The sequence below is a fragment of the Amblyomma maculatum genome, chromosome 1 (genome assembly GCF_055883805.1).
Source record: "Amblyomma maculatum isolate TAMU_Amacu chromosome 1, ASM5588380v1, whole genome shotgun sequence".
Taxonomy (NCBI): Eukaryota; Metazoa; Arthropoda; class Arachnida; order Ixodida; family Ixodidae; genus Amblyomma; species Amblyomma maculatum.
Window position 1 is genome coordinate 453,041,416 of NC_139344.1, and position 126,453 is coordinate 453,167,868.

Below are 126,453 nucleotides of genomic sequence, written 5' to 3' on the forward strand. Positions count from 1 at the left end.
CGGACGACCCTACGCGGCCGCCTCTCGTGACCACTCCGGTTCATCGTACCAGCCGACGGCTCCGAGGCTTGTCCCCCGAGGCCTTCCCTCTTGACGAAGAGACTCTGGCTGTGGCAACGACACCGCCCGCCCGTACCATGACTGTCCCTTCCACCCCTTCGTCCTGTCTCATCCTTCAGACCCCACGTACCCCTAAACCATTTCACGGTGAGCAGTTTGAAGACGCCGAGGACTGGCTAGCTCACTATGAAAGGGTCGCGACGTTTAACGGCTGGGACGACGCTGCGAAAATGCGGAACGTCTACTTCAGCCTTGAAGACGCTGCTCGGACATGGTTCGAGAACCGCGAGGCCGCATTCTCTACGTGGCCGGCCTTCCGAAGTCAGCTCCTCGGTACGTACGCCAACAGTGACCGCCGAGAGAATGCCGAGCGTGCCCTGACCTCTCGAGTTCAGCGTCAGAACGAGGGGGTTGCAATGTACGTTGAAGACGTCATGCGCCTTTGCCATCGCGCCGACCCGTCCATGAGTGAGGAGAAGAAGGTTCGGCCCCTGATGCACGGCGTCAAAGAACAGCTTTTTTCCGGCCTCGTGCGGAACCCGCCCACCACCGTCGCGGCGTTTCTGGCTGAAGCTGTGACCATGGAGAAACTGTTACAGCAGCGATGCAGCCAGTACGGTCGGCCGCTGAATTCCATATCCACACTACCGCCGTCTGACCGAACCGACTACAATCCCGGGGCAGATATGAGCTCCCTTCGCGACCTCATTCGCACCGTGGTTCGCGAGGAGCTCCAGAAAGTTCATGGAGCTCCTGGCGCAGCTTCCCTGGCCAGCATCATCCGTGAAGAGGTCCAGAATGCACTCACGCCACCAACAAGTACAGTCGTTCCACCACAACCCCCGGGCCCCACCGAGCGGATGACTTATGCTGATGTCACACGCCGCCCAGCCCTGCTACCTACCCCTTCGCCTTACACGCAACCTCAGGTCGCTGTGCACGCTGCGGCACCGCTGCCCCTTTGGGAAGATCGGCGCCAGGCGCCCCGGAAAACTGATCTCTGGCGCGCTCCAGATAACCGCCCTCTCTGCTACCACTGTGGCGAGGCAGGTCACCTGTACCGGCAGTGTCCTTATCGTCAGATGGGCCTTAGGGGATTTTCCCCCGACAGCCCTCGTCCACGGCCTGGTCAGCGGCCTCAGGACATCGCCGAGTACGTAACCCGCCAGCGTACGTCACCCGCCAGTCTGCCACATTCTCCTCGTCGCGAGTCGCGCTCGCCTTCGCCTCGTCGCTCTTCACCCTCTGGGTCACGGTATACCGCTGGACGCCATGGTTCCTCGAGTCCTCATCGGGAAAACTAGCTCCGGCGACCTTTGGGGGCGAGGCCGCCGCACACCGATTCGCCGTAAAGCTTCCACCGCCGCACCGCTCGATTCGCCTCGACGTTGAACGCCGAATTCCTGTCCAGTTTTCGCCGCACAGACCAGATCGCCCCGACGTCGTCCGCTTCGCCGACCAGTTATCACCGCCGTGTCGCTTAAATTGCCCCGACGCAGACCACACAACTGCCGCCCAGCTTCCGTCGCCGCACCGCTTGCTTCACTCCGACCTGCCGTCGACATTGAATTGTCCCGACGCCTACCACCCAAACGCCGTCCAGCTTCCGCCACCACATCGCTCACTTCACTCCGAACCGTCGTCAACAGGCCCTGGTCTTGGCCGGGTCTCCCTGGACATCCCTATTATCGTCGACACGAAGGAGGTCAGCGCTTTAGTTGATACGGGAGCCGATTATTCTATCCTTAGCGGGCGGCTTACAAGGACACTGAAAAAGGTGATGACGCCATGGAACGGACCAGACATACGTACGGCAGGCGGACATGTGGTTGCACCACTGGGTATGTGTACAGCCCGGGTTACGGTGCGAGGCTGCACATTTGTTGCGACTTTTCTCGTTCTACGCGAATGCTCTCGTGATGTTATTCTTGGCATCGACTTCCTTCGTGAGCACGGTGCCACTATAGATCTACCGAACCGCTTGGTGATGTTTTCCGCCAAACTGGCCACTGAAAAGCATGAGTACCGCGGGTCCCACTCCACGCTGCGAGTCGTCGATGATAGCCTCACAGTGCCACCACGCACCAGCATCCTCGCCAGAGTTACTTGTGACGAACCACATCACGGCCTCCGGGTTGTTGAGCCTAATGTCTCCCTCTCACTCGCCTTGGGAGTTTCTGTGGCAAGAGGTCTTTGTTTCCTTCGTGGAAGAGAGACGGAGGTACTTGTCACCAATTTCTCCAATGAACATCGACATCTGTTCCGTGGCACTGTCATTGCTTACGTCGACCATCTGCACGAAGTCGCCGAATGTTTTGCTTCAGAGGAAGCTACGCCTAGCACTGAACCGGATGATGCCGTATACGCTGTCGACATCAATTCTAGCCTTTCCTCCGTTGAAAAGAGGCAACTTCAAGATCTATTGCTGGAGTTTCGTGTGTGCTTCACGTCTTCATCTAAGGTGCAGCAAACGTCGGTCATTAAACACCGGATTATCACGAAGGCACTCGACCCATCCATCAGCAGCCCTATCGTGTGTCTCCTCGGGAGAGAGACGCTATCCAACAGCAAGTCAAGGAGATGCTCGCCGATGGCGTCATTCAACCTTCAAGCAGCCCATGGTCCTCGCCTGTAGTCCTCGTTAAAAAGAAAGACGGAACACTTCGTTTCTGCGTTGACTATCGGAAACTGAACAGTATGACAAAGAAGGACGTCTATCCGCTGCCACGGATTGATGACTCTCTCGACCGACTTCGCCGAGCCAAGTACTTCTCCTCCATTGACCTCAGGAGTGGTTATTGGCAAATTGAAGTTGATGAGAGGGACCGTGAAAAAACTGCCTTCGTAACACCAGATGGGCTCTATGAATTCCGCGTCCTCCCATTCGGGCTCTGCTGTGCTCCTGCCACCTTCCAGCGGATGATGGACACTGTGCTCGCAGGTCTTAAGTGGCAGACATGCCTTGTTTATCTCGACGACGTAATAATTTTTTCACCGACTTTCACAGAACACCTACGCCGCCTGAGAACTGTTCTCGAAGCTGTCCGGTCTGCCAACCTTTTTCTCAAGCCTCAAAAGTGCCACTTCGGGTTCACCGAATTGAAGTTTCTTGGGCACATCGTGAGTGCTGATGGCATCCGAGCTGACCCTGAGAAACTTGCTGCCGTTGCTGCCTTTCCCGTCCCCGCCCACAAAAAAGCAGTCCGACGGTTTTTGGGGCTGTGCTCCTATTATCGTCGCTTTATCAAAAACTTTGCACAGATGGCCAGCCCTCTGACTCTCCTGACTCGAGATGACGCATCATTTTCCTGGGGCGCCGAGCAGCAGATGGCTTTCGACGAGTTACGACGCCGGCTCCAGTCACCCCCGATCCTGGCACATTTCGACGATGATGCCGACACAGAATTACACACGGATGCGAGCAACGTCGGCCTTGGTGCCGTTCTAGTTCAGCACCAAGACGGGGTCGAGAAAGTAATTGCCTACGCCAGCCGTGCACTTTCCCGTGCTGAGTGTAACTATTCCACCACTGAAAAAGAATGTTTGGCGGTAGTATGGGCCGCTGCCAAGTTCCGCCCGTACCTTTATGGCCGACCGTTTCGCGTCATCACTGACCATCACTCGTTGTGTTGGCTGAAAAACTTAAAGGATCCTTGTGGCCGCTTAGCACGTTGGGCATTGAGCCTACAGGAGTTCGATTTCGATGTTATTTATAAGTCTGGCCGGAAGCACACCGATGCCGATAGCCTGTCCCGCGCGCCCGTCGGCCCTCCTTCGTCAGATGCCACCGACGACGATAGCTTCCTCGGAGCAGTCACTACGTCCGATCTCGCCTCCAAACAGCGTGCCGACGACGAGCTGCGACTGATTATTGACCATCTTGAAGGTGGGCATCCTACAATACCCCGGTACCTTGCTCGGGGGTTGTCGTCGTATTGCCTCCGCAATGGGGTGCTTTATAAGAAGAATTCTACGTCGAGTGCGAAAACATACCTGCTAGTTATACCGGCTGATCTAAGGCACGAAATCCTCCTGGCCTGCCACGACGAACCAACTTCAGGGCATCTTGGCTTTACACGCACCCTAAACCGAGTCCGGCAGAACTATTACTGGCCACATCTTTCTCCGAGCGTTAGACGTTACGTACAGACTTGTCGACAATGCCAGCGGCGAAAAAAACCCACGCTCAAGCCATCCGGTATGTTACAATCTATTGAACCACCCCTCACACCCTTCGAGCAAGTGGGCATGGACCTTTTAGGCCCATTTCCTTTATCCTCGAACGGACACAAGTGGATCGTAGTCGCCACAGACTACTTAACACGCTACGCTGAAACGAAGGCCCTTGCCCGAGGTACTGCAGGCGAAGTTGCTCGATTCTTTATGAACAACATTGTGCTCAGACACGGTGCACCGTCTACCATCATTACTGATCGAGGAAAGGCGTTTACAGCTCGGCTACTGCGGGACACCTTAATTCTCAGCCATACCGAACATCGCACAACAACAGCGTATCACCCTCAGACAAATGGATTAACGGAACGACTTAACAAAACTTTGGCCGACATGATCTCAATGTACATCGACGTTGAGCATAAAATGTGGGACGAGATCCTGCCGTATGTCACCTTCGCCTACAATACGGCGCCGCAGGAAACCACGAAGTTTACACCGTTCCGTCTCGTATATGGCAGAGAGGCCCGCACGATGTTGGATGCGATGCTCCCGTGCGGGGAAGAAGCGGTCGAACCCGACGCCGCCCATTTCGCAGAACAGGCCGAGCAAGCCCGTCAGCTGGCCCGCTTGCACATCAAGGAGCAGCATGCCACCGACGCTCGACACTATAACCTTCGGCACAGGGAGGCCCACTACGAACCAGGGGACCAAGTGTGGGTGTGGACCCCCGTGCGTCACAAAGGCTTGAGCGAGAAACTACTCCACCGCTATTTCGGACCCTATAAAGTCCTGCGCCGCTTAAGCAACGTTAATTACGAAGTCATCCCAGATGGAACTGTGACCGTCAGTGTTCGACGCCAGCGGCCCGAAATTGTGCATGTGGTGCGCTTAAAGCCGTACTTTTCGCGTGACTGAGCGTTCCCTGCAAGTGAAACCTTGCGTCATTGTACAGTTCACCTCACGCCTAATTTTTTTTCTTTTCTCCCCTCACCTTGTCATCGGGACGATGTTTTCTTTCACGGGGGGGGAATAATGCCACGTGCCTAGCGCCGCGCGACAGCCGTGTTTGGTGCTGACGACAACGAAGCGGTGGTTGGCACGAGCGGCGCGCTGGTGCTGGACGCTGTGACTCTGTGTTCAAAACGACAAGCCGACCTTATTCTCGGGTCCTTGGATACGTGTACTTTCACGGCTCCCTCTGCCTTCAGTCGTGACAATATTAAGCGTGGAGCTATTTTGACGAAGAGCGCAGCTTCACAGTGACAGCCAAAAAAAAGCATACAGGAAGTCATGCTACGCGAAGCGCCCTTCTTAAACACAGCGCTACCAACGCACCAAATCAGACGCCGCCCGCTTACTTATCCTAATAAGGAGAGCGAGAGAGCATGCTTTAGTCAGGTAGCGACCTTCACTACGGCTCCTCTTTCTCTCTTTCCACTTTGACTCCCAACTTTCTCTCTCCCCCTACGGCGCGGTTCAGGTGTCCCCAGAGCAGTGTGACAGATACTGCACCTTTTCCTTTCCTGTGAACCAATTATTATATGCAGCCAGCGACGGCAACGGTAGCGCCGCCGCTTTGCCCCGTGCCTGCTCCGCCGGCTGGCGATGCTGCTCGGTTACTTCTGGCAAAGAGGGCACACCATCTTTCCCCTGGATTGGTTTGTGGGATTCAACCACGCTGGAAGAAAAAAAAAATTTTTTCTTCCTCCATGGATTCAACGTCCCAAAAGCGACTCAGGCTATGAGAGACGCATCATCTTTCTCCTACCGCGAAGGAATGCAGTCTTCTAAGCTGCAGATGTTCTCCAGATTTATGGAATAGTACTAATGTTATAGGCGCTATATTGTACGCAGCTTTTTGCGTTTGCCGCGTCTGATATCTGCTAAAATATCCCGTGAGGCGCCCATTGCAAACATTCGCATTCGCCGCCATTGTTCCTGGTAACGAAGAAGAAGAATGATTGGCCCAATCTTACAAGCGGTCTTGCGCACTGTGAAGTGCGTCTTCGGCTGGGTTCCCGTCGTGTTTGCAGCGTGCCTTTTCGCCGAGGCGTACTACGGATACGTGCGCGTCTTTTGCGGCGCATTCGTCACCGAAGTCCCTCTGCGAGTCACTCTGGCCGCGGTTTTTCATTTGCTGCTGCTGTTCTGCCTGTGGTCATTCGCGAAGACCACGCTGACGCCTCCATCTCCAGTACCCCGTTACTTTGAGATCACCAGCGACGAACGCCGCCGATTGGCCCAGACCGCCAGGAACCCTGCCCTCAAGCACGCCCTGTTGGAAGCCATGGCGGCCAAGCGTGGCGTGCTCACCCGCTGCATCGACGGTACCGTCAATTACTGCGACCCCTGCCAGCGCATCAAGCCTGACCGATGCCACCACTGCTCGAGCTGCGAAAAGTAAGGGAAAATCGCATTTGTACAATAGACTAGCCGTCGACCAGTTTTACGGGGAAACGTGCAAATTCTGTTTTCTTTTGTTTTACGTAAGTTTAACATAAGACAACTACTTCTGCCCTAGACGGCGGATATATTCTAGTTTCAAATGGAATTCTAAGGCGGTTGTCAATTCCTGCATGTGTGATATACTGTCTACGGAATGTTTTTGATAATGTACCGTTTGGAATCGGCCAAAGCATTTGCGAAAAGGTCCTCGTTCTCTAATGTTCAGATTGCTGTCAATGTCGGCATCTGCGATGACGCCAAGTTCAGTGCTCGTGTAGTTGATCTCACAAATGACGTGCGTTTATCTTTTTAATACAAAATCAGGTCCAAGCAAGAGACTCAACAAGACTTTGCAGCACTTTGCCACTGCTTCTTTTTTTTCAAGCTGGTCAGTAGTAAATAAATGCAAATAAAATACCTTAGCCTATCAAGGCAAAAGCCTTTTTAGAGTCATGAGCGTGTACAAGATTTGTGCGTCCGAGGAGGAAGTCACACCGTCACTGTCGAGAAATTGATTAATGAGTAAAAGAATGGTTGTATGAGGTAGAGGGCCAAACATGTTCCTGTGTGCAAAATGTGAATTTACATGGAGTAATTAGTGAATCAATTAGACTCAAAAAGGCAATTAGACGTCAACATAGCCATGGACGTCGACATAGTAAATATGTTAAATAAAGGAAATATGTTAGAGGATGAAATATTTTTTAACGATATGAAAAAGGAAATATAAATTCTTTTGGCAAGACCCATGTATGATAAGTGGGAAAGCTTTAAGCATATAGTTAAGACTAAAGGTATAGAAAGAGAACTGAAACTTATTGAACGGAATGAGGAAATAAATGCAAGGCTGGAGTTAAACAGTTTGATAGAGCTAGAGACTAATATGTCTCGTTTGTTAAGGGCCGAAACTATTAAGACAAAACAAAAGCTCAAATATCGACGAAAATCGTTATAGAGGAGCAATAATTCGCGCCCGCTCAAAAAAAGCTACTGGTAGGAGAAGTACCGACAAAACGAGATTTATCTGATAGCGCATGCTAGCTCCAGAGAGATATTAGAGGTTGAGTATAATGACGCGATAGCACGGGATCGGGACAGTACCAAAACTGCATTTGAAAATTACTATACACAACTCTTCCTCCATAGAACATCGGATAAGCCAGGATTCCACGATGATGTCTTCTCTGTTATGCCAACTTCAAACAAAGATATCACATTCAAGATCGAAAGAGAGATTAGCGTTAGTGAAATGAAAGAGGCCATAGAAGATGTCATATCCAGGAAATCACCGTGTCGGGTAGGTGTGAGTGCGGCGTTTTATAAGGAGTTCAAGAATGACATGGCTATAGGGACCGGACAGCTGAACGGGTGGCGCCGCCTCTCGGCGCAGCGCTTATTGCTGGCATGCGCCGGCCCCAGCCGGCGCATTGGAGCGCGCTGTTTGTCGTTGGTTTGTGTGGAAATTGGAAATCCTAACATTTTGATGATGCTGTCCGTGAATATATCCTCAGGAGAGCAGAATGTTTGTCTAGTTGTCTGAAAATATCTGGTGAAACGAAGTATGGCCAAACAAGGCTGGCGAAACATGGTGAGTTGTTGGCTGCACTGGCAGCTACGCGAATTCGTCGGACGCTTTTAAGTCGATTCATTTCTACGGGTTTCCATACAAGCATGAGAGGCGGGTGACCTAAGCACGCTTCTTTGAAAGACAGAGGCACGCATCTACGTATTTGGTTACTGTGTGGTCGCGGAAAATGCCAGATTTTTTAAATCCTTCCCTAGGAGTGACGGCTAAAGACTGCCAGAGACAAAGTCGCGCTCCTTCATCTCTAGTCCCTTTATTGACAATTGGAAATCGAAGGAACCCGACCGCGTAGGTTGCAACGCTAGCATTTCGCCGCCTGTGTACAAGAAAACCCCAGCACGGAAAAGGAAAAAGCAGTCACCATCGTCTTTCGCGCCGCGTTACCATCTTCAGAGATGGGCAGATACAATGTTTGTGCAGCTGCTTTCGCTGACATAGTTATAGAGAATTATTTTTTCTGTTAAGAGAAAGAGCAATAGGAGACATAATTCCTATTACCATGATCTTGTCCTTTTGCCTCTCTCCGTTTGTCAACCAATGAAAATGCTTCGAGAGCTCTGCTTTGATACTCTTAAAATTTGTTTGTGGTATATCCGTCTCGCCTAATAAAATCACTTATTTCAGAGCTCATTCAATACCGCATGGTCACAAAATCTGCTATTGGCTTTTATAAAAGGCGAACGAGAAAACAACACATTTTGATTGTTGGAAATGTGCATGAACGTGGCTTTTTTTTTAACTTCTAAGGCACGCAGATTGCCGTTTAGAGTGTTAATAGGTTCCGCACATATTTCTTCTCAAGTAGCAAATATTTCTTTTTTTTTTAATTCGCTTTCACGTTGTACTTGGCACAGGTTTGTGCATTCTCTCAGATGCGCCTATTTCCTGGCCCGCCTAAATACAGTGTTTTTCATTAGCATTTTTGTGAATACGAGATTTCCTGATTATGGTGCAGTAAGACAAGACCGTTTTACCTCTGAGAAATTTCTTATATGGCCAATTCTGTAAAAAGGTTTAGCGGCAGTCCGGCAATCTGCACTGACAAGGTATGTAAAAGGAATGGCTTTCAGTTATCCGGAATCCATGACGTGCAAATAGAAAACTAACTATATGGTCGTATCCCCTAACGCTCATCAGGTATCGCGGTCAGGTATCGGCCCCGAAAGTTCGTGGTACGCTGAGAAAGTAGAACACCTTAGCGAACGAGCCATCATAAAGGTTCCTTCAACATTATAACGTCTTTGTAGTTGTCATTGGCTTATATCTTACAACATATCACACTGTCCTATTTTTTTAAGATTGTATTTAACAGATTGGCAGTATTGGACTAGTACCTTGAAATGCTCAAGGCAGCTGCGGTCACTCGCATTGAACTTCCTGCGCTGGAAGAACGCCTTAATAAGCAAAAGTCAAATACTCCCAAGACCCATCTTTCCTGGCAGGTGCGCGAAAAAATAGGGCCGCTCATAGCAGAGAATTTCCTTTTTCTTTTCGCGACCTCCGCAGCATGTCGATAGAAACATATTTATAGCATAACATTTTCTAAGTCAATTATCTGCAGGAGCTCCGACCTGTTCAATCAGAGCATTGTAGTATATGTAAAAATGATGCTTAAATGTTATTACTCATTTCGCTTATATTAGGATTACGTTTGATAGTATAAGGCCAGGTTCAGGGGTCTATTGTAGCGTAATTTTGCAGGAAGTCCTGGAAGTGTGTTTGTTTGCTTTTCCTAACATAAAGATAATCCTACTTTTGCCTTTCTTGTTTATGTTTCTCCCTTTCCAGCTCTCGTTGGAAGGTTGAAGGCGGAATGTCATCTGCTATAACACTATTCTGAATCGTTTGAGCCTATTACCAAAAAAGACAGGTGCAGCATTTTTTTCATTTTACATGAACGCTGAGCATTAGAACTACCAATACACTGCTCGGCGGTGTTTGATCTTCAGGCGGGTTTCAACAAGAACACAAATGAGATGAACGCGCAGTGCAGGCGCAGAACCCGTTTCCGAAGTCGTCTCCACAAACACCTAACGAAGGCGTTTCTAGCGCATGGTGAAATCGCTCGCGCGGAGTTTTCGAGTTATAACAGAAGTAACATGCACCGAGTGCTTTCACACACACACAAAAAAAAACACCCATGCACGCCCTGGTGAGAAAGGCCCTTTCCTTTTTCTAGATTTGCTGGTAGAAAAATAGTCCTTGCGATTACTCAAAGTAGCTCAAAGCCGCACTGCAAAACGACGGGTAGGGACATGCCCGAGTACGCCTCTCAGAACGGAAACGACTGCACCGCTCAGCTGCCTCGGCACTCCGCTGCTCCGGCACTCCGCCGCGGGCGGCGCTTTTCTGCCAAGGCGACGGTGGCGCCATACAACGGGCGCCCGGTCCCTATAGCCTTACAAAGGGTATTCGCAGAATCCTTTCCGAGCTAGTCTCTGTCGCCGTCGTTCACCCATGCCCACATGGTTTCAATCCTCAAAAACGAGGATGAAGTTAACTTGAGTACTGTTACAGGTTATAGGCCCATCACGTTTGCAAATGTCGCTATAAAGTTCTCGTGAAGGTGTTCTCGAGAAGTCTCCAATCAGTAATTAAGGATTTATTCGGGCCTCATCAGACACGCGGGATAACGGCCACAACATATGCACAAATATGTTGTCGCTAGAAGCGTATTAGAACTTTGCGAGTGGGATTTTTTCAGGGTTGCCATGCATCCCAGTGATTTGGCGAAGGCCTTTGATAACGTGCCGCACGAAACGCCATTCCTTTTGATGAAGCATGTCGGTTTGGGTTCTATATGCGAAGGCGTCAAATCAGCTTATATGAATTGCACCACAAACCTGATGATAAATTGTGAATTAACGAGAGGTATAAAAGTTCTCATTTCTGTTCGTCACGGTTGCCCCTTTGCACTGTTATTCTTTGCACGTTTTGTTTTTTAGACGCTGTGTCGAAAGGTTTGGCAGAGCGACGAGGTAAGGGGCTTTGGCCTACAAGCATGCGAGGTCCGATTACGGGCCTACGCGGATGACGTTTATTTTTCACGGGACAGGGAAAGCATCACGGCTATACTAAACATAGCGCAAGAATACTGTGAAAAAAGCGGCAGCATGCTGAATTTATCTAAGTGTGTGGGATTGTGGCAATGCGCGTGGGATAAAACACCAGCCGTGATGAGAAAGTTCAAAGGTATCCCACTCCGAGCACTTATCACGGATTGTCACTTGACGGCTATGGAGAACGCAGCATGAGATGGAGCAAAAAGGAAGTTGAGATGAAAGAGTTGACGACTCGGTGGGGTGGCCGTATGCGGGCTGTGGTGCTGAAAACGAGTTGGTGTTTAGGAAGCTAACACAAATTAAATGACTCCATTTTTCACGGCTGGAGAACGGCCTGGAGGACTTGTAAATATACCGGGTGTCCCAGCTAACTTGAACCAAGGGTTAAAAAATAATATATTTGAGGTAGGTCAGTGAAACCAGTTGCATACAACTACCAGCCTGCTTGCGCACTACAGGCAATTTTTTGTTTTGCAATTAGTTAATTGGCTAATGATGTTAATTTTTCTAATTTAATAAATATTCACCTTAGACCAAAAATGTGAATTGGAAAGTTGTAGAGCACCTTCAGAAACCCTCATTCCATTAATTGCGATAAAGAAAGTCTCACGTGCATCTTTTTTTCCGGGCTCAAAAGAAAGCCCGCGAAATACAAATAATACCACGTGACTAGCGCATTTGAGCGCAGCGATCGTGGTGCTCTCAGTCGTGGTTTGAGCGAACGAAATCAGCTGCGGCCGTGACCCGATGGTCCCGTTGCAGCGGCAGGCAGAAATGTTGGCGATGGTTGGAGCGAGCTCGAGCTCGCCCGTCGTCACCGCGATCTTGGCCAGGCCTGTGCACCGCAGCAGCCTACATCACGACAGGCGGATGACGATAAAGAACCAGCAAATGAAGGTGCAGCGCTAATTTTAGCCGCGTCACATGTCATCTCGCCTTTTTACCCAAGCCTGCATGCGTAGATTCAGTGGCTGATACCTTATCGCTCATCCGTTTGCCGTAAAGTTCGCAGATGGAAGAGAAGGAGGGTTTGTTAGAATCCCGGTGGTGTCGGCTCTCCGCTCTTGGTGCTACTTGCACCATCACGTGGGCCGGTTGTCGGACGCGGGCAAAGAAGCCATCGCAGGCATATCGGCCTGCCGCTTTAACGGGGCAAAGGAGACACGGCCACAGCTAATTTCGTTCGCTCAAACCACGACTGAGAGCACCACAATCGCGGCGCGCAAATGCACTAGTCACGTGGGATTATTTGTATTTCGCGGGCTTTCTTTAGAGCCCAGAAAAAAAGATACGCGTGAGGCTTTCTTTATCGCAATTAATGGAATGGGGGTTTCTGAAGGGGCTCTACAAGTTTCCAATTCGCATGTTTGGTCTAAAGTCGATATTTAATCAATTAGAAAAATTAACATAATTAGCTAATTAAGTAATTGCAAAACGAAAAATCGCCTGTAGTGCGCAAGGAGGCTGGCAGTTGAATGCAATTGGTTTCACTGAACTACCTCAAATGTATTATTTTATATCCGTTGGTTCAAGTTAGTTGGGACACCCGGTATATGTGCTGTATATTTTGTAATTATGTGCATTTAGCAATAAACAGAAAAAGGATATGCCATGGCCTTGCGCTGGCGCATCCACCACGCATTCGTGAGGTACCAGGTTCGATCCCTGGTGTCGCATGGTACAGACCGATTTTCAATGGGTTCAAGCTTTCTCCCGGGTCTGGTGCTTGGCTCTTTGGGGTCAATTAGTGCTTGGGAAAGGGGTCAGAGGTATTAAAGAGTTGTGTTGATAGGACAGTGATCCGTTCCACCATCAGACAACAATAAGTCCCAGTCGGAAAAAACTAGAGACTTTTCTGATGCTACGAAAGGATTTCTGTGCGGTTTTTGACGGGAAACCTGTTGTGGCAAAAGAACATTCTACAGTAACATCAGAAATTTTTGTAGTTACAACAAAAAAGTGCTACAGAACTACAGACAACAGAAATATACTACAGAAAAACAACAGAACTACAGAAAAATTTGATGGTTACGATAGACCTACAGGATATTTTGCCGTATTTTTGACACAGTTCTGTAGTTTTTTTTTCGACTGGGGCCCGCCTCTCGCAACGAAAGCCCAATGTGTGTCCCTATTTTTTTCTTGAACCAACATTTTTGGTTCTAGCCCCTTTTTCCAAGCATTTCACCCCAGAATAGCCGAGCAGCAGGCCAGAAAATCGTGTACCCATTGGAAACCGGTGGGTACCCGGAGGCACCGGGGATCGATCCCCGAATCGCCAGAATGCAAGGAGGATGCTCAACCCCAATGCCATCGCTTCGGTTTAAACTGCGCAAAATACATCAAAATTATGCAAAAAATGGGGAAAAAAAGAAAGAAGGAATCAAATGAGTGAACAGCGGCAGATGACTGCAAAGGTTAGCAGGAAAGGCTTCCCCCTTAGCGCACTTATAAGATATCTAAGCACCTAGGTTCTATTCATGCAGGTTAGGTGCATTTCAAGCAGAGCTATGTTGCCGACACTGAATTTGTATAATATTCTGGCTGAGTGTGCCGTTTATGCTCTGAGCGCGCGACAGTATGACAGTATTTGCTCGACTTTCTGTAGCGGAAATTAAGCAAATGAGAGGCTTCGCTTAACTGCTGAAACAGCGGCTGTGAAAGCTTCAATCAGCAGTTTGCCGTCTACCACCACTTGAAGTGTGCGTTTCACGGCCACGCGAGATTTATAATTGGGGCAATTAATAATGTGCCGTCTCTTCAAGATGTGCCCTGTGTCAATGACAGCTAACATTTAACGGATTTGATGAGGTGCAAGTCGCGTCGCGTGCAATAAGCATGTGGCGACTTTTACTGTCGAGCTGTTGCGGAGTGAATGCCTATTGCAACTCCGAGCAGGCGGTGTTATCTCACTGAGCAGAAAAGTGCAGCCACAGACTCCATGCGCAAAAAGGGCTCCGCAGAAAAAAGGTGGATGCGGATATATTTAAAACTTGATAAAACTATACGAATCATTTCCAATATATTGCCGCGAAACCTTCAAAAACTGTATCTGTTGTTTTTTAACAGCCGCCGGCATACAGGCTTATCACTCTGATTCTGGACCGCGTATCAGTTCCGTTTTCTTTGTTAATGCTCGATGTCGCGAGCCACACCTTTATCAGTTTCGTTGTAGCGCAAGATGCACCGAGATCTGTCTCGAAGGTTCCGGCCACTCGGGCATCTTTCTACAATGTTCCAGGCCGTGCTGGTAGCTGTTTGTGACGTTATCTAGATTGTTCTGTGCAGCCTTTAAATTGAGCGTTGACGAGTATGATGGGCATTCTTTGTTCAACGATCGACGGGCACGTTTGTTTCTATCGCCGCCGCCGAGTTGCTTAGTTCTTTTGCCGGCGCAAGTCAGCCCAAATAAAGATTTTCTTTAGTACAATCATCGACCCTTCATTTGTGTCGTTGACCTCGTCACCACTACGTGACATCTGCTGGAGGTGCTGCCTTTGATCCTTCAAGCGAAGACCCAAGCCGTGTTCCTGTCGCCCTGGAGGACCAGCCTACAGGTCACCGAGCCAGCCGCCGACTTCAAGGCCTACAACCCGAACACGGTCTGCTGCCTGACTCCATTCGATCTCGGAAGGCATCGCCGCTGACAATGGCCCAGCCTACAGCACCGGTTGTTTTCGTCCAACCCCGTGAGCCCCCCTGCTTCCATCGACTACCGGATGAAGATGCGGGAGATTGGATGGACCTTTTCGACCGTGTGGCAGATTTCAACGGCTGGAACGACTCCGCGAAACTTAGGCAAGTTTACTTTGTTCTTCAAGGACATGCCCGAGTTTGGTTCGAAAATCATGAGGCAACTATGAAGGATTGGGAGACTTTCAAGGAAGCGTTTCTTACTACCTTTTCAAGCGTCGCCCGAAAGGAAAGAGCCCAGGTCCTCCTGCAGTAGAGACTTCAACTTACTGACGAGCCTGTCCTGGCATACGTTGAGGAGATGAAGCGCCTCTTTCGCCGCGCCGACCCTAACATGACCGAAGGTGAGAGAGTCGAATTTTTAACGCAAGGCGTCAAAGAATCGCTTTTTGCAAGTCTTGTCCGAAATCCGCCAAAAACCGTGGCGGAATTTGAAACGGAGGCGTCTACTATCGAGAAGACGTTGGCCACCCGGATGCACCACTACGAGCAACCACTTCAGCCGGACTGCTCAACCCACTACCCCAACGCATCTGCAAGCGGAGAGAACCTTCGGGACCTCATTCGGGAGATCGTGCGAGAAGAGCTCCGCCGAATGCTACTATCATCGCGACGACCCCAGGTGGCGACGCTCGCGGACGTCGTCCGTAAAGAAGTTCAGCAGGCGCTCCTAAAGCGACGACTCCGACGGCTCCAGAGCATGAATCAGCAGCGATGGACTATGCAGCTGCATTATGTCGCCCTGCACCCCGACGCGACTTCCCAAGCTCTCGTCGCTACCATCCTGTTCCCGAAAGCCGCCCGCCAAGCCTACCACCGACCCCCAAGCCCCAGAAAGTGCGACGCCTGGAGAACAGCAAACAACCGACCGCTCTGCTTCCACTGTGGCGAGGCAGGAGGCATCCTCCGTCACTGCCCGTACAGGCGGATCGGGCTCCGTGGTTTCGCTGTCGGCGCCCCACGACCTCGTCCTGGCGAGCGGCCACAGGAAATCAACGACTTCCTGCGCAGCGGAGAGCACTCGTCGCTAAGGCGTCTGTCACGTTCCCCATCCCCGTACAATGCCCGATTTGCGTCGCCGGGCCGCGGTTACGTGCAAGGACGGTCCCCTAGCCCCCATAAGAGAAACTAAAGGCAGCAACATTTGGAGGTGAGGTTGCTCAACGGCGAAAAGACGAAGATCCTCTGCCGCCGACGACCACTAACGACGACGCAACCATTTAATCGCCGCTCCACACGACGACAAGACGACCAGAGTGCAAGCAGACACCGCCGCCCAGCGAAGTAACAACGGTATGCCCCGGCCATGACCTGAAGAAACGACGGAACCGAGATCGGACACTAAGGCCCACGTGCATGCGAGGACGCGAACAAGTGACCTTGAAGTTGATATCGACGGTCGCAGAGTCACTGCCCTAGTAGACACCGGAGCTGACTATTCAGTCATCAGTGGACCGTTAGCTTCTCAACTTAGGAAAGTTACAACCGCTTGGAATGGCCCGCTGATTCGCACCGCAGGTGGCAACCTGATTTCTCCATCGGGACGATGTACTGCAAGAATAACCGTAAATGGGCGCACTTACCCCACCAGCTTTGTGGTCTTGCAGCCGTGTTCCCGCGACGTGATTTTAGGCATGGACTTCCTAAATGAAAATAGGGCTATCATCGACCTCCGATCCAAGCTCATCAAGCTCTCTGCAGACAAAGCCATATCTGCTACGACGACTTCGACGCAACACGTCGCTCTAAACGTCCTCGACGGAGAATTGACCGTGCCGCCCCAATCAAGCCTCGCCGTCAGCGTAGGTAGCACAGACATCGAAACCGCTGAAGGCATCGTCGAAGGAAATATCCAATTGCTCTTGGAACGGGGTATCGGCATCGCAAGAGGCATCGCGAAATTCCGGAGAGGACAAGCTCAGGTGCTGGTAACAAACTTCACTGAAGAATACCGGCATCTCAACAAGGGCACGACCATTGCTTTTCTCGACGAATTAACGGACCTCAAAGACGTATTCGCCCTCCACGACCAACCACTGGAAGACGCACAGGACCAATTCCGTCAGCCCCCATTTGACATCAACCCAGTATTGACCCACAGCAGGAAAAACCAGATTCGCAGTCTTCTTCGAAACTACAGGGAGTGCTTCTCGTCATCATCGAAGGTACGACAAACACAACTGGCCAAGCACCGCATTATAACGGACGAACACGACCGACCTCTGCGCCAAAGCCCTTATCGTGTATCGCCGCGAGAACGGCAGGCCATTCGTGATCAAGTTGAGGAAATGCTGCGTGAGGACGTAATCCAGCCATCGAACAGCCCCTGGGCGGCACCAGTCGTTTTGGTCAAGAAGAAAGACAGCACACTTCGCTTCTGCGTTGATTACCGCCGCTTGAATAGCATAACGAAGAAGGATGTCTACCCGCTTCCCCGCATCGACGACACTCTCGACCGGCTCTGCAATGCAAGGTACTTCTCATCGATGGACCTGAAGAGCGGATATTGGCAAATTGAGGTCGACGAAAGAGATCGCGAGAAAACCGCATTCCCCACACCGGACGGCCTTTATGAGTTCAACGTGATGCCATTTGGCCTCTACTCCGCACCAGCCACGTTTCAACGAGTAATGGACACAGTCCTGGCAGGCTTGAAGTGGCAAATTTGTTTGGTATTTTTGGACGACGTTGTTGTCTTCTCGTCAAACTTTGAAGACCACCTAAAACGACTACGGACAGTGCTGGAAGCCATGAAGTCATCGGGACTAACGCTAAAAGCAGAGAAGTGTCACTTCGCCTACGAAGAACTCCAGTTTCTAGGTCACATCGTTAGTAAGGACGGTATTCGCCCAGACCCGGAGAAAACGGCTGCAATCGCACAATTCCCCCCGCCTGCCAACAAGAAAGCTGTGCGCCGATGCCTTGGGCTGTGCGCTTATTATCGACTATTTGTCAGAAACTTTTCGCGGATCGCCGATCCGTTGACGCCGCTTACAAAGGCTGACGTACCTTTTAAATGGGAAGCGCCGCAAGGAGAAGCTTTCAACGGACTTTAGCGCCGCCTGCAATGCCCTCCTGTACTTGGCCATTTTGATGAAAACGCCGAGACCGAAATTCACACCGACGCGAGCAGTGTGGGCCTAGGAGCCATTCTCGTCCAGAAGAGTGCCGGACAGGAGAAAGTAATCGCCTATGCTAGCAGGTCTCTCACAAAAGCCGAAGTCAATTACTCGACGACCGAGGAGTGCCTTCCAATCATCTGGGCCACTTCTAAGTTTCGTCCATACCTATACGGCCGACCATTCAAGGTGGTAAGCGACCACCACGCGCTTTGCTGGCTGGCTAATTTGAAAGATCCTTCCGGCCGCCTTGCCAGATGGAGCCTACGACTTCAAGAATTTGACATGACTGTAGTCTATAAGTCGGGCCGGAAGCATTCCGACGTAGACTGCTTATCCGTGCACCCGTCGATGCTCCCCCGAAGGACGATGACGACGACACCTTTTTGGGACCGGTAAGCGCCAGCAGTTTCGCAGAACAAACGCGATCAGACCCTGAGCTGAAAGCGCTAGCCGATTACTTGGAAGGAAAGACCGCTTCCCCTCCTAATTGTGTGTTCAGGCGACATTTATCATAGTTCTCGTTAAGCAATGGCCTTCTCGTGAAGAACTTCGCACCCAACAAGACCGCGCATCTTCTCGTAGTGCCTAAAACCCTCCAGCAAGAAATTCTGCAGGCGTTGCACGATGAGCCCACAGCAGGCCACCTCGGATTTGCGCGCACGTTGCGTCGAATCCAGGAGAAGTATTACTGGCCACGACTGCCTTCCGAAGTTGCCCACTACATGAAGACGTGTCGTGAGGGCCAAAGACGCAAGACGCCGCCGATCAGACCAGCAGGACTACTAAACCCGATTCCGCCCCCAATCCTGCTCTTTCAACAAATTGGGATGGATCTCCTCGGCCCCTTTCTATCTTCGTCTATGGGTAACAAGTGGATCATCGTGGCCACTGACTACCTTACCCGTTACGCCGAAGCAAGAGCACTACCAAATGGTACCGCGGCAGAAGTCGCCAAGTTTTTTCTCGAACAAATTCTCTTGCGACACGACGCCCCAGAAGTGCTCATCACGGACAGGGGAACGGCGTTTACGGCAGAGTTGACGCAAGCCATCCTGGAATAGTCACACAAGCCATCGACGAACAACTGCGTACCATCTCCAGACCAATGGCCTTAAGGAGCGCCTGAACAAAACGATCGCGGACATGATCGCTATGTACGTCGACACTGAACACAAGACCTGGGACGCCATCTTGCCGTACGTGATCTCCGCGTATAACACGGCAGTCCAGGAGACGACCAGAGCGACCGCGTTTCAGCTTGTGTACGGCAGGGAGCCCACGACGACGCTCGACGCAATGCTGCCGCACGTAACCAGCGAAGACAACCTTGACGTCGCCGCCTACCTGCAGCGTGCAGAAGAAGCCCGACGACTCGCACGGCTGCGTATTAAATGCCAACAGCGCACCGACAGCCGACGATACAATTTACGACGACGCCACGCAGAGTACAATCCAGGAGACCAAGTGTGGGTTTGGACACCAATTCGCCGTCGCGGATTAAGTGCAAAGTTGTTGCGTCGATACTTTGGGCCATACAAAATCCTTCGCCGCGTCGGACCACTCGACTATGAAGCCATTCCCGACGGAACGTCAGCATCACAACGGCGACGCGCAAGCCCAGAAATTGTACATGTTGTACGACTGAAGCCATATTACGCGCGTTAAAGAATCTGTTGTGTTTAAACTTTGCAGTGTTTATGTTTAAGTTTCTTTGTTTTGGAACATCGAGGCGATGGTTTTTTTAAGGGGGGAGTAATGCCGCGAAACCTTCAAAAACTGTATCTGTTGTTTTTTAACAGCCGCCGGCATTCCGGCTTATCACTCTGATTCTGGACCGCGTATCAGTTCCGTTTTCTTTGTTTGTTAATGCTCGATGTCGCGAGTCACACCTTTATCAGTTTCGTTGTAGCGCAAGATGCACCGAGATCTGTCTCGAAGGTTCCGGCCACTCGGGTGTCTTTCCACAAGGTTCCAGGCCGTGCTGGGAACTGTTTGTGACGTTATCTAGATTGTTCTGTGCAGCCTTTAAATTGAGCGTTGACGAGTGTGATGGGCATTCTTTGTTCGACGATCGACGACCACGTTTGTTTCTGTCGCCGCCGCCGAGTTGTTTAGTTCTTTTGCGGGCGCAAGTCAGCCCAAATAAAGAGTTTCTTTAGTGCAATCATCGACCCTTCATTTGTGTCGTCGACCTCGTCACCACTACGTGACAATATGGTGGGCGCCTGACAACGAACCTAATACTGCTCAAGACGAAGCGCGCCGATACCACCGATGACCATCGACATGGCGGACAAAGCGCACCGATGCTCGTGCTGCCTGGTTGTATAGCCTCAGTGAATACCTCCTATAGCTTCAGGTGGTGCAGCGGAACGGCAGTAGGACTAGACGAGAGTAAGCAAGAAACACAGCGCTGAACTGACCTCCTATAAGCATTAGCTACCTAACGGCCTCTGCGCTACTGCAACCATGGGAACCCACTTGTCGCGATGATCTGTAGAAACGACCAGTATAATTCCCTGTTTGTCTGCTTACTTAATGGTTAAAATGTCATGTGGGACCTGTCTTGGTTATAAATGCAATTGCTTGAACAGACTGGAAGCTTTGCTACGCGGCGCACAGATGCACGTGGCATCTGGCATGAAATTACTTCTATTTACACAGTCACCACAGAAGAGGCTTTAATTACAATTTTCAGTGGTATCCTCTGTATCTTTTATTCTATGATATCATTTCCACGTCCCTTTTTTTTTCTGCGCACAAATCTCGCCTTTTGTTGATAGCTTTATTGTTTCATTACTCATAAAACCTACGCCAAATGACATTGAAGTCTCCCATTTACTTTTGTGGAGAGATTCGCAACTTCTGCTCGATTTCCCCATTATTAGCTCAAAATCTACAAATTTATTGGAAAGATGCAGAACACAGCACTGAACTGCGTGCGATAAACTATTTAAGCAACAGGCATTGATGCAACCAGCCATGTCATGATAATGCACCGTCTTTTATTTTGAACAGCCGCCAGCATGTGGCCTTATCACTGTGACTGCAGCAAACAGAGCGTTCTGCACAATTTATTCATGCTCGGTATCCAGAAATGTGCCGTTATATAACTTCTTTTTGAGCGCGGGATGCGCCGAGATTAGTGTGGAATGTTCGCAGGCGAGCTCAACTATTTCTGTATTATTCCTTGTTTTTCCAGTATTCACTCGCTTGTTTATCTCAGCCGTTTCTGCGCCTACATCAAGCTGAGCTCTGTCGGATGCAACGTGGATTTAATGTTAGACGAGCGATAAGTACTATTCGCTTGTTGTTATCGCCAATTTCGAGTTGCTTAGGACTTTGCGGGTGCACGTCAGCCCAATAAACGGTTTATTTCTCTGCAACGCAAATCTATTCGTTTGTTCCTATGGTACTGTCACTACCACGTGACAATAAAAAACTAAACATCCTCAACGTAGAGTGATATAAATAAGAAGCTGAAAGCTTTGCGCGAATAGTAACAAGTTCAAACAACGAATAAAATGGAGAACGATCTGGACTGTCTAAGAGATGAAAAGTCTCAAGTTATCTAAAAACGGCAAAATTGGCATGATAATTCAGTCATTTCTCGTTGGTATGTGGTTCCTTTCGAAGCCACAAATGAAAAATGAGTAAAAAGACTACAAGCGCCATGCTGCCTCTGTGCTCTCTCATTAGAGGGATGCGTGCCTCGTAAAGGGTTCGTTATTCTCATTCCGACATTCTACCGACATTCTAGTGGAAATTAAGAAGAAATGGACATGGGCAGGCCATGTAGTGCGAAGAGAGGATAACCGATGGTCGCTGAGGGTAACAAACTGGATTCCAAGGGAAGGAAAGCGTAGCAGGGGGCGGCAGAAAGTTAGGTGGGCGAATGAGGCTAAGACGTTCGCAGGGGTCAAGTGGATGCAGCTAGCACAGAACCGGGTTAAGTGGCGAAATATGGGAGAGGCCTTTGCCCTGCAGTGGGTATAATCAGGCTGATGATGATGATGATGATCACGCCATTCAGGAGCACTACTTCGGCCTGCGAGACTAAGCTAAGAAAATGGCATGCATATAGAATCATTCACAATATAAACAAAATTTGGGTCGATCCGTTTATCTGCAGTCCTTGTGATGACATCTGAAAAGATAAGCTGTAACAGTGCACCCGTGTGGACCATCTGTGCTTATGGTCGTTCCTTTTTAACGTTTCATTTACACTGATCAAATATTTGAGGGGAATCCCCCAAGGTTAAGTAGATTTAATTAACGAGAGGAAGAAAGAAGCCTTGTTTCCCAATAAGTCATCCAAAGTACCACGCACAATGGAAATTCCTAGTCACTATTTACCAAGGACCTTTTTGCCTCTTGCAAGTTTTCTTCTTACGGCGCGAGCACACATGTTTGGCTTAGTCACTTTATCTGGGCTATATTTCAAGCCGACTACTCGTGGTGTCAGAGTCCACGGTGTGATTGTATTCTCCGCCCTGAAAAGAGCGACTTCGTGGCATCTGACACCTGCTTTCTCCTTGCTTGCTGCCTTTCCGACTAATGTGACCAATGCTTTAGTCGAAAATGCATTGGACGTAATTGTCACAAACTGACGTTTCACTATCGTGGTCGGTCGCAGGTGTATCCCAAAGATGGACCATCATTGCCCCTGGTTTAACAACTGCGTCGGCTTCAGCACATACAAGTTCTTCCTGCTCACGCTGTTCTATCTCGTGCTGCTGTGCGCCTACGTCGCTGCCAGCATGTCTCTGTACATGTTGTATAGGGCTCCCACGGAGCGCCATCTGGCATTGCAGATGCTCCACCCCGTGTTCCTGCTGGTTGTGGCGGCGACCATGTTCTGCTCCGTCGGCTGCTTTCTGTGCATGCACGCGTCTTTCGTGATGGAGAACTGCACCACGCTAGAATCCACGCGGCCTCCCACCTTTAAAGAGCGCGGCGATTCTTTCAACGTTGGTGCCTACGCAAATGTCGTCGAGGTGAGTGCCGTCGCTGCTAGAAGTACCAGCGTTTTCTGGCAATAGCCGTTCATTTGGATGGATAGGTCTTCGTATTCTGCCTTTGCGGCGTGCATACCAGTGACCAGACATCGGAGTACAATTGCAAAAGTGGAATGGTTGGCGATAGAAGGCGACGAAAGGGCGGGCTTTTAAACGATAATGCGGCAAAAGTAAGCGCTCAGCGTATAATCAGAATACAAAGCGTGAAGCGAATCGATGGCACCACTGAAAAGAAAAATATAAATTACCATCTCTGAAAAAATGCAACGTCTTTTTTTTTTCGCTAACACAATTTTTTCTTTCCCTTAACCTTTCCAGAAAAAAGGGCAACGTGTAAAACCATTGTCATATTGTCATTAAATAGAATGTTTAAACCCTCCGCAAATATTTTCAAGGCGAAACGTTCATATCTAACGATCCTTATGTGGTTCGGAGTTTCTTGTGTTGCGCAAAGTGGAGAAAAGTCTAGCGCTTAAGAGAAGTAAACAGATGCGAAGTGACCGACATGTGTACTTATCTTCATCTATCCGTATCTGTCAAGGGCTACAATTTCATCATGACGAATAAACTCGCCCGAACAGCCACAACGTTAGTGTCTTAATGGATAAATGGCAGTGCTTGGAAGCATCCTTGACCAAGACACACCACCCGACAGTTGCTTTCCCGCCGTGCAACCCTACCTATAAGGGCAGGGGGCTCTATACCCACCGATACCTCAACTTCCGAAGCCCGTTACTGCCAACCTATGTCGCCCACAAAATTCGGTCGCGTGTATGAAGAGTGAACTTAAGGTAAAAACATTCATTAAGGTGCGAGCACCGCAAAATAATGAAGGATAAATTTTGCAGCAATAGTTGCTTCATCGCTCCCGCTGTCATATTTGTGTATTTCGACTTTGCAATCTGCCTCCCCGGCCTGTCCGGCCATCTAAAATTCGAAGCCGGCAGAGCTAACAGTATCTGATATAGCGGTCATTCAGTAGGATACGATTGCGGGCCAGTTGGTATTCCACTATGTATTAGTACCACCGTATTACAGGAAACGACATAACTTAGAAATGAGGGCCCACAAGCGTAAAACTTTCAACTGATATTTATTGGTTAAAATGCTACTTATATAGTGTTTTCCAAAAACAATAAGAAAATATATCAGCTTATAACTTCGTTAAATAGAGTAGCTTAGCCTTTGTTAAAGCGATCGAAGGAGAATTACCACAATCTTCACGCCGACCGGCTATCCCGGCAACCTCCACAATCTCCCGGGCTATCTCATCTTGCATATAGTATAGAGCATTTCACCCAATAAATATCAGTTGTAATTTCATCGCTTGTGTGTCCTAGTCTCTTAATCGTGTCGTTTGCTGTGCTGCGCTGCGCTGTTATTATTACATAGTGGCCTTTCGTATATTATTGTGACGTCAAGCAAGTTGACGGTTACGCAGTGTACGACAGCGCCACCTACCAATTCCCACCTGCCAGAAGCACGCCCGTAATCTTTCGCTGACAGCGCCGGCGTTGAATTTAGTGGCAGATGGGGCTTTTAACGTTATTGCAACTAAATATACACACTGCTGTTCACTCTGAAATCACAGCAACACCACTTTTCATGTCTTCGTCGAGAGTGAAGTCACCATGTTTTGGTCCCTCTCATACACTATGCCAACTGATGGTGCACTGCACCACATTGCATGCGAAACTGTAGACCGCTGGATAACACTTGAAGCAGGCTGGGAGCACAGTGCCCTTCTGTAGGCATCTCGCTTTTTTTTTTTGCCGCGTTCTGAGTAGCTATGTGCTGCTTCGAAGCGCGGCTTTTGTGATGTTCGCGGCGGTTAAACAGGGTAGAAGAAAAAAGGCACATATATGAACAGCAAGGCTACCACTTTGAATCCTTGCCAAAGTAGATCACATGTAAGTATTGTGAGCCTTCCGTGGATGTTCTTTAATTTGTATTCCGGGAAAAAAATAAAACAGTGAAGCCCCGAATGTTTTTAAACGAGATAATTCCGCTGAATTGCCGCATCAGATTTCGGTCTTTCCATAACTTTTATTTGGGCACATTGAACCCAGGGCGAACTCTCATCCTCAAGTATTCCTTAAACGCAAAGGCCCCATCTCCGCTCCCTCCTGGAGTTCATCACATCGGATAACCTCTTTTCATTTATTTAATAATCCCATTTTTATGTCTTACTCCCTTTGTGCCTTGAGGAAATAAATAACATTATTTAAAATTGTGCTTCCATGGAAGTCAAGATAATTTGCGCATAGTGACACCTCAACCACTGTGATATGTGTATATGCATTTCTTTGAAAGTTGAAAGTTCTACCAGGACGCATTATTCCGAGTCACGTGGCGAAGTGTTTTCTGTAGCACGAACCACCAGTCCATTTGATGTTTAATTCTAAAGCTGCGGTTATCTTTATCAGCATTATATTGTGCCCTGTTATTGTATTGCATGTCTTCCGAGCAGTAGACAATCTATTTCTTCAGGGCTCTCTGATAAGCTCCCTTGCCTTTCTGTCTCTCTAAAATCCTTTGCATGCGTACTATTAACAACAAGTTGCTTGTTTTGGTTTGTGGCGTTTAACTCCCAAAAACGTCTCAGGTTATGAGAGACGCCGTAGTGGAGGACTCCGGAAATTTCGACCACCTGGAGATCTTTACCGTGTACTGACGTCGCGAGCACATGGGCGCCTTGCCTTTGGCCTACACCTAAATATGGCCGCCAAGGCCAGGATTTGATCCCGCATCCTTGGGAACAGTAGTCGAGCGCCCTAACCACTGCGCCGCCCCGGCGGAGCAAGGGGTTTTAGGGCTGAGCTTTCCTAACATACCGCCAACGCTCTGGTTGATGAACCTTTCTAGGCGCGAGATTTTATATACGAATCAGGTTGAAAACCTTGGGCCTTGTAACGCTCACTACAATTTGTTAGAGCATTTTTGTGGGCTATACTATTTGGAGGAACAGTTGGAACTCTGCAAATACAGCTTTCCATCAAAATAAAAGTTACGAAAGGAAACTACCACATTTAGCAGCTGTCTGCTTGCTGCAGACAGCTGCAGCACTGCTGCAGCTGTCTGCAGCTGTAACTGCAGCTGTCTGCTTGCTAGCTGGTGTCCATCGTAGCCGTCAATATATCCACAGGGCTAAATATATCCTAATCAAAATGCTGTTTTCAAGCAGGACTGCGTATCATGTCTGCTGTTTCGCTCACAAGAATGCTTAACGCCTTTGCTAACTCATTCCGTCTTCCCAGTACTGAAGCGATGGTGTTGGCTGTATCTCACCGTCTGCCCTTTTCCTCTACTGCCCTTTATTGTAAACTCTCTCAAAATGACAAAATAAACTAAACAAACATGAGAGAAAGCCCGCACCGAACCAGAAGTTATCGCAGGCAAAAATCAATTGAAAATAAAAGAAAATGTGAAACTCACAAGAGAAAATTTTAAAGAAAGTCAATCAGAACAGCAAGGAAACTTTAGCACAAATGTCGGGCGGCAGAAGTGGTTTTTAGGGCAGAGACAAAATGGCTCATTATAGAGACGAAAAAAAAACAAAAACCACAAGGGTGGATCCAGCGTGCCAAGATCCTTGCGATGTGCTCCCAAGTGACCACGGTAAAGGAAGGGGCGGGGAACTGTGAGAAGGAAGTCAAGAAAAGAAGACGAGGAGAAGAAGAAAAAATAAGGAAGAGAAGGGAGAGGGGGCAGTTCAGTTGAGGGGGGGGGAGGTAAAGAATGCAGGTCCCAAGAACAAAAAAAAAACGTTCGAGAGAGAGAAAAGAAAACAAGAAGAAAAAATTACCGACGTTTACGTTACTTCCTAATGCGAAATTTGAGCGCAGCAAATAAGCTGTTTCACCTTTTCGATAGATTGAGGCAAAGAAATCGAGCAACACATGTATGCGCTATCACAGAATTTTTTTTTCACACGTATTCCTTTAACAAAGACTCCACTAACAGTTCTTGACAGTCAAGAAGGAAGCTTTGTGGTCGGAGAAATAGACTGATATATGTTCGACTTAGTACACCAATGCTTGATTCTCAAAGACGAGATCTATACAAGTGCCTCGCGAGGTTGTCACAGCCGTGGGACGCGTTACGAGCGAGAGAAACGGGATACGAAGAGGCGTCCGTGTGCTGTGCGATGTCAGCGCACGTTAAAGATCCCCAGGTGGTCGAAGTTACTCCGTAGCCCTCCACTACGACTCCTCTTTCTCTCTTTCTACTTTCACTCTCGCCTTCCTCCCTTCCCTTACGGCTTGGTTGCGGTGTCCACAGAAAACAAGTGAGACAGTTACCGCGCCTTTCCCTTCCTATAAAACATAAATCAGTTTTTCTACGCGGTCATGCCCCGCCGGGGTGGTACAGTGGTAAGACGCCCGACTACTGTCCGGAATACCCGGGTTCGAACCCGACCTCGGCGGCTGCGTTTCGATGGAGGCGAAACGAAGAGGCGTCCGTGTGCTCTGCGATGTCAGCGCACGTTAAAGATCCCCAAGTGGTCGAAATTCTCCGTAGCCCTCCACTACGGCTCCCCTTTCTCTCTTTACACTTTAACTCCCACCTTCCTCCCTTCCCTTACGGCGCGGTTCAGGCGTCCACAAACTCGTGTGACAGATACTGCGCCTTTCCCTTCCTGTGAACCAATTATTATTATTATCTACGCGGTCACGTTGTCTTGACTCGCTAGCGGCGGCAGCGGCATCAGACAGTCGCTGCTAGCGCTTCCTCCGGCGACCCCTCCCCACCCCCCCCCCCCCCCAAACCCCCTTCCTTTCCTTGTGTTCTCCGGCTGCTCTGCGCTTCCTGCGAGGCTTCGGTTGCCAAGCGCCGGCTCGAACTGGGGGGATGAAAGTGGGGAGGCGCTGGTTACGAGGCCGACGCCGACGCCGACGCGAAACCCAGGAACGAGCGCCAAAGAGCTGCGCTCTAAAAGAAACAGATAGGAACAAGGAAACTGATGCGCAACTAGTGATAAAAAAACGAAAAGAGTTCAGCTAACAGTCATTACGGAATGTATTAATACAGATCAAAATAAACGAGGGCACTCAGGGAAATCAAACAGGAAAGCCACATGCCCACATGGCAGGGGCAGAGCCGCAGCCCACCAAAATCGGCCATATGGCGCCCCCGACTACACAAGACATGTTATAGACTTTGTATTGATCGGTAGGGCTACGAACCGTCCGGGCGGGAATGAACGCGGTTGACAGGTGGAAGCAAGGAAGAGACACGAACAGCAATGCGTATAAGCAGCGCGCGAGAACGAGCGGATAATGACAAAAAAAGGAAGTTTAGAGAGGAAACAGAGCTCGGATACCCAGGCAGCATCTTTGCCTAATCCGCAGTGAGTGGACAGGTGCGTAAGTAAGGAATCATTTCATCCTCAGCTTCACCGCATGGGCAGGAAGGTGAAAAGAGAAGTGCAAAGCGATGGAAGTACGAAGGAAAGCGGCCGTGGCCCGTTAGGAGAGGAACAAGAGAACGAGGCGGAGGGAAAGAGAGGGGTAGACGAAGAATGGAGGGGCCTGCGGTCCAGATGGATGCCCACAGCTTTAGAACAGTAGCGCGCATACGAGTGCGCACAGACAAAGGCGATGGCCACGATGGTCGTAAGAGGCCACGCGTCGACGCCACAGAGGTTGCCCTGTCTGCTAGCTCGTTGCCCCAGACACCACAGTGGGCTGGGACATGACATAAAAAGATTGGACGCTGAAGTGAAATGGTGGCAAGGGTGAATTTTATGTCGCGGTTGCGGAAATCTCAGAGGTTGAAAGAGAAAGGCAGTCAGAGTAAATGTGCAAGGGTAAAGAAGGGGCGTGCCGGGCATAACAACAAGCCTCGTGAAACGCAACAGCCTCTGCGCAGAAGTCACTGGAGGCTGTCTCAAGGCAAAACCGAGGTAGTTTACGTAACGCCCCACAAGATGAAAATGCAACAAAGGCAGCGCCCGCAGAGCGGGATGTATAGGAATCGTCCGTGAAAATATGAAAGCCGGGAAGAGAGGACTGAAAAGGAAAATTAGAAGGGAGAAGACGGGTGAACGAGAAAGAAAAGGCCAGAGAAGGATGGTCACACCAGGAATCAAAGCGTAGGAGAATATCTGATGGGACAAAAGTGTGACCTCCATAAGTGACGGGATCCACACCGTTTAAAAGGCTGTACTCTGAAAAGAGGCGGTCCAGGGCCAAGGGCAGAGGAGGTACCCGGAGAAACTTGGAGAGCAGCCGTGCTCGTTGTACGGAATGCTCCTGTAGAGCGAGAAGAGGGACACAGTAATTATCTTATCCCGAAGGCGGGAAAGAACGGGGCGAGGCCACCAAGCTACAGCAGCGAAGGTAATGGCGGGCTGTATCACCTGAAAGTAAAGCCTACGGAGAGAACAGGGGGGTATCGAACAATGAAATGAAAGAAATGTGACGAGGCGCGAAGTGCGTACCTCTGCCTTGTCCCGCAGGAGGTTATCGTGAGGTAAAAATGTGAGATGGCGTTGTAAAAACAACACCTAAAATTCTTAGTTCTAGTTTGAAGCTCAGCGGCCGGCCCGCAAAGTGCACGGCGGGGTTATGTTTTTTCATGCCGCCCACGCCATGAGAAAATAGCATACAGAAAGTTTTTGCCCACGAGATGGTGACACGGGAGTGGGAGGCCCAGCTGGCTATCCTATCGAGGACGTCTGCACACAACTGTTCGAGTTCATGGCGCATTCTGGCCGGTATTAATGATATGGTGTCTTCAGGATACGCCTTTAAGAAGACACCAGGAGGCATTGGATAGTCTAGAAGGTCTGCGATAATAATATTCCATAACAAGGGGGAAACAGGGGAACCCTGAGGTCAGCCAAGAGTAGGAATGGCAGACACTTCTTCGCCCGTGCGCGTGCGGTAGACCACCATGCGGTGGGAAAGGAAGGGACGTAAGAGGTGATAGAGGTTGGATGGAAGACCGCGGTCACGAAAGTAGCGAAGGATGAGGGGATGCCAAATGCTGTCGAATGCACCCTGAAAATCCAGTGATATGAGAACCACGAGCGTACGGGATGCGCGGAAAGTTTCCAAAGCCGTCCACAGCGAGGCGAGGGCTTGAACAGCAATGCGTTACTGTGTAAACCTAAATTGGTAGGGGTGGATATGGCCTCTGGTGTGCAAGAAATAATAGACGACCGTGTAGTTCTAATAATGTACCCAGTATTGAATTCATTACTATTGGCCGGTAGGAAGTAGGGAGAGAAGATGGACGGCTCAGCTTAGGAAGAAAGACAATCCGCCCCCTGCGCCACGCCGAGGGACAGTTGCCAATACGGAAGGCATTGCTGAATAGGAAGAGGAAGAAGGACAGATGGACACGCCAGAGGCCGGCAACCAATGGCGCCGTGAGCGCATCCAGGCCGGGAGCCGAGCACGTACCGAATGCGTTTACGCCCAATTGAAGCCCGTTATACGAGAACGGTACGTCAGGCGGCACGGAAGGGTTGTAAGGTAACTTAACAGAGGCACGGATGGACGTGTGCAGCTCTGTATCAAATTTAGCATCATCACAAGCTACCTGTGTCCGGAGCAAAAGTGCCGCGGACTCGAAGGCAGAGGTTGTCAGGACGCCTCCACCGAAGTACAAGGGCGGTAGAAAAACTGATGCGCGCAGTTCGGCGAATTCTTGCTTAAAAGGTACGCCGAAGAATTGTTTTCGGGTCGCATCGCAGCATGCCTGTTCTACAACCATGTCCTTCGCCTCCTTGAATTTTCGCCGGTAACATGCAAGTGCCGTTTGAAACGCGGTGCGGTATACAGTGTGCATCGACTGGTCTGAGCAACGCTGGAAGCGCCGGCGCAAAGGTCGAATGCGGCGCCGATCGTTGGCAAGCTCGGGCGACCACCATGGCTTCGGTGGCTTAGAGCTCTGAGAACCCGTAGGCGTACGTTTGCGGTGCTCAATCAGAGAGGCAAGCCGGTCATGGAACCGCGCTGTCTTGAGTGCGTCAGAGGAACGCAAGTCGGCTCCAGCGGCCCGAGGAAACCACGTGTCGCTTGCGAGAGAGTCGAGGATACGAGCTCTCGACGCAACCGTTAGACGGCGTCGCTGTGGAGGAGGAGGACCAATTGTCACTTCCCTATCTAGGTTCTTTCGAAACCTCAGGAGCATGTTTATTTCGTGCCACAATGTTTCTTTCTTTTTTTTAATTTCATCATCTTCGGCTTTTAAATTCCTGTGTGCCTTCTTCGAATTCATTTCAATTTGTTTCTTCTCTCTCATGCAGGAATGCTCTGCCGCTGTCCTTCAGTAACATTCTTAGATTCTCTCGTTTACATTTTCTGAAAAGCGCCAAATCACAATTACTAAGAATTCCGTTTCGTGTACCAAATGAGAATATATGTCCAGAATGAGCGCACAAAGGCTGGAACCGGAACACTACATCAACGCTGAAAAAAACACAATACAATACAAACAATGGCGAAGTTATGAACAGTCTTAAACACACTCACTTTTTTTATTATACGCACATAGATTCTTTACTACATTGCGTTGTGGATTTCGTAAATTATATGAATGTTGCCATATAGTTCTCCTATGTATGCGAATTGGAGGGCACCGCAAAAAGCTGACAGCAGAAAGATGCAATATTCATTCATATTCTTAATATGTTTTGCAACCTTCCAATCGTCAAGTTCGCATCTAAAGACATTAGCAGAAGAGCAAGCCAGCAGGTTTATAATTTATTCTTCATAATACCAGGCTGATTTCAAACATTATAAAACTTTTATGACATTCCCTGTAAAATTATTCCAATCTTTGCTCTGATAGCAATCGGGGAACATTACATCAGTTCTTGCTTTACAGTGTTTGCTACAGACGTCAAGAAAGACATAACACTGTTTCATCACCGGCTTCAGCTCTGATTCAGTCCAACCAGACAGAGCTTCCAGCACAATCCAGATTATGAGCTCTTGCTTGTTTGTACACAACTTTGATCAATGAATTGTCTTGCTAAGTGCCAAGTAGCATTGCATGCACCCGTCATATATGTAGTACTAAAAAAATGTTTTTCGTTGAATAAAATTGCGCCCAGACAGTCAACTGCGAGCAAACATTTCATGGCTGTGCCACAATTGTGAATGAAATCAACTGGGAGACAAGCAGATAACATTCATAGCATGCGCATGTGAAATATGCGTTCAGACGGGCACTTTGTCGAAAACGAGATGAAATCACTTTGCTAGTTAAGCTGCGCCTACCGGAACAAACACTGCTCAACATTTTATTCTCTTTAAGAGAGCTTTTCCCCTCGATGTTTCATGCTGCGAATTTCAATGCTTCCAAATCCCGAAGGCAGAAGTAGAACAGAACATCTCCACCATGCTTAGAGAACTAGTTTCGTGACGAGGACCGCTGTGCCTAATTTGAAACTGAGGTCAGCCGCAATGTCAGCTCGGCATCTCTGCTGACTGAGATACCGATCGACTTGCTGAAGGTGAGAAGCTCAGTGTGACACTCTTACAAGACTTACGGCGGCGGCTGGGGGTTATGTGCTGCTCTGAGTACCGTCAGCTGCCCGCATTCCGATGGAGAAGGAGGAGGAAATCACTATTGCGCTCAGATTTTGAGTCACAGTAAATGATGCCATGTAATAAATGTCAGTGCACTGTCTTTCCGGTGCTACATGGTCCACAGCCGATAGTAGCCTTACCGCCTAAAATGAATCAGTATGGTTCCTTCATGAGATCGAACCAAAACTCTAATTTTCGGTGTTTAATGAGCGCACATATTTTCTGTGATGTTCGCAAAAATCACGCTCGTAAGCCTGAGCACGAACTTATGTTCATCCCTTCCTCCTTCCACCAGGTGTTTGGCCCGAAGACAGGAAAATGGCTGATACCGGTATTCACTAGCGTGGGCGATGGATCGCGCTTTCCCACCAGGCTCCACCCGGACAGGAACAGTCTAGCCTCACCGCCCCGAGATTCACCCAGAGCATCATCACCAAGCATGAAGGCGGCTTCGTCTACGAAGGACACTGCCACGGAGGCGGACTCCGCTCTGTCCACGGCGCCCACTGCCGCGGGTGTGTCAAGCGGCGCCAGTAGCCAGCAACTGTGGAGAGAAGAGGTTCCAGCTCTTCGCGGTGCGATGCCTTACAGCAGAGCGGGATATCCTCTCTTGCGCGGACCGCGGGGGCCATGGCAGGCTTACAGGTCGGCACCTTGGTATCCACATGTTGCTTCAGCTCCGACCAGCCACCCTTTTTTCGCCCTTGCACCATTAGGAGCGATGCCATTTGTCGGGCTGCGAGGGGTTCCCTAAAGTCGCGTCTCTCGCCTCCTATTTAAGGCTCACCTATTGCAATAATTGTGTTATAAAAGAGGGCAACTCGCACGATTTCATCACTGTGTGTATTTTCATTCATGGGTTTTAACCACGAGGCATGCCTTTAGTCGTGCAGCGTGTGTTGGCCTGTGTTGGCGTGTAACGCCTAGATAATGACGACGCGCGGCTCGGTGGAGGAAAGGGGAAGTTAAGAAATAAAAACGTATATCTAGGAAGAATTTGCCAGATTACCTTGCGCTCTTGCTACATAAGTCCTTCAGCTCAAGAGGCGAACGGCAATTGTAGGGACTGCGAGGGCACGTTTTGAAGGCGGCACCAATTCGTATCAGGCAACATCTTTACAAATAATGCGGTTAATGCGGAGAACACCCAGTCGAAAAAAACAACAGAACTTTGTCAAAAATACGACAAAATATCCTGTAGTTCTGTCGTAATCATCAAATTTTTCTGTAGTTCTGTAGTTGTTCTGTCGTATACTTCTGTTGTCTGTAGTTGTGTAGCACTTTTTTCTTGTAACTACAGAAATGTTTGATGTTACGACAGAATGTTTTGTTGTCACAACAGGTTTCCCGTCAAAAACCGCACAGAAAGTCTGTCGTAACATCAGAAAATTTTCTGTAGTTTTTTTCCGACTGGGCACCATAATGAAAAACAGAATAGCGAACACTGGCTTCTTGAATTCGCGAGATATCAGTTTCCGATAAGCACAATTTGCACTTATCAAAACGTTTATTAATATGTAGAGCTTACAGGCGCTGAGCTTGATCATTCAACCTAGGTACCTCGCCAGCTCAGTGAAGCTCTAGCTGCCACATATTAACAGGTGAATGAAGGGTGCAGACACGCCTTGCACAACGCTGCCCAGCTGTTTCGGCCAGCATCATGCCCTCCCTGTACTGACGATAACAAACCATACCCTTTCATGTAACTCAGCCTTGCACTCCTCGGTTTCGTCGACTTATTACTGCTCTCAGCGCTACTCTCAAGTCTCAGTATATGCAGACATTTCTTTCCGGCCATCAGGATGTAAGCAGCACAAAGTCTACCTTGGATCCAGAATAAATATGTTGAAAAGTAAGAGTAAGCGCAGTTTCTCAAACATGTAAAATATCATTAGTTGCGGAAGATTTGAAGCAATAGTTTAAATTACTATTCATATGGCAGCACGTGCCACTTCACGATGAAATCTTAATACTAAAGGGCGCAAGATTTAAACAAAGAGCTTAAATTATTTCTGCTAGGTTTCGAAGCGCAGTGCGAGTGCAAATCAGGGAGGGCTGAGCGTATGTCAACAAGGATCTTCAAGAAGCCTTACTGTCCTGTCACGCCCTTAAAGATTGTCCTTAAATGTCATCTAAAACATGTGAATATATTGCGCTGATAGATAGAGCATTATATTCAAATAACACCAATCTATAGCATATCCTATGGATAAATCTGTTGTGATAAGTGGAAGAAAGGACGGGTTCCTCCCGACCAGATTCTATCGCGGCGCGCAGGCACAGGAGCTGGCAGCAAGGGAGGAAGATTTCTCCAAGTGGCAAACCGACAACAGTAAGAGCAAGAACTGGAACTTTCTGGAAGAAAACGCTTTATATGATTTTCTATAATATGGGCTTATGGCAAGTTTCCGAAATACAACAAAACTCCAGGCCGGCACCACCCCTTCTGTAGTGACGCTGTCCAATGCACCTTGTCAGGGATCTCCCGATTTGAAACTGCTCATTGCGGGTAACTAGCACAATACTTTCAAGAACTTCAATTTCTTCGTAACTCGTTATCAGCGTGGATTACAACAAAGCTTGTATCTAGGCCTGGAGCTGCGGCAGGAAGGTCATAGTACATTTTCAATGCGGACACATTTTTGTATTTTCCACGTGAATGTCACTATAAGATGGGCAAATCGTCAGCACATAGGGGGCATCTATCACCGGTGGCCAGGTGATACCGTTGCAAGGCTGTTTTTGATGCATTGAAGAGCTGTCCTGCGACTCTTTTCAGTTAGCACAGCTGTAGCCCGTCCAATGGGCCAACGAGAAAACATTCGCCAGGCTACTTGATGAGCATTTGCATTATCCTTCAGTCAGATGATTGTCACAATGTCTGATCAATTAATATTGTTTCTTTTCCTAGCCTTTCTTATGCCTACCTTGTATTTTTGGTCTTTCTTATGCCTACCTTGTATTTTTGGTTTGGTTTGTGGGGTACAACGTCCCGAATCGACTTAGGCTATGTGAGACACCGTAGTGAAGGCCTCCGGAACTTTCGACCACTTGGGGTTTTTTAACATGCACTAAAATCGCGCAGCACACGGGCGCCTTGCTTTTCGCCTCTATTGAAAAGCGGCCGCCGAAGCCGCGATTTGATCCCGCGTCCTTGGGAACAGTAGTCGAGCGCCGTAACCACTGCGCCACCCGGCCGGGGTTTCTTGTATCGTTTATCTACGTGCGATACATAAAGAGTGAAATTCGTGTGTATCGTATGTGCAGAATAGATTCTATTATTACGCGAACATAAAATATTGTTAATAATTCAAAAGTCAGTTGTCAAAAATTAAGGAAAGGTTAACATGACTAAATCTAAGCAGGCGAATCGATAGCGCACCACTCCATGGATACATGCGAACCTCAAGGACCTCAGAGCGGATTTCAGCAACACGAAGGTGCCTTTTTAGCTGCATGCTTAGCATTTCCTTCCTGCGAACCGATCGTTTGTGCATTTTAAGTGTTGTGATATACTCTGTATCGTCTCCTGCTATGTATAAAGCTTTTTTGTTTGTTACTTCTGACTCTGACCCTTACTCTGGCTTGAACCGGCGAAAGCTGCGCACCAAACGGCACCCCGTTCAGTCACTACAAAATAGTTGAAGTCAAGGGCATCATCTTTGAGACCGGAACAGCTACCCCCACTCACTCTAGGGGTGTCTGGGAGTGTGCACACCATTAGCTGCGCATCGTTAATAACTCATGTCTCTTAACGGGTGACAGGGGACTGTGCGTTATGGCCATTAAGCACATAGTCCTTGAACAACCTTCTCCCACCTCGAGAGGGGAGGACGCGTCACCGCTTAGCGCGCGCAACCTGTGCCTCCCGCCTTAAGCAACCTTGATAACCATGAAGGGAGGGAACAGTTGCCATGAAGACAGGCTAGAATTCGTCTAGTCCATTAGTTTCACATCCCACTTCCAGCCGACTTCTGCAGTCAAACTCACGAAGCATGCTTAATGCATGGTTAATATTTCATCTAAAATATCGCTCTTAAAGCACCTCTGACTAATTGCTGAAAGGCGCGCCGATTACCCAATATATTAACTATATAGGTTACTCAACCACAAATTCATCTTCGCGGTAATATGAAATGCTTCAGCAACCTACTTGGTGCACCGATTGCGATCACAAACTCTTTGTTAACGACCATATACGGAGTGCACTGAAGCGAGAACTAATGCCTAGCTAGGTGGCGACCTTCGTTTCCAAACGGAATGCGGCTGGGGAGAGCAAGGAAAAAGATGGCAGCGTTGCAAAACTTTTGACGACCCTTTACACTCGGCTAGTTGGTCTACATTCATTTTAACATAGGCATGCGCTAACAAAGCACTAAAAATGCATGAATAAATAAAAATGATGAGTCAATAACAACTCGCCAATGTAAACGTTTTCTGACGTTCATTTCTAGCAACGCTTGTGTTTTGTGCTGTCCTATTTTAGAAGTTTGTTGGCGCACCTATAACTCATAATATTTGACAGCACTTAAACACCTGCACTTGATAAATGCCAAAGTTAGACCGTTATTGCTGCTATTTAAACACTAGGCGCGTCAGCGTGCGCGGAGCTCGCTCGCACTCTCCCAAATGGCGTACGTGCATGGCGTACTTACCTAGGTTAAATGGGAAGCAGCACAGATTGTCATTCATTAGGACGGCAATGTCTACTGCACAGCATGAGTGTGTGTTGCAGTTGGAACTTAATAAGACGACTACATTTATAGCCCAGGCGAGAGTGTGTTGTAGTTTTAAAAGAGGCGTGATCTGTTGCAGTTTAACGGCATCAAACAATGTTATATAGCGGCCACTACTAGAATGACTGTCGACTGAAACCTTGCCAAACGTATTTCACTTGAATGATCTGTTTAACAAGGCTGCCCGGTATCTCCTTTGTTACTTGATTTGCATCTTGAAACCGTATGTAGGAGCTATCGCAATGTGGACTCAAGAATTTGGCTCATGATGATGACATTGTCCTTTTCTGTTTGGATAAAAACAGTGTGGTTGGTGTACTTCGTGTAAGTGAGCAGTTCTGTGCGAGTTCGCGTGCGTCTCTTAACGTTGATAGGGCTTCTGGCTAGGTTACTGGAGTACCGTTTCCCTTTCTTGTATTGTTAATGTGGCCGCTTAGCCAGCACTCATAGCTGCCATATTAAGGATCCTACAAGAAAGGTTAACTAGGAAGTGGTACAGAACTAACACATCAATTGTCATGAAACGCAGTTAATAGTACATATTCGAGTCTTCGAAACGCTACATGTAACCAAAGTGATGGTTAAAAGGAAATGCGACGTAAGAGGGGACGAACACTTGGTCAGTACAGAGAAAGAAGGCGTCACTAAGGGGTGACAAGAAATTGAAGTAATGAAATTTAAGTTATAAACCCCCCCAAATTTCACAATCCAGCTCCACTGTTGTCGTTTTATAAACTATGCATTGCTCAAATTCTGAAAACTGACTTATCTTATTCCACTGTACTTGTTACAGCAATCCTTACCAGTTCCTAAAGTCTCAGCCCTCCAAAAATTCCGATGTTGTCATGTTTTCAGTAATAAATACCCTTCGTCCCTAGTGCGATATTACTGCCTACCTTTAATACTAAATTCCAGGCAATTAGAGTAGTCAGAAACGTATGTTGTGTGATTAAGAAGATGTATTTCACAAATCTTTCACAAATGTTCAAAAAAAGATGTTTTCGAATCGCAAAATATAGCCACTTGTATATATGCACGCAAATGATCATTACAACGCTACCATTTGACAACCCTTTACAATTACATATATATATATATATATATATATATATATATATATATATATATATATATATATATATATATATATATATATATATATATATATATATATATATATATTGTGAAGAGGAAGAAGTGCACGAGGAACATGCCAGTCAGTGGCATCGTGATCGCTGCGCGTGCTTGACCTGACTGCGTTCGCTGCCGCCGCTGATCTGCCCAGTCCTGCTGATCAAGTCCTGTGGATCTGCTGAAAAAACCCCCCATTCTTACAATATATATATATATATATATATATATATATAGGGGGCGGCAGAAGTCTCGGTGGGCGGATGAGGTTAAGAAGCTCGCCGGGGCCAAGTGGATGCAGCCAGGACAGAACCGGGTTAGAGAAATACGGGAGAGGCCTTCGCCCTGCAGTGGGTATAGTCAGGCTGATGATGATGATATATATATTATATATATATATATATATATATATATATATATATATATATATATATATATATATATATATATAAAATTAAGATCTGTTAAGAGTAAACTGTGTTAATCTGCAGTATTTTTATTTCGCTAGATTTAATTAGTAAAATCTCATAAGCTTTTATTTATTGGCTCGCGAGAAACCGTGCCAATGCAAAAGTTTCTGATCTTCTCGAAAAACGACTGGCTACATTGTTTCCAACCAAGTAGCGTTTACTTAAACTTATTTCTTTTTACCAGCCTGGCGCAATAATAAAAAAAAATTCACGTTACTGTGTTGTCACTTTATAGAGTGGAGACGCGTCCGAGATAACAAAAACCGTTCTTCTTGACCGTGCTTACTTCGACGAAGCCAGTTGCACACACTTGTAGGCTGATCCTATTTACCATCTGGGCACATCACAGCATTTTTCGAGGACAATAAATAGGGCAGCGTAACTCATAGCGCGATAAAAACCCGCCGACTGTTGGCTTTTTTCATTCCTATATATACGCCACTACGTGGCTTTTTTGTATTTTCTTTGTCATCGTAGGTTAGTGCTCGCATTCGTACGGATTACGGATTATCATTAATTAGAGGAAATTTATTTTTCTGTAAATTTTCAGCCGATTTTTTCTAGATTTTACTCAGTGCATATTAGTTTAATATCAGTGATCTCTATGAACTCTATGCATCGCCGCTGCCATTTACCTTCTTATATGTGCTTAAAGTAGAGTAATAAAGCTTGTTACTACCTCAAATGTTTTCTGCTGATTACGTGTACAATAAATTCATGAAAATAAATTTCGAAGCGTTGACATACAAGAAAAAGTTTGTTTATTGATATTCCTCAAGCAATCAGCATACAGAATACAAAATGCAATAGGTGTGAGCGGAAGAGGAGACATAAAGGCGGGAGAAAAGATGAAAACAAAGGTGCATTAATAGAATACTTCGATTTTTGTTCAAGTGATTACCTCTTCAATCGGCCATAAAACTGAATGGGTAAAGCAACGCCTATTGGCATCAAACAGCAAAATGCAACACACTGTTTCACACCGGACCTGATTATGAAAACAACGCAATGGGGCTCGTACCTCAATCGAGCACTCAGGCGGTCGCCATTGAAGGATAGATTGTCAAAACATCACAAAAAAGCGCCACAGCGACAAAACAGCACACTGTAAAGACAACATAGCGACGAAATAGCACCGCGAGACAGCGGCTGCACTACAGACCAAGGCAAATCAGCACAGCGTAGCCAAGCACAACGCAGCGTTCCTTAAATATTAAATACGGCAGCACGACGGGATATAAAGTGGTCGCTCCATTGGCGTAACTTTTTTAAGCACCAGGAAAACATACTCCGGGCAGGTCAGAAATAGATTCGTCAGGACATTAAGCCAGGGTAATTGTTTTGCTCTTACTGGCATTTCGTAAGACATTTCGCTGTGTAAATATTGGGTAACTGATTTTTATTAAATCAACAGAGTGATTCATTGTTTATTTGTCGTCAAATACACGGGATCATTGAGCTGTCTTAAGCTGGAATATCGATGTCTAATTGTGCTTGCGCAGCCGTACTTTATACAGAAAAAAGGAACTAGTACATGTCCGACAGAATGTGAGATTTCTTCAGTACTCTGCCTTACAGCCTAACCTACCCTAACGTCAATGCTGTTTGATTATTCTTTACCATTTGCGTAGTTGTTACCATCTTTACCTTTTCCGCTGCTCTGCACCGAATTGCGCTGTGCAATTCTGTCGCCATGCTGTTTTTTTTTTTTTTTATTGGTGTGTGCTGTTTTATTCCCGTCACGCATTCGCGGCCGCTGAGAAAAATAGAAATTCTCTACTTGAATCAGCGCCTTCGTAAGAGGCACAAATTAGGAACCGCTCACTTCGACATCGAAATTCACACATTTAGCCGCAGCCACATCACTGGTGTTTATTTCCACGGATGAGCAATATTCGCAATCTATACCTTGAGAAGTCGCACTAAATATTTGAGCTCCGGGCAAAGCGCAAATCCCCACCGATTCCGTAGGAATCATTTCGTATTGCCATTTTCTTTATTGCACTAATATTTTACCTGTGCACACAAAATCACTCACGCGCATATTAGGCCGTGGCGACGCCAAATATGTGACGGTTATACATGAAAGGAATGTCTATGAGAACTTCCTGCAAGTCTATGCGGGCGAAACCGGCTGACTTGATGACTTCTGCGCTATCCCTGTTCATGTAGCAGCCGCAGGTGAAGTTCGTGGCGAACGGTGCGAAGATATCCTGCAGGAACCTGGCCAGGGTTCCCTTCTTGTGTCCCACGTGTTCGCAGGTCAACAGCACTCCGCCCTGCAGAGTAAGCAGCCCCGACAAGAAAGGCAAACACAATTCGTGACTACACACACAGACTTTTAGCGAACAGTCATTGGAACGATCCTCCTGTACTGCAAGATGCACTGTGCTTGCGCATGCGGAGATGACGAGGCGTTGATGAGCAGAACACGCATATTCAGCAGTAGTACAGTTGAACAATGCAGCGCAAGTAACAAGCGTTTGGTTTTTATAAGGGATATGTCTAGATTTAGAAAAACTTCTCGTCGCCTTCTCATGCTCCGAATGCATTCAGAATATCAGCCCCGTGTCTCGTACCTATCTTCTGGTGATCGCGGGTAATCTAATGTTGAGCGTGGACGGACAAGTACACAAAGAATATATTCCCTCGAGATAAAGGCAACGTCGCAACTAAATCAATTTTGTTGACCCAAAGAGTAATGTAGACGAACGTTACAACAGGCATGACGAGTATGAGGTAAAAACTTTTAAGAACAGCAGAAAAGATGTGCCGCCTTCTACAAGCGTAACTCAGATGTATAAACTCCTCTTCCTCAGATACGTCATCCGCATGCTGGGATTCTTAGTTGCGAGAAGACTCTTCATTTTTTTTTCTGTAGGCAGCGAAAAAATAAATTATCAAAATCTCCGCACAGTATACACACACACACACGTGAATAAAGACAACTGCATGAAGACTAAGCTCTTTTATTCATCTAATAGCTGAGGGCTTTCGGTTCTCGGCATCAGTTTTGTCCGAAGAAAAAGGAACCGGGTACGTGACAGCAAACTCGCAGAGAACGCAGCATATAGAACGAATGCTCGATTTCCCAATTCTTCATTCGACCTACATATTAAAAACAAACGCCAGAACCTTCTTGTACAACAATTAACACGCAACGGCAGAATGCCTGGCTACACTTATATGCAGTGCGATATACAGTGCGTGGACCTCTTTTTGATGTAAGCAACACGACCTCAGCAAAGTGTGCTGCGTTGAATTAAAGCATTATTTTTCTTCCATGGGCCATGTTTTCAGCCGTTCCGTTGCCCCGACGCCTTTTATCTCGAGGCGTAGCCGGCATGGTGCGTATTCTACCGCCTTTGCCAAAAGTAACCAGGCTGCATGGTTTGCTTCACACTTAAATTATGAAGTCATTAAGGATTCCAAGAACATGACGATTTCTTTAGATGTGGGTACAAAGGCTCGCTTTTATTGGCAGAGATTTACTGCTTCAGAAGAGGTATGAATTACCTACAACATGACTGAAAAGCAAACCCTGTAGCTTGATTAGTTTTGCCAAAGCCGGTACGATTGAAAAAATGCGCTCCGCTAAAAAGACGACTACACACGTAAAGAACAGGACAAGCGCACAGTCACAACTAAGCTCATTTTAACAAACAGACGAAATATATACAGAGAAGCAAACAGATGCACCTGCGCGAAACCGCCAGATAGTAAAAAAAAAAGAAAAAAGATTACATTTTAAGTTTAATCTAGACATAAAAATTCGCAGTCTGCAAGGGAGGCAGAAGGCCATCTGTTGCATCTATCCCCTTTTTTTTATGATACAGTAGGCCTCCTTAACTTCTCGCGTTAGTCTAGCTCGATGACTGAAAATAATGCTTGTTTGTGAGAACAGCGGGTACTAGTCTTGTCCATCATTGTTATTACCTTTCTTATTGTTTCTCTCGTTGCACTTCCTGCAATGTTCCACCACGTGCGAGTAAGTGGCCGATAATATGGCTCTCAAATGTTCCTTCAGACGTACAATTATACCTCGGCCCATCTGGTCAACATAAACCTTACCGCAAGATAAAGGAAACTCATTTACAACCGTCCACACGCAGAAGACATACCGTGATTAGTTTTTTTTTATTTATCTATATGGTGGCCTGCAAGGGAGACAGAAGGCTGGCTGATGCACCTATCACCTTTTTTTCATGACACAGTAGGCCTCCTTAACTTCTCAATGTTAGTCTATCTCGATGACGGAAAATAATGCTTGTTTGTGAGAACAGCAGGTAGTAGCCTTGTCCTTGTTTGTTATTACCTTAATGTTTCTCTCTTCCTGCATTGTACCACAACGTGCTAGTAACTAGCCGATGATATGGCCCTCAAATGTTCCTTCGGACGTACGTTTATGCATTTTTCCGCCTGGACAACGTAAACCTTACCGCAAGATAAAGGAAACTCATTTAGAATCGCCCACACGCAGAGGACATACCGTGATCTGGGTTTTTTACTATCTGGCGGTTCGTTCCGCGTAGGTACATCTGCTTGTTTCTCTGTATATTTAGTGTGTTTGTTAAAATGAACTTAGTTGTTAGTCTTTGCCTGTCCTGTTTTTTTTTTTTTTGTTTTTTTTTTTACATATGTAGTCCTAGTCTTTTTAGCGCAGTGCATTTTTTTTTCAATCATGTCTATTTACCATTTCGCCCAATTTTCTACCTTACCGAAAACGGTACCTGCCGTGCACCCCACGGTTGAAGCCGCGATGCTATAATTAGCTTCCAATGTTTTACAAGCATGTCATGAAAGCTCCCAGCAATAATGACGCAGGCCGAAGGTGTCTACAGTCGAGTCCACCTACCACTAGCATAGATACAACAGATGACCGCATATACGGTTGAAGCTGGCGCTGCTGGTAAAACCCGTATCAGTGTAACGACACTGCGTCTAGTGTATAAAGACCTCCGGTCAAATGAGTAGTCTATTATAACAAACGAGAAGGTGATAACTCCTGTCCGTCAGTTAGTCAGGCATAGAGACCAAAGCGCAGCTACCATCTTTCATTAAATCACCTTGCAATGAAGAAAATAGATAGGAGGAGGGCCTGAAAGTAGACAATGGGGTACAAACACGAACAGAAGGCTTGCATAGTCAATATGGGCACATTTTTGTGCCGGCTCCTGCCGTCACATCCGTACGGCTTGTTTAAACCTGGGCTTCATATATGGCCAGACCGGATGGTCGTTCGCGTCAATGGGTAGCTTACGATTGCATGTTAACGAGCATGTAGAGGCGATAGTGGTACAAATTAAGCAGATAGTGATGAGAGCAGCATGTACACGGAAACGAATACGCAAGGAGATCCACATGCCTTTAAATGTCTGGTTATAAGAGGCATATTGTGTAACTCTAGACTCGCGCCGCCTCCGGAGCCGAGAAAAGACAGTAGTGCGTGGTGGCTGCGTAACAATCTTTGTCGGGGTGTCTGATGCTATTTTCTTTGCCGAGACTCATTCGCGACCCATTACTAAATTTGGTTCAATCTGAACTTTGTTGTTTGCACGCACACGCACGCTGCATTTAACTTTCCCTTCTATCGACAATCGCTACGGCGAACTATAGATAATGATCTCACTCCTCATACTTGGTCTTGAGCTGGCGTGTGGGCACAGCGCAGTGAGATATTAGGGACGGGCATCTTTTTTTTTATAAATACTTTGTCTGGCCGACAATATGCCAAACTGAGAAAAGACCTGCAATTTTAACGCCCTGTTGATTTCGAAAAAGGGTCAAGATTCGCTGTCTGCTGTACTAGCTCTTAACCGAACACCACATAATTTAGGGGCTAATCATGCAAAAAGACGCAAGAAACAGATGCGCCTTTCTCTCCGGAGCGCAGGTGTGCACTTTTCAAACTTTCGACGTCATTGATGCAAAAGTGGTTCATAATTATTTTATAAGACTTTACGGCTAACACACTGCAGGGTATACAATACCCAATGAGGAACTGATTGCGCGCGGAAAATATTAGGGTATAATGACAAGAAGAACATGGCTACACAGTATAAAAGCGCACTGAGCAAGGGTTGAGAGGAAACCTCAGTTCACAAGCCGAGCCAACGTTTCGACAAGCGGACGTCTGGTCCCAAGCGGGGACAAGTCAACTTGTCGAAACGTTGGCTCGGCTTGCGAACTGAAGTTCCCCATCAACATTTGTTCAATACGTTTTCATACCTGTGATGTGTGTAAGTTCAACAAAATTATGTAAATGTTTTTCTGCACCGCCCGAAACAACCCACTCACACTCTACTCTGCTCGCATGAATCGCTTCCAGGTGTCCAAATTGTGTCCTATTGCCGGCGGCTGTGGCGCGCGTTACGTACGGCAACTCGCTCACACTGCGAAATGGGTATGAGCCGTTCCCTAAGCGGTAATAATTACAGTGACAGCAAAGTCAAGTACTCGGCCGATATAAAAAGATTATTTATACTATCATCATTATTAGGAAAGAGGGCTGAATCATCAGCCAGCTACAGAGATCTGGCCTTGGATGGACGGACTCCAAAATACAAAGTTCTGATCTCCGTATTTCTATTGTTCCGCTCATCCCTCGAACTCTACACCAGAACTAAGTACTGGCCTAAAATTAAGCACAAAGGCAGTGATGGTAAGGTAACCATATAGCGATGAAGGGAAGGTGGACGCGTTTCATGCGACGAACAAGAGGCGCCTGCATGCTGCATTTTGCGGTAAATGCTCCTTTATATTCAGCCGTATACGTGCAACGCCCACGCAAGAATCGGAACTCATGTTGATTGCACATTTACCATTCTCGACAGCCTATTAATTTGCCGTTCGGAGGGGAATTACTCACGCGCTCCCCTTGGCGTTAATGTCTATTTGTTACTGCTGCTCTAAAGTGGTTTGGTATTCTAATGTTTTTTCCTCAAGTGTGTCAACAGCCTTTTTAGGAACGATAAACTATTTTCGGGATGTCGCTTTTAAGGTATGATTAGTCACTTTTTCCTTTTTATTTCCTTTTTCTCAGCACAATTTTGCCAGATGCAGTTGTTTAAAGTCGGTTATAACAGTTGCTTCCTATTAACTCATTTGCGTCATATTTCAGACCATTTAAGTCATTGTTGTGCGTGCTCTACACTCCACTGAGTGTCAGAAAAACGCACTAGCTAGGGCTAGGCAAAATATGTGAACATTTCGAGTACATAGGGTGTTCAACGTAACTTGAGCCACGGATTTTAAAAAATCGACATACCGCAGCCGGGGAAACCCAAAGGTTCAATGTTTACCGTCACGTGGAACACCGCATACTACTTTTACTCGCCGCCTAATAAGACAACGAAGAATATTAACGAAATTATCATTAGTTACGATTAGGCCTAAGATCGTTTTTTTTTTTTTGTGCTTTAGGGAAGCATCAGGTATAACCCAGCCAACTTGTTTCTACCACAGCATCTCCTGCCTGTTCCTTTATTTTTAAAAAAAAGCTGGAAAAATGCAAACAATAACACGTGACTTCCACACCTCTGGTCCATATTGCAGCGTCTACAAACAGGTTTTGAAAAATGAAACGTACTCGCGGACCGTACCTAAGTGAGTGGCAGCCGCTCAATCCGACAGGCGGCAGAACGATGCAATCAATAAACTGGCGCAACCTTAAACTACCCAACTTCACTGCTTTCGTTTTCTTATTCGTTTTGTCTAAGTAGGAGCTTAAAAAAGCTAACTTCATACGAACTGGCTATCGGTGTTCTTCCTATTTTATCGTAGGTCATGGCAAGTGTTCTTCGTATAGCCTGACTGTTATAACGCATTTTTAAGGCTGGGCTCACTGCAGTGTCGGCGACTTACTGTGAGGAGACTAAAGCTATCGTTCGTTCATTCAAATCATGTTTAGCAGCTCTATAGTAGCACTGCAAGGACGCCGTCACGCTTTGTTTTCTTGTATCGTGGGCTTTCTGTACATACATAATAAGTCTCGGTTTTCCGGTGCGTGCGGCGAGTGGCGATGACTGTCGTAGAAAGCGAAACCCGATATCCTGGAATTTGTGTGACTGACCTCTAGCTGCATTCGACTGAAAAGACCGTCATGCTGACATCCGGCCAGATAAAATAGAAAATGAACAATTATTATTCGATTGTGACCTCATAGTGTAATGTCAGATAATGACCTCAGAGAAAGCAGATTTTATGAAGAATCTTTTTATAGCCCAATTGCTGTTGCAAAAGTTGGTTACCTTAAAAAATGGGTGCTGTTCTCAGGACCACGTTAACATTTATTGTCGGCAGAAAAATCTTGCGGAATGCGCTTTTTCAGAAAAAGAAAATATTGTAGCGCTCTTTCACTAAATAAGTTGACAGCCAGTTCACTAGCCATAATGGCAGCGTTTGGGCGAGTTGGTTAGACATGTTAAACCTGGAAAGCGCATAAAAACAACGGACAACAGAAAGAGACAGACACACGAGCGCTTACTTCCAAATGATTTTTATTTTCATGCAAGAAGCAGAATATATGTGCACTTCAGATCACATGCGCATGCGAAGAAAACTCAAACAAGAAAAAATATTATCTGGCTGCACATGCAAAAGATGAAAGATATGCAATCTCTTTCTGAGACAGCAAAATCGACGCACCACTTACACAATCATCGCCAGTTCGTGCTATCTCACTTGCCTCAACAATTTCACGCGTTGTTTTACACTTGCTTTTATACAGAACTTCACATTGATGAAAGAGAGGACGACAATTCTTGCTTTTGCACTTGAGGCAATGAGTGCTCAAATGCCCACCTTTTCTGTTTTCGACAGCGTCGTCCTGTCGTCCTCTCTTTCATCAATGTGAAGTTCTGTATAAAAGCAAGTGTAAAACAACGCGTGAAATTGTTGAGGCAAGTGAGATAGCACGAACTGGCGATGATTGTGTAAGTGGTGCGTCGATTTTGCTGTCTCAGAAAGAGATTGCATATCTTTCATCTTTTGCATGTGCAGCCAGATAATATTTTTTCTTGTTTGAGTTTTCTTCGCATGCGCATGTGATCTGAAGTGCACATATATTCTGCTTCTTGCATGAAAATAAAAATCATTTGGAAGTAAGCGCTCGTGTGTCTGTCTCTTTCTGTTGTCCGTTGTTTTTATGCGCTTTCCAGGTTTAACATCACTAGCCATCTTTTCCTCAAGCAGGATATGCAGGTTCCTTCATGCCTTCCTAAATTTAAAGTGACTGCGCCGAAATAGTTTTTCTTCGACACAAGGCTACTCGTACCTTTTTGCCGCAAATGATATCATCCGCTAGCTTGTTGACCAAAGGCAGTTTGTTGCATGAGCATTCAGTCTTTCCTGTATCTTCTCTGCCAACAAACCGTTCGAAACTCGCATGAAAGGCTGTCAAGGCGAAACACGTAGGCATGGTGCTTGAAACTCAGAGGCCGCTCGTATTCGTCCGATTAAAGCAGTTGCAAGTGGGGACAGCTTACGGCGACACGCACGCATACCACCGGTGTTAATCTTTTACCTTCTGTTATTCAACTTTATTTGGTTGTTATTCCTTGCTAATTCCGACAGTAAAGTAAAGAAAAAGATTTTGCTAGCGATGGCACTTCTTAGCACCTCAGCTGCGGCCGGCAGAAATGCGCAGGGAGGAGAGGAGATAGACAGGGGAAAGATAGGAAGAAGGGATCGAAAGCAAAAATGGATATGGTAAGATATTTAAAGACAGCATACAAAATTGAACACATCTGTAAAGATTGTGTACCGCCCGCCTGCTATTGTATCAGCTTAGCAGCTTACACGTTCTTCAGCTATTCAAAATGCTTCGTGTGCAAAAGACTGCGCAGTGCGTCCGCTTTCGGCGTGGTATGCCACGGCGCCCCCGCTGTTACCACGCACGCGTCTTCACTTACCAGAGAGGAGTGGCGCGGCGCGCACCGCGTTCGAGGGTATTTTCTTCCTCTCCGCGAAAACGGTCTATAGCTCCTTCACCGTGATAAAAAGACGGTTTTTGGAGAAGCCATTGCGAAAGCTTGATCTTGATTTTAGACCTGAGATTTTGTTGTCGTTTGGCCCAGCATACTTGGGTATACATCCTCAGGCGCATGTGTTTTCATTACCTTTAGAAATGTATCACTTGAATTTCAACGTTTGCTTCAAACATGTTTAATCATTTGGCTGTAACTTCTACGGCGTCAATCTCCTGTGTCCGTTATGATTTCTTTTTTTTTTAATTCGTCATGTAAATTTACATCTCTAAAACTCTCTCTGCACCCCAATTCTTGGCCTATCCCCTGTATGGGTATGTGCCATCTGTTGAGAGGACCGCGACAACGCAGGTGTTCTGTGCGCTGTAGCGTCGTAGTTTTTGCTTCTACCTTAACATATTAGGTGGAAGTGCTGGAACGGCGTTCATCCCCCCACCGACCCTTTTTTAGAGGTCATCAAGCTTGTAATACAACCCCGGCTCTACCATACAAGTCATGGAACACAACAATCGCTTATTTCCTCGTTGCGATACCACCTACGGAAGAATTAAGATTTGTGGAAGAACGTCCAAGCCCCATCATCTTGGAAACACGCGAACATCATAGCTATACCCAAGGCTGAAAAGTCGCCGGCTATATAGAAAGTCTCCGCTCTATCGCCCTCACTTCTTGCCTCAGAACAGAAATCCAACTTACGCTCTAAGCTGAAAACAGCCTATTTCCTTCCTGCATGCTATGCTTTCGCTAGGGACTCTGCACTCAAGATGCTTTCTTTCGGATATGAATAGAAAACATAAACATAAGCACTCAACATGGTGAAAACTTCCTCCTGGCACTAGATCTGAAACGAGAATTTGATAATAGGGGAAACCAAACTATAATACAAAAATAAACACAGCCACGGGGAGAAAATTTTAACTTCATGAAGACCTTCCTCTCGGATAGAACAAACACCAACAGAATTGAACAGACCCGGTCACCTGGAGTGTCATACTCAGCAAAGACGCACCGCAGGGCTCCCAGTCTGTCCGGTGTCATTCAACACAGCAATGCTAAATTTAGCCCAAAAAAGCTCTTAACCCGCAGAGGGACCGGCTTCACATTTACGCGGACGACATCTTTGTAGGGACCGCTCATGGATCCTTGGCTCTGAAAGCAGCTATTGAGCAATTTCTTGATGAGAGCTGTCCTCTATTCTCCCCTGAAAAATCGAAACTATAAGGCACGCAGGAGCATTTACAAGTCGTCTGGAGAAACTAAATTCTACCTCGGAAACCAGGAAATTCAAGCGAAGAAAGAAAACAAGCCGATACGAGTGGGGCTCGGCTTCTAAGTCATTTGAGAGCGGATTATACGGTTAGCACCAATACGTGCTAAGACTCGGCTATAAATTTCTCCATGGCCATAATATTGCCAGGGGGCGCTCGGAGTGAAAGACGACGTTGAAGTGAATCGGCTCCGGACTCACAGGACGTACCTAAACCTTGGACCGTGCAATTCTACCTGTACCGGCTCTGTTAATCTAGCCCCAGTCGCCAACACCGTGACAAACCTGGTGGAGGTCAGGTCTGATGTCCCGTACCCCTACGCTAAGCAGGAGTGCTGGTCATATATTCGAGGAAACGCCCGTTCACCGCACTAGCCGCAGGCAACGAGGCCTACCACCTGAGTTTTCCCCCTCGGGCATGACTACCAGTAGCCACGACGCCGTCGCAATGCCTGGCGCGACCCCCACCTACGTGACGTTGCAAAACCCCCGCGTCCCAAAGACCTTTCACGGGGACACCTATGAAGACGTCGACGACTGGTTGCAGCACTACGAAAGGGTAGCTACATTCAACCTCTGGGATGACGCCGCACGGCTTCGAAATGTATATTTCAGCCTCGAGGATGGCGCTCGGACGTGGTTCGAGAACCATGAAGAGCAGCTGTCATCTTGGAGTGAGTTCAAACGTCATCTTGCGGCAAATTACGGAAGCTCAGATCGCCGCGAACGGGCCGAACGCGCTCTACACACTCGGATCCAAATGCCTAACGAAACCGTCGCGGCGTACATCGAAGACATGACGCGCCTGTTTAAGCGTGCGGATCCTACGATGTCCGAGGACAAAAAGCTGCGCTACCTCATGCGTGGCGTCAAAGAGCAGCTTTTCGCTGGCCTGGTGCGCAGCCCGCCGAAAACTGTTGCAGAATTCTTTGCGGAAACATCCACTATAGAGAAAGTGCTTCAGCAGCGAGCTTCGGCACGGGATCCCACCATCCACGCCGCCTCCGTCTCTGCTGAGTTCCCATCGCATAGCATAGACACATCGGCGCTACGGGAGCTCATACGTTCCGTTGTGCGCGATGAACTCCGACTGATGTATGGCACACCTCAACCAGCTCCTTCCTCCATCGCCAGCGTTGTCTGCGACGAGGTGCAGCAAGCGCTCCGGTCTCCATTTCCAATCGGTGAACCTGGCCCTACTCCTCCTCTTACACCACCAGAGTGCCACCGCCCTACATACTCCCAGGTGCTGCAATACTCTCCGCCCTCGTCGCCGTCCCTGATTCCTCCGAACGTAGCTGGGCCGAAAACAGCAGCCACCGTGATCCAGTACGTCACAGATTCTCGACCGCCTACACGGAAAGCAGACGAGTGGCGCACCCCCGACCGACGGCCGTTATGCTTTCACTGCAGCGAACCGGGTCATGTCTATCGGCGCTGTCCCTACCGTCGACTAGGTCTCGAAGGGTTTTCCGCTGATTCTCCGCGGCCTCGCTACGGCGAACGGCCTCGAGCCGTTGAAGATTTCGTCAATGATCAGCGCCGGATCGTTCCGTCTCGTCTGCGACCATCTAGATCACCGTCACCCAGGTCTCGCCCGTCGCCATCTGCTACGAGTTCCTCATGGGCAGTGCAGTGCCGCTCGCCCAGTCCCCAGAGGGAAAACTGAAACCAGCGACCTTCGGGGGTAGGTTCGCTGGACATCGCGGCGCGGGAGACCCCCCATTGATGCGGACACGGAAAGACTACGCATCGACATTGGAAAAGTCCGCGGTTACCGATCATAACGCCACCTCGACGCCACCACGACGCACCTGCAACCACGACGAATTGGCGGTGGAACCGACGACGAAACGACGCACCCGCAACGACGACGAATTGCCGGTGGAACAAACGACGCAACAACGCACCTGCAACGACGACAAATTGCAGGTGAAGCAGACCGCGTACACCAACGCAGAGCACTCAAAAACTCAGAAGCCTGACATTCGCGAGCAGATCTCGTTGGACATACCCGTAGTACTGGATGGTCGCCATGTTCGAGCTCTGTTGGATACTGGCGCTGATTATTCTATTTTGAGCAGCCAGTTTGCCGCAGTTCTCAAGAAGGTTTTGACTCCGTGGGCTGGCACAAACGTTCGCACCGCGGGTGGTCATCTGATTACTCCTCTGGGCATGTGCACGGCCAGAGTTCAAATTCAAGAATCAACATTTGTGGTAAGCTGCCTTGTTCTGAAAAGCTGTTCGCGTGACCTGATTCTCGGCGTAGATTTTCTTCGTGAATATGGCGCAATTATTGACCTCCGGAATTCTAAGGTCTCGTTTTCTACTGAGAAAGCAGTGGCCCTCAGCGGTGCAAAGCGACCACTCAATGTGCTTCGAGTTTATGAGGACAGTGTCACTCTGCCACCCCGAACCAGCACCTTCGTTAATGTCAAATGCAATGCCCTTAACGATGGTGACGCAATAGCCGAAACTAACGTATCGTTACTGTTGACACAAGGAGTCTGCGTGGCCCGCAGTTTGATACATCTTCACCGTGGTCAGTCCAAGGTACTTGTTACAAATTTTTCGCACGAGTATCGGCACCTTTTTCGTGACACTTCCGTAGCTTTCGCCGAACGCATCTCCAATGTCTCCGAGTGCTTGTCCGCAGAAACCGTGCCACCGCCCACATCCCTCGACAATCTCGATGTCAGCTCAGAGCTATCGGTCAGCCAGCGCGACCAGCTGTTTTCATTGTTATTCGAATTCAAAGAGTGTTTTGCATCGTCGTCAAAAGTGAATCAAACTCCCATCGCCAAGCACCAGATCGTGACGTTCGATAATGTGCGCCCAATCCGCCAGCACCCCTACCGCGTCTCTTCGACCGAGCGCGAAGTTATTAGGTCACAAGTTAAGGAAATGCTCGAAGATGAGGTTATCCAGCCTTCCAATAGCCCGTGGTCCTCCCCGGTCGTTCTAGTTAAAAAGAAAGACGGCACGTTACGTTTTTGCGTCGATTACCGCAAACTGAACGCCGTAACCAAGAAGGATGTCTACCCCTTGCCGCGGATTGACGACTCTCTCGACCGCCTTCGGCGTGCAAAGTATTTTTCGTCCATCGATCTAAAAAGTGGCTACTGGCAGATTGAGGTCGATGAGCGAGATCGTGAGAAGACTGCGTTCGTCACACCCGACGGCCTTTACGAATTTAAAGTTCTACCTTTCGGCCTGTGTTCCGCGCCGGCCACATTTCAGCGGATGATGGACACTGTCCTCGCCGGCCTTAAATGGCAGTGTTGTCTAGTCTACCTAGATGACGTGGTGGTCTTCGCAGAATCATTTGCACAACATCTTCAGCGCCTGCGGTCAGTACTCGAAGCCCTTCGATCCGCTAACTTGACACTCAAGCCACAGAAATGCCACTTTGGCTACCGAGAGCTTAAATTTCTCGGCCATGTCGTCAGCGCCGCCGGCGTGAAGCCCGACCCTGACAAGATTGCTGCTGTTGCGGAATTTCCGATTCCACGTGACAAGAAAGCTGTTCGCCGATTTCTCGGCTTGTGCCGTTATTACCGGCGTTTTATCGATAACTTCGCTGATCTCGCTGAACCGCTGGCTCAGCTCACCCGGGGAGACACCCCTTTTGTTTGGACTCACGAACAGAAGCTGCTTTTGCCGAGCTGCGTCTCCGTCTCCAATCGCCGCCTGTTCCAGCCCATTTCGATGAGCAGGGGGAGACAAATACACACCGACGCTAGTAACATTGGCCTTGGGGCGGTTCTCGTGCAACGTCAAGAGGGTGTTGAACGAGTTATCGCCTATGCCAGCCGTACTTTATCCCGCGCCGAGACGAACTATTCAACTACTGAAAAGGAATGCCTCGCCATTATTTGGGCTGCTGCGAAATTTCGCCCCTACCTTTATGGTCGCCCATTTAAAGTTGTCACTGACCACCATTCTTTGTGTTGGCTGGCCAACCTGCGTGACCCATGCGGCCGCCTGGCGCGATGGAGCCTTCGCCTACAGGAGTTCGATCTCACTATTGTTTATAAGTCCGGACATAAGCATGAAGATGCTGACACGCTCTCCCGCGCGCCTGTCGAGCTCGCTCCACCAGACACGGATGACGCTGGCAGTTTCCTAGGAGCTGTTGATGCTTCAGATATGTCACATCAGCAGCGTGCAGATCCAGATTTACGAGCACTGATTGATTATTTAGAAGGTCAGCCAGCCACCATACATAAGTGCTTTTCTCGGAGCCTCTCAACTTTCTGCCTGAGAGGTGGTGTGCTTTATAAGCAGAGCTCTAGATCCGAGTCAAGAACCTACCTCCTCGTGGTACCCACAGCTCTGAGAGAGGAAATCCTTTCCGCGTGCCACGATGAACCAACATCTGACCACTTGGGCTATTCTCGCACACTTGCTAGGATACGACAGACATTCTACTGGCCCAACCTTGCCACTGTTGTTAAGCGCTATGTCAAGAGCTGTCGGCAATGTCAGCGTCGGAAGGTTCCGCAATCAAAGCCTGCGGGCCTCCTCATGCCCATAATACCACCACGAGCACCATTTGATCAAGTCGGCATGGACCTTCTCGGTCCTTTCCCTCGGTCCTCTGGTGGCAACCGTTGGATAATCATCGCCACAGACTATCTGACTCGCTATGCCGAGACCAAAGCGTTACCTAGTGGTACAGCGTCTGAAGTTGCCCATTTCTTTGTACACCAGATCATACTACGGCACGGTGCTCCTACCTGTATTATTACTGATAGAGGGACTGCCTTCACTTCAAAAATGATGGCCGAAGTCTCATCTCAGTGGTACAGCGCATCGAAAAGCTACTGCTTACCATCCGCAGACCAATGGGCTGACGGAAAGGCTTAATAAGACCATCGCGGATATGCTGGCGATGTACGTCGACGCCCAGCACAAGACTTGGGATGCGATCGTACCATATGTGACGTTCGCATACAATACGGCAGTCCAAGAGACTACACGTTTCACGCCGTTTCGCCTCGTTTACGGCAGGGAGGTTCGGACGATGCTGGACGCAATGCTCCCTTACCAAACAGATACCGAACTTTGTTCTGACGCCGAGCAGTTTGCCCAAGATGCTGAGCAAGCACGCCAACTAGCACGCGTCCACATCACCCAGCAACAGGACAGGGATTCACGCCGGTACAACCTCCGCCACAGACAAGCTTCCTACAACACCGGGGACCAGGTGTGGGTGTGGACTCCTGTTCGACGCCGCGGCCTTTCAGACAAGCTAATTTGCCGCTACTTCGGACCTTATAAAATCGTGCGACGCATCAGTAGCGTCAATTACGAGGTGCTCCCGGATGGATCAGAGCACACAGGCCGTCGGCTACCTCGTCCAGAGACAGTTCATGTCTTGCGACTGAAACCGTACTTTGCACGGTGACTGACAAACTACATCTACAAAATTTTTTTTGAGGGGGGGAGGTTGCTTTTGTACGCTTGTGTGCACGTGTAACTGTGTGCGTTACGCTTAAGGAGAGAGGAATGCCAGGGGGCGCTCGGAGGGAAAGACGACGTTGAAGTGAATCGGCTCCGGACTCGCAGGACGTACCTAAACCTTGGACCGTGCAATTCTACCTGTACCGGCTCTGTTAATCTAGCCCCAGTCGCCAACACCGTGACAATATTTCATAGCACAACCACTACAGGGGCATGGTATGAAACCCATGTGGACGTACTCGCCAGCTGCATTACCTGAAGAAAGAAATTAGGAACGTTGTTCGGAAAGCTAGATGATCTCCTGATCACAGCGGAGCGGGAACAAATCACTTAGTGCGTTGTGCTCAATCCTCTGCAGATGTTATTGGGCATACACTCAATGCCGCCTGGCTCTTTGCCACAAAGTTGACGTCACCGTAAGGTACCGGCCAGATGGCCAGTGTCTAGAGCTTTAAGAAATTCTCGATGTTTTCCTCTAGCAATGTCTGGAATGACTACACGACGTGAGAAAATAAAACACCATCGCTTTCCCCTGCATTTTCCGCCTTACGAGCCCAGTAGCGACATCTTCCTTGGAGGAATAGTATTACCTTCCCGTGCGCCCTAGGACGTTGCCGTCGTAGGCATTGTGTCGAAACACGCAAGTGGTGAACAGGAGACCTTGATACTTGTGACGCCTTCGTCAAAAGCCTCATCTGACTCACTTCTCGTCGTGTCGCATATTCAGGCCGGCCTGGTGTAGGAAATTCCAACATGGATCTCCGTATTGCAATGTGTGCCTTAAGCAGGAAACAGTCTACCAATCTTGTCCCAATGTTTCCCGCCACACCTACAACTACGCTCAGTGTTAATGCTATCTAGCGGAAGGGCACAAAGCCGACTATTAACCGACCTGCCTTCCGTACCCTCGGGATCTACAACTCTTGATATTTCCGGAGTGTGCACCCTTTCACACCGTACAGTTTTCACCTGTCCACCAAGCTATAACATGATACGAAGCCGATGAATAAAGAACAGTATAATGACACTATTATGATTCAGTGGTGGCGGACCTGGCGGAGACATCCGTTCTCAGCCACTTCGAGCATCGTTGCATTCTGATCCGTAGCAAGAACATAAAAACATAAAATCCATGCACGTACTACACCAGGCTAACAAGAAAATAGTATTCAGTTTTTCCAGCTCAAAACGCAATTCCTAAACTTTTGAGACGAAAGTACTGCTAGTGGAAGGTATATCTATGTTAAAACGAATTGATAAAGGCTAACAGTCACAAATTATCGAGAAAGCCTCGCTTTACCGCTCCTTAGTCCAGATGTTTAACTTTTATGTACCCTCGGGGACAAAAGTTTCAGTACGCATCATCAGGAATCGCAACCAATAGTTGTGTTGTTAGCCGGTGACCGGAGACCGTACATAAATGTCTAAAAGCCGAACTCTGATGTTATGACATTAACTAGTGAAATGAAGAGATCCCGAAAACGTGCGCCAAGTTTGCTTTTTATGCCTCCCGGAGATTTTTGTCCCCAATAATGCCATAAAAATCATGTCTCACCTTCTTCAGCACTCGCTTGCACTCGCTGACGAGCTTCGGGCAGTCTTTCGCAGAGCACAGCACGTAGGTAAGGAGCACCACGTCGAAATGGCCATCAGGCAGCATGTGCATGTTTTCCCCGAATGCGCAGAAAGCACGCTCCATCTTCACCTGGATACAAAAGAAGCGCATGACTCGCAATTTGCGCCAATTTACCGCCATAGTTTATCTCTTCTTCAGAAAATGACGTCATTAGCTCGTCACTGACAAGTTCATAGAAGCTTACCTTCAATCAGATTCTGGTTTATCGTTTGTCAAGATTAACGTCTCAAGCAGACTCTGGCTGCGAGAGACGCAATACTGGAGAGCTCCGAATATTTCGGCCATCTGTGGTTCTTTAACGTGCAATGAAACCGCAGAACGTACGGGCACCCTGCTCTTCGACTCTATCGATAAGCGGCCGCCACGGCCGGCTTTCAATCCCACGTCCATGGGTTCTTCAGTCAATTGCCTTAAATTTTGAGCCACTGAGGCGAGGCCTAATTCATATTCAGAAAAAAAAAAGAATTCTTCAGCCATGTGTACTTATAACAGTTCACATTCGTTGCCATGCCCCACGTCTGTCAGTTATCATTTATAGGCGACTCAAATCTTCTTGCTTTTTAGTTAGCACAGTAAAAATTCTAATTGCTTGAGTGGCGCAAATGTTGGGCATTTCATGTGTACTCAGGTCTAGGAGCCCTTGTATAATAGACGCGTCGTTTCATTTTCATGCTGAGGAAAACAACGATATTTGCTCGCCAAATTATATTATTAGCCAGTGTGCGTTGCGTCAGAGTTATTGCACGCAAAATCTTTTTAAAAACCAGAAAAAGCCAAGAGTTGCATAAACCCAAGAGTGGCATGCAGCAAAAGGAATCTAACACAAGCGACTGCAGGCACCATTGAAGCGATGCAAAGGCTATGCTCCCAGGCTTCAGAAAAGTAATTCTGAGCAAGTTCCAAGACGCGACTACAATTGTAATAATGAAGCTTTGTCGATCTCCAAACTCTCAGATAAATGTTTCAGACGTTCCCCTTTGCAAATATAGCCGTCGTTTCGTAACGCCAGTAACAAAACGTAAATTATTACACGAAAGGAAATAGAGGGGAGATATTGCCATACCAAGGGCGTGTCAATCTTCTTTTTTTTTTTCTTCGACCTCTTGCCTATATGAGATGGTTTGAGGCACTAGCTCCTCCTGTGTGTTCCACTTTGTGTCCTCGTTCCTTCGCGCTAGGTTAATTCCTTGATTGCAATTAAGGCAGGTTTATTCATTGGGAATGAAAGAAACCCGCGAAAAGCAGGAGTAGCCACCGGATCACATCCACCACATATGTCTCTCGTCAAGTTCAAATGCAAAATCCCGTCAAGGACAGTGACCCCCTTAAAAGCGGATTATGTTCGTTCAAGCGTGTCCTAAGGACACTTAAGTATCTACTTCATACGTTGTCGCTCTTTTACTGTACGTGCTTCCTTTCAATGCATTTAAATAACGCTCTTTCAATGGTGCCTTAGTGCATGCACTAAAATTGTTTGTTTCACAAAGATATCGCTATATGTTCCGCACTTGCACTTCTTGCCTGACACAGACATTCGAAATGTAAAACCGAAATATTTTAAGTACTAATATTAAAATTTTACAGCGACTAAAAATTGCTATGTAGGCCCTGTGCCTGTCAGCAAATCTAAATGTGTTTAGCTAGCGCGTAGGATACATGTTTTAATATTTTTGGGGCCGTTATCTGGACACCCGGTATGAGGCGATTAACCTAACTGGCTTCGAAGCTTCGCAAAAGGCAAGATTAAGTCAACTATCCGACATTACAGCCGGTTACAACTCAGGTCTGTTGTAACCGCCAGGCACCATTCCTCTGCGAGGGAAAGTAGTTCGTTGGTAGAGCACATCTAGTTACCTACATAAAAAGCTCTGCATCAGACTAGATTACCAGCTGAAGAATTTCAATGTGTCTGACTTTTTCGGATGGCGGAATTTAAAACAAAAACTTATTTTGTTTACTGTTTAGCGGAGTAGTAAACGAGCCGCTTATTATTGCAGATGCTAGCAGCTGATTTTTCATAGTTAAGGGAGACCCTTGTTCTAAAGATACTCCTAGATAGTTGCATTAGTTAGGCAACCATGTGCAGGACATTATCGGTATGGGTTCTTAGGAGCTTAGGATCGCGTAACGAGAATATCACTAGAACTACTATCATCTAGGGAGCAACAATTTTGGTTTGTCTATGTACATAATTGATGTATGTCATCTCTACGTAACCATGAATGCAGGCAAGTGCGTACAGGCTTCATTGCGGCAGTTTGGGACACAGAAGAAATGATGACGGATGGCTGGTGGCGCACTCTGGTCGTTCGCCGAAACGTAGTGTCCGCTGCTAAAAGCTTTATTCGGCCCATGAGTGGCGCTTGTAGAATATATCCGCATAAAGCGGTACAGGATAGATGCCACGCGACTTGGAATCAAAACTTTGACGTAGCCGTTCTTTTCGCAACCATCAGAACGAAGGCATACCATTTTTTTCCAATTCAGCATCCGCCTTGTAACCCCCTCCCCCCCCCCTCCCCCAATTTAGATCATAGATTCCAAAAACAGTTTGAACCAACGACATATGTACCTCCATATACCTGCTGTCATTTGTAAAAGAGGTGCCAACCGAGCAGTGAGACGTACAGTACGCCTTCGCTATCCTCAAAACCAACCAGTTTTCGTTTAGAGCAAGGCCTAGTCAGCTAAACCCTGTGCCTGTCTTTCAATGTTAAAACAGCGAGAAAAACGGTGTCAAACCATGCAAGTTTATTCGGATTAGGCAGAGCTAAAACCCTGATAATTATTTTTTTCTTGTTCCGTCGATTGGGCTAAGACGGCAGCGCCTTCTAAACAGTGCACTTGCGGTGAGGCTGCCTCGAATATTTCCACTCGAGCGGGCGTGTCGCACCTCTGGTGAACGGCCGGCCTGGGTGCCAAGGACGGCCGCTTTCACCTGTGAGCCACTCGTGGAGAGAGTGGGTAGCTTTGTCGCGGTCCGCGAGTAACCCTGGCACCAGTGTAAAGAGGACAGGCGTTTAGCCTATGTGGTGTAGAATGAGGCAGAGGCCAGCAATGCGACACGAAAACAAATCGAATTTGCTGGCGTCCTCCACGTAGTGGCCTTGTCCCGCTTGCCGGCATCGAACTCGCATTGTAACTGGTACGGAAGGTGGGCATAACGCGAAAATTGCGATTGATGCCCAACAGCGCCTCGGATAAAGTGGCCCATTCAGCGCGACGTGTGGTCAAAAGCAAAATTTAGAATTTTACTCCATATATGAACACGGAAGGGTCCTAGTAGACAGCCCCTGGGTACCTAAATGATACAAAAGAGCTCACGAGTTTCAGATGTTTATTAACTGTTAGAAAATTGCAAAATGAAAATGGCGGTTCAAACTTATTAGACCTGCTTTCTTTCCAAATTAGCCATTGCGAACAAATGAACTAATAGAAGAAAGCTGCATTTTTACTGTGATGAAAGCCTGAGTCTTTGTTCCTTCAGTTTAGAACACAAAACCGAAATAAGCGTTAGGCGCAGTGATTATTCAGGATTTCGTGGCGTGCCGAGACTTTCAGCGAGTTCACAAGATTGCCTGACGACAAGCGATAAGTACGAGCAAGTACACAACTTTCATTTCCAGTAATATATGTGTTAATGATGTACAAAATAAAGTGATTCGTTCGTCTTTCGGCTGGTTCATCCCATCCTCGTGCAATGCACCAACTAGCCCAACAACATGTTCTAGGGAGCTTTTGGCATTGTCTCCAACGCAGCGCTCTCATACGAGCACATTGGATACGTTCGGCCAGACTTATTTTAACGCCGGAAAGAAAAGTGGCGAAACATTGTTCTCAGACTTGCGCTCTCATACTTGCTTTAATCTAACTCGGAGATATATTGACCACTTTTCACATATGCTAGCTGGCTCTTAAGGTACGATGGTGGTGCCGGAGCTATTCACCATATCCAATTTGCATCATATGGTAAGTGGCTTTCTAGGTGCGATGGCAGTGCCGGCACAGTCTCTGTTGATCTGGCACGTGCTAAAAGCAGAATCGAGCTGCCAAGCTGTCACATTTGTTGACCGAGTCCTAGGAGTCGATTCCACCACCTTTCCTTTCAGTGTTACAATAAGCCTTATACTAAGGACCTCAAACTACGTATCCTTGCTTGTTCTGATATTTAGGCCACTCCGTGTTTGCGTTCCCTTCCTAGAACTAAAATTGGGACATAAATCTGTCCTGACGTTCTGTTATTCACAGCGTTCTGAATTTCAACGGTAGTTTGGACGCCACCGCTGTGGAATCTTCGCACCTGAGTAGTGTTTCTTTAGGTCATTGCCAAAAGTAACCAGACTGCACAGTTTGCTCCTTAAGCTTTTATGGGGCACCTTAAATTACTTATCGCTTGTACGGGAAGAACACAACTCACCCTTATCTGCAAAGGCCATTTTTTGCCTTTTGGGATATACCAAGACTTCTAAACACAGCTGAGACACAAACACTGCAACCTGGTCACTTCTGGCAAAAATATTTTGCATTTCACAGCACTCTCTCACGGCATGCAGGAATGTATAAAATATTTTAGAGGCACCTGAGTGAAGGCGCGTACCTTTGGATTCGCAGCCAGATTCTTCTGGAAAGTCGGCTCGAAGGCGGGGTTGGGCTCCACCTTCCAGTACTCTACGGGGCGACCCACGAACTCCAGGTTTGGTCCGTATGCGGCCCCTACTTCCAACATGCGCACAAGGCCCCTTGACTTGAGCGACGGGTCTTGCGACTCCACGTCATTGAGGCGGGCGAGGACTGCGCGACGCGCATGTGCGTACCCTTTGTCCCACACCTTTTGGCATAGCTCGTAGAAGAAAGCGAAGTAGCTCTGCTGGAACCGATGGCTGATGAGCAAGATAGGCACAAGTGGAATTCCGCAGAGAAAGCTAAAAATGAAGATACCGTGAGACATCAAAATATACGTCACCCTATAGAGTTGTCCACCCTTCATGATGCCTCTACTCAGGATTCCAACCTAGTCTCTTGCCGGCTATATTTATTGTGATTAGCGTTACTGCCGTCGCTTTCCAAGCGGTTCTTCAAAATATTCTTTCACGCTTGTCCTCCTCAGTGCTGCAGATGTAAAGTTTCTTTCCTGCTATTGCTGTAATGTCTGTCTGTCCGAGCGGAAGTCTTGATTTCTGCGTTTGAGTATATGAGCCTTTCCGATTTCTGCTGTCTTCAATGCAACCAGCAACCTTGTGTTTTGCGGCTACAGGGGCGATTATGGGTTATCCGACCTGGAGCGAAAACAAACAGAACGACAAAGAGGTTATCAGAGTAAGTTTTACCATCCTCCGCTAAAGAATTATATGTTTAGAAGACTTGCATGATCAAAGACACCGCATCTTTGGTACGGTTCGCATTTAGCGAATCTTCGCTTATTCTTCTTGTCGACCAGTTTACCCATAAAAGAACGCACGCCCTTGACTGTCCGCAAATGTGCGTCGGTGCCATGAACACAATTAAAAATATTTCACACCTACACAGTCAGAATTGTAACTCGAACCCAGTGAAAGGTTAACTTCCCACTCGTGGAACGGAAAAAAAGAACAGTAGCAAGACTAATTGCGAAGTGCGTGAAGCATTTGTTGAAATGATGAATAAATAACTGAGCGAAATTATTTCCGTCCTCGTTATTGAGATGGTACTTTGGCCGAACTGATATCTAAAGCACCAGATTTTTTTCTCGCTCTCTTGCGGATTTTGCATAGAAACTATATGCTTTGTCCGGCAAGCCAGTCTTCTGCCTCTGTTGCCCCTTATCGCGATATTTAATTATAAACGTCTCGAATAAATGGGCATTTTGGGTGGTGACCTAGCATACGTAAACACACATTGTAAAGGGGGGAAACATATGATCTTATAGGCACCTTTTGTAAGATTACAAAGTCTGATTTTATTGCGAAAGCAATACTACTCGCACTTTCAAGACTTCACGTGGCGCGGCCCCAGTTACGTCTTACCCACGTGACGCTGTTACGTCACACCTCATGTGACACACGGGCTGTTAGGAGCTGCCAACTTGGGTCTCTCGTTTCACATGGGACGGTTATGTCAGAATCAGCCTGCTAGGACCCCGGTATTCTCGTTACCCCTATAGGTCCCTAAGGCACGTTCATATGGGAAGGTTAAAGCGGGGCTTTATATGTAAGAAGAAATAAGAAAAAGAGAAGAACGCTGGGTCGCCCGCTGCTAATGCTTTCGGTCAATATTTGGTTCCGCAGCGTTGAACCCTTACCACTCATTTTCATCTTTCTGAGCGACCTTCACGCAATTCGCAAAAAGCGCTAAAGTTAAATCGCCGTAAAAAAATAATCATATGCAATATAATGCGCCTTCGCCTCTATTTATTTATTTTTTTACACTGCTGTCTTGAAAAAAAAAAAGACCATAGAAGGTGGATACTTGCTTCCAAGCAATAACGTTAAAAAACGACAAAAAGAAGAGACACTAAATTGAAATTTGCATATATATTCGGCGTGCAACAGAAGCTGTTGCCTTTGGTGTGTGTGCGTTTGTCTGACACTTTGTGTTCTGCCAACGATGTTTATTATTAAGCAAGGCATTTTTATCTGGCACAGAAAGGGAAAATGTTCTGGCTACCAAGGGGTATACCTGCCATGGAGCCCGCGTTCGGCGGTATCAAAAAAATAAAATCAGGGACGCCCAGTTGGCCTCGTTTACGTGCATGACCCTCAGTTGCATGTATTTTTCGCATTTTAAACCAGTCTATACACATAATGTAGATTATGTATGATTCTAATCAGACTGACTACGCCCACTTCAGCTCAGAGATCTCTCGCATATATCTGCAATTATTTCTAATCAGATTTAGTCCGCCACGCTAAAAGGTCTAATCAAGCATATAGTTGAATGTAGATGCATGGTAGTCTAAATTAATATCTTGCTTTTTGCCAAACCGGTGTGGACACCGCGCTTTATCTGCCAATTATCTTCATTTACCCATTCCATCGGTGCATGCAGAAACACAAGTATAAAGTAATCTCGAGTCCTACCCCACAGAACGCAAATTTTCCGTTAGCATAATTAGGTGGCGCTCCGTGCTGTCCTGACTATACGCGAAACCCTCCCCATCTTTAACTGATAGAGAACCGCGTAAGACTGTAATGCTAACATGAACGTGGGAACAGCGACGACTGCAGTGACCTCTAGTATATAATGCGTCATTAGGAGAAATCGTTGATACCAACATGCCATATATTGTAAACTACATACGCTCAAAAATGACGTTTTATAGTACGGCACTTCGCAAGATATTGGCTTGTAAGTCGTTGAGACGTACACTTGGCACTCCTATTAAAGCATCATAAAGCATCCACGTCACATGTTCCGCTGTATCGCAGATGAAGGTGCTGAATCCCATATATCGCTGGCATATCTGCTTTCGTCCTAACCATTTTATTAGAGGTTGTCTGAAATCTATGACAGGCGATAATATGGTATTACGAAAGCTTTAATGTAATCAGACTTTAAACATTGTGCATGCTACCTTTCATCAACAAATATGAGTTCGTAATTTATTATCGAATTTGAATAGGTTTACGACCACTTTCAAGTTCTGCGTTCCCTTGGAGTATCATAGCTACTGTAGCAGAACTGCAGAAAGACATCAGTGCGTTCTTCCGATACTGTATTATACATCTAGTTACATTCGATTCACTAGAAATATGGATAATAAATTCCCCCCAGTTATAACTTCACTTTTTACCAGAGCAAATTGGTGCAGTAATCAAAGATTTGAAATTCAAACTGGTACCACACAACTAGCTGTGTGATAAGCCAGGTCGTACTCTAATTCGCAACGAGTTCTTATTTAAGAAGCCTTCACTTTGAGGTCACCTATGAGTTATATTGAGGGAAATTCAAAAATAGGCTTTTATTAAAAAACAATAAAGCAAGATGCTTCGTTCGAATGACCTAATGGAGCATAAAATAAGGTTTGCAACCCGAAATAGCACTTCATATATTTTTAGGCTACCGATCACTAACTGCGATGGAATTCTAAAAGCAATGCGTGGCGAGAAATATCCGCCACCAATGAGTTCAGATTTCAGCTGAAACTGCGCCGAAAGCAGTGGGATACTTATAACCCACCTAGGTAGCTCGTCAGGCCATTGATTGAACATTTAAGCTGTACACAGAAACCCAGAGAAAAAAAAAAATAGGGGGGGGGGGGGGGGGCAAATATATATAAAAAATCTTTAGAGCCATGTGTTTAACGCCGAAAGAAGCAAAGAGTGGATGCAGCCACTTCTTCCATCCAGCTAATATTGTCAATCATAAAATTTCTCCAATCCAATCCAGGAACGCAAGGCAACGCACGAAACATAGCGCGTATGAGGGTAGCTGCCAGTCCGCACATTATATACGCTTAATAGGAGTCCTTAACTGCCAATATAATCGAAAATGAATACATTTACGTATGCTGTCACAGTAGAAGTCTGCGAAACGAAAAAGTTAAGTTGTGCAGCGAGCAGCATTTGCACAGCAGGTTATTTTGTTTCTTACAAAGAATTCGGGATTAAAAACTGTCCAACAGCATGACGAAAAGGTCCTGGCTCCTTTTGATAAGGGGCAGCACATTGGGACGATGACGGTCGTATGGCTTTACATTGATTACAAACGAACGAAAATGGTGTTTGGGCATGTTACAACATTTCGAATTAACATATTCTATTTTGCACTTTTTTGTCGGCGACGATGTAACACATAAACAAAATGCTAGACTCAGACATGAAAATATAATTCAACGAAGTATTCATAGGTCACTTATGCCCATCGCAGCGTAATAACAAAATATACAACGCAAGCAAAAAAAAAATGTTGCACAAGGAAACACACAAAGAAACCAACGGAAACAAGCTACAAAAAATTACATCTCAAGTTCTCGAGTATAAAACTGGTCTCGGCCGTAATCCCGAATTACGAGCTTTGGTGCACAGGTTACGTCAACATTGTCTTGGTTGAATTTGTTTATTAAAGTGCGAAGGTTAGCATATGATTGGTTAGTATAATAGGCTCTTGTTGATGACGTAAACCAAATTTCTCCGTGTCTTGTGTCACAGCGGCATCTGTTTTCTTGAATTTGTGCAAGCAAAATGATGGAATGACAACCTTTTAAACCTATAGGAAAAAGCTAATGAAGAAATAAAGCGAATCGTTTCGTTTTGAAAAGATTTTTGCTAGGATAAACGAATGGCCCACTTGCAACACATTCCACCGACTTTTTCTCAGCCAAATGTTACGTGTTACGCTCGTTTAACCCGGAAATGTTTAATGAAATGTTGAAAAAGCGAAAGTACTATAAAGCAATATCTTTATCCTTGCTGGAAGAAAGTGCTTAAATACCTGAGGTCACCTGTGACCCAAGTAATCTACGTGAGCATTCCTAGCTAAATTATTTGAAAACGTTAATCACAATGTTTTCACCGACTCCACAAGATCTATAAGGTAATTACTGTATAAGACGTTAATGCGTTACCAATTTCTTGCCCTTAGGATAACAGAAAATTATTTTGCTTTTGCCGCATTTATTGGAAGAAAATTTTCTAAAAGAAAATATTCTAAAAACTCTAACTAAAGGCACAGATGGTAGTCTGTATACCACGCAGTAAAAGAAAAAAAAAACATTAAACTGGCGCAAATTGTGCGCCTCAATGTCAGGCGTCACAGATAGTCTTTGATATCACAGATGACATTAACTTTTACAAGCCTAAAAAATCCACCACCACCTGCGATTACTAAAAAAATATTTGGAACCAGTTAAGTAAAATTCAGCTCAGTCTTGTTGATAACAGGTTTCCGAAAGCATCAACGCTATGAATGAGGCTGCAATCTTATATAGCAATGCGTGCATTTCATTTTCCGTACTTCTCAAGGAAAGAACATTTCAATGAAAAAAAGAAAGATAGGCCTGGTATTTCTTCATAAGCTGTTGACATATTTCACTCGGTATAGCTTCATGTTAACAGCAATATGTAAAAAGATACGGTCGGGTCCTTTAGGCTATCTTAGGTCCCTGAGATTGGTTTACAGCGCAGACATAGAAACACAAGAAGGAACGAAATGGCGGCGCAGAGTAGTAGTAATGCACCAACTAACCTGCAAACATGTTCTCGCAAGTTATATCTTAGATCATCTACGTGGATAATAGGAACTTAGCGCATGCAGCGCTAAAAAGGCGTTTCATTGCTGGGCAGACGGGCTCATTAACAAATTTGGTTGCCCCGATTCTAGGTCTACGTCATTTGCAGTAGAACTGCATTTGTTCGTGAGGCACTGGTCTAATTTCAGTATTGAAACAACGAAAGTTCTGCTCGGTTTGCATGAGTCAGGCTCTCGTTCTTTCCCTTGAGTACACGAGGTATCGCTTTCCTCTGGTGAAATTATCAATGTTTCCTTCAGATACTTCTCGTTCTGTCTGGACATTTATCACAAAAGTTCACTTACTTATAGCATCTAATTTCATGCTGGTCTTCATTTCTTTACTATGCTTTAAGCTTTCGCTCAAAACTTTCTATGATGTTTTGAAACTGTTGTATATCACGCCGAATTTTTTCGATTAATTTTTGATTCCCTTTAGCCATTCCTCAGATTCGACAAGTGAAAAAGACAGTCGACTACGGTACAGAGAACGCGACGAATTGACTGACAGCAGCATGGTAGCGGATTTCAACTCCATCAATTATAATGAGTAGGTAGAACATAACGCCACAAACCTGGACACAGAAGGTATACCAGGGCCGTCGTCTCCGCTACCGTAGCACAAGCGAAGTGACACTGGACGAATCTTTTGAAGCATATAAAGTCAATGCGACGTCAGCACAAAGCTTCTAGACACTGGTGGCTTCCTTTACAGGCGACAATGGCAGCGTAGGCAAGGAAAACAGGCCACGGGAGCTGCAGATAGTCCGGTAGAAAACGATGTCGGGGAAAAAGGCGATTAAGTAAGGCCGTATATAGTTTCCGTTACTGCAGCTGTATGCTGCGTGAAGCTAGGCGAAACTGTCGCAGCATACAAAGCCCCAGTGAATGCGACTTCAAGCCTAAGCTTTTAATCACTGGCGACACTGATGGCGTAAGCAGGTAGCGTCACGATCGCAACGAAGAAAGGCTACGGAAGCTGCAGATCCTCCGCCAGGAATCGACGCTTGAAAAAGAAAGACGATATCGCAGGGCCGTCGTCTCCGCTACCGTAACTGCATGCCGAGCGATGCAGGACGTAGTTGCCGCACAATGTATGGTGAGAGTCGTTATGACGTCACACTGACGCTTTCAATCAGCGGTGACTTCCTTCACAGGCGACAATGACTGCGCAGGCAGGTACAGCGACGCTCGCAACGAAGACAGGCCACGGAAGGAGCAGATCGTCCGGCAGAATATTAAGCTAAGAAAACACAGACAGAAGATATAGCAGGGCCATCGTCTCCTCTACCGTAATTGCCAAACTGCAAGTCTTCCCTTTGCACGATAGCGCGGCGCTATCTGTGCACACAGCAGGTGTGATGTAGGTTTGTCTTGTTATGTTATCTCAAACCCTTTGATACGGCTACCTGTTGCCAGTCACGAACTAAGGACCTGCAAGATCACAGAGCGCGGGGCAAGCAAATTAGGAGGACGCTCAAACTTGTCCTCAATTAAGAGCAGACTCCATAGGGCCATTTTGCGATTTCTTATATTTTCTAAGTTGCTTTGGAGGGGGCAAGGAAGGCTCAGTATCTGACTAATTTCTCGGTGGACACCTGCACTTATAATGAACGGCACACTGTTGGAGGTATGTACGTGATCAGGTGGAATCTCTAGCGTCAACTAATCTTCAAACTGACTTGCAGGTAGGTACCAAATGCGAAGCGCATTGTGATGACGCCATCCTAAAGGCTGTACAAAGGATGGTTTATTCACAAATTTATTACAAAATGAGACCAGAATTTCTTAAGGCGGGAGCCTTTTCTTGCTTATGGGGGGCGTGTACAGGTTCCTCAAACAGACAGCATCCACCGAACTTATTGTAAAATACAAATAAGATAAGAAAATTGCGATTACGTAGGAATCCCGCCAATGACGTGCAGGACGATAATGCTACCATTTCACCGCGACTTTTTCCTTTCTTTTTTTTTTTTTTCTTTATTGCCGGCTTGACAATAACTATAAGATATATGTTACAAAAACGTCCACTTCCAGTCCACTTGTTGGAGCGTTGATTACAACCATTTCGAATTTGCAAGGCCGCCCATTATACGAATTAACTCGAGTGGTTCACTTCGGCTGCTGAGAAAATTTGATGCAAACACTACTCGGCTATGGCATAAAAATGATCTAACACCGGTGAGTGAACTTATACATCCGATTCTTCATTTGGCCACAAGCGTAGGCATGCAGCCATTGCTTTCGCAATTCAACTAGGGTTAACCAGAGCTAACCCACAGCCAACTTTTTCGAAATGTTTTCTACGGGATATATGAATTTCAGGTACGGCGTCGGTTAGTCGGTCGACTAGCCCTAATCTCAATTTGGGGAACCTAGCTGTAACGTTATCCACTCTTTAAAAATGATCACTATGTTAAATATACGAGCGAGGCGATATAGACGACCGGAATGAATCTCGGGTGGATAATCCTGTTTGATCAAATTTTTTATCTATCGGTCATACTGGCATAGAGTGGTTTGTGATATCAGTTCTGCCACATATAGGTAGATACCGCTAGCAAATCTAAACGCAGCAGAGCAACGCTATATGTCATGAGCGGCACTATCTCGTTTAGCCGAGAAGAAAAGTTAATGGTGTTTCCCACATTCAGTGTTTGGTAGAAAAAAGGCTGCGAGCATGCCTGTTTGTCCGATATCAAGGTCATCGAATGATAAATATACGGCAACGCTCTTTAGGCCTATCGTTTAAAGCATTACATACTAGTGCTATTTTAGTACATTGCCCTATAATCTTTCCATTTGGTTTAAGCGTATGAGGTTTAACGTTCTAGAGCGAGTCAGACTATGACAGACGCCGTAGTGGAGGGCTCCGGATATATCGACCACCTGGGGTTCCTAGTGCACTGACAACACACAGTAGACGGACGCCTTGCTTTTCGCTTGCTTCGAAAAGTAGCCGCCGCGGTCGGGATTCGATGCCGCATCTTTTGGCACAGCAGTCGAGCGCCCTAACCGCTGCACCACCACGGAGGGGTTGTATTTTTCTTTTGTGCCGCCTAAATAAATTTTTACGCTGGCCCTAATTTTTAACGACTGCTAAGAAACGATGTATACGCTGAACGCTCTGCAATGTGACGGACCGTATTTCCTCAGTGGCTAGCGTGCTCGACTGCGGAACACAGGGAAGCGGGATTTAATCCCGGCTGCGGCGCCCACTTTTCAACGAAGGCGAAAAGCAAAGCGCCATGTACTGTGCGATTTTTTTTTTCTTTATTGCCGAATTCGACATTCAAAACAAGACGATGAACAATAAAACATGCCAGCACTGTGTGATTTCGGAGGAAGGTAATGGTCCCCGGGTGATATAAATGTTTAGAGCCTTCTACTACATCGTCCATCATAGTCTGAGTCACGTTGGGACGTCACACATTAACAACCTAATCGAATTCTGCATTAAATGATCTCTCGAGTCACATCGTACACGATCGCCCCCCTCTCAGTTTTCATCCGTCGCAGCCGCGCATCGCAGCAAGGAGGCAAACGACGTGAATCAGCAGCTTTCTGTCCCTCTGGGCGTAAGCCACATTTCCTCTATGCGCGGCTGCGACGCACGCAATTAGCGCATGCCAGCCGCTCGTGTGTTCAAAATAAGAGTGGACGACCGTGTACGCGTGGAGAACAGCGCTCAACAATACAGCGGGCTCTTTTCTTCTGGGTCTTAATGCGTGTGTACACAACGCATGGTGCGCATATGACTGATTTTATTTGCAGGAGCATGGCACGAATATCTCGCACCTCTCGAAAATTACAATGCACGTTTATTGTGCTTGGAGAAAATACACCAAGTAGCGTTTCGCCATTTCGGCAAAAGACGCACGAGTTACTCTCTGTTCTAAAATACTGTATTCTGGTCTACACGTCATCGAAAGTGTTTCTTAATAAAAAGCACCAACGTCCTATTTTTGTGAAGGTCAAACTTTCTATCTAAGCACTAACCAAGCGCGAAGGAACGATACCATGAAAGACAAAGACACACCAAAGCATGAGAGCTGACTACCAACTGTATTGCTCCCCGAAAACCCCTGGTGTTGTGGAAGTGACATCCCCTGGTTGATAAACGCACCGCTTAGATCCCAAGTCGTGACATTATTCTATTATCGTTACGAGATGCTTTCCATGAAAAACACTCTTGCTGAAAAGGAAAAGTAGTCGAGCCGGACTAGAACCACTGCTCTTTCGGTTGGAGGTCTGAATGTGGCCAGCACCCACACCATACATTACCGCAACATGTATTCGAAATTAAGACCCCTGATTAGCACTGCTACATGTAGTTCTCCCAGTAGTCCTACTATGTAAGTTTATCACCTTCAAACAGTTCGCCGACCTTAACAGCTGACTCGTTTGCAGTTAAACTGCTCGTGGATTTTGGGTATGACGGTACCTTTTCTCAACACGTTTTTCAATAGTGTGGCCGTCGTCATAGAAACCCGTAATTGTCTGTGCCGAGATCAAAGCGCCAAAACCTTCAATCGCAGGACCGCCAAATCGCCGTCGAAGAGCTGCGGTTGTGCCATATTTTGTGTGCAGATGACTCACGAGGCATGCAATGCTAGCCATGGCACTTTTACCTCATGGTGCTGTTCTTCGCAAACAGTACATGGCTCCACCGCAGCTCTTTGGCGGCAGCTTAGCGTTGGTGGCTTTTGGTTCTTCGATCTCAGTCGAGACGATAACGCGGTTGCATCATGCGTGGCCAGAAGCAGGTTAAACTTGCTACCAGTCAAAAGCGACCACGATCCGCAAGCTCCTTGAGAAGTTTCACAACATACGAACTGGTGGTTGAAAAGGAAAATATTTGAAGTCTTAAATATAAGGAAACGCAAAAGTGTACTTAACAGTACTAATCAAGGTTAACGTTTAGCAGCAACACATTATCTCTGTTTGGCAATGCGGTCGCATCAACAGTTATGTATATTTCAGCGTCCTTATAAACTCTTTTCATATACAAGTATGAACGTGGAGCCGGTGAAAATTAATGTGGTGATGCGGTCGAGCATTTGACAACGCGGAAAGACCGCCTCAAAGCACTCATAATCTTGAAGGGCAATATTCGAAATAAAACAATGCTTTATCTTTTTTCGCAGGTTTTTTTTTTTTTTTTTTTTTGAGCTGTGATCGTTAAAGTATTACTTTGCAGAGCGTTTTGAGGCAATTACTTATGACGTACTCTACTCTCGCAAGCATACATCATCCTTAGTTATAAAAACATTATGAGTTTCTAAACAGTACCTGTTGTCTATCGAGTGTTTTTTTTTTTTTCAATTCCTCGTCGCTTTGCGATGGGTAAATCCTTTGAACGACGTAATGTTTCAATATTTTCTTGCGAGACTGAAACTTTCATTTCTATCAGGACGCTCTTAACCTGATCGCCCAGCAGCTACTCATCGTCTCCATAGAAACAGACAGTAACGTTAGAATAACACCCTATTTCTTGCAGAAATGCGAAAGGTGAAGACGATCCGAGCCAGTCAGGACGCTACGCCTTACATGATTGCGCTCGTATACGGTTCTACCGCCGACGGCAACACAGCAGAGCAGTCGTGCAGTATGGCCATTCAGATTGGTCCAGATTTTCCTTACTTTTATTCAAAATCGTCGATAGCCTTACTATACCCACAGCAGGACAGAGGCGCGTCCCATATCCCGGCAATTAGACTTGTTTCGCCCCAGCTGCATTTACAACAGCTGGGGCAAAACAAACGTCCCCTAATCTCTTCCGCCCGCATAACCTTCTATCGTTTTCTGCTGCGCTTGCCTTCCCTCGAAATCCTATCTGTCAACCCTATGAACCATCGGCTATCTTGCCTCCGCAATACAAATCCGTCCATGCCAATTTTTCCTTGATTACTACAAAGATATAACTAACCTGCATTTCTTTTTCCTTGGCCCATTCAGCAAGCACCCTTCCTATTGCGTAACGTTACACCTACCATTTCCTCCCATTGCTCTGTGCTTGGTCCTCAACTTTTTTAGGTCTTCAAATTATTTTTTTTTTTTAACTGTGGTAGTTACACAAGAACATTTTGAACTGGAGGAAACCGCTAAGCATTGTCTTCCCAGTCGAGGAAGTGAACGTCTCTGGAGTAGACCGTTCTGTAATCTCCGGCTTCTTTGTTTTCTGTGACTGCGCGCAATGCAAAAGGCCGTTAATGACTGTCATACTCAGATACCATTGCGACCAGGAAGATCCTTAAATTCAATAGTTAGTTTCCTGCTGTTTGTGATATTTCCGCTGTTTGTTTTCTGCAGCAGACTTTTGAGCCCTTCTGGCGTGCTTGCCGTCAAATAAAATATTTCGCCAACAATGTCTCAGTGCCAGCTACGGGAGCTCTAAACTGTGTCAACGATTTTGCGCTACCATTAGGAATTACAGCCACCTTCGCTTTTTTTCTGTCTATTGTTTCGATATGTCAGTTATTATATTTCATAAACGTGTATATCACAACACGACGAATTGCTTGACATGAACCGGAACCCCTGCGACAAACGGTTCAGCCGTAACGGCTGTCTTTGAATCCCACACATATTTTGGCATTCGTCTCAGTAACTTTATCCTCCGAAACATGCCAGGTCATTTGACACCACACCGAAAATTTTGCTTCCAACGGGAAACATCCTTTCCAATACACAATCGGCGTCACGTAGTAGACTATGTGAACTTGGTACTAATATTGCGAATTACAAACACATTCACTATGTCCGGAATATTTATCCTTTATATCAAGTATTAACATCATATAAACGTGTACATTTGAAAGAGCCAAATCGTTTGACACCATTTAAAAAACTAGGTGACAAACAGTTCGGCCGTAATCGCCGCCCAAAGATCCCTCATATTCATAGTATCGTGGAGAAAAGGTCGTTGGTGTGTAGAATCAGTTGGAACCAACTATAATATTCTGCGTCGAACAAGTAATCCCCAAATGTTTATTTATTTTTATTTTACTTGTATATGAAATATTACGAGCGCCCCTAAAACAGCTGCAAAAAAAAAATAACAGAGAATAAATCTAAGCAACACACGCTAGTTCTCTTTTGAGGACACCAGAAAGGAATAACAAGGGAAAATAAAAAGTACACATGCGTAGTTAAGCATCTGTTTTAAGAAAATGGAGAAAATACAAGTGTAGTGCCGTATGTACCGCAATGTAGAGTATTCAGATATCAACTGTTAGTGAGCGACTTCAGTGGGCGAAATGGGAAGGAACAATTAATATGTCACATGGTCTTTAACAGCAGTGAATAATGAACCGATTTATTTTTCTTTTTTCAAATGGTGCCCACTGGGATGGTCCCACTTCAATTTATTTATTTATTTATTTATTTATTTATTTATTTATTTATTTATTTATTTATTTATTTATTCATTCATTTATTTATTTATTTATTTATTGTACCCTCAGGGCCGAAGGCATTACAGAGGGGAGTGGGTTAATTAGGATACAGAACAATGAATATAGTACAGTGAAAACAAGTAGTACAAAACAACATTCCTCCAGAATAAAACAAACAACATTCACAAAGCGTAAATAACATAAAATCAATGTGCACAACACAGTGGAAACAGATATAACATGTGATCAAATTCCTTCAGAATAAAATGACCGGCATACTAGCCCATATATATGAAATCGAAGATAAGGCTTCCAGTCAAAGCACTGCGAGGTCACTGTTGCTATGAGCATTATTAGGATGACGGGATATTTATTTTATTGCCTTTTTCGCCTCAGCGAAGGTCAACTTCATATCAGGCACACGTTACCTTGAAAATAAAAAGTAGTCACAGCTAGCGATTGTTAGAAAGTAGTCACAGCTAAAGAGAGCATTTTTATGAAGCCGATAGCCTCTTATACCGCACAGATCAGCATAATATCAGTATTACGTATTCGCTTATCAGTAACATCTTTTCCCTCTTAGGTTGCTAACTGTTCAGGCGATCTTTTCGCGCTTCGATCCCAGCCATATGGAGGCTTTATTTCGATAGCAACGAAATAGAGAAACGCCCATGCACAGTGCGGCAATACGCACGCGATAAAACCTGAAGGGCAGTATAAATTGACTCATAGGCTCCGCTAAAGCAGTCCTCAAAGCCACTGTGTTCCCTCATAATTTTAAGCCCCAAAGTTAACATCGTTTAACCCCTTTGCAATTTTATTTGCTTGCATTGGCTTAGTTTTTTTACCGATGTCTTAGGCACCATATTTCAGCCTTAACATTTTTTTTTTTTTTGCTGTCATTATTTCATGGATAGCAAGCCCTTCTAGATTAAGTGACCTCTGGTTTTGCACTCTGGCACAACAGGAAATAGACAGCACACTCGCGGTATCAAAGCGTCAGTGCAGATCTCTTCTATAAGAGCGAAACAAAATTGCCACCAACCTTTTATATATCTGTTGAGCAGGATCATTCACTCAGTACGCCACCGCCGCTGCTACTCTAAAAGCGTCAATGACGCAAAGGGATTCTACCCACTCAGTGAAGCTGATCAACTCAAAGTTTGTAGCTGGCGAAAGTCGAAGGCAGCTGTGCGCACATTTCATGTGAAATGCGGACTTCTAAGATCGCTCTAGTCCCGTCGGGGCCGAAGATGGCTCTCGTCTGCCTATAGCTTTCTTTCTTTGAGGGAGAAAGCTAACAGCCAGACACTTTTCAACCCCCCCTCCCCCCGCCCCCCGGCTTCGCCCTAGTCCTTTCCTCAGCTCTCCTCCTCTGGTCACCCTCTCTCCCATCTACTTTCTTGCAGTTATCCGGGCCGTTCGGGAAATCAAGCGGTCCATAGGTGGTGGTGACCCTGACCTCGCCCTCGTGAGCTGGTGCGCTCGCGTTCTTGCTCATGAGTCATTCTATGCCAAAGGCATAAGACTGTGCTCGACCTGTCCTGGTTTTATTCCAGAAAATGTATGACTTTTTATCGCACTACCCAATCTATTTTTCTTAAATATAATTGAACTGGGAGAGGGGCCGCAATTAGCCGCTCAGTCGACACTACTTCGCCTGTTGCAGACTAAGAAACTTGCTGTTACTAAAAAGTGTGAATAAAACTAACTTAGCCCGAAATTTTATCCTGATAATCAAAAAATTACTGTGCTTTAGGGTCGAATAGGAATAAAATAACGGAAAGTGCTTTACATAACATTCGGCTATATTAAGCCGAAAAATTGTGATTGCTCTTAGAAGCTTCGTCATTATTTTAAGGCAAAAATATTGCGGGAGGGAGGCGATATTTAAGCTCCGCATTTAAAGGTATGGCACGATACCGTTTCATTTGTATCAGCTGCACGCATACAATCAAGCAGAAAGAGACAGAGCGCTGAACTTTCAACTTCATTTCAAGGAAACTGAAACCAGCAATTATATGCACACGCCAGGTAAAAATCCGCCAGGGTAATAATCAAAGCGCGTCCTCCTTTATTTCCTGATTGCGTGCTGCTGGTATGCAAATGAATCGCAACCAACTATGGCGATAGCATCAATGGCTCCGATTCGAGTGTGCATGCACTTCGCTACTCGCCTAATTACTAATCCCATAATTCCTTCCTTTATAATTACGCATACATTCGTTAGTATGTAGTCGTATGATACGCAGTTAATGTCCACCAGGCATAGATAACTGTAATGTACAGCTTCAACCTAGTCGTATAGAAGAGCCTGCAGTGGCCTAGTAGTAGCGTGTCTTTCTCCTCGCCTAAGGGTTATGGAAGGTTAGATTCTCATCCCACCCTCCGATCTGAAAGCAAAAGCCCGAGCTCACTGCTCCTGTCACGTAATGTATCCTCGTGATGCCACACAACCCTACGACCAATCATAGCCGGTAAAGTCACCTTCCAGAGCTATGCTCGTGATTTTTCGCTCACAATGACGTGGCCGGATTTGCTATAAAAAGAGGCCCTTAAATCTATCGCTTTAATAAAAACGCTGAATTGAATTTCTCTTGGATGCAGAGGTGTGTACAAAAGTAAACGAAGCACGTCATTGCCTTCTGATATCTTTCAGGGTTTGCCAAAGTGAGACAGGCAGCGGTGGTATGCGCAGCCTGGGATATCGTTTACTGTTCTTTTTCAATAACAAATAAGTTTGTTATGCGCGAGTGCGAAGCCTTTTTGTAATGAGAACACAACACCGTGCTTCGTTTACTTATGTCCGCGCCTGTACAAATCAGCAATAATGTTGAACCTGAATAAGCTAAGGATAAAATTTCGAAGTTTCAGCGTCAAATTGCTTACACAGTGGTCCAAGTAAAACACAAAATGATTTTCTTTGGATACACAAAATGATTGCGACTACACTATTCCGATTTTTATCGAATACTCTTTTATAGGAGGGACAAACATTTCCTGATATGAAAACCAGTCACTTTGGGTGACTGTGGTCCCTTAACGCCCACGCACTGCAAAGCATGGTGAAGAAGTTGCTCAGAACCCTTATCTGCCATTTCGTCTCAAATTGAGCGGCTGATGCTACCTGACCGTTGCACGCACCAGCAGTTCGGGTCCCACGCCCTCTGTTTACATGGCGAGTGCCGCGTGCGTGCGCTATCAAGTAACTGGACCCGCCGCATCTTCTGTCTCCCCTCGTTTGTTTACTCTTAACTCTTGGTCTGAACCAAGACATCCCACGCGCACTTTGCACAGCACTTTGCACAGCAGCACAGCACTTTGCACAGCAGCAGTTATTCACCAGTCATCAACACAGAAAAATACCTATTCCGCGTCATGCATTCCGCGCTGTCAGCTACTGCTGCATGCTGTTCTCATGAAGGCGTCTACAATAAGATTTCTTCTATGGGAAGGGCTTAAGCTAAAGCTATATAATGAAGTCGATTCATAATATATATACAAGATATAACGCGCTGAATATCAGGAGTAGATCGATCATATGACCGAAAGTTGGCTGATTTGCTTCTATTTGACACAATTAAAATTTTAACCTTTGCTGAAACAAAAATGAACGAGACATTTAAAAACCCCACGAGACGGTATTTATAAAAACTAGAAAAGGCTTACGAGCAACAAATATTACAGCAACCCTCTACTCAAAGCAAAAAAAAATTTAGGCTAGCTTCATTTGCGCCGTATACATCAGCGATAAAAAATGACGCTCCTCATCTCCCCCTCAACTCAGTGCAAGCTAGTGCGTAAGAAAAAAAAGTGAAGAAAGAATAGGTTGTGGTTTAGCTCTGGGTAACCCTAGTTGAATTGCGAAAACAACGGCGGAAGCTTCTTTTGCCTGCTACATTATTACCTTATCGCACCCTATCAGTGTAAGGTGCTACATTTCTGGAGACACTTAAGCTGATCCCTTGAGGGTATGACGTGAGAGCGTAAGCTACTAGCCCAAATATAAAGTTACGCTTCAACCAAGCCCTATGGACGCGCCTGCGTGTCGTAAGGGTAACGAGAATGCAAATGGTTCTGGCAGGCTGATTCTGATATCACCCTCCCATATGAAAGGAGCGACCCGAGTTGGCAGCTCCTGTCCGTTGCATAGGGGTAACGTGAATTCAAATGTCATGGCAGGCTGATTTTTTTTTTTTTATCGGGAGACCATAACTACGCCTCTTCATGGAGTAGCTGCGGCCACTTAAGGTCTCGCTTTCGCTGTCGTAGTATTGCTTCCGCAATAAAACGACCTGCGACGGCGCCCCAGCAACCTCCGTCCAGCCCGCGTGACGTGGGAGCGTCCGATGAATGGGTTCACCCGGCAAGCCCCAATTACTTCTACCGAGGGACTGCTCAAGGCGACGTGCCGTTCTAATGGACTGCGAGCGGTAGCCACGAGCACTTTCAAAAAGTTAATTGTGAGGTGTAGGCTCCACGCGAAGCTTGACTCCTCTCCACTTCAATGGATTTCTTGACCATAGAGATGGAGACCACCTGTTTGGTTTTCTTGTAGTAGAATATTACCGCAACTACTTTCTCGCGCACTTTTAATTAAGCTCCGCAATGGAGTTCTGCAGCATTAAGAAATTGACATAGATGCGCAATTTACGCTTCAAAAGCTGCTTTCAAACTGAAAATGCTGAAGCCGCCACAAAGCGCTAGAAACGTTCCAATCAGGCGTGATCGATATTTGCCCCGGTGCGAATCAGGTTCCGAGGCAGCACGGGTGGCCGCCACCTGCAGGCGGCACTACGGTACGCAAAGTTGAGAAAAAAACTTCCAACATCCCATTTGCTGTCTCTCAAATACTGCTTCAGTTATTATTAATTCTCATATTAGACACACACGTATTAGTATACACTACTCAGCTTCCACTTAACATGAAAGGATTCAAGAAGTACCACAACGCATTAACTAGGTCCGCATCTAAGACGGTTGAACCAATCCGACTACTTGGCCTATGCGTATTGTACACGTTTCGCAAGAGGGCCTTGGTTCGGCACCAAGTACTTGACTACCTAACACCGATTTATTTTAAAGAAATTCTTCTATATCTTTGAAATTGCTTTTATTTGGGCTTTTCCTTATTGCCTGTCATCATTTTAGGTTCCTCGAATTACCTCCCGTAATTCTCCGACTACTAGACGACAGGCGCTAGACGACGACGCCTCCACCTCACGGGCTATCGTGAGGTGGAATCCGATATCTCTAACACGGGATGTCGTGTTAAGGATAAGGTAATGTTTATTGAATAGAGCCGACACGAAGGCATATTGATGCGAGAGTAGGAGTATAAACTGGGAGACCACATTTGGACGCCCATGTCTGCCTCATGTACCAATTCCCATAGCAGCGTGAGTCATGCTCCTCGGGGCTGAGCGTTGTCCAAGCACTGAATAGGGTGACAAGACTTGTAAGGTACGGTCTTCTAATGTAACCAGCGCAGCCCCACAACACATTTTCCACCATTTGGCGGGCATCCATGTTTCAATGCCTGCATGTACCTGTCACCAGATTTTTGCTGTTGTATTCTTGCTGATCGTCTGGCTTAGCTGCGAGGAGGTCATGGTGTCTGGGTTTGCTATGTGATAGCCTTGGAAAATGACATCTGCGGTATGGGCGTAGCAAGGGTCCATGTATGAGGATTAGGGCGCCGTGGAGAAGCCCATAGCGTTGAGATCAACAGAAATCAGCGCCTCGAGTACAGGTCATCTTTCTTGTTTGGCTGCGCTGGCATGCGTGATCGGGTCGGGGTCATTCGGTACGGGCCGCCCCGAGCGTCTTGAGACAGAGCGGTTCGTCGTTTATAATCTCGATTGCCAAAGCGTGCGCGACCTTGCCGCCTGCGCCGCTCGCGTGTACCGATACCCAGCCAATACCCACCTCCAAGCCACAGTCTCGATATTGTTCATCGTTCCATGTTTTTATGCTAATACACTAGTCAACGACTATAGATGTGGAAAGAAATAGTGAAACTGCTAGTTTCGAATATGGCTCCCAAGGCATAGGTGTCTGCCTTTTTCATTGGTAAAAATACCAAACTTATGAAACCCAAATTGCAGCCACTATCGGAGGGCTTCTTGAGAGGTACTTCGCAGTGTGGCCACAAAGCTTTGGTGCCAGCATAATCCACTCGTTTCCAGAGTAATTTTCATTGAGTTGATGCAATCATAATAACACGCTGTTGGTCACGGACAAATCTACTAATTGTTATACTCTCCGCTAGAACATACAAGTTCTATTTTCATTATACAGCACATATTTTTGGTTTAATTACTGATCCAGAGCATGATAAATGCTATCCCAGAAAATAAAGGCCTATTGGTGAACCATATGACAAATAAACACGCCGAAATTTTCTGAATTAGAAATGAACATGGTATGCACCAACATTGTTTCGTGTTACACAATGCCTCAGAGAAGGCTTCATCCGTGCACTTACATTGAACTCGAATTGGGATTTTAACAGAAAGAATCAATTTTCTTGGTCTAGAGCTTTACCTGGACTTGAAAAGCAATCCGCAAAACAGAAACTTAGGAGGACGCCTAAGCACGGTCTTGAGGATTGTGATTGTGGCCCCCTTTAAGCGGTTTTGTTTTAGGCACAGTCGTTAATTTTTTTCCCATTACCACATCGTGTTAGGTTCTCTATCAATAGGCGAACATCACAAAAAAATAAGCTCCCCTTTTCCCTATCCCCCTTACCTCACAGAAGATAACGTTCCCACCTTGCTTGACGAGGGCGTGCCTTTCTGCATTTCGACCAAAACGTCGTGGAATCAAATCCCAATTAAAGCATGCCAAATTTTGTTTACAGAATCCCAGTTGCTAAAGAAAACAATCAAATTAGCGAAATTGATTTTAAATTGCAGGTCTACTGTCAAATTAATCTCCTTGCCGTCAGTATCATCATATATGGCATGGGTTTCTCGATGCGCCTACGCTGTCTGGACAACACTGGTGTTTTCCACTCAGCGAAGCCTCAACCTTGTGTCTTTAAAGGTGCGACGTGTACCCCTTGGGATGTCGCAATAACTTCTATTGCCTTGCGGTGCACTTAAGAGACAGCAAAAACCGGTGAGGACGACATTTATTCAAAGGAGACTATCAAGCAGATTTTCTTCGCCTAAAACAAAAACCACTCCGATTGCAATAATATTAGCTATGTTGTGGGCTCAAATTCGTATTTTTCCTTGAACCACCTGAGCCTGGAAAGCTAGACTCAGTAGGCGCCAAACTGCACTTTTATGCACACGCATGGGTACCGTTTCAGTGACTTACTTTTTCTATTCAGACTCCCACATGTTTACCAGGTAGTACATATCCCGGACATTCTATTAAACGTTCTACATTGTGCACAAATGCGTATGTTTCCCTAATAGATAAGCAGTATTGTACGGTTTCCCAAAAATGAAAGCTAAAGATCAGTAAAGCATTTTTTGCTATCAGGGTATTTTTACGTAATGCTAAACTTACTAGTTTAGCATTATCCAGCAAATAAAAAAAAATATTAAGTCGTACAGAAACCAATTTCTTGTGTAAATATTTAAAGAGCCCTAGTTCAGCACTCGTCTGTGAAATTCGAAGGGATATCATCTGACCGAAAAAAATATTTACCCCAAATTACAACCTAGGAAAATGGCTCCACCTATTGCGATAACGAACCAGAATTTTTTTCGAAAGAAGTAAGGAAGGGTCTGTAGCAGAGTCTGGAGATTTAGGCTTGTAAAAATCCAGCTGCATCGGGCAAACAGTCAGGACCATCGTCATCATCATCATCAGCCTAACTATACCCACTGTAGACTAAACGCCTGTTCCATATCCCTCCAGTCAACCCGGTCGTGTGCTAGCAGCGTCCGCTTAACCCCGCAAACTGCGTAGTCTCATCCGCTAAATTTCTCTTGCCTTCCCTTGGAATCCAATCCGAGGCAGTACTGCAGTAATTTAGTTTGATGCATTGTTTTGATGCGATGCTCTTGTGGTCGATCCGTCTCGCATTCGGAAGATACCAAGTTTGATTCCATAGTGCCGCCAAGAACTCAGCGGTTTTCAATGGATACAAGATTGCCTTCGGCCTGATGCTCGGCTGTTATGGGGCCAAATGCTTGGACAATATTCATGGTCTAAATAGTTGCCCCGATGGCACAGTGATGAGTTCTGCCATTGGACAACCATAAGTCCACCTCACGCGGCAGGAGCCCTTATGTGGCCTTATTTTCTTTTCTTGTTGAACCAACATTTTTGGTCCATGACCCCTTTTTCCAAGCATTTCACACCAGAAGAGCAGAGAACCAGGCCAGGCGAAATCGGTGGGTACCCGGCTGCACCGGGGATCGAAGTTGGTACCTCACGAATGCGAGGCGGATGCTCTTCCAAAAGGCCATCGTTTTGAATGCGTTATATAGGATATCGTCCCGCTTACAGTTATTTTGTCCTGAACGATGCGCTTACGCTTGATAGAAAAATGCTGCGTATGCCAGGAAGCAATCCTTTTCTTTTCCTTTACAAAGCCATCGTAATTATTTTATCTCGCAGCCGAACGAAATTACGCTGGCAAAATGTTTCTATTACGATTGAGGCCCTTCTATGTGCTTCAAACTTCCTCTCATCATCCACCTTTTTAAACTGAGCAAGGCCCAGAGTGAAGGCTGTCTCATTCCCGCCGACCGAGTAGTACATTTGCCGCTAAAGCCGCAGACGGTTTTCTTTTATCTTTTTTTAATTGGTGGCAGACTTTTCGCCATTAAACTGCTCACAAGGTTGATCTAAGCGTTATGATAGACACGCCTTTAGCCTACCTACCACATGATTAAAAAACCTTTTGTGAAAACTTCTAAACTTTCGGAGGCTTATTTCAGACTGGCGCTGAATGAATAGCAAATAGCGCGACAACTCCAAACAATAATAAGAGGTTTGCCCGCTATGAATAAAAAGCGCTTAAATTTTAAAAAACTGTTAGACCCATGGGCTACGTGTGCGTGTCAAAATTGGCAATCATATTGCTGAAACTTTCTCTCGAAGAAGTTACTAGATAAGCTGCTTGTGCTGATCTCGTGACTTCCTGTATCTCCTCGTGCTCTTTGGCATTTGTTCCCTTGAGTTGCTGGATAAGTTGCCTGTGTTTATTGTGGGCTATCTTATCCCAGCTCATGTTCGAGAGTGTTTGCCTGCACGGTGCATATTCATGTTTTCGTGCAAACCATTTTCGGTATCACTATCATGGTTTGGGTACTGGCTGCCATTATTTCTGGTTCTTATTGTTTCCGAGTCAAAATAAACTTCTGAATCGTGTCAGAAATATGACAAACTTTTCTGTATTTCTCTCGTAACTTCAGATTTTTTCTAGTTCTGAGTACCTTTTTCTTGTCTGTTGCTCTGTAGGGTTTTTTTGGTTGTAACTGCGCACAAACTGTAATGTTACTACAGAAATTTCTGTTTTCACGCCAGGTTTGCGGTCAAAAACTGCATAGAAAATCTGATCAGCCTACTTATTGCGGGACAGAAAGTTGCCTACAAGCCGCAATGAAGACTGCAGTCCTTGCATAGCGTTTTAGTATATTTCTGTGTTTATCTGCATAATGGTCATAAACGATGAAGGACAATATACCGCGGTTGCACATTTTTGCTTTTCGGCACATGCTCAGTAACTTTTCCAATGCTGAAACTACGAGCCTGTTTTCGCAAAAGGTTCGCGGTCATAAACTAAGCAGAAATTCTGTTGCCACAAGAGAAAATGACAAGTCCACTTGTTGAACCGTTGGCTCGGCTTGCGAAATGAGGTTCCCCCTCTACCTGTATTGCTTTTTGACACAGAATATGGCCTGCAGTTTATATCGACTGAGTGCTGACGGGTTTTTTTTTTTTTTTCATTTACGGCATTTCAGTGCTCTACTCTATTTATTATGATTAGGGTACATCCTTGCTGACGATACATTTTCTATTTGGTATCAACATTAATTACGCGTTCATTGTATACCCCGTAAAAGGATATGAGTTGCAAATCAAATCTAGAACCGTACAACGCGTACACTTTTCTGGAACCATCGGCTACGCAGTCGCGTATAGCCTACACGCAGTGTCGCAGCACTGAACCGCGCAATGCCTTTCATATCACAAAAGCACTACATCAATGGACTGTTTCAGGAAATCATACAACTACGGTACATGCTGGTATGCAGTCGAAGTACATCAAAGTTGCACGTAACGTGCCGCAATTAATTGTTGCTTGCAATTTAATACGTATTTCCTAATTGCTGTAATTCTTCGATGACTGCTTCCAAATTTCAGTAACGGAAAATCCAGTTACGTTGTCATGTAATCGCGATTACTCGTATTCAGTCGTAGTTTCTTTAAAATAAAGTGTAAGTGACGGTAACGCTTTCAGAATACCACCTTCGGGACGAACACTTATGCTGGCAGCTATTTCTCCTCCTTCACAGAACAACAACGCACTGGTAACAGAGAAGAAGAGAAGACTGCCTAAAAGCACGTACGTGCATCGACCGAATCACGCCCTCTCCTATGGCCGTTTCCGCCTGACAAATACGAGCGGCCGCCTGCACAAGCCCGCGTACTGTTAGATAGCGCTGCAACTCACATTCCGATACATCACACTCGTCGGATTCTACACAGAGCTTGAAGGCGCGAATATAACTGTCGAAGCGAGACAAAGGAAGGATTTCGTCGATGCGAACACTATTGCTAGATGCTTTTGTGCAGGGGTTAATGTCCATTATGTAGACACTTATACTGCGGTTCTTCCTTCAGGATATAGATAGAGAACATTTTCCATGCAGAAGCTGATACCTTGATGTTTTGCGTTGAAAAGTGATAGCGAACATCGAAACACCAAGTTCTGTTGAAAATAAAAGTGTAGCAAATTGCCCAACGTCAGCACAGACATTGCAGTCTTTGCATATCGCATAAGGAAATGTTCTGGTACATTTCTTTTACGGCAATAAATATTAAAAAAATTATTGTACTTATTATTTCTCTGCGTATGTTCAGTAAAGTTTTGGTTTCATAACTGATAGCTGCAATGGCTTACATATTCAATGAAATATTTGAAATTATAATCATTTACTTACTATGTGTAACGTGTACAGCCCTGAAATACTCTCAATTTTTGTTTCTTCGGGTTACATGTTCCTGAACAATGGCGAGGCCCCGCTTCCTTATTACTAACGTTTGCTCTAAATTTCACCTGAAGAAGTGAAAATAGATTTGGATTGTCTTCTGTGGGCTACGAATATAAGGTCTATTTATTTCGAGGTTCATTAAGCAAAATACTTTCTAGACTCGAGTGGTATTCTGAGCCCATTCTTGAAACCAATATCTTTTCATCGAGCATAGTCGAGGTGGCACAATGGTTAGGGCGCTCAACTGCTGAGCCTGGGGACACGGGGTCGGTGTCGGCCATGGTGTCATTGCTTCGACGAGGGAAAACGCAACGCACTCGTGCAAAGAAATACAGGTTGTCACACGGAGTCAGGAAGAGAGCGAAAAACTTCTATCAAATAGTTAAATTTTGCACCGAATAATCGACGGCGTCAGCCACACGCTCAGCTCACACGTCAGTGGGCAGAATGCCAGGCCATTCACGGCACCGCTGGCTAGGAAACATCCAGACAAGGCGCCAACGGCGACTGCAGTAATCTCCATTAATAAACCTTCGTGGGTGGTTGCAGTCATTCGATATAGATCTCGGCGCATCTTATTATTAACTAGAGGAATATGGGAGAGTGGGTATTGTGCGGCTGATTACGATGATGAGGACTTCGGTCATGCCAATTTTCACATATGACAACAAATGTAATCTTCCATATTTACAATATGGCGTCATATTCCTCCCCTGTTTCACATTTGATAAAATATATTACCTTAACAATAACCTAAACCATTCCTTGTTTCCTCCACCGGTGCACTCCTACTCGCACAGATCACGTCTTATCTGTTTCATGTTTCAGAGTGGATGAGTGGCCAGTATATAAATTCCTCCGTCCCCAAAACTGACAAGGACCAAAATCCCCTACCCACCTACGTCGTCGCCAACAAGGTCCACGCAAACCTCAATGGGAAATAGTGAAGGGGAAGTTTGTTTTTTTCCCGCACTGCCTCACGGCATGAGTGAAATAAATTATAATACTGTTATTCTTAATATTATTAGAATGTATATTATATACACTCCTGTTCTTTATCTTTATTTTTCCACCTCTCTCTGCAAGGCTTGACTGCCTCTGAGAGTCATAAAAAGGAATTAGCTGAAATACTAAGCCTTAAGTATTGAGGAAACCGCAGCCCTCGTGAGGAAATCCGTGAACCGCTCGGCGTATGTTGAAGAACGGGAAATCTATCAGAAGTTGGGATGTTTGTCGTAGCGTTAACTGAAACTTGACTAACTAATTAAAAAGTGTAAATAAATCATGCTCATAAATTGCTTTTACTGCTGCAATCCTGACAGCCGGTTATAACCAGACAAAGTTTTTTTATTCGCAAATCTAACTATCTCCTGAAAACCCGAAGTGACAACGAACAGTTGACATAGGTGGAATGAGCACATACCTCACACTTCTTCAGATGTTGAATGTCCCCGCGTGAGATGCAGCATGCGCCGTTCTTGGCTCGCTTTTTCTGCCGCAAACGGCATTCGACACACGCCAACAATATCGAGGAGCCAACGAAAACCACAAACATGAAGCGCGAGGAGGTTGTCATGCAACACTAGTTTCCTTCCCTTCCTTCGTGCCGTGCGGCCTTCACGCACGTAGTGAGCTCGATAGCACTCGGAATAACGTTAACATTAGGCTCTCAGTTTTTCTTCTAGTTAAGAGGCTGCTACCTAATCGGCCACATTTGTTGACCGACTTTCCTCCCGTGACCGTTTGCCCGAGGTCGTGCAGAAAGGATAAGTGAAAGACATACGTTACGCAAGCGAGGTTACTCAGATGCGTCAGAGAAAGCAAACGCCAAACTGATCTGAGAGATTACATAACTGTGCGGGGAGGTGGAGTGCGCCTATTTTGTTGCTGTTTTTTACAGTGATTTTTTTATGATGGCACATAGAGATAAATAGTGAAATAGAAAGCAGGGAGGTTAACTGGGTGATGCCCGATAAGCTTTTCTAACGTGAGAAGGGTAACAAAGGGAGAAAAAAGGGCGCCAAGGAAAAGTGTCTGTCACATGTCCAGAGATCTATATCAAAAGCGAGTAGAGAGCCTACACTTGAAGTCTGTAACTTAGCCCCGAGTCCTTTAAAACCTTAAGGAGTGCCTTCAGTTTCTTTTTTACAACTCTATAATTTCTGCAATTTCTGAAGTTCCTTCAAGCTTCTTGCTAAAACATGACATTTTGTGGTGCCAGTCTTCAAATTACGTGTTCTTGATCATGTTCTCCGCATCGATGCACACCACAAAAATAAGATTTTCCTTGAATGTTTCATCCACCTCCATAATATTTCATCACACCTTTCTAAGATATATCCCAATCAGTTCCCAATGTCAACCTTAATGAAACATCCTTTTCATACTTATGTGTACCTGCCGCAATTCCAATTTAAGCTGAACAAAACGCCTGACTTGCAGAGCGAAAACACTCGAAAGTCGCCTTTCATACAAAGAGAAAGCCCATTCGAAAAGCGTTTTCCGGAGGTTGCTTTCCAATAGGCATCGTACAGCAGCGCCTAACAGACGCTTCCGCCTCATTCAACTCCTATAGTACGAGAGTTTGATTGAAACAGGGCACAGAATAACCAGGTGGACTGAAGGAAATTGTTTTCCAAAGAATTTTTCTTTTCTGTGCCTGCCTTTCGTCAACCAAGGATCGAGATCAGTGTCCTAATTTGCGTGACACTTGTTCGTGTCTAAGCGCTATATTATTGCAACACGTTCAGTATCAACAAGCCCGAGCGATTTCTCCTAGAGATATTTTCGAGTGACAAAAACCACACCCTACTCGATGATAACATACAATACCAGATGGGTTCATATACACTAGAACTGATGCTTGGGCGAGTTGGTATGCCATTTTCTGAAGAACAGCGCGACTTGAACAAGGACGGAAGGAAGACAACACGGAAAGGCGCTGACTTGCAACTGAAGTTTATTGCTCGGAACGTGGTAATATATATCAGGCTCCTATTGGAGGCTATATATTGGAGGCTATATTGGAGGCTATATTGGAGGCTATATATTGGAGCCTGATATATATTACCACGTTCCGAGCAATAAACTTCAGTTGCAAGTCAGCGCCTGTCCGTGTTGTCTTCCTTCCGTCCTTGTTCAAGTCGCGCTGTTCTTCAGAAAAATCATATACGCTACCTTCACCTCATTCTTTCCGCACTGAGAAATGAGAGAAGGTTTGTACATTCCAATTTTTGGGTTATTTGAACTGCTGCTTCGGCGGTATACTATTCAATGCTTTTGCAGGAGAGACAACTCCGGATAACCTGAACGTGAAGAAGGTCCGGCAACTCGCGCTCCTCAGAGGTTCCTTACGGTGAGAGCCGACTGCTATTGACACCCTTCGTTCAGGAGCACTCTACCGCACTCGAGAAAACGCAGCAGAACTTATGTGACAGTCTTAAGCGCATGATAGCAGCAGTAGGCAGGTTCTGTGTGCTCATGAAGCAGCTTATCGCAGCCGGTGGCTTACTGGCGTAATCTTCAATGGGTGCTGTCTGTTGTCCGTGCGCCCTGGTCGGGCTAATTAAAAACGCAGTTAGCAGCTCGTTTCCGCATTATCGTGCGGTTCCTATTTCTTCCTGAACAACTAGAGGCACACAAGCTACAAGTTCAAGGTTACTATGCAACAGAGGTAATGGATCCCGTCTGCGGCTCACCTTGCGGATCAATCAGTGCAGACATGAATACTTTGCTGCTTGCTTAAACACTAATTAATACCTTGACTAGGGATTTCCCATGCACCACATACTCATTAGCATGCACTCATAGGCTACCACATGCGCCCAGATGAGATTCACGTGCATGTTGTTTTTTATATTTTGGCGAATAAATTGATTGAAAGAAAGAAAGAAAGAAAGAAAGAAAGAAAGAAAGAAAGAAAGAAAGAAAGAAAGAAAGAAAGAAAGAAAGAAAGAAAGAAAGAAAGAAAGAAAGAAAGAAAGAAAGAAAGAAAGAAAGAAAGAAAGAAAGAAAGAAAGAAAGAAAGAAAGAAAGAAAGAAAGAACACTCTATATGAATATAAAGTCCCACTTTGACCAGTTGTATAGGGGTAGCATGCATGACACTAGGTCGAAGACTGCCTCGGCGCTCAAGTTTGGTCTCACCCTCCAATCTCAAAGGAGTTGCCCGTACTGGCAGCTCCTGCCAACTCTGCTTTGCCGTCGGTCTCGTAACGTCGCACAACCCGACGACCAATCAGTGTCCTGTCATGTCACTTGCCAACTAGCACTTGTCAGAGGCACACCGTGATCGGCCGCTAACAACGCTGATGCCCGATTTTCTGGACGTCGGGCCTTTAACGATAACGCGACGGGAGAGACGGTGTCGCAGTTTTTGTACTGTAGCAAGTCATGGGAATCAACACTGCGGTGGCGCTTACTGGATGCCGCCGCATGTTCACCACATGATCTCGTCTGTTCTCATGGACTGCATGAGCTCCAATGATTTCGCCAGAGCTGAATGGTTTCCGATTCGTTGACCGGGGCGTCGCTGTTAATCTGGTTGTTGCTGTTTTGGGGGTGCCTGAATTCCGACTCCTCCTAGATCCAATAATTTTTGGTCGCTTATTGAACTCCAAATACGAAGTATATGACCAGCATAGGTTATTATGAACAAACATTCGATGCTAATTAAAGCTGCACACATGCGCTAATTGCGGTTGTCAGCGGAGGAGGAGTACAAAACGTTCTTCCTCGCGCTCTCTCGCGGTGGGCGGATGGCGCTAGCGATGAGGAGATGATGGGAACAAATACGGAAGCCTCGAGGCGTGTTTGTGCGATTAGCACTGTGCGGCAGAGCGTGTTTCTGTGCAGGCATGCAAGACCCGTTCAGCCACGCTAGAGTGGCCCCAAGATGGTACGCTCACCCGCCAGCCGTTTACGACGTGTGCGATAGAGAAGCCGTAACACATGGGAGAATCCTGGCTCTTTCCTCAAGACGACTTTTCCCTCACAAGCAATTTTTCCGACACTCCTCGAGCAGTAGTAACAAAATATCTTTAGCGTGATTCATAATGCGCAGATAGGGATAGCAATAGCGAAAGCATTGTTACAATATGAATTCCAAAGGTCATAATGATAACAATATCGGTTGATTTTACGATGCAGTTTATTAAGAGTACACCTCTGTCATATAAACGACGATATCGCCGCGCCATTGTACGATCTGACATGGAAGAATCGGATAGCAGCAATCCCACTATCGACCAAAAGCTTATTACCAACCAAACTCTACAGTCATCGGCAGATATAGCTCTTCACTGTTCCAGCTAACAGATTCAATCAAGCACTCGTTATATTTCACGAGCATCGTGGCCAGCATCTAGCCTCCAGTTTGTAAGCACGCGGCTGAGCGAAATTATTATGCGAAATTCATATACCAAATAACGTCTTTCAGAAATTACTCAGAGGGAACGTTTACGTGTTGTCAAGAGCTTTATAATGGCAAGGCTTCACAGATGCGACCCAAAGCTTGTGTAAAGTGGTCGCAGTGTCTTTTTCGGGACGAAGTTATAGATGTCTTCACTGTAAGCAGCTCACTCACAGCACTGCGCAGAGTAGCATTAAAGGACGAGAACACAATGGCAGAGGTCAGCAACCTCATGCAGTTTCGATATTAAGAGGCCACCGTCTCTTTCGAAATTACCGCAACCTCAATGAGTGAGACCAGGCTCAGGTGACCTCAGCCCTAGCTCAATTGTTTTACTGAGGCCAGCAAACCGAACTTCAACCTCTAGTGTGAGGCTCAGGCTAACCTATGCCGTCTTTCGGTGAGGTCGGCTTTTGAGAAAAGGGTGCCGTAGGATTGCCACGGCTTACTCCGTTCAGAGACCTTTCGAAATCATTATTTACACTATCAAATCGAAAATGATACTTTCAATGTTCTGTTAAATATCTACGGAAGACTGGTTTTCACAGCATGCTCCTATAGCTTCAGCGCTTCCATAGTAATGTCCCTTCCCTTGAGCTAAGGACGATGGCTTGCTGGAATTTTTTAAAGAACGGCTATCCCCGCTTTTCGCGACTTTTTGGTCACCATTCTTTCGTTTTAACCCCCTTCTCGCAGGCCACGTGCGAGCTGAGTTACCGACCTTCTTTTCAGAGAAAGAATTGGCTCTACCCTTACATTATATGCTCAATTTTCTTTAGGATGCTTAGCAGAGGGTCATTCTTCACAATTACGTGTCAGTGGTCCTATTATTCTTCCCCCGCAGTGTTCGCTTTTATGTTCTGCTCGAACAAAAAATAAATGCAATAACTACTTATAGAAGGTTAATTTTTATTTCGTAGCATCATGTACACTAAACGATGTACATTATATTTTCCCAGCGATCCTTGCACGCATAGTCATTATTATGAGGCGTGTATAGGCGTATATAGTCCTAAAGCTTGCAAAAACAAAAAATGTACGGGACGCTTAAGCTCTCGCTGCCACACCACATATAAAACCCATCTTTAAACATGCAGCTGAATGTGCCTACGAGGTTTAGGGGTAAAGGGATTACAAGGGCCCTGGTAGGCTTAGGAGAAAGGGAATGCAAGGAACCCGTAGGTTGATTCTGATGTCACCCTCCCTTATCAATCAAACAATCAATCAGTGAATCAGCTTTTTTTCTCCAGACGGAGATAGAACTTAACTCTCGCAAGCTTGCAAAGGTCCGGCCCCCTTTTTCAACTTGGCAGTGTACCAGACAAGTGGCGCCTTTTCGCACAAACAAGCATTTTAGGCAAAAAAAAAGACATTTTAGGCAATAAATACTGCGCTATTTATTATAGCACAAAACAATGTAACATACTGTGGTAAAGAAACAAAAGTATCAATACAAAAAAAATACATAGAGTGCCATAACATAAACTTGTAAAATATTTCTTACTTCCAATATTTGAATGATGAAAACAGTCAGACATTTCTTGATTTAGATTATTTAATAACAACGGCAGAGTATTACAGATATTTTCTGGAGAAACATGCTCTAGGTGTCGAAACTGACCAAACTTCTTTATTTCTGGTTTGTAGAATAGGGCTGTTTTTCGCATGTTCTGCCAAATTACCAATATAATTTTCATCACTCCAGGGAAGTACCTTTGAAGCTCATTAAATGTGTGTAATCGTATAAAGCAAGCACTGGCAGAATTTCATTTTAAAAAGAACTTACGCGTGGGCAAACAATAAGACACACCAGCAATGCATTTCACAGCTCTTTTGAAGAAGATGCAACTTGCTCAAATTTGTGATACCAGTGGTGCCCCAAATTGTACTGCAGTATTGCAAAAAAAAAAAAGAAAAGCTATAAAGTAATGCATCAGCAGCCTAATTTTAACAGGAAGAATAGCGCATATAACTCAGACAGCTGAATATATTTTACATCTTATATAATCAGCATGGCCATTCAAAGTCAAGTGCTTTAGAAGTATGACACCAAGCATTTTGACGAAATCCACTACCTCCGCAGGATCATGGCTTAAACATACATTGATTTACAATACCATTTCAATCTCTTCAGGAATATTCTTCGGACAATTTGCTTTCGCCCGTATATTAGACGCATCAAGCTTTCTAATTTCTTCTTTTTTTCGATATCATGTTTTGATTTCTTGGGTATGAACACTGAAGTATCATCGGCGTAGGATACAAATTTACTATCAAATTTACCATCATATAGATGAATTAAAAATTAAAGCGGACCCAATATACTTCCCTGGGGTACTCCTCCAGAAGTATTCTGTATTGAACTTTGTTATTTGGGAGATGTACACCTTCATTAGGTCTAGTGCTTTTCGGTGGACACCGCAGGTTTCCATTTTATGTAAGAGAATTTTGTGACTTAATAAATCGAACCCTTTTGTAAAATCTATCTACATGCCTGCAACTCGATCCTTATTTTGCACCTTGTCTATTAATATTACTTTTTGAGTGAGTAGTACTATTTCTGTCGATCGATTGTTTCGAAAATCGTATCGAAAGGCAAGAAAATTGTGCCTATTAAAAAATGACAGTACTCTACTATGCAGTAATTTCTCTATACGTTTAGAGAATAAAAGTAACATATATAGCGGGCGGTAGTTCTGAATAAAATATTTGGGGCCACTTTTATATACCAGTATCACTCGACCAGTTTGCAATGCCTTCGGAAATACAGCGGTAGATAATTACATTTGTAGATGTACCAATAGCATGGCATATATGGTGAACATGTTTACTGGGTCCTCTTTGGAGGAAACTAGCCTCCACACTTGCTATTTTCAATTCTGCTCATGGAAGAGAAAACTTCTAAGCAGTTTTTCGGAGCAAAAGAAAGAAGCGATGATAAACTGCTGCTTCCTTTCAAGAATTCATTAAAGTCTTGCCTACTGTATCTGACTCTGAGAAGCTTGTTGGATGAAAAAGCGGTTAAAAGCATCAGCAAAGCCAGTGCCGTAAGTACGTTTTCTCTTGTACTGTACATAATCATGAGTATGATGAGCATTTAGTTGCAATAGGAAATTTAATTTCTTCCACAAAACATCGAATCGCTGTTCAGTCGAGCTATAAAATATAGTTGTAAAACATGCTTCTCGAGTGGTGATCAGTTTCGATGTAAAATAATTCTTTACATTTAGAATAAGCGAAACCGGCTTTCATGTTTTGTTTGTAGAAACTGTTCGTACAATGTATCATTTGGAACAACTCAAATGTTATCTAAGGTTTCCTAGCCCTAGATGGCGCAGCCACTTTTCTTTACTTGAGAAAGCGCGTCATATATATTCCATATATAGTCATATATAGATCATTAATGTCTGTGTAAACAACGTCTGGGGTTAATTGGTGTCTACCTTTGTAGTCAACGCATGCGAAAAGATGTACTTTCTAAAGCCACTCGCGTCGGCTTTGTAATTAGGCAAAAGAAGCCATTCACTGCAACAAAGACTGGAGTTTCTTTTTCGAACGTGAAGTTGAAAGCATATTTATGTTCATCTCATCGTCTAAAACCTAATCTGTAATTTTATCTGGTTCAAAATATTTTCAAGAAATGCTAAGAAACGACTAATGACGCCTGTTGGTGGCCTGCACATGACACAAGAATGTTTGTTGAACTTCGCAGAGTGAGTACTTCGTAATCAGCAGTTTTTGCCGTGTATTTTTCGGTCATTTCACAAGATATTGTTTCTTTAAGTAGAAGCTCAACGGGGAAGGGGGGGGGCGCCTTCTCTTTTATCTATTCGGGTTTGATAAAAGTACTGATATCCAGGAGGGTGATAGTTAAACTAAAAACAGGTGCGAAGACTTGGTGAATCGATGGGCTTCCCTGTACAGCAGGTGTTCTTGCTGTTTCTTCTGCTGCCTTCGCTCGCACCGAGTGGTGTTTGGTGACCACCGCTGCGTCCGTGGCTCAGTGACACATTGCGGTGCGGAGATGACGACTTCTCTTCTCGGACTGTACACGTTTATTTACACTTTTTACAACTTAGTATTTACAATAATGTCGTCGGGTGCGACATCGAACGTAGAGGGCTAACTGCGACTGGTGTACGATCGGAGGTCAGAGGCTAGCAGAATCAGGCCTTGGCCTTCTGCTACACTTTAGGCCGGAGTTTCTTGAGACCTCCGTCAGCCTAGCCTCCCTCCTCGGACAACCACTCTCCACGCAACCGGGTGTACGATCGGAGGTCAGAGGCTAGCAGAATCAGGCCTTGGCCTTCTGCTACACTTTAGGCCGGAGTCCCTTGGGCCCTCCGTCAGCCTAGCCTCCCTCCTCGAACAACCCGTCTGCCCTCGACCCTCGTCCGAGCCCCACTCTGCTCCGAGCCCCACCTGTCCAACACTCGCTTTCTTAGCGTTACCCAAAATTCCAGTTTAGTCCGTTGACCAACCGACGTACGCCACTATGTGGCCAATAACATGCAGTCCTTTAAAATGGGCTGGCCAATCATTGTGCCACATATACCCTCTCCTACGCATGTCAAATAAAACACACACAAAGCACGCACTAAGCGGCGAGTGGTTGCGCACACAAACACATACATCTGCAACTTTTCCCTCTCTAAAATCCTCCTACGCAAGAGGCGCCAAACAGTCGCAAAGACTAACGGCGTCGACGGTTACACTTCTGAAAATACATAAAAACACACACGCGCAAACCTCAGGCCCAAACATTCCGATCCCTGCTCTTGGTCGGTTGCGCGCGGGCGGTGGATTCACAGGGACACACAGGCGTCTTCCCGGGAGGACATGTCAACAGCGCGTTCTCCCCAGGCCTGTGTTACGCCGCGTTTCGGGATTTATGGCCTCCGCGCCCTCTCCACCCAAACCGGGGGACATAGCAGTTAGCGTTGAACCCACAACCACTGCGCTTATGCTGTGCGCTCCAACTGCACTGTTCTGCCTCCCTCGCGGCACGGGACGGAGGGAGCCGGCGGCGTCGCCCTCTGCCATGTGTTCTGGGCTCACTTCCGAGAAGCGGTCGCCCGCGCGACCGTCATAAATCTGCCCGCGTCAAGCTGCCCCTTGACCTTGGCGGCCCCCTCGGAATCTCGCTTCTGTGCGAAGCCCGCAAACTTCACTCCTCCCCATCGAGAATGTTGCGCGTACACTTGCTGTACGCTCAACATAAAACTCCTCTAACGGGGGAAGGAAGGGGGGGGGGGGGGGGCATTGTGGTGTGGCGTACACCAAACAAAACAAACAAACGCAGCTATGCAAACAATAGTGCAACGCTCCGTACAGAGGCGCGCGCGCCCTGAACGACAATCTCCGTGTGCACGTTCGCAAACGGTAACTAAACCATACGCCATACAAGGCAACACAGCTTGGCATACATAACACCAAATCAAGCAATAAACACTGCATAATCAAACGCAAAACAATACAAGGTAACACGTGTAAACCACATCATACACAGAACATAGGAGTGCCAGATACTGATACACACAGACAAACTAACAGTCCTTATTCAACGCTCAAGTACAGGCAGGACCCTGCCCTGTACGTTCCTTGGTCCACCATGGTAATTTCACCCATCAATATTAGGTGAATAGCACAATCACCGCAATCTTCCCCATACTCAACAAGCCAACGGGGCTTGTTACAACTTCCAACACCCCGATAAGCGGCGACCTGAGCCGTCCACTCTAGATACCACTCTCTAGCCTAGACAGAGCATCGGCACACCGGTTAAGCGATCCTTTGATGTGCGAAAACGCCAGATCATATTTTTGCAGCGCTAGAACCCAGCGAGTTAGGCGCGCACTGGAGGGTGTGGACTGGGTCAGATAAGTCAGCGGATTATGGTCGGTGACCACTTTGATCTTAGCACCGAAAAGCCATGTGTCAAGGCGGCTCAGCGCCCACACAATTGCAAAGGCCTCACGCTCAATAGCAGACCACTTCGCCTGTTGCGGCGTTAGCTTTTTACTGAGGAAGGCGATAGGTTTCTCAGAACCATCCAGCTCCTGACTCAGACATGCACCTACCCCTTTTTCCGAGGCATCAGTAGTTAGCACGAACGCCTTACCTGTCTGTGGGGCACTTAGTGTCGGAATTGCCTTCAACGCAACCTTTACATTGTTAAAGGCTCTTTCAGCCTCTGAGCTCCATGGAAGATTGTTCGGCACGCGTCGGTTCGTGAGATCGGTCAGAGGGCGTACAACTTCGGAGTAAGATGGTATGTACTCCCGGTAGTAGGTGAAGAGGCCCAAAGCGCTACGTAGTTCCCTTTTCGTTGAGGGACTCTTAAGCTCTGCTACAGCGCTCACTCTCTCTGGATCTGGGGAGTGTGTGCCCGATCCGACCACATGCCCAAGGTACCTGACTTTAGGCTGAGCTAAGCGGCATTTTTCCGGGTTAATCGTTAGCCCCACCGATGCTATCGTGGCAAGAACCGCTTCCAGGTGCTGCATATGTAGCTCCCAAGTTTCAGAGTAGACGGCTACATCATCTATGTAGGCGCACGAATAGTCTCGGTGCTTTCGCAGGATCTCGTTCATGATCCTCTGAAACGTTGCCGCCGAGTTACGAAGTCCGTACGGCATCACTCTCCACGCGTAAAGACCACTGGTGGTCGCAAATGCGGTATGCTTCTGAGAGCCTGGTTCAATCGCGATTTGCCAGTAACCTCTCGTCATATCTAGAATGGATATGTATCGGGCCCTGGCTACCTCGTAAAGCAGCTCACTGGTTTTTCCCATCGGGAAGCTATCCGCTTCAGTGACAGCGTTCAAGCGACGGTAGTCAATGCACATTCTTACTGTGCCATCCTTTTTAGCAACACACACAACCGGATGCGCGAAGCTACTTTCTACGGGATATATGAGTCCCCATTCTTTCAGTTGCTCCACCTGCCGTTCTACCTCTCCTCTCAGTGCTATCGGCACACGATAGGGATACGCCTTGGTAGCTTTAGCCCCTTGAAACAAGATGATTTTGTGCTCACCGACGTTACACCTTCCCGGCTTTTCAGAAAATGTACTGCCGTACCGTCTCAGCAGGTGATCTAGCTCCGTCAACTGTCGGTTTGACAAGTGCGTGCTTTCCTCTAGCAGTGCAGCCACTGTCCTCCCGTTTTCACTAAATTGCGGGATTGTTTCAATCTCGCCAAACTCTTCGTCTGAGTCAAAGACCACGCCGACGTTATTCACCCGAGCGTAGTACTTCCTGAGGCGGTTCGCGTGCACCCATTTTTCTACGTCTCCCGGGAGCTGTACGATATAGCTGTCTGGCCTCACCTGCTGTTTCACTTCGGCAGGTCCGATCCACTTGGGCTGCATTTTCGCGACCTGTCCTATTTCTAGAATCAGTACCTGATCGCCCGCTTCAAATGATTTCGGCCTCGCCCTGAGGTTGTACCTATCAGTGTATAACTGTTGCATTTGCTCACCTCGTTGATCTGCGGCACGGGCTGCTTCAGCCATTCTCTCTCGGAGCTCGGTCAAATACGCAGATGCGACTTTATTCAACCCTGTCGGGGGCTCCCAGGCTCCGGTCCACGTCTTTTGTAGTATGCTAAGAGGCCCCTGTGCCACCCTACCGTACATAAGCTCGAAAGGGGGTATTCCTGTGATCTCGTGCGGCAGCTCACGGTACGCCCAAAGTAGACAGGGTATATATCTATCCCAGTCCCTGGCATGGTCGTGAATCACGTGTCTCAGCATGGACTTGAACACTCCATTCCACCTCTCTACGAGCCCATTGCTCTGCGGGTGTTCCGGCGTAGAGAAGCGTACTTGTGCTCCCAATCGCTCTGCCAGCTCTTTCGTTAGCCCTGCCGTGAAATTAGCCCCTTGATCACTACACACCAGCTCTGGTACGCCGAAGCGCGCAAAATTATCCAGCAACGCCTGACAGGTGGCTTTAGCGGTTAGTGCTCGCAGTGGAATTACCTCAGGCCACCTCGTGCAAAGGTCGATTAAACACAATGCATACCGATGTCCGCGCGCAGAAGCCGGCTCAATAGGCCCTATGCAGTCAAGGTAGACAACCTGAAATGGCTGCTGCGGCCGTGTCAACGGGGTTATCGGAACTCGGTCCGTCACCTTCCTGTTAGCGAAAGTCTGACACGTGTGACACGACTGACAATGCTTTCTCACATCTGCAGACATTGTTGGCCAAAAGAAGGCACTGCGAATACGTTGCTTTGTCTTTTTGTCTGAAAAATGCCCACCGCATGCTTTATCGTGTGCTAGTATCAACACTTCCCTTCGACGCATCTCGGGTAGGACCAATTGTTTGCACTGCCTGCCATTCATGTCATCTTTGTGAAACAAGAGTCCTCCTTCAACCACCATGCCATGCGTTCCATCGCGTCCCTGTGCCCATGAGCTTTCTAATGACGCATCTTCTCTCTGCTCTTTCGCGAACGTGTCCGCGCATTGCTCGCCGTTCGGCACCGACGATTCTGGTGCAACTGCTCCGTCCTGAACACCCGTAGGGCCGCTTTCTATCGCCTCGTCTTCGGCTACCTCTCTAGGACGCACGCTCTCCTCAACAGCTTCACGGGCGGCTTCTTCTGCCTGCACAATGCGCACGGCTAGCTCAGTGGCTTGTCTCTGCACTTTCCTCAGCTCATCGAACGCATCTGGGGTTAGAAGCGCATCTATCCCTTCCGTTAAATGGTCCGTTACTGCGCACAGTGTCATAAGCTGAGGGGCTACGCCCTCGTCATTAGCGGACAGGCTCAGTGGGACATACATCAAATCAGCTGGAACTGTCTTACCAAATGCTCCTTTAAGGCGAACCTTGCCTGCACCCTGAATGTCTGCCTCAGCCGGGATGACATTCCTTCTCAGGATGGTAATGTCAGCACCTGAGTCCAAACAAGCCGTAAATGGGCGCCCCACAGACGTGAGCTCAACCCAAGTTAATTTCGACGTAGAAACGGTGTCTGTCGGCGTTGCCGCGCACTCGTACACATCACATGCAGCTCTGGCAGTCAGCTTTTCCGGTGCGGAGCCCTTGGCGCGTTGCCCACCCATTATTGCTTTCGGCCTCGTTTGGTTGCACTGCCATTGGTAGTGACCCATCTCACCGCAGGTGAAGCACCTGGAAGACGGCTTCCGATCGATCCCATGGAACCTTCCTTTTCCTACGGGGTCCCGCCAACTGTGTGAATCAACCTTACTCGCTTCAGCAACCTTCCGAGAACTTGGGCGTTTGGAAGCTCTGCTTTCCTCGTATCCCTGTGCTAACTTGGCAACATCCTCAGGTTTTAGCCATTCCCCTGTCTCATGCTGTAAGACATACGTGCGCATGTCATCCTCCATTAGCTGTTTAACGCGATCTGCAATCAGTAGCGCCCGCAGATCTTCCAAGCTTGTTATGTCTCTACTACGCAGGTAGTAATAAGCAACCCTTCTAGTTTCGTGACAAACTGTCCCCATGTTTTGCCGCCTTTCCGACAAGCATAGAACCTACGCTTATATTCCTCAGGTGTGAGCTTTAACTCACCCAGAATATAATCACGCACTTCCTCGTAGGACTGCCTTCCGCTTACTGCCTTATTTGCTATCAGCATGCGGCTTTTCTCGTTTAAGAATGGGACAATTATCGAGCCGCGTACCTCCTCGGGAATCTCGCAACTTTGAAGCATACTTTCCGCGCTTCTAAACCATGCGGGGGCCAACTCGTCTTTCTCTGGCATTGGCGCGAGAATAGCGCGTAAATCTTTTGCATATCGACCCAATCCAGATCGAGCGCCTCGCCCGCCTTGATTCTTTAGTCTCTCTAACTCCACCTGGAGTCTCAGAACTTCAATCTCCAGCTCTTTTTCTCGCAGTCTGGCAGCTGCGTTGTTTCCTCCTGACGTTAGACCTCTGTCAAGATCCGCGGTTACCGACGCACTACTAGAACTTTGATCATGATCGCCAGTAATGGTACTGCTCAAGGTCTGCCCCCGCTCGTCGGAAGCTGTTGCGCCGGAGCTCTGCCCCATGCCATCAGAGCTATCCGTAGACTTTTGGCTCTCTGACCGAGTTACGACCATGGTGAACCCGGAGAAAACAGGACAAGGACCCACCTGTATACAGCTAGTGTCAGTCCGTCGCACTGGGTTGCCGTGCGGTCACTGCTTTCGGTCCGTCGAACGCCTGGACACCATCAGCACATCAGGCTCAGCATCGGTCGTCGCCACTCGAAAACTCAGTCTTGGTGCCCTTTCTCCTACGCCGGATCTGCGCAGCCTCGCTGGAGTCGCCCCCCTTAGCTGTCTCTCTAGGGCGGTAGCGTCGATTCACGGGGCACCTCAACTTCAAACTTCTTCTTGGTCAGCATTGGCTCACCGATGTAGTGTGCCACCCTCCGTGTACATCAGTCCGCGGCGTCGTCGATCTCTCGCCACTCCGCAGGAAGTCGCTGGGCCGATCCTGTCTCGACTGCGCCAGTTAAACTCAAAACAGGTGCGAAGACTTGGTGAATCGATGGGCTTCCCTGTACAGCAGGTGTTCTTGCTGTTTCTTCTGCTGCCTTCGCTCGCACCGAGTGGTGTTTGGTGACCACCGCTGCGTCCGTGGCTCAGTGACACATTGCGGTGCGGGGATGACTTCTCTTCTCGGACTGTACACGTTTATTTACACTTTTTACAACTTAGTATTTACAATAATGTCGTCGGGTGCGACATCAAACGTAGAGGGCTAACTGCGACTGGTGTACGATGGGAGGTCAGAGGCTAGCAGAATCAGGCCTTGGCCTTCTGCTACACTTTAGGCCGGAGTTTCTTGAGACCTCCGTCAGCCTAGCCTCCCTCCTCGGACAACCACTCTCCACGCAACCGGGTGTACGATCGGAGGTCAGAGGCTAGCAGAATCAGACCTTGGCCTTCTGCTACACTTTAGGCCGGAGTCCCTTGGGCCCTCCGTCAGCCTAGCCTCCCTCCTCGAACAACCCGTCTGCCCTCGACCCTCGTCCGAGCCCCACTCTGCTCCGAGCCCCACCTGTCCAACACTCGCTTTCTTAGCGTTACCCAAAATTCCAGTTTAGTCCGTTGACCAATCGACGTACGCCACTATGTGGCCAATAACATGCAGTCCTTTAAAATGGGCTTGCCAATCATTGTGCCACATATACCCTCTCCTACGCATGTCAAATAAAACACACACAAAGCACGCACTAAGCGGCGAGTGGTTGCGCACACAAACACATACATCTGCAACTTTTCCCTCTCCAAAATCCTCCTACGCAAGAGGCGCCAAACAGTCGCAAAGACTAACGGCGTCGACGGTTACACTTCTGAAAATACATAAAAACACACACGCGCAAACCTCAGGCCCAAACATTCCGATCCCTGCTCTTGGTCGGTTGCGCGCGGGCGGTGGATTCACAGGGACACACAGGCGTCTTCCCGGGAAGACATGTCAACAGCGCGTTCTCCCCAGGCCTGTGTTACGCCGCGTTTCGGGATTTATGGCCTCCGCGCCCTCTCCACCCAAACCGGGGGACATAGCAGTTAGCGCTGAACCCACAACCACTGCGCTTATGCTGTGCGCTCTAACTGCACTGTTCTGCCTCCCTCGCGGCACGGGACGGAGGGAGCCGGCGGCGTCGCCCTCTGCCATGTGTTCTGGGCTCACTTCCGAGAAGCGGTCGCCCGCGCGACCGTCATAAATCTGCCCACGTCAAGCTGCCCCTTGACCTTGGCGGCCCCCTCGGAACCTCGCTTCTGTGCGAAGCCCGCAAACTTATTCGGCGCCGGTGTGCAACATGTTTCAGTAGGCATTATTGCCGTGGCTCACACTCGTAAAGTTTAGTTTGGTTTGGTTTGTGGGGTTTAACGTTCCAAAGCGACTCAGGCTGTTAGAGGCGCCGTAGTGGAAGACCCCGGAAATTTCGGCTACCTGGGTTCTTTAACGTGTACTGATATCGCATAGAACACGGGCGCCTAGCTTACGCCTGCATTGAAAAGCGGCCGCCGTGGCCGGGATTCGATTCCGCGTCCTTGGGCACAGAAGTCGAGGGAACTAACCACTACATCACCGCGGCGGGTCTGATACCACGAAAATATCGAGTAGAATAGCTAATTCAACTTCTTTGTTTATTTAGGGTCTAAAGCTTGAATAAAAAAAAAAGACAAAGCACGTTTTATTTTCGACTTAACCAAATGCTTAACCTCACGTGGCTTATAAGCAAAGTCACGGGACCAATAGTTTGGAATAGAGCGGGTACAACTATTCAATTATCATGGTGAGTGAACGCAATCACATTTGAGGTGTCTGTATTGTGCACAAATATTTTTACAATGCTTCGTTCTTTTTCGCATTTGCCGCAGCGAACAGTTTTTTCATTAAGGACTCAAGTGTTCATTAATGAAGATTTTGATCTTCGGGTCAAGTTCCATGTCCTCTGACGTTATTCTCTGCTTTTGAGCTTTCTTGAGGTTGGCGTCACAGATCAATCTACCTTCAAACTGCACCACTAGCCCGGATCATCTGCATTTCCTACAGTTCGAACGTGGTGGCAAACCTCGATGCCGCCACTTTCAGGTGGCATCTCATTGACTCTAGCTATCTTATCTGCAATCTCGATGGCATCTTCATTCTTCTTCTTTGGTACACCCTTCAATTCAAAGTTCTGACACTGCATATGCTGCTCGTTTTCTAAAAATTAGTTTTCTTTCAGTTTCGCTCGCAAAATTTCGCGTTACTGCTGGAGTTCTTTTAGGAATATTTCTGGTTCCTCATTCTTTGTTTCAAAGTGGTTCACAGAGGCCTAAATTTTTTTATAGCTCTCATGTATAAACGCTGGGCTGGTATTGACCTCGCGTATGTCCCTTATGATGTCCTGTTCGAGACTTTCGTGTAATTCACAGAACTCTGGTTTAAGTTCTCATTTCAGTTCCTAAAAAAGTTTAATAAGTTTCTTTGATACTACCACTAATCAAGAAGGAAGACAAACAAGCCATTTTAAAAGCGCTATAACAAGAATAGCGCAGGAAAAACAAGTGCAATCTAATGATTACAGTGTGTAGCAGTAGCTGTCACTGCAAAAGTGAAAACATCGCCACTGTAGGGAAATGTTCCACCAACGTGTGAAATTATATGAAGACGCTTAGATGTGCGATCGCCGTGACTGCTGCTGCCAAGTAAATCAACGATGGGGTCTTCGTGGGCTTTTAACTTCTCGGCGAGAAATCAACGCAGGCGTAGTGCTCGCTGCCGACAAACTCTGGTGAAGCACGTGCCACAGAAGAATAACTATAATTGGTTCACAGGAAGGGAAAGGCGCAGCATCTGTCCCACTTACAGATACTGCGCCTTTCCCTTCCTGTGAACCAATTATAATTATTCTTCTGTAGGCAGAAGGCCGTTCGTCTTTTCCAGCGGCAGCGAAGGTCACGCCACTGGCTGATATGTGCAGAGTGCAACCTATGAAAGCTCCCGAAAAGCGCTTGAAAAGCAGTGCGTACGCCGTGGCTGCTGATGAAAGAAGAGTCCCGAATTGGCAGCTCCTGTCAAATGTAACGTCAGGAAACCCTACGTTCACTCAGTGTGAGGTCATACCCGCTGCCAGCTACCGCCTGCCAGAGCCATGCTCTTAATTGTTCGCTCAACGCCGATACCAGCGCCAACGCCGGCGCTGGTATCGGAGTTTCGATAAGCGGCGACTTTATGCTGTCAGGTTAAAAAATATATTTCTTTAGAAGTACCAGAATTCTAAAAAATACTTTCATATTTTGGATATACTCAACCAATACTAATGCATGAAGGGGCTTCTTATTCTTCTTACAGGCTGCTGCTCGACTGACTTGCGTACCTACATACATTTTGTTTTACGCACAGTTGAGAACGGTGGGGCAATATCTGAGCAAACATCACTCTCACTTATTCCTACATGCATAAACAATCCCACCGAAATTCGGAAGTGTTTCAAATATTATCGAGATAGCGTTAAAAATCCCTCGTTACCTAGAAAATTCAACGTCTTCGTTGTGAGCAATACGGGCACAGTGAAGGCAGGTTGTAGATGGCAGCTGGTATGGCCGGGCAATGATTCTTCGATGGTTTGTGAGACTTAGCGAGACCACAAGATATCATAAAGCTGGGAGGAGCTACCAAACTCGCGTCGCTCGTTTACGGTGTGATGGTGGAAAAAGAACGGTAGAAAGGTGGGTGGGCGGATGAGCTTCAGTAGTTCGCACAGACCGAATAGATGTAGCCAGAATAAGACAGAGTTAATTGGAGGATTATAGGAGAGACATTCACCCTGCAGTGAGCATAGTCCAGCTGATTGTGATGATGATGATAATGATGCAATGCTCATGGGTGCCGAGTAAAATATACGCGAATGAGGAACGGCTACCAAGTCATATCCGTAAAGGTGAGGCTTGAGTGTCCCCATAGATTTCTTTTTGAAAAACGAGATGCCAGACGACAAAAATAATAATTTTATTTCCATACCCGCAAAACACAGATGCAAGCCTGCTATAGCCTTCAGTATCAAGGAATTAACGTACATTACAACGTGGATTTTGCGGCGTCATAATTTGGCAATAACTTTTTTTCGCACAAATAATTACTCATTTAAGAAGTCATTTTTTCCAACAACTGTCTCTTATTGAAACTTACTGACCAAAAAACTTCTTCATCCATCCTTGAAATTCAAAGTTTAAGTTTTCTATAAGTTTTTCTCGTGACATGTTTTATTGTGCTTGTTGCTCCTCCAGGTTACAGTGTCTATATATAAATAATTAAAAGTTTAACAGTGTAGTATAGCATCGAGGCCATATGTTATAATAAAAGAGAAAAGCCTTTATTTTATCCTCTTAGACGTTTTTCATCCATACAATGAGGGCTGGCAATACATGCACCAGCCATGCTTTTACCACCGCGAAACATGCGATAAGGACAGAACCTTGGTTGCCGCACGCTCGGTAAGTGTCAGCTGTTTGAACGTAGTCTCTCTATCGCCATACCTGCAGAATGCCTCACCAAAGTCCGGTTCGTCACCGAAGTTCCGAGACAGGCTACGCACATTGATTAGGTTTCCCACATTTCAGTGCGTAAACTCTACTACCCTGGATGCAACTTCGGATTTCGCCTCGGTATGTCGCAATAACCTTGACCTTTATCTTCAAATATATTCCATTAAGGAACTCTTCAGGCTTCCATCGAGACCTTTGAAAGAAACCGACTTTCTGGCAAACCACTTTACAGAAAAATGTAGCTGTCCAGCGAAAAGAGATATTATTTGTGATACCTTCCCTTAAAAGCAAAATTAACAAAAAATAAGAAAAATCCCAGAAAGACGACGCAGTTTGAACGCGCTGGCGCGACTACGCCTAAAGCGAAGCTTAAGGACTACCCGAATTCAAACCGTCAAACCGCGCGCAACCCTGATGAACAATCTAAACCATGCTTAAAGGAACTTGCACTCAACTACTACTAGGTTGAAGGGATGCTTAAACTCACACCACTTTTTTCAGATGCATACACTATAGTCGAGGGGCAACACGAAAGGAAAAAAAGAAATTGGAGAGAAATACACCTAAAAAATAACAACTAGCTTTTGTCTGTTCCTTACACTCATAAATTATTTCTGAATAATGAAGGAAGCATACAGACATATTACTGTAAGCCTTATTTGCTATGAACTGCAATGTTTTGGTGCACTGGCTTACCTTGCTATCTCTTAATGTTACCCCTACCATTTTCAGTTCCATAGCCCTCTGAGTTGTCCTCAACTTAGGTAGAACCCTCTTGGTTAGCCTCCACGGTTTACAGGTTGTTTAAATACAGGTTATTTAAACACAAATACAGGTTATCTAAACACGGGTTGTTAAGAAGACATCCTATTAAAAGGCACTCTGTTTTGCGATGAGAGTGAGCCCTTCCCCTCAAGGCAAGATAATGGGTATGTTACAACAAGGGACTATCAATACTGCAGTCGAAAGGGTGCTAGTATGCAGGCAAGCTCGACTTGTTTGGACACGTCTATAAAGCTGAGTCAATTCTCAATTGAGAGTTGTATAAATTGCATACCCCGCCACAATGGCTGAGTGGTTAGGGCGCTCGACGGCTGATCCCGAAGACGCGTGTTCGATCCTGACTGCAGCAGCCGCTTTTCATGGGAGGTGGAAAGTAGGGCACTCGTGTGCTGTGCGATGTCAGTCCCCGTCGTAGCTAGAACCCCAGGTGGTAGAAATTTCAGGAGCCCTCCATTACGGCCTCTCTCAAAGCCTGAGTCGTAGTGGATTGTGAAACCTCAAAAACTAAAGCAAACCAAACTAAATCGTTCATGAATGTTTTGCAAGTCTACCAGACCACCATTTCTTTCTATTTCATGCATACTGATCAAAATCTCGCAAAACTGCATAGTCATTAATATAGAACAAAAACAAAATCTTCACTTGTGGTTTATAGGGTTTAACATCCCAAAGCAACTCAGGCTATAAGAGGGGCCCCACATATTATTACCGTAAGTAATTTAGTCGATAGCATCATCTGACGGGATAATTAATATATTTTAGTCACATTGTGAGGTGAATAACTCATTTATTGATTTCGGGATTATTTTTCTTTCCGAGGTGCAGCACACGAACTGAATTGTGGGAATATGAGATGAAGTAATGCTTAGGGCGATCGTTAGCGCTGTCTTGAAATCGATGAAAGGTCTCTCCATCAGACTTCAACTTGAGTAGGTGACATTGAAGTTGAGTGGTCGCACCAAATCGTATTTGAGTTTGAAGCACGATCAATATGTCAGAGGTCAAATGCCCTTTGCTGGAGCGTCACGGGGCCCTCTTCCTTGAAAGAAGTTACCGCTAAATTTTATGCTCTATTTTTAAATCAAGAAAGTATCATGGCAACCATATGAAAATAAAAAAAATCAGGAGACTCTGAAGTTCCACCTTTAAGGGCGTGACGCGACAGCATTACTGACTTTCGTTTGCACCTCCCTTTGGAAACCATTGTACGCGTAAACGCGTTTTCCAACCGGGTAATCATTACTTTCTTCCTTTTTAATTTTGCATCTGATATCTAATAGCTTACGCTCTTAAGCAACCAGATTTTATCAAAGACAACCCGACGTAAATACAAGTCCACGTTTTAGCCAAGCCTTACGAACCTGCCTGCGTTTTTAGAGACAGAGTGCCTAACACGGGATCCAAGGGTGCCGATCTCACCCTGCTGTCTCAAACGCGAAGCCTGAAAGCGGAGCCTGAGTTAGCAGCAAATGTGATCTTGTGACGTCACACCACCGGACGACCAATGAGTGCGCGGGAATGTCACCATACCAACTCCGACCTGCGTAAATTTTCGTTCACGACGCCGACGCCATATTTCCTGCGTGACAGAACACTGAAAATTGTCCAGTTAAAAGACACATTAAGCTTGAAGTCACAAATGCTTGTAGGTTAAGCAATAGAGAGGGAGCTCTTATTTCGAGTGTCATCAGCGTCGTGCGCCTGGTTGAGTCATCTTCTTGAGCGTGGTTGCGTCACCACTGAGCGCGGGCAAAACGAGCGCCGCGTGCATTTTCGCTCATGCGTGCCCGAGCGGCTTTAATTAACCAGCAGCGGGAGCAACATGCCACGCGTCGTTCAAGTTGATGAGGGGGCCGGCGAGCAGGCCTCGGAAGTCGGCCAGCATAGACGCGGTAGCCAGCGGCAGCGAAGCGTACTGTGGCCTTGGGAAGTTACATCTGATCTCGCCGCTGTCTTGAACGCGGCCCGCAGGGTAAAAGAACTCGGCGCGACACCCACCCGTTTCTAACGGTCTAACGGCCCGCGAGGCGCGTTACCTCCCCTCAACAAAGGGACCATTTGTTTTCACGGCGACGATGGACGGTGTACGTAATGGCGAGGCCCACAGAGATTAGGTCAAATGAGTAGACGCGGTCGACACCACGAAGAAGAAAACGGAAAGAAATGCCGGTGTTTAGGATGGCCACTTTCTGCTGGAAGGTCCATTACAACGCTCTGACAAGGAATTCCTGTGATTTCGATGGTCACCTTCTTGGAACCTCAGAAGCGCTGTTCTCTTCCGTAATCCGTCTGAAGCAATGAGACAGGTCCTTGTCTATGCTGCGATAAGATAAGCTAAGTCTAATTATGGCATGTTTAATCGACATTAAAATACACACCAAAAATAGAAATCAAAAGTAGGTTTCTACATGATTCCATGGCAGCTTTCTACGACATTCATATTTATTACCATGAAAATGCGAAGTTAAGAAGCAGCTGCCGCTGTGTGGCCGCTCCGCCATGCCACTGGCTAAGCCACGTGACGCGCCCATCGCCACCTTCCCTGTCGCGCTTCAAGTTCATGGAGAGCGAGAGAGCGGCTCCGGGCATACACCGGTGAAATCTGTGATTGCAGCTAATAGTGCTAAGCAATAAAAACGTTAATGGCAAACTACCTTAAGCATCATGAGGAATGAGCATATATGTTCAAGTGGAATATCGATAGTTCTGACTCCCATAGAAAATATATTAGAAATCTTTAACGATATACAGATATACAAATTGTCATAGCAAACTTTTATAATATGCCCAAAAACTCTATTCATAAGCAACTTGCGTTTGAAAATGAGCATGTCCGAAATTTCTTGCTACGAACCCAAAGGCGTGTTCCCGCCCATCACGTGATAGCTTCAGAACTTCCATACACCCATTTTGTGTGCTAGGCTACTTTCATTTCGCGGAAATAAATTGGTGTAACCCAAATCAAATATCTAATTGCTCAGTAAGTAATTTCCCAATGTCGTGCAAAAGAAAGCAAAGACGGCAGCAAAAAAGCATTGTGGTCTGTCTCCTCGTTTAGCTGGGCAGTGCGCTAATCTTCGATTTAGCAGCATCGCCATCGGCACATGCATGGGGAAGTGACCATACAGCCGTTTAGTGCGCACATTTTTGTTATCAGTTACGGCGGTGCGTTGCAGGCATCGAGCGGGTGCTGGCAAGAAGTGCTTCCGCTTACCTAACAGCTTCAGCCGCGCGTATCTCTCATGCGACGTCATGCCAGCGCACGCTAGGCTGTGGTGATCGTACACCGAGGCACGCTTTGCAGTCTTCATGCTCACAACGTTTTTGACTGTACACAGTCAATCAATGCACAGTGAAAGTATTGGACTTATGTGTCAATAAACTAAGACATTAATAGCCTATAAATACAGGTTATTTAAACACAGGTTGTTAAGAGTCATCATCATCATCAGCCTGACTATAGCCAATGCAGGGCGAAGGCCTCTCCCATATTTCTCCAATTAACCCGGTTCTGTGCTAGCTGCCTCCACTTGACCCCTGCGTTCTTCTTACCCTCATCCGCCCACCTAACTTTCTGCCGCCCCCTGCTACGCTTTCCTTCCCTTGGAATCCAGTTTGTTACCCTAAGCGACCATCGGTTATCCTCTCTTCGCACTACATGTCCTGCCCATGCCCATTTCTTCTTCTTAATTTCCACTAGAATGTCAGTAACTTGAGTTATTTCTCTCACCCACTCTGCACGCTTCCTATATCTTAATGCTACCCCTACCCTTTTTCGTTCCATGGCCCTCTGAGTTGTCCTCGACTTAAGTAGAACCCTCTTGGTTAGCTTCCACGTTTCAGCCCCATAGGTGAGTACATGTAAGATGCAACTGTTGTATACTTTCCTCTTGAGCGATACCGGTAAGCTGCTAGTTATAATCTGCGAGTGCTTGCCAAATGCGCTCCATCCCAATCTTATTCTTCTTGTTATTTCCTTTTCATGGTCCGGATCTGCGGTTACTACCTGTCCTAAGCAGACATATTCGCCTACTACTTCCAGTGCTTCGCTACCTACCGTGAACTGCTGTTCCTTCCCGGGGCTGTTGAACATTACCTTAGTCTTCTGCGTATTGATTTTTAAGCCTCTTTCTACTTTTCCTGTCTAGATCATCAATCATTTTTTGCAGTTCATCCCTCGAGTTACTTAGCAAGGCAATGTCATCAGCAAATCGCAGATTACTGAGGTATTCTCCATCTAACCTTATCCCTAACTGCTCCCATAAGAGTCATACAGGGTGTCAAAGCGAACTTTGAAATACAACGTTTGAGGTAGGCTACAGAAATCACCTGTATACAGCTACCAGCCATGTGGCGCAACGCTGACATTTCTTTATTTTGCACTTAAATAATTAGTAATTAAGATATGTTTCTATATGACTAACAATATTTGCAGCACGATTCTCTTTAGACAATATTTGTCTTTAACCAATATTAGCAACGAGATTTGCAAAGTTGGAGAGCACCTTCTGAAGCCCCATTCCATTTAATTCTGATAAAAAAAGCCTCACGTGTATATTTTTTCCAAGCTCTAAAGACAACGCGGAGTACAAAAAATACCCCATGGCTAACGCATTCTCACGCCACGATTATGGGGCTCTCAATCATGGCTTTTATGAACGTAATTAGCTGCGGCCGGTGAGGTCGCTGCAACTTGCACGATCCCGTGTGCCGACTGCCTGAAGCGGACAAAGAAACCATCGCAGTCATATCGTCCTGCCGCTGCGGCGGGGCCGTGGAGCCACGGCTACAGCTGATTTCGTTCACTGAAGCCCATTTTGAGAGCAACCTAATCATTGCGCGCGAATGCGCCAGTCGCGTGATGTTTTTTTTTTTTTTTATTATTTCACGGGTTTTTTGTTTGTCACCTCACGAAACAGCTCACGAAAACCTAAATATATTTTAAAGTTCGCATATTCGCGAATGAGTGAATATACTACCGCCCTATAATTAACGACTACCTTGTGCTTATTCAGTCACATCCAGCGCGTATTAACCTGGTGTCACGCATGGCAATATATTTTAATGTCTGACGTCTCTTTGCTTATTTAACCCTCATTTGCCCTTAATTGGAATAAGTATGGCTCTTTTGGGACCAGCGCATATATTAACCGAATTAATCCGGTTTGACACGGTTAGACCGATGACATCACGTCAAAGCACTTCGCCGGCCACACACGTGAAAGGTGCCGTCACGACCTGGCGGCTCAATCAGATGTCAGGCACAGGCAAGATCTTTGCTCGGCTCTGACTACCGCATAAGTACTTTCGTGCTAATAGAAAACCTGAGCCGGAGTTTCCCGCGTGCCACCAGCGCCGGCTAGTAGCCGTCGCACCTCCCGTCTAGTAAAACAACTGCGCCTACCGCGGCTGGAGGCACGGAATGGTGGCTAAATTATCGCGCAACGGGAGGCATGTTATATTTAAACGGGCTAACTTGCACACGATCCATTCATGCTACGCCATGTAGCCGCGTTTTGTAACGCGTGCTTTTTTTTATCCCGCTTTCAGTACGTGAGGTGAATATCGTTGAAAAGGCCGGTGTACGCAAATTCACAGCAGCAGGTGTATTGTGCAGGCAAATATAGGTAAAAACGTTGAACATAATGTTCCAGGACATATTGGTCGGACGGTTGCAGAGTGTTTAGTATTACATTCTTCTTCGTGCAATCTGGCAAAACAGGGCAAGAAAAGTTGAACATTGCTTAGCACCGAGGGTGTCACGATTTCTGCTTGGAAACGTCAGAGCGGTTCTAAATATCCGAAATCTTATTTGGGCTATCAAGAGATTTAGTTTGTTGACCCATTATTGTTAGCTTAGATATAATAGGCCTTGCAAAAACTGCAAACGCCTGCATTTTGACGAGCAGAACGAACGAATTAAAGATGACCACCTCCTCGAGGAGGCATTCAAATCGCTCCGCAGGTTTCAAAACTAAAAGCGTGTAGGTCAACGACGGCGGGCTCCGATAAAATCTCGCTATTAGCGTTCCTGTCATTCCCAATGACTGCAACTTAGTCAAACATACTATCCGCCATTACATCATTAAAATAAATATTGAGTGATGTACTTTTCAGTCATCCGAAGAGAAAGCTTCACCGTCGAGACATGGCAGCAACGAACAATTGGAAAAGGTTAATAGGGGGCTAATCCACCAAAGAAAACGAGTGAATGTTGGCAAAGGCTTCAGGTGAATCGGTCCGAAGGACGATAACATGCGCGAAGTTGGAAGCCATTTTCGGATTCGGCGATTTTCGTGGCTCTGCATCAACAGAAAGTTCGAGAAAGTTAGCAAAAAGCTCAGGATGTGTACTTTATCATCATCGATTAAATTTACTGCGCTCGAGGAACAGAACAACTCAAAGGTAGGCTGCATAAATAGCCAAGATCTCGTGAGCATCCGCTTCTTATAAAGCCACTTATAAATATGGGTACAGAGCTTGTCACTGCAGCAATTGCCGCTTATACACAGGCATCACTACTTGCATGGGTTTAGGAAGCGTGCGATAAAAGCACAGTAACTGTCTCATCTTTATGGGCACCTCAAACGTGCCATGAGAGGAAAAGAGGCAGGTAGCAGGGCAAGAACAGAAGCCGTATTGGAGGGTGAAGGAATAATTTTGACACCCTGAGGACCTTTAATAGTCGCTCACATCCTACAGTACATAGCCGCCGTTCGCACTTCGCTTCCGAATAAACATGGTCGACGAGTCGAAATGACCCTTGCATTTCGATCGTCGGGCGAAATCTGGGTCAGTTTCGAACAGTGGCAGTACGAGCATCAGAGTAGTGTTTATGAAGATCGTATCACTTGCTCGGCGGGTAATGACCAGCCTGAGGGGTACAGACTACACGCAGAGAGAGTAATGGAATGCGCACCTGAGGCTCTGGATGCCCTTGGAGTAGCGCCGTCTGGGAAATGATGAAGTAGCCAGTGAAAGTAGCAACACGGACTCCTAACATTTGACGCAAGCATGATAGTCTTTTAGCCAAACTAGTACCGCTACTGTGCCACTCGCGCGCCCAACGGCCCAAAGTCGCTGAAACAACTTATTCAAGTATCTTGGCAGATAACCACGGTACTGGAAGCACCAAATTAGTGGTGAGCGTGTATGTGTGCGTGTGCGCGCGCGTGCGAATGTGCGTGTGTGGGTTAGGTTTGCGCGCGCGCAAAGTTGGCATCCCGTTACTATGCCTTATTACAAGCTCGCAATCATTTTGATAGACACATACTGTGTCCCCTTTATTTCGTTCTTACTAACAGTCATCTGCCGTACTGCGTTGAATCCTAAGGCTTGACATATAACTCTTATCTTCACCCTATCCGACGTTTGCAAAATCGGGCTGTACGAAAAATAACACTACATTCGTGCCACTTCCAATTATTAACTGTCCTGCGTTTGACCTTTTTTGCTGACTCAAAATAGCGGTCTGTGCAGGCAATATTGTGAAAAAAGTATTGAAATGAAAATGAAACTGAAAAATGTGAACGCTGAAAGCGTAGAAATAAAAAAGGACAACGATCGCCTCTCGAAAGAACTAGAAGACATGAAGAAAGAGGTGATTGACTTGCAGCAGTTCAGCAGGCGAAGTAATCTGGAAATCAAGGGACTTCCTGTAGTGCAGGGTGAAAACCTTGTTGCTGCTTTGACAGATATATAACGCCATTTGCAAATTGAAATCAGGGACAGTGACATTGATGTCGTTCACCGAGTGCCATCGATGAACAAAAAAAAAGAAGAGTCGAATGTGGTGGTCAAATTTCATTCCCATACCGCTAGAGACAAAATGCTGAAAGGTGCCGAAAAACAAAGACTAAATAGATTTTACCTGGGTTTCAACAGTTCGGAAGGAAAGAGGCCACAAGTTTATGTAAACGAGCATTTGTGCCCGGCAAAGAAAGTGCTGTTGGGCTACGCTTTGAACGCAAAAATAGAGAAGGGTTGGAAGTATGCTTAGGCCATATAAGGTAAAATCTTGATACGCAAGGCAGACAACTCGCACGTACTGCAGTTGACGCGGATGGCTGACCTCGCCCAGGTATAGTTATAAATACAGCTACCCTGTAATCGCTATATCTCCGAATGACTTACACTTCTGCTCACATCGAAAATGGCGCGGTCAGGTATCTGTGTTACACTGCAACATCCGGAGTGCTGGGAAAACCCTGGATCATTTGGTTGCTTATCTGTCGCATTACTCGTATCGTTTTGATGTTATTGCGCTGACAGAGACATGGCTCAAGCAAGGTGAAACTGTTCAAATTCCTGGGTACAATTTCCTCTCGCGACCGCGGGATAGTGTATCACGTGGTGGTGGCGTCGCACTTTTTGTTCGAAAAGGGATCGATTACTGCTGTAAATGCAATGCTAGTTATTAAGCAGGTGCAGTTGAAGCTCTGTTCATTGAACTGAAGTGTGGCATCATTATAGGTGTTGTTTACCGTCCACCTAGCGCTTGTCTAAACAAATCCTATACCGTAATGGAAACTACGCTATTATCACTTGCGACGGATAAATCGTCTGATTGTCTCTGGTAATTTCAACATTGATTTGTTGAAAGATTATTGCCGTGATTACCTCTTGCTGATACAGTCCTTTAAATTGACAAATTTTGTAGATGAGCCAACTCGAGTCACTAACCAATCCGCCTCTCTGATTGTGAAGAACATCTGATAATTTGATCAAATACGAAGAAAGAAACCAAGAAAGGAGGAAGAAGAAGAGAAAAACGTGAAGATTGGCTCCAGGAGCGCGAGGCACGAGCAGGGGAGAACAGGCGAGCAGCGGAGCCGATCGGCTGTCCAAGGAGCTCGGAGCGGTGCGTTTTCTGCCAGGCCTGACCCGGGGATCCAGACCTGGGGCCTGCTGGCCGTATCCTCTACTGTTCTCCTGTCGTCCACGAAAACTCGGAACGGTGGTCGGGTCCGGGAGTGCCACAGCGCGAGCTCTTCACTGGCACGAGCGTTCGGCGCCGTGCTGAGCCCAGGCACGTCAGGAAGGCCTAACGCATCGGCCGTGGAAAGGCAACTCGAGGCCTCTTGCCTCTACTGGGCCCCGTCCGGCGGCCTAGCCTTCCGCTGGGCTTACTGAGGCCCTACTGCACCGACCCTACAGAACTCTGACTACACGGAGCGTCTGCACCGGCTTCTCCACCCAACGAACTAACTGGTGACTGTAGATAGCTTAGTGTTAAGTCTTTGACCCACTTGATCGTTCTACTCTCGTCCCGTTCATGTGTACATAAAAGTATTCGTTGTTAGCTTGGTCAGTCTGGTCGTCTATTTAGATTACTGTCTCGGAATAAGCCACAGAATAAGGTGGCCAGAAGATCTAAAGAAAAGAACCTCACACTGATTGATCATGTCCTTTGCAACACGGACATAAATGTGTTTGCTGGCGTGTGCGACATTGCCATCTCGGACCACAATCCCGTCTTTGTTCTTTATTCCTGTGACTCTTTGCGCTGTCCTTCCGATCAGATTAAAAAACGTACGAACCGAATCGATAACGCTCAAGTGCGATTGCTGCTTCAGTGCACCGGTTTCGAAGGCGTGCATGATGACGACATAGATAATGAATATCAATATCTGGTAAGGAAAATCACAGATGTCATTGATCGATCCACTTCCACATATACTAAGCGTAACTACGACCATGGTATATGCCCTTGGATGACAAAAAAGATATATCTTGAAGTCCTGAAAAATAAATATTCATACTATCATAAGTGGAAAAACAATCTAACAAATTAGGTATTAGCGGGAACCGTTTCGATGCTACAGAAGTAATTCGGTCGCATAATGAGGAACTCAAAGAAACAATACTACACTAATCTTATTACGAGACAGGAAGGAAATTCCAAAAAGATATGTTGAATTGTGAGCAATGTTGTTGGATTAAGAAAAAAATAACATATCCTTCCGGACGTAATGTCAGAGGAAGTGGCTGATACCTTCAATAATCATTTCGTCGATCGCGGAAGAAAACTGGTTATTGTCTTCCCTTCAATAACGCCTCGCTTAGGAAGACATATAGCATCAAATAAAACCTTCACTTTCCGGGAGATAACTGAAGAAGAAATGAAATCAGTAATTAAAACTCTGCGAGAAAACAAAGCTTGTGGTTATGACGGTATACCATCGAAGGTGCTAAAAGACAATATCGACATTCTTTGCACCCCCTTATGCAACATAATTACCCAGCGATGGTTAGCTCCCAGTATCCAATAAACTTGAAGATTGCGAAAGTTGTACCAGACTACAAGGCAGGAGATCCCAATGACCCCAATAGTTAGATCCATATCTGTGCTTAGCATAATAAATACTGTTTTTGTAAAAATTAATATCCTTAAAAGTTTACAAGTTTCTGCTTGATAATAATGTAATCTGTGCTGAGCAGCATGGCTTTATCTCAGCCAAATCAACAACCACTGCTGTCGCATCAATTTCTCACCGTATTAACACTGCTCTTCACAAAACTCAAATTGCAATACTAATATTCCTTGACATAAAAAAAGGCATTTGAGTAGGTGTGTCACACAGTGTTCTTGAAAAAAATTAAAAACATGTGGTATTAATAATGCGTCTCCCCAGTTCTTTGATAGCTCTACCTATCCAACAGAAAACAAAAAGTAGTGCTGAGTGACAGACACTCTACACTACTACCCGTGACTTGCGGGGTCCCGCAAAGATCTGTATTGAGTCCTGTTTTGTTTTCTATTTTCGTGAACGACCTACGCAGGCCGTTCAATTTTCAATGGTCTTCATGTATGCAGATGACACTGCTCTTTTGTTCGCATTTGAGTCACTCTAGGGCCTAGAAAATACGATAACGTCCGAACTGTTTAATGTTTCAGAATGGTTTCGTGCTAATAATCTAACAATAAATGTAGATAAAACTAAATATGTAGTATTCCAATCGAAGAGAATAAACATTGACCCTAGCACCGATTCATATATCTCTAAACAATAATTGTGTTCAGGTTTCTTGTTTCAAATGCCTTGGTATCATCTTTGTCCAACACTTGCACTGGCAAGAGTAGATAGATATCTAAAAAACTAGCTTTCAGTTGCTACGCGCTTGCCAACGCGAAAAGGTATCTCCCGTACACGATACTGCATTCCCTGTATTTTTCATTATTTCACTGCCACATTAGCTACTGCTGCGAACCTTGGGGACAAACGAACAAAACTTATTTACATCCCTTGCAGATACTGCAGAAGAGAGCACTGCGTATATTATATCACGTACAATATATCACGTATCCTCCAACTGCAGCAACAATTATTTATTTCTAGAAAATTTCTAGAAAACTTTCATTAGAATGCATGCTTAATTACAAAATCTGTGTGTTGGCAAATAACATCATTAATAATGGTATTCCGCTACCATTTGGTACTTTCTTTTTATCTCGCAATACAAGACATGCATTAAATGACAATTTCAACCGGCCTGCCTGCCAAAATGTGTACGGAGAACGTTTAGTGCAATTTTCTGGAGCAAAAAATTGTAACACGTTGCCTATTAATGTGAAACTTGCAGATAAATTTAAGATGAGTTGCAAAATGTTCTTCATTAACAGCCAAGAAGAGTTATAATTCTCTCCCCCCCTAACCCCCCCCCCCTTTTTTTTGTGGGCTTGCGTTTGGTATTACTCGCCTATTGTTTGCTGAAATGCATTTCCTTTGTGCGTGTTGATTCTTTTTGTTTCATTTTGTTTGTGTGTGTGTGCTCATTAAGGCTGCCAGATCAAGTTTATTCTGTACTGGACCGTCTACTAGCCCCACGGCTATCGGTCCAAATATTCTTTATGTATTTCGTTTCATACAAATAAAGATCACTTTGATTAATTGATTAATAGATTTATTGATTATTTGGTTGACTGATTGACTGAAATAATTATTCGTCATTTTAAAGCCCCTTTGTTCCGCTCTTCCTCTGGACCCACCAGAAACCTAATCTAGGGTAACTTTAATCTGTGACCGAAATGCTTCATTTACAGCGAACAGCTGGCGCAATTTGTAGGTGCCAAGGCTTGGAAACATTTACCGTTAGAGATAAAACATTCACATGGAACTCACAAAACATTAAAAACATGCTTTAGAAAAGTTATATAACCAATGTGGGCGGTCGTTTTATTTTGTGTATGTTAGGCTATGTTTCTTCTTTACCATTTTGTTGAGTGCTCAGTAACAGACAATGTACACCTCATCTTTAATATATTTCAAGTAATGTATTTCATCTCCACACAATTTGTTTTATTTTGGTCTTTCGTCTGTAAGGGTGTAGCTTCATTTCACACATAAACTGTCTTTGTTGATATGCATTTTTGTTTTGAACCTTCGACTGGCCCTCTGCTATGAGTTCAAGCAGTGTTTGGTAGTTTGTAAGGCAGAAGTAGAAATATAAATGAAATGAAAGGACATCACTTTGGCGACTTAGCGCTCTAAAAATAACGTAACGATCGGTGAAGATCACGGCGATGCTGAAAGACAGTGTAGTGATGTCCTATACATATCGACAAGATACTGGAATGAGCACCACGTGATAGTTATTGCAAGAACGCTATTCACATATGAACACGCAATGTTCCACGCCCACAGCGAAATGTAAATGAAAAGAGACATGCAAGACTTAGTGGTGATACTACTTGCGAAAGGTGTGTGGCGTTAAGCATGAAGCACAGTTTTACAGCGCCAGTCTTTGCCATTTCGACTTTAGGCAGGTTGACTACACGGACGACCAGTTTGAACCACTGAAAATTTAAAGGGCCACTGTCCAGGGAAGGGCCTTTTAAGCAAAGGAGCCCAGTGTTTCAATCAGGTACCGGAGATAGTCTGTGCAAAATGCTACAGTGACACGCGCGCCGCAAAGCATCGAAAATACAATTCAAAGCTCTCTCATGCTCTCCTGCGGGAAGCCAGCTTCCCCGTTTCTTGCGCTGGCCCGACGGGCGACAATAATGACGTACGTACCGCGAACGACGTCCATTGGTCCGTCTCACTGACTGACGGGAGAAGGATGGGTGCCTACCGCTAGCTGCGCGCTTTACCCTCGCCACGGCCAGACTGAATCCAGCGGCGCGCGCTCCCTCGGCCATTTTTTTTTTTTTTCGCGCTCGCGGAATGCCACGCCCCACCTCCCGCCCAACGCGGAGGATGAAGGGGAATTTGTCTTGCGGAGGCTAGACGACCTCGGGCAGGAGAGTGAAAAACCTTTGCGAGGAAACGGAAGGAGAGAACATGACAGAATCGGGTAATTGCGGTGGCTGTAACTGCGTCATTAGTTACTCTTTTTAAAAACATTTTGCGACCTTGCGTTCTAGGGGCGAAGTCTCACAGTTACCGGGGAAGAAAATATTTTCGACCGGAGGGTGGACCGTGGGCCTTTAAAGCCGCAACCCGAAAAAATTAAGTCTCGATGGTCTTTTATCGGGTTTCCTCCCTTGGGAGCATCCGAAGCGTCGGGAGTCACCTGTCCAGCGTGAGACTGGAGAGCTTTGTGTTTCGCCTCCATCGAAACGCAGTCACTGCTGCCGAGTTCGAACCCGTGTAACTAGGATTACTAGTCGAGCGCCTTAAGAACTGTGCAATGCTTGAGAGGAGGATGTCTAAAGCGACTGCTTGCCACTAACATTATATGCATTAAGAAAGGCTGGGACTGGGACTGGATAGAACCCTGGACACTCGGCTGAGTACTTAGCGCCTTAACCACTGTGCCCCCGCTTGCTGGCTTGCCCTCAGCATTGTATAAGCGTTAGAAGGTATGGTCAGATGACGTGCTGCTTTTGAGTTCAATCAGTTATCCCTAGTATTCCAAAACAATGTTGTGCTGTCTAACCAGTGCATTATCACTACTCGCGCTGCAAAACTCTTGATTATATAAGCTAAATATTCCATGAGCAAATGTGTTAGTGACCGGAATAAAGTGGAAAGTTAACTCACCGTTTCTGCTCTGCTTTCACATTGGTATAACAAAGAAAACTAAGCCACGCGCGTCACACATGCAGTCGCGGCAGCAGACGCGGACTAGAATTGCCACGATTCTGAAGCTGCAATAAGCAAACGCATGACATTGCATAGAGGTCTCTGACATCGACGCGCGATAGAATGCAGCCTTGATAAAAAAAAACCTCATTTTGGCCGTCTAGATTGCGCTCCTGCAGCTTTGCAGTTGATCACAACTCAGCCACACGTGTAAGACAACTATGTAGATGTTGCTGGTGGTTAATCCTATTTAAATTTTTGAATGTTTTTCGCGGTTTTTTGCGCAACTTGCCAGCTGATGAGCAGCTGGCAAATTGAAGCGGACGTTGTAAATTTATCTTTGCCAAAGTCGCCTGTGGCGCGGCAAAGTGTGTGACAGCTGATAATGGAAGCATTCTACTGTGACATCTCACCGATATTCGCCCTTGATATTTCAGCCGACAGCCGTTATATACGGTGGACAGATTGAAACAAACAGACGCGCCGAAAAGCTTGAGGGATACCTGCGTCAGCGGATACAATTTTTTCATTGAGAAGTGTTATTGCATCTCAAAATGTGTGTGTGTGTGGGGGGGGGGGGGGGGGGGGGGGAGGCATGATGCTTCATAAATACGCCGCAAGTGTAGAAGTTTTGCTAGCACTGCGGGAAACAACAACAGTATACTGGGCGATAAAAATGTTGGGTTGTTCGTCCAGCCTAGGAAACCAGCAACTTACCTTCTGGAAGCTTAGAAATCAACGTCACACCTGCACCACGATGCTTCTACTGACATATCACGACCCCAAGGCAACTGTTGTAGCTCTATCAATACAGAAGCAGCACTTCTGAGAAGATAGAAACTGCCCCTTTTCTTGCAATAATTTACTGTGAACAATGCACACCTTCTTTCCTATAGATTTAATATCTAAAGCTGAGAGTTCAAAATCTGATCCACAAGCGTTTAGGGCTACGCCTTCCTTTTGGGGCCCAAGGAGTTAACACGGCGAAAAATTAATAGCGTTCTTCCCGGGCACTGTAATAGAAGCGTTAAAAAAAATATCCGGTGGTTACAGTACTCCATAATGCAAAATTTGAGCGCACCGTAACGTGTTTTATGAGTATCCTAGATATACAAAGTAGCAGTGGACACTTTATTTTGCAAACTTACTCATTCTTCACGTTACATTTATTTTCCAGTCTTTGATATGTCGTACTCGTTACACCAACGGCTGGGTCTAAAAAAGTAGATCTATACGAATGTTTTACGAGGTTCTCGCGACAATGGGAGATATAAGTCGCATCAAGTTCTCTGTCTCTATATCTATAGACTGGAGTCACCAAGTAGTAAGAGTGCTGTAGACATATGCGCGGTTAATACATGCATGGGGAACAATATGACGCATTTGCTGAACACGGTAGGAGAGACATCGACAACCAGTACCAGCTTGCCAGTCGTCAACTTTCAAGCACGCAGACAACCAACTTCATCGCATGTAATATACGGCTCTATAGGTACTGCAAACAGACATTTACACAGGTAGACAGCGACTATCGCGAATATGTTTTAGTATCTGCGAACGCCGCTATAGTTGTAGTCTATTATTTCAAAGGCAGCGTAAGACGCTGAGAGACCCTTTAATGCAATAGCTGTGGGGGGAATCCTACAATCCCTATGCTGCAGTTTGAAAACTGCCCGAGACGTCAATATTCTGTATGACGTAAAAGCCTGGCAAGTGCCAAGCAGAATATTGGATCTCTGTTTGCCTTCACCACGTAAGGTACTGAGCCACCCGGGTCTCCTATCCTGAGTCCACTGATGCTTAATTCACCGTTACGCGCAGAAGGTGATAAAGTTAAGCGGTCACTCAGGATCCGTGCGCTGCCATTCACCGAACTGTTTGAGACGTCTGTGTTCCGGATGAACATGGCGGGATGCGGGAGGCCGAGCAAAACATTGCGTCTTAGGCTCATCATAACCATCATCAGCCGGACTATACAAACTGCATGGCGTAGGCATCTCCAATATTTATTCAATTAACCCGACTCTCCTAGCAGCAACCACTTGCACCTGCGAACTTCTTAATCTCATCCGCCCACCTAAATTTCTGCCGTCCCCTACTACGCTTTACTTCCCTTAGAATATAGGTTGGGTGCCCCAGGTAGAGCAGTGCCAACTACGTCAGCTGCGTGTGGGCGTGTAATGACATTCTTGTGGAAATCAACAAGAAATGGGCATGGGCAGGGCATCTTGTTGCAAGGGTGGATAGAGTAACAAATTTGATTCCATAGAAAGGAAAAGTTGGTACGGGATGGCAGAAAGTCAAGTGGGTTGGCGAGGTTCGTAGGGGTCAGGTGGATGCAGCTAGCGCAGGAGTGAGGAATATGGGAGAGGCCCTCGGCCTGCGGTGGATATAGTCCGGTTTGTGATGGTGATGATGATGATAGTGATGTGTGATAGGGTAACCCCGTAGTTATCGACGTGTTACGCAGACGTCGACGACGAGGCCGCCTCAGCCAGGAATGGACTCCTCAGGACTACGCCCTCAAACGGGTTACCATCGCACAGGATAGCTTAAAGGATATCAGCTCAGGCTGCTGGTTGAGGGCGTACGTACGTTATGAAATCGCACACTCGCTCTGCTATCCTTATATCGCGAAAATGATCGAACGGTAAAATTTTTACATTTAAAAACAATGTCTTGTGCCAGAAGATTGTGCCTAATAACTAATTTCGGTATCGTAAAAATCGTTTTCTAGGTGGCATACCTATTTTTATAGTATTGGCGGTAATCATGTCCGCCAGAAATCAGGTAGCATTTCTTTTTTGAGCTCGATATTCCCTTTTGCTTCCAGTTCTATCTTCTTTTGTGCTCTTACTACAACGCAGGTATCATCAGCCTACAAAACAGCTTCTCCGGAGTTTCAATTCAAGGGCAGGTAATTCAACAAAATAATGAAATCAATAAACAGCCCAATACAGGTCTCAGAGGAACGGTTGTTATTAATGGCTTCGTAGAAGATATGAACTCGCCCATTATTATACTTGTAACGCTACCGTTACACTCGCGCGCCCAACGATCCAAGGTCACTTAAACTCAACGCGCCTGCATGGGAATCTATCTGACCCTCTAACGTCGATTATCTTGCATGCAGCCCCTGCCTAGAGTTTTCAGTACAGTACTCCAAGTGATCCTTTGCGCATCTGCCTTTAATGCACCACCATGGCTGGCAATAACCCTGCTTAATTTGGCACAGCTCCAATTGAACGTGTCGTAAACAAAAGTGTGCAAGAAACAGGAAATGGGGATTTTTGAACCTCGTTTAAGTCATGCTTCGCGATATTGCGCTGATGCTGATTACAGCATGACCGAAAACCGGTTAGACAAAAATCACACTCAAAGGCCTGCATTAAAATAAGGCTCAAACGAGATTTTGTGTTAAAATACATATACTGCATTGTTTTATTGTGACAGAGGATTCAAATTTAAAGCCACTGACTACACTAAAAGCACTGCTATATTGTGAACTTCCCACCTGCCATCTTCCCTGCTCTTGCCTACAGCGCCCGATCCTCTCATTTGCTGAACACCGTCAAGTGTTTTCGCGCGCTTTTTCTGCTTGTTGGGTTGCTGACTTGTCCACAGCAGTGCGCAACACACGCAGATAGCACGTTTTGCTTTGTTCTGAGCTTTTTTCGCGCAGTTTCTAGCGTAGCATTTCGCTCGCGATGCCGCTGCTGGGCTTTCGAGTGCAGCACACTATAAAGGGAAGCATTTGGTTATTCACGATACATTTGTCCCTGCTGCGTAATGAACTGCCGCCGGTTTATCTAAATCTCATGTACCATACTGACACCAATACGGAATTTCAGACCGTAGTAAGCATCCTTGTTCTTGAAGTTGCTAACTGCAGCCAGAAAATAAGAGCTCGCTCCTATGACGCAGCGCTAACCTATGGATGACTGAACAAATGTTCAGCATTTTTAGAGAAAAGAATTTATCTTGCCGCAAGCGGCAGCGACGCACATATAATGATTTCTATTTAAGCCAATTTAAACTGATGCGGAATGCATCCGTCTCATTGATAAATTATTGTAAAGAAGAATATATTACACGTATCTTATTGAGCAAGCATCTGGCAATTTATAAACTATCTCGAGAATAATAAACCATGCCACTGGGAAAGCCAGCTTCAGCCGTATTCCGCCTGAAATAATATACAAGAAATAAGCGAGTTGCAAAGGATTTATCTTTAAAGCAGCCCGATATACGACACGAAGAGGAAGAAACAAAGGACGAAACCAAGCTTCAACGATGAACGATGTTTTAAAGTATTAACGACAACGTATTCAAGATTAAATAACAAATCATAATATTAAGCAGTGATTTATCTCGTATTATTGTTTACTAGCACTGGCCTACCATTAGGTGCTCAGCTGTCTGCATCACAGAAGGATGCAGCCCTTTCCAGCCCAACTCGAAATTCTTTTCAAATGTTTTAATTGTACCCCAAGAAATTACACCGATTATTTCCAACTTATCAAACAATAAATCAGCTGGACGTGACGAAACATATACTCGCATAATTAAACTTTAACATCTCGGTAGCGGTTCAGTGCAACTTTGTAATTCATTCCTTGTAATGTGGAACTTACCCTTCCGCACGGAAGAGTGGCAAGGTTCTCCCAGTGTATAAAGACGGAGACTGAACCGACCTGTCCAGCCACACCCATTTCTACCCTAAGCGTTATAAAGAGCAATAAAAAAATTTGGTCCAACCTTATTTGCAAATGTTCATGAAAATTCCACCTACTCTGTCGGCAGCAACATGGATTCAGGCAAAAGCGTTTAAAAGCATCTCAGAGCTGACTGTCTTCGTTAATCAATATGCATTACTCGAAAATGAACGGGCCGCTGTCGTATTTGTTGACATAAACAAGCATTTTAGATCGCAGACTACGCTATTGTGCTAAATAAATTGTCTTTTCGCCGCTAGTGGACAATTTACTGTCAAGTTATTTGACGTACCGCCAGCAATCTACAGTTATATATAACAATGTT

At 46.2% G+C, this 126,453-nt stretch overlaps 2 protein-coding genes across 2 annotated transcripts; one reads left to right on the forward strand and one right to left on the reverse strand.

Annotated features, from left to right (window-relative positions):
- Positions 1-6,193: 6,193 nt before the first annotated feature.
- On the forward strand, positions 6,194-33,243 carry LOC146209670 (palmitoyltransferase ZDHHC15B-like). Its single transcript, XM_084580891.1, has 3 exons — positions 6,194-6,636; positions 22,780-23,140; positions 33,079-33,243. The coding sequence occupies exons 1-3, from the start codon at positions 6,194-6,196 to the stop codon at positions 33,241-33,243; spliced, it is 969 nt and encodes a 322-aa protein (XP_084437017.1).
- A 7,499-nt stretch (positions 33,244-40,742) lies between these two features.
- Positions 40,743-121,443, reverse strand: LOC146209671 (thiol S-methyltransferase TMT1B-like). Its single transcript, XM_084603006.1, has 4 exons — positions 121,372-121,443; positions 61,996-62,674; positions 57,318-57,467; positions 40,743-41,322 (listed from the first exon to the last, which is right to left on the reverse strand). Exons 2-4 carry the CDS (start codon positions 62,383-62,385, stop codon positions 41,089-41,091), a joined length of 774 nt encoding a protein of 257 aa, XP_084459132.1. The 5' UTR covers positions 62,386-62,674; positions 121,372-121,443; the 3' UTR covers positions 40,743-41,088.
- Positions 121,444-126,453: the final 5,010 nt, after the last annotated feature.

Excerpts from the sequence above, each read along its gene's own strand:
- LOC146209671 (XM_084603006.1), bottom strand. The coding sequence starts at position 62,385 with ATGAAGGGTGGACAACTCTATAGGGTGACGTATATTTTGATGTCTCAC. Across the intron at positions 57,468-61,995 it reads ATCTGGCTGCGAATCCAAAG|GTGAAGATGGAGCGTGCTTT; the intron begins GTACGCGCCTTC and ends TTTTGTATCCAG. Across the intron at positions 41,323-57,317 it reads GCAAGCGAGTGCTGAAGAAG|GGCGGAGTGCTGTTGACCTG; the intron begins GTGAGACATGAT and ends CTTACTCTGCAG.
- LOC146209670 (XM_084580891.1), top strand. The coding sequence starts at position 6,194 with ATGATTGGCCCAATCTTACAAGCGGTCTTGCGCACTGTGAAGTGCGTC. Across the intron at positions 6,637-22,779 it reads CACTGCTCGAGCTGCGAAAA|GTGTATCCCAAAGATGGACC; the intron begins GTAAGGGAAAAT and ends GGTCGGTCGCAG. Across the intron at positions 23,141-33,078 it reads CCTACGCAAATGTCGTCGAG|GCTCCACCCGGACAGGAACA; the intron begins GTGAGTGCCGTC and ends CTTTCCCACCAG.